General features: G+C 38.7%; 1 protein-coding gene across 3 annotated transcripts; it reads right to left on the reverse strand.

Annotated features, from left to right (window-relative positions):
- Positions 1-4,628: 4,628 nt before the first annotated feature.
- Positions 4,629-79,436, reverse strand: MICU2 (mitochondrial calcium uptake 2; the record flags this gene model as incomplete). 3 transcript variants are annotated; one of them, XR_014026356.1, is made up of 14 exons in its annotated part: positions 4,629-5,253; positions 9,646-9,769; positions 11,165-11,277; positions 12,630-12,787; positions 15,060-15,168; positions 15,365-15,536; positions 28,274-28,371; positions 31,751-31,816; positions 35,867-35,949; positions 38,038-38,085; positions 41,454-41,529; positions 41,641-41,672; positions 49,421-49,568; positions 79,224-79,436. XR_014026356.1 is itself a non-coding variant. In XM_081327176.1 (13 exons), the coding sequence occupies 12 exons, from the start codon at positions 79,434-79,436 to the stop codon at positions 11,173-11,175; spliced, it is 1,308 nt and encodes a 435-aa protein (XP_081183302.1). In that variant the 3' UTR covers positions 9,649-9,769; positions 11,171-11,172. The 3 variants fall into 3 exon arrangements, 1 of the variants encoding a protein (XP_081183302.1); XR_014026357.1 differs by having other exon boundaries at positions 8,566-9,769; XM_081327176.1 differs by lacking the exon at positions 4,629-5,253 and having other exon boundaries at positions 9,649-9,769; positions 11,171-11,277.
- Positions 79,437-104,561: the final 25,125 nt, after the last annotated feature.

Consider the following 104,561-nt stretch of genomic DNA (forward strand, 5'->3'; position numbering starts at 1 on the left):
GTTAGGTTTAGAGTTATGCCAGTTTACCTTTAGGAAGGCAGAGTGGGTATGACAGAAAGTAAACATGTAAAGAATCATTTTTCTCAAACCTGGATTTGTCAGAAGTGCTGGTAGCCAGTCCTACAGTTAGGTAGAGTGAAGCATTTGGAGGTGAGTGCTGGTTTGGAAACCAACTTAGTTCTGTGGCTGTTTTGCCTTGTGCCGCTGCAGTCACAATTGGTCAGAAAGTACAGTGTTAAGATATGCCATTCAAACATGCCATAATGCAGCCCTCTCATCTGCTGCCTTTAAACTGGTACCTCAGTCAGCTACTGTATGTGAAAGCGAAGGCCTTTTGGTAGAAGCTAGGTTACCCTTTTTGTTTTGCAACACATGAAAGATTTAATTCATCTGTATGAACTACAAAGATGTTATTAAATTTCATCTTCATAATTAACCCAACAATAAGATGTAGAACAGACACCTACTGATGAAAGTCTAACATTAGTGAATGATGAATCATACAACTCTGTGTTATATTTGCACTTTGGGCCTGATATCAAAATAAATGTTGGGTCTCATAACAACTGATTACTGCATCCTATAAAATTAAATACAAAATAACCCATTTTGGGGGCTTAGCACTTGAGACAAAGTGGTGATCCAAGCAACTAGGGGCATTGCTGTTTACTAAATCAGTGACTTAAGTAAGGTATCATATTCGAATAATAAAGTGTGTTCTGTTTTGTATTGCATCAATTCTCCACCCCTTGCTTTCAGAAAAGGCACCAAGATAAATCATTTCAGTTTAATCTTTTGAATCACATTAGTAAAAGTCTTATTTTATTATTGCTATGATAAATGTTATGTTGGTCCCAATTAGTTATGCTAATGTTTTAAATTATTTTGTTCATATTTATGTAGAACTGGAAGCCTTGTACACTTTATTTGGAAGGTAAAGCAATATTATTCATAATCACAATACTTTTAAAAAACTCCATTCGATTATAATGTCAAGGATATTCTTTTGCACAGTTCCTCAATCTTAGTAACTAAGATGTGTGGACTGCCATTCCCAGAACTTGTCAAGTCAATTCTGTGGTTTGATTATTTAATCAAGATAAATTTTACCAGTGCTTCTTGGGGTGCACTGAGGTTAACTGCTATAGATCACCATCCTGCTTCATCTCTTACTTCTTGTGTTTATTTAGCTAGGGTAAATTTGGTCCATTAATTTTAAAATTCTCAACACATTTGTTCAAGTAAAAACAGTGTCAGAAGGATGCTAGTATAATGACTACTGAGCTTACAAACTCAAGACATCTTTCCATAAATATTCATTTATTGTTACTTTCTTTTAGCATACTCAGCTGCAGTGCTATTACTGAAGGATGAGACAAGCTCCTCTTATAAAATGTGGTCGAGCAAGATTTTCTTGTTATTGATCAGCTAGGTGATATCTTGGTAGACTGGATTAATGGAAATTTAAAACCTGTTGAAATAGTATTTTTAAGAGTTGTGTAAAGAGTGTCTACTTTCTCAGTATGTGCTCACCCTATAATATTGGTCATTTCCATTTTGCAAAGTAGGGGTGTACTATGCTTTGAGGCTGTACACATTACGTATGTTGACATCTCCTTCAATAAGCTGTATCTTTTTCTGGGTCTGCAGAATAGCTGTAGGATCCTGGGAAAATATAGATGTTTGAGCCAAGGGCCTGCAATATCATTCATTACCCGTGTTTACTTCTGAGCATCTTTTCAGCAAACTAAGAAACAACAACGTTCAAGGTTCCTAAAAGATACATATCCATATGCAAAATCCCACTGTAAGCATGTTGTAGGTGTACTTAAAAACTCATTGCTTTGGTTAAGGTTGTTATCAATACCGGGGATCCAAAAAGACGAGGCCCAGAAGAGAGAAAATTAGACCTATTTAATAAATCCAAAAGGTTTTAGGATTTCAGTTTCTATTTTATTTAAACCGATATTATATCGAACTCTATTTAAATGTACCTTGATCAGCGCCTATGGGCTAGAATTATGAAAGTAATTTAGCAGTTTCTCCTTATTTTAGAAATGGTCAATTTAATCTTTGCAAATATGAATTAAGAAGGAACATAAAACAGGGCTCCCTCTTGTGGGAGTTTGTTATTTATTTTCAAATATAGACATATACTTTAAGATTTGCTTGCCTCAAATGCCCCAATAGGAAAGGAAAACTCTGGTTCCAGTCCTTGAAACAGTGTTATTCTTAAAACTTAGGAAGTATGTATTTTCCATGGTGGCTTTGGCCTTTGGATCAAACTTCCTTGTGATATACAGCATATCTTTCACCCTCTAGGCCTTTAGGAGATGGTTAATAATTGGGTCTTCACCGTGAGCCTTCGGGCCAGGAGGAATACAGTTCCCATTTTCTGGAGTTATAATATTTCAACCATGTTTGCCATTAATTGTCTGCCTTTTTTATGTTAGGTTTTATTATATAAAAATACTATTTATACTTCCTTACACTTGCCAATTCCAGCTGAATATCTAGTAAGCCCATGACATTGTTTGGGTAAATTAATTTTATCTTTCACGTATCTTTTCCATGCAGTTGACGAAAATAAAGATTTTGGTTGCTTTTTCAGCTATAAAATCAATGAAAAGAAAGCAAAGTAATAGCAAGGCACTTAACGTCTGAGGAAGAAATTTTCTTGAATCTGACTGCCAGATAACAAAGGATCCAGTGAAATATTTAGGACTTTACTTGACAAGATTCAATAAAGACATACATCAAAACAACTACAATAAACTGTGGAAAGAAATGTATCTCACTATCTTGAGTTTGCCCATTTCTCATCGGTCTACTCTCCTTTTCAATTTTTGTCTTGCTGGCAATAAAATCTAGACTAAGACACCCAGTGTAGGGATCTGATTGGTTTCCTCCACCGCCAGCTTTTTTACTCGCATTAATACACAATATAAAAATGATCTGAACTTACCATGAGTTATTTATGAAGTCACTATGTCTCTACAGTTGCATTACATAATCCTGAATTCGATGAAATACTATTAAAATGTACCTGGAAGCTTATGAGGGAGGACATATTCTTGGCATCTGTGGTTGATTTTCAGGTATTGACTGTGGAAAAGAATTGTTTCCCCAACTATGCCTAGTATATTAGCTCAGTCTGTTCCTAGAAAATGAAAGACTGCCGTCTTCTGTCCACGTTTTAATAATATTTTTCCCACTTTGATACCAGATTCAGATAGGTTGAAGTACAAATCCTAGCATGAGTTACACTGACTGAAAATCATGAGGACTGTAACTGAAAACACATGTTGGATGACCAGCCTCACCAACTCTTCTACTTAGGTGTTGCAGATACTTTTGATCAGGGGTGTCAAACCGCAGGCCCACGGGCTGGATGCATCATAGCGAAACCACGCCCACCCCATTGCCGGCAATGGCAAAAAAGTCGTGATATGTGGCGACATGTCATGTGACGTTGCGAGTTTGACACCCCTGCTTTAGATGCTGCAGCTAGTCTCAAATACAACATCCATGCTTCCCATTAGAATTGATCTAGGAGAGATGTTCTACCAGGTTTCAAAAGGAGGCCTGGATAGCAGCCAAATAGAATTCTACAGATTGGCTTGGATTCATGTTCCAAATATTCCATGTTCTGTCTTCTCCGTGTTTTATTGTTTGTATAACTGCCAAGGATAATGCCATGAATAAAAAGTTTATTAGATGATAACTAAGTCTAGTCCTCTTGTAGTAAAGATAGTTCTTGACTTATGACCATAATGGAGCCTGCCCACCATGGCTGCCAATTGTGATGGTTGTAAATTTTTAAATTTTTACAACTTCTTTTGCAGAGGCTGTTAAGCAAACATCATGGTAATTAAGCAAATCAATGCTGGGATACGAGTGGGGTTTTGCCAAAACCCAAAAGTGCCAGTTTTGGCAAAATCATCATAAAATGCAGTTGTGTGACTGTTGGATGCTGTAAATGGCTGTAAATATGGCCTGGTTGCCAAGCACCTGAAGTTAAGTCACAGGACTGTGTGGAGGCGTGATGGTCAGAACTTAGAATATGGGTCATATATAGCCCCTTATTAAATTTGAATGGTCACTAAGTGAGTAGTCATAAGTCAAAGACTACCTGTAATAATATCTTAGTATTTACATTGAGAAATTAACATTAGGAGCAATAACCATAGATACTATTAATCTGGAAACCTGAAGATGGAACACTTGCTTATTCAAACCATAAACCTGTAAGTGTGTATTTCTAAACAAACATATTAAGAATGGTTGCAGGACTTGGGTCTGGCTAGTCTAGAGAAAAGATAGACCTGGAGGGAAATGATAGCAGCATTCCCATATTTGAGAGGCTGCCACAAAGAGGAGGGGGTAAATTTATTTTCCAAAGCACCAGAGGGCAGGACAAGAAACAATGGATGGAAACTAATCAAGGAGAGAAGCAACCTGGAATTAAGGAGAAACTTCCTAACAGTGAGAACAATTAACCAGTGGAACAGCTTGCCTTCAGATGTTGTGAGTGCTTCATCACTGGAGGTTTTTAAGAAGAGACTGGACAGCCACTTGTCTGAAATGATGTAGGGTCGCTTGCTTGAGCAGGGGGCTGGACTAGGACTTCCAAGGTCCCTTCCAGCTCTATTCAGCTTCTGATTCTATTTTACATTGCTACTGTAGAAATATTAAGATAATAAACATTGTTTGGAATTTCAAGTTTAGACTATGCTGGAACAGTAGTAATGCTACTGGTGGGATTGATCATGTAAGTACATATACTTATCACAGTCTTGCAGAAATGGGTCTACTGTAAGATATTACATTTGAACTTAGCAAAGGAAGGAAGAAGCGATGCTGTAGATAATGTGTGTGTACATGGAGAAATATGGGGAAATGATTTTTTTTATTATGTGTATCACATTTTTAGGCCAACAATTGCATTCTTCATTCTTATCATTGTGATTTCTGCATTCAAAACTATATATAATTTTCTATTGAAGATATCCCAGAATGATAATTATGCAAGACAGAACCATAAAAATGTAACAAGATTAGTCACATCTATTCATTTAATAAATTTATATGGCAGTACAACTCACAATGGTGACTCCCAGAAATTTAAGAATTCACAACTTAAAACTCCAGGACCACCATTCTGTGGCTGCAACAGGTATAATCACACTAGGCACTTGATTGGTTGTCTATCAGACTGGAGTTCCCAGGCCTGCTGACAGAATCAGGGCCATCCTGAAAAGTAACAAGGTGGTGATACATTTCAAGTAATCATAGTTCTCTCTAGAGGTATCCAAATGTTTTCAGCATTATCAGTCTGGAAATGTTCTGAATCCTAAAGTTATTTCAAATCCAGAAATCCATTTAAGTTTGTAGCCTTCCAAAATAGAAACATATATTTTGTTCATCTCTATTAACATCCAGGTAGTGTCAGGCATCACCAAAAATATTTACAGCAAGGCTGTAACTCTTGGTTTTCCAGCCACTTAACTCCTATTCACAAATTGGCTTATTCAAATATCTTTTTTGCAGACAAGAATGAAGCAAATTTGTCCACTGTAATACAAAAAAGTCAATAAAATCTCTCTATATAGGCCTATGCCCCAATCCTATAAATCATAAATATGATCATTCTCTTGATGATTTTGGAGGCACTTGGTCTAACGTAATGGTTCTTTTGGGCCTCAAATAGCTGCTCCTGCGTTACTAATTTAATTTCTTACAGATAGTACAACATTTTCCGACATGGCCAATTTTTCATCACCATCATTGCAATCATTTCTCCCCAATGTTACATTTAGCTAGTGCTAAGAAATTAAAAGACGCCTGCTCCTTGGGAGGAAAGCCATGGCAAATCTAGACAGCACACTAAAAAGCAGAGACATCACACTGTCAACAAAAGTGCGTATAGTCAAGGCTATGGTCTTCCCAGTTGCAATGTATGGCAGTGAAAGTTGGACCATAAGAAAGGCTGAGCGCCAAAGAATTGAGGCCTTTGAACTATGGTGCTGGAGAAGACTCCTGCGAGTCCCTTGGACTGCAAGGCGATCAAACCGGTCAGTCCTAGAGGAGATCAACCCTGACTGCTCTTTAGAAGGCCAGATCCTGAAGTTGAAACTCAAATACTTTGGCCACCTAATGAGAAGGAAGGACTCACTGGAGAAGAGCCTAATGCTGGGAAAGATTGAGGGCAATAGAAGAACGGGACAACAGAGAATGAGGTGGCTGGATGGAGTTACTGAAGCAGTAGGCGTGAGCTTAAATGGACTCCAGAAGATGGTAGAGGACAGGAAAGCCTGGAGGAACGTTGTCCATAGGGTCGCGATGGGTCGGACACGACTTCGCAACTAACAACAACAATTACATTATAGGAAGACATAGAAATGGTCTATACTTATCTAAATGTTAAACACCATGAGCAGGCAATAATATTTAACAACTGTTCTCCAATATTTTTTTATGATCAGCTGAATAAATCACAATCAGGTATAAAGGTTTTTTTTTAAAAAAAAAACAAGTAAAAAAAATCAGGATAAGAATCAACACCAATATTTAGAAGTAGCCAAAGCAACAGTCAAATTGTACTAACACCTGAGATTCTGGAAAATGCAAAATGAATACAATTAAATGTTATCTTAATTACAAATATTGTTGTATTCCAACATTAATATTTCTTGCTGCAGAACAAAATGGGATCATAGCACCAGTTAGCGAATATGCAAAGGATTATTTATCCAAAGTAGCATACAGTAATTGTACAGTTATGTTTCCTTCAGTTTCAGTTCAGTTCATTGGCTTCGTAGGTATTACAGGATCAGCAAAATCTATTTAAGTATTATGATACTATAATTGTTGTCAATATACTTTCAACATAATCCCACGTGTTTACTTAAGAATAAGTCCCACAATTCAGCAATTTTGGTATCACAGAGTATCATTATTGTGAATTTTGATGTATCTTAATATATACTGTGTTTCCCTGAAAATACGACCTAGCCATAAAATAAGACCTAGCTTATTTTGGGGGGTTCAGGCTAATATAAGCCCTATCCCAAAAAGTAAGCCCTACTTAACCCCGCCCACTCCATCCCATCGTAGTTTTTTTGTCAGGCTGGATCGCGTGCCTCCCCTCGCCTTTCCTGCTGCTGGTGCTACCACTGCGAGTTCAATTTAGTGGCTTGGCTAAATTGTTCAGCTGTGGCGGGCCGCAGTTCCCATCAACTTCAGAAAACCTTAGCCCAGGCAACTCGCAGCTAAAGCAATCCAGCTTGCCAGCAGTCAGGTTGGCCGTTGTGGGAGCTGTGGCCTGTCCCCGTCCACCAGCTCCGCCGCACATGTGGGATGAGCCTCCCACGACAGCCAACCTGACCCTGGGTGAGCCGGATTGCTTACAGGGAGAGGCTGTATGTTGCAGGAGGACTGCAAAGGGCACATACGGATCCCTGCAGCTCCTGGAGGCTCCGAACACTGCTTTTTGTGCTGCTCGGTTTCCCACTCCACCCCCACCAGGCTGATCTGGTGAGCGGGAATGCCTTCCGTCTTCCCTGCCGCTGCATTGGCAGGTGACGCTGCCTTCCTGAGAGGTGGTGCAACAATTCAATGGCGGCCACGCCGTGAATGGGATAGACCATCTCCCAAAGCACGCCAAAAACAGTGGCACAAAAAGGGCATGCACGGATCCTTGCAGTGCCTGGAGACCCCGAGTGCAGCCCCGGGGTGGCTGTGCTGCGCTGCAGCAGGAAGGATGCCAAGGTGGCAGGTGGAGCACTGGAGGCTTGGGGAGGGAAGGTGGTGAAGCAGGGATGTGGGGTGTTCATGTCCTTCCCGTGCCAGGCCAGTCCCTGCATCCTGAGGGCAGCCGTGCTGGACGGCGGTGGGAAGGAGGCCGAGGTGGCAGGTGGAGTGCCAGAGGCTCAGGGATGGAGGTTGGTGGAGCAGGTGTCCTGCTGTCAGTACCCATGCCTTTCTTTCTGACTCCCAGCCCCATGCTGTTTTTCCTTCACGATCCGCCGCCGCCCCTTGCAGGGAAACAAAGTTTGTGTGTGTGGGAGAAAACAGGTCAATCAATTCCAACTTCGCGCACTTTTTTTTTTGCGAGAAGTTGGAATTGATTAACCTTTCCCCTCCCCCCACAAACTTCCTTTTGTTTTCCTGCACACGGAGGCAGCAGATCATGAAGAAGAAACGGTTGGGAGTCAGGTAAGGAAAGGCATGGGTGCTGATGGAAGGATGCCCACCCGCTTTACCACCCTCTCTCCCCGAGCCTCCAGCGCTCCACCTGCCACCTTGGTGCCCTTCCCGCCGCTGCCCAGCACGGCCACCCACCCAGAGGCTGCAGGGGCTGGCGTGGCAGGGGAAGGGCACACATGCCCCACCCACCCCAATATCGTACCTGGTCCTCCACCACTCTCTCACTGCGTTGCTTCTCTACCCCCTGCACAAGCCCCATCCCACACTCGCGGCCTACTGATACTGGCAAAAAGCCCCCCAGAAAGTAAATCCTAGTGCTTACTTCAGAGCCCAAAAGAAAATAAGACCGGGTCTTACTTTCGGGGAAACACAGTAGAGTCCAAGAATGTGTTTTGCATCCATTTCAGCTGCCAGTCCACTTTAATATTTTCCAATTCCTTTAGAATGATTTAAGACATTCACCGCCACGAACAATGATCTTAGGATTTAACTTTAATGCATTGAAATTACTGAACTGTTTACTCTTCAAGGTTCCCATAACCAAAATATTTAACTGTTTGAATAAAGACCATTGTTTGAATGACCCCAGTGGAGTTCCTAAGATCCAAATATAGAAGAATGATTTGATGTTACAGAACCAATTAGCTATAGATCTAAGTATTTCTGCTGAACAATATCTAGTATGTCTATGGAGATTCTCAATCATCCAGGTGATGGTTGTCCCAAACTATGGACCGGATGATTGAGAATCTCCATCGACATTTAGCCATGCACTTTAGTACAATTTCTTGCTATGTTTTTAATCGTAGTAATCAGAGTATAGTATTAGTATACTATAGTATTTGTGGGGAGAATCTATTATGCAATCTATTACATGGAGAAATGTTTGGGTAAAATAATTAAGACTACAATATCTGGGGTGGTTACTGTAGTAGCAATCCTTGCTCATTTAAAACAGATTAATCTCTAAAGGCAGCATGTTTGAAAACTAAACTTTATTCGGTGGCGGTCAGGCAGAAAACATAACTAATGTAGATGCATGCTTTTAAAAATGAATTTTTCATGACCAGCCTCAGGAAAATTACTGGAGTGAAAAACAGTCACTTCAACATGTATGTTCCTCTCTTTGCTCTGGGAGGTCAAAGTGATAAATCTTCCGTCATTTTAACAACACTACAACTTTCCTATGAAAATGGCTGGCTTGGGTAAAAGTGATTGGCCCAAAGTTGCCCAGTAAACTTTAAAACTGAATGAGGGTTTCCTTGTTCCTAGTCCAGCCTTTAACTAATATACTACACTGGAAGTATAATATGCTATTAATATTCATTCATATCTCAAGTCAAGCAATTATTATAGAGAGCTGTCAGGAATTTAAACAATGAATCTGATGGTACTTGACAGTAAGCAAATCAATATACAATACCTATATATACTAACATTCATTTTCTTTAATGACTTCATTGTGTTTGGCTTCTAATCTCTGTACACTTGTGCAATTTACAATCTTCCAGCTTATGTAAACGTTTTGGTATTTCCAGCTTACAGTGAAAGATGCAAACTCCTGTGCAAACAGAACAAAGTACAGAATATATGAAGAACGTAATAAAAACATGTCTCCAAATGCAAAAATGTTTTCAAATGCCTATAAGGTGCTGTGCCCCAAGAATACCTTTTGCTGACTAATATCTTACCTAGAATTTATATTGGATATTTAAAGCTCAAAAACTTTTAAAATTCCATTACATTGCATTCTATTATTGTATTTTTCATACTTTTCTTCCCTTTAATTCTTAAACATGGGGATCTTACCATGCGTGCTATAAAACATGCCTTTAAAATATATTTCCTGACTTACAACTATTTGTTTAGTAAGTATTCAGAGTTACAATGGCACTGAAAAAATTGACTTACAACCTGTTTTCACACTTATGACCATTGTAGCATCCCCATGATCAAAATTTGGGCACTTGGCAACTGGCATGTGATCACCATTTGTAATCTTCCTAGCTGGCTTCCAACAAATGAAGTCAATGGGGAAACCAGATTCATTTAAGAATCACATGTTTCACTTAACAACTGCAGCGATTCATTTAACAACGGTGGCAAAAAAAGTTGTAAAACGGGCACAATTCACTTAACAACTGTCTTGCTTAGCCATGGAAACTTTGGGCTCAATTTTGGCCGTAAGTTGATGACTGTCTGTACTAAATTCCAGGTCAGCTGGAGAACAGTATCCATTTGTAAAAAAATGAGTACAATCTAAAATAAACTTAATGCAGAATTCGGTTGCTAGAGGGATGTGCAAAGTGTTCTACGCATGGAAGAACTCGTTTCAGGTAGTCTGCCTCAGGATCAAAACTAGCATCTTTAAGAGACAAATACTTTGGGGAGAGACAAAAGAGAGGGCAGGAAAAGTCCGAAGAGGTTTCAGGGAAAGAAGGTAGGAAAAGGAAGAGTTAGGAGGGTGGATGGATCAATTGCATAGGCTGCATTTGAAGCCAGGCATGATGGAAATGGTGGTGGCAAAGGTGAAGTAAGGAAAGGATGGTAAGTTCTGCTAATGCTTTGCACTGGTGGCTCTGTCGTTCCTGAAGTCAAGGACATCAGCAGTTAAGGGCAGAGAAGAGGAAGGGTTGGGAAGAGCAACAGGTGGTCCATGTGGCTTAGGAGGGAAAGAGGGGCAAGGTCAGAAGGCCCCTCCCAATTTTGTTTCAGTTAAAATGCAGAACAACCAAAAGTGCTTTGGGGGGGTTTAGTTCTACCAAACTGCAGCCCCCCTTAATGATTCCAAAATGCAAAATACATTTTATTTTTCACGCCCACCCCTATCAAAATCCAATAATGGAAGTGTCCGATATTTCACTGTATTAAACGATTGCACCTCGTGTAGCCAATCTGTAAACAAATACATGACAAACAAAGCAAAATCAGAAAGCTGAGTTGCAAATGATCTTACAAATACATTTAAAAAGGACTCTTCCCGGTTTGCTTCCAAACTTCTTTTGCTCCTTTAATGGTTTCTCGTTTCACACATTTCCAGTAACCTTGGACTCCTTGTTGCTGAGGCACCTGTTTAAATAAGTAGCAGTTACCAGTCTATATATCTTATAATTTTTAAGGTTGGCTACATCCAGTAAAGTCAGCTAGTCAGATCGATCTGTCTGCCCTGTTTTATCATAAAATGATTAAAGCGATCTGTCAACCATTCCTACTGGTCCAAACATATTTGCCTGATCACAGGACACATTACTTTGGCCTGGTTAATCATCTATAAATGAACCTGTCACAACCACAAGTATTTTTTGTCATTGGAAACTGCTGGACAGCAAATTCACCTTTGTTGGGCAAACTGGCACTACCTCTTGCTTGGTTATTCCATTTAGCCATTGAATTATTTTGTAAAGGTAAAGGTAAAGGTTCCCCCGCACATGCGTGCTAGTCGTTTCCGACTCTAGGGGCCGGTGCTCATCTCCGTTTCAAAGCCGAAGAGCCAGCGCTTGTCCAAGGACGTCTCCGTGGTCATGTGGCCAGCATGACTAGACGCCAAAGGCGCACGGAACGCAGTTACCTTCCCACCGTAGTGGTCCCTATTTTTCTACTTGCATTTTTTACGTGCTTTCGAACTGCTAGGTTGGCAGAAGCTGGGACGAGTAACAGGCGCTCACTCTGCTACGCGGCACTCGGGATTCGACCCGCCAAACTGCCAACCTTCTGATCGACAAGCTCAGCGTCCTATTTGTTTATTTTTGTCTTCCTTCCCTGTCCCTTTTTTCCTTTTTGTAGGGCATGCATTTGGCATAAGCCATCATTTAAAAATGCTTTGAGTACACAGTTATCTAGTTTCTTTTATTTTTATACTCATTACCACCATTAGAAGCTTTGGGATCAGTAGCATGAATGAAGTATCCTTTGACTTGAGGGTGGCTGCCAGTGATCCCAAGGAAATATTTATATATCTACATAATCTGGAGGCCTTCAAAAAGAAACTGGATAACCATTTGTCTGAAATGGTATAGGAACTCCTGTTTGAGCAGGAAGTTGGACTAGAAAACCCCCAAAGTCTCTTCCAACTCTATTTTCTATGTTCTATATATATCTCTGCCTGTCTATCTGTTCATCCATCCACACACATAGCACTAGTACAAGAGATTGTGGCAGAACCTCAACGCAGCATATTGTATGGATGTCCAGACTAGGTTGTTCAACGAGAGATGATAGATTCAGCTGCATTAAATTTGTATACCAGCTAACCCCTATTATAAACTGCTTGTTTTAATATGATAAACTTTTACTTTATAAATGCATATTTATAAAGTTGATAAATTAAAAAATTCTATTAGATCATATAAGCTCTCTGTGTTGTTTCCTTACTTTATTAAAACGATTAGACATTTCTACTGAACATTTGAGAGAACTATTACCCTTAATCCGCGATGCATCCTGTTTTTGAGAACTCCAAGGAACTCTGCATGGCTGAGGCAATTATCTCCATCTAAATCAAAGATCTTGAAGATGGTGTCCAAAACGTTATCTGAGAGCTCCTGTCCTGTAGCCACTTTCACAGCTCTCTTGAACTCCGCTAACACAAGCAAAGATATTTCATGTTTCTATTAAAAATAATAACTAAATTTATAAATAGCCTTGGTGGAGCAGTGGGCTAATGCCTCCTTAAGTAACACCAGCTGCCTGCAATTAGTGCAGGTTCGCATCCCACCAGGCTCAAGGTTGACTCAGCCTTCCATCCTTCCGAGGTAAGTAAAATGAGGACCCAGATTGTTGGGGGCAATTAAGCTGACTTTGTAATAATGCCGCTTGGGGGGTGTATGAAAGCCCTAATAAGCAGGCATATACATAGAATGAAGTCTACTGCTAAGCTTGTAAGCCGCCCTGAGTCTTCGGAGAACGGCGGGATATAAATGGAATTAAAATAAAATAAAATAAAAAAATAAAATAAAATAAAATAAATAAAATAAATCTAAAGAATAAAGGAAGCTGAGAACTTTACACTCACCAAATTAATAGTGTGATCAGAAAACCTGTGCCCATGGCCATGCTTAAACAGCTGTGAAGAAATATTACTTCTACTTTTACAGAAGTGGAACCAGTTTCTTTATGGAAAAAAGCTAGCTTTTTATCTGAATCTGCTTTTTGAGCACAGAAATTTGCCCAGTAAACAAAACAATAAAAATAAAATTTACCTGGAATATTATAATTCCTTTTATATTTTTGAAGGAACAGTTTTTTTCTTGAGTATATGTACTCTAAAAGATTTATGAACTTTATCTATAATTAAATTTTTCTTGAGTTTGCTTTGCCTTGTCTTTGTCTTGTACGGCCCTACACTAACTGCAATAGAAAGTCACTCATTACAACCGAGCTTTATGAAAATATATAGAAGTTTGGGGGGGGGGAAAGATAACATTTAACCAAAATGCAATGTAATTTTAAAAAATCAATCCATATCAAATGGGGGTTTTACGCATTTTTAAAAGGATATAACAGTTTTGTACTAGCAATGGATCAACAACAGATGATGAGGGAAAAGAGAGCACTATAAAGCAAGCCAAAGATGTTGTTCATTTTTGGATTCTATTGTCTTATAATTTCTTATTTACATAAATGGCAGCAGAAAATTGATCCCATGTTTACTTGTTAAAGGTTCAGCTTTGTAGTAAGGTTTATAAATGCTATTTCACATACTATACTTCCTATATGCATTCCAGTTTTTCGCTTCTTTTTCAAAGAGTTTTTAAAAACAAAAGAAGAAATATACTTAGTTTTCGGTAGAGAAAATCCATATACAACTAGGCACACTGTAAATATTTGTTTTATACAGTAAAAAGTGTGGATCTTTGTAAGGGCTCTTAAAAGTTCTTTTTTGGTTTTTTTTAGGAGGGGTCAAAACGAAGATTCTAAATAGATTTTTTGGAAAGCTTTGATTGCAAGTTTTGTTTTAAAGGTAATGTTATTTATTCTGTTTTCCAAATCGGATCAAAAGTTTGGAAGAGCTTTGTTCATGCTCAAGAGCTATTTTTCCCTAATTAATTGAGAAAACATCCATTGACTAAATTTTCGGAATCAACTCAAATTGCTCAACTGGACTGACTGTCTAAATTGAATGGATGATTTGGACTGAAACTGATCCTAACACCTCAGTTCTATTATTATTCTAGCATGGCAGCAAAGCACAGGGTACTGTATTTGTTAAAGAAACTTTTTAATACATTTTACCACAGTTCATCTTAAAAAAAAATGAAAGGAGGCATCTTCCAATAATTTTTTTAAAACCCTCCAAGACTCTTGGTGACTTCATAGACACATCCATATATTTTTCTTGGCAGCCATGTAGAAAAGTTTTGGCATTGTTTTCTTCTTCTTTCCAGGATCTCACCAGACCTGATGTTTGTTGTTTAGCTTCTGACCCTAGACCAGGGGTAGGCAACCTCAGCTCTTTTATGACTCATGGACTTCAACTCCCAGAATTCCTGAGTCAGCTATTTTGGGAGTTGAAGTCCATGAGTCATAAAAGAGCTGAGGTTGCCTATCCCTGCCCTAGACAAAGCCAAGGTGATGTTGCCACTACTGAGATTCCAGTTAAAAATCAGATAGCAATATTGACTGGGAATCATTTGTTTTTCCATTTAGAAACAATTCCTTTTCTGTGTGCTAAGAGATGGTGATTTGTCATCTCATAGCTGTCATAATACATAGTGAGGGACTAACATATAATGCATTAAGTTCAAAATAACTTTATAAAGCAAAATTGACATAATGGGGACATTTTCAGAATCCATGGACATTATCTTTTCATTTTGATTTCATGAAGAGTGATGAAATGATGCACTTCTTACCCCGTTTAACAGGACGGCTGGCTACAGTAAACATTTTAAGGGCAATTGAAAAATCTTCTAAACGATTTGTAAATTGGCAGAAAGTCTTAAATTCATCCATACTGATACTCTGGAATACCAAAACGGGTGAGATGTTTAGTCAAGACAGCAAAATCCAAGGGTATTCATAAGGGATTTGTCAAATTACTATATAATTACGTATAAAATAACTTGATTATATTGTATTGCATTATATTGTTGTAGTTTAGAAAGCTCTTCAGTTATATTATAGATGGTTAACTCAAGATAAGGTAAGTTATACCAACCTCTCCTGCTTGAATTCTCTCTTTCACATTTTGCCAATAAATTTCATTATTTTCTTCGTCAGTGAAATACAGTAACCACTCTACAAAATCTTCCTTTCTCATGAAGGTTAGACCTTTGGAAAACTGATTGAATTCCATTTCTTGTACCTCTGCTTGTAAATCCTGCATAAATCTAAAATAAACAAACCAATAATAACACAGCTTAATTAAGTGCAGAAAGGGGCAACCAAAAAGATCAGGGGCTTGAGAGACATCTGTATGAGAAAAAGCTAAAACGTCTGGAGCTCTTTACTATGGTAAAAGATTTAAGGTGCTGGTACTTACCTTTAAAGCCCTACATGGCTTAGGCTCGGGATATTTGCAGGACCGTCTGCTGCCGGGGATGACTTCCCATCACCCAGTGCGCTCACACAGAGAGGGCCTCCTCAGGGTGCCGTCGGCTAGACAATGTCGGCTGGCGACCCCCAGGGGGAGGGCCTTCTCTGTGGGAGCGCCAGCCCTGGGGAACCAACTCCCCCTTGAGCTCCGGATGGCCCCGGATCTCCGGGCCTTTCGCCGCGACCTCAAAACTTTCCTTTTTCATCAGGCTGACCTGGATTGACGACGGGTTTTTAAAATGTTTTAATTTTTAATTGTTTAGTTAATTTATTTTGGGGCTGTTTATTTAATTTCTTTTAACTTTTGTATTGTTGTTTTTATTGTTGTTAGCCGCCCTGAGTCCTTCGGGAGATAGGGCGGCATATAAGTCCCATAAATAAATAAATAAATAAATAAATAAATAAATAAATAAATAAATAAATAAATAAATAAATAAATAAATAGTTAGTGACTTAAGCAGACACGACTAAAGTATTAAATATAAAATCATATATGCCAAAGAGAAAGGAGACTTTTTTCATTCTCTCAAAACAGTATGATCTGGGATCATCCAATAAAGCTGAACAAAAAGAAATTAGAAACTGACAAAAAGTATTTTTCAAAAAACAGAGTTGTGAAAAATAGAGTTGTAGAGTTAATTACCATAAGACATGGTGATGATTACTAATGTGGATGGCTTTAAAGGAGGATTAGATAAATTCATGGAGGACAGGTTTATCAAAGGCTTGGGAATCAGTGTTACCTCTGGGATGGGAGCAATGTGTCAGCTGAGGAGAGAAACAGTATGAGAAGGCAAAGTCTGCACTTCCTGCTTGAAAGCACCCCAGAAGCATTTGGCTCCCCAAAACTAAATGTCAGATTAAGATGGCCTTGGTCTGTTCCAGCAGACTTAACCTTTTGTCAAGATAATTATTTTTACACTTGCAGTTTTAGCCAAATAATATTTTACTCATATCAACTGATGGCACTGTGTAAATAAGGAGTATCCTCTTGGAGTCATTGTTGTAGGAGAATACAACATACAGACAGTTAGCTTCCACCTCCTAACAGCAATACCTTTCATTAGTTCCATGTTGCAGAACAACAGAAATTATGCCAAGAAGGCAGAGTTCTATAAGCTGTTGACTAACACAAGTTGAGTGAAAGAAATCATTAGCTTTTTAAAGATTGCAATCTTAAATCCACTTAGCTGGGAGAAATTAATAAATGCCATGAATAATAAAAACACTGTGAAATCTTGTGCTTGAGCAAGTCTACCACTAGAGTGCCCTCTTAATTCATCTATGTTCATCAGTAACTAGGCTGAAAAAATGTTGGTATCTGCTATTTCTTTAAATTTCCCTGAATGAGAAAGCAGACTAAAACATGAAAGTAGATAATGTGCACATATACTTTAATCAAAATCTGTTTAAAAAGAGACTAATAAAACTTCTAAGACATATAAATAACAGAAATGAGAAATTATCTGCTATAAAATACTCTTGTTCAAACAAGCTAATGTCACTTTTATACAAAATTTTGTTAACAAATGTATCATCATCATCAATGAAATATAAATCAAAACTTGGTTATAGAATGGCTATGACAGAAAAATCAAAATAGTTTCAATTGGGAAAAATGTGACAATCCTACACCAGGCCAAATCCAAAAATGCTAGGGAATTTCTAGAAGCCTGGCATTCTGATAAATCAGCCATCAATAGACACATAGACATTAACAACATCTATAGACTATGCAAAAGAGACAATCAACCAGCCCAAAAGAGAAAAAGACTCTAGCACAGGGGTCTTCAAACTTGGCCGTTTAATGACTTGTGGACTTCAACTCCCAGAATTCGCTGGCTGAAAAATTCTGGGAGTTGAAGTCCACAAGTTATAAAAGGGCCAAGTTTGAAGACCCCTGCTCTAGCACCTCTCCACCAGCACTCAGATCAGCATAGATTAACTCCAAGGTCAACTTCAGACTAACAATCAAGTAAGCAATACCCTAATCAAGAACAGCTCAAACAAAGAATTGCTAAGACCGCCCCCACCACCCAGACAGGCAAGACACCAGAATATGAAATGACAGCAAACAGCACTCCTTACTAGCATTGATGATGCTACCTACTTATGGTAATGAAACATCTTCAAGAAAACAAGCAAGCAGAGAGCACCAAGGACTCCTCAGAAAAATCATATCTGTATTTATAAAGAGAGAGATGGGTATGAGTATCAATGTTGATTTCTTCCAGTTTCTTATTTGTTAAGGCCTAAATCTGTTTTGTCCCTTTTTTAAAATCAATTTATGAAGTTCATAGAATACTTGCAGGGTGGGAATTTGTTTATTTATTCAATTTCTATAGCCACTATCTCAAACGAATGACTCAAATAAAAAAGAACAGGACAGGATGGAGAACGAAAGTAAATATATATGGCAGCCAAGAGAAATTTTCATAATAGATGTCAATGTAGCCAGGAAACGGGGTCATTCACAAACTTGGAATCATATAAATGGCTGTACAACTGTTTGATTGAAGACCTAGACTGCATTTGCATATTATGTTCACAAGTTACACCATGAACTTGACCTTTTTTAAAATAATATTTACTTGGTTTACTTGGTTTAAATAATGTTTACTTAATATTTACTTGGTTTTTTAATTAGGTTGTCTTTATCTAGATATCTAGATATGCATGGAGAACATATCACAATTTAGCTCAAATTTATGCAGAAATATTGTAAATAAGTGTTCAAATAATAATAAACCTTTATTGTCAAAGTACAACATGTGTACATTGAGATTAGCTGAGCCTCCCCCTGTGCTCTCTCCCCCCAACACACAGTGACAACAAACCCTCCATCCCACCACACTATGTGAACCAACTACACCACACACCGGCCTCCCAAGTCAATTCTGCATACGATTATGTCCCGTTTAAAAGCCTAACAGCCCACAGATAAAAGCTATTTTTCAGCCTGTTGGTACGGCTGGCTATATTCCTATATCTCCTACCGGATGGTAGGAGAGTAAAGAGATACCGTCCAGGGTGTGAGTCATCCCTGAGAATCTTCCTCACTCTTCCAAGGCAACGAGCCCTGGCGATGTCATCCAGTGGTGTCAGGGAACAGCCCACAATGTCTTGTGCTGTGCTCACTACCCTCTGTAATACTTTCCTATCCGCGGCTGTCAGACCAGCATACCAAACCACAATACCATACAAGAGGACGCTCTCTATGGTAGACCGGTAAAAGAGGGTCATTAGCTGTTGTTCTACCCTGTTCTTCTGCAAGATCCTAAGAAAGTGAAGCCTCTGTTGGGCCTTTCTAGCCACCTGGGTTGTGTTAACTTTCCAGGTCAGATCTTCTCAGAGGTAGACTCCCAGAAATTTAAAGGAGGAAACTCTCTCTACACAGTCCTCCCCGATGTAAAGTGGGGCAGGTTCCTCTTTTTTTTCTCCGGAAGTCTAACACCATCTCTTTCGTCTTGCTGATGTTTAGGTGCAAGTTGTTGTTACTACACCATATGGATAGTTTTTGTACCTCCGCCCTATATGCTGTCTCATCCCCACCTGTAATGAGACCCACCACAGTTGTATCATTCACAAACTTTTAAACACTGTATGCAGCTCCGGATTCTCCTCTGGAGTTCTTGGTGTTCTCTTGCTGCTGTCATGATGTTGGGCAACATCTTCAAACAACTAAGCTCAAAGAGCACCAAGAACTCTACAATATTAAGCACTACTACTTAAGCTATAATCAGATCTTCTTCTTCTCGAATTATAGGCCTTTCCAAAATATTTTGTGCTGCCACCCAACCAATTCCTACTTGATATCTACCTTTTCCTTCATCTGTAACACTGTTCTTTGCAGTTGCTTTTTTTTATAGAGCTCAGCCATCTCAGTTCCTTTTATTTTTCGCATGGCATTTTAGACACATCCTACAGTTGCTAGTAGCCATTCTTCGCCCCCCCCTTTTAAAAAAACAAAAATAAAAAACAACCAAATGAACATTTGACAAATTCCAGATGCTCCCTGAAGAGAACAAAGCATTCCTGTTGCTTCTTGCAAGGTAAGCCAACTGTAGGAGCAGTCTGATTAGGTTGTTCTAGGACTAGGTGGACAGTTTCTATATACCTTTGGCTCTCTTCAAATGGAGAACAAAACAAGAGTGACTGCATCTTTATCCACTAGTCTCCTGAGAAAACCAATTTTCTAGATTCATTTCAATCAGGTTTCATTAGCAATTTGGGGACAGAAACTAACTTAGGCACCCTGTGGAGTTCTTGATGTGAAAGCAAAACAAAGACAAAAGGATAAAGGAGGCTGAACGTTGCAGAGGCATTGGTATCTATTTTTAACCACAATGGTGCCAAAATGGTGAAATGTGCACCATATTTAAGGCTTCAGCTCAACCCTGGTAAGACTAAGTGATTGCAGGTTTTCTGACTTCAGTGACCTTCCATCTTTATCTCTAAATGGGGTTGCATGCCCCACGGCTGGTGCATAACTCGGGGATTCTTCTGGACACATTCAAAAAGCAGGAGACACCTATAATTAGGGTTTTGTACAGGTTCAACTTATGGACCAATTACACCTGGACCAGGGGATCCAACGTATGGTAATTCATGCTTTAGTTACTTACTAAAGTGGATTATCATAACAAGGTCTACATACGGCTATCCCTGAATAGCATTTGGAAGCTGTAGCTGATTCAAAATGCAGCAGTGTGGACTGCATTGGGCACTTCATGAAACGGCCTTGTGACACCTCTGCTTCACAAGCTGTATTGACTCTCTAAAGGTACAATTCAAGTCACTGATTATTACTTATAAAATCTTTATGGCATGGGCAATATCTGCCTTGGCAATTTCTGGTTTTCAAGCAAGAATTGGGAGGTTTGGCATGCTGTAGATTCCTCAAATATCATCTATTGTGGTGCTTAGCTATGGAACAGTGCCCCATCTCCCCAATATAGGTCCTGATTCCCCTGGTTTTTTGTAAGGTATTAAAGACCAGGATGATCTGTATGGATTATTATATTGGTTTCTATAGATGCATTATAGTTTGTTGGTTTTATTCCTCTGTATGTTATCCAGTGTCAGTTTTATGAGATGTTTGTATTTCCTGCATGACATCACACACTAGATAAGAGCAGAGTTTGAATCACAAAGTATGTGTCTGGTCCATTGCAGATGGATAAGAGGACTCTTTAAGGATTCTCTTTGACAGCATTTGCATGTGTATACATTTTGAATACTCACAACTCCACTATGTTCAGGGAAGTGAAAAGGAGCATGACTGGGAGGGGAACACAACTAACAGAGTATATTCTGTCATGTCCTATCCCTGTATAAAAGGGCAGTGGTGGGATTCAGCCAGTTTGCACCACTCTGGCGGAACTGGTAGCTAATTTTTTGTTGCCCAGGCCCAGAATGGACTTCCAGAAGTGGCATCCACACAGAGAACCAGTTGTTCACATATTTGAATCCCACCACTGATAAAGGGTGTATAATAGCCATTGTTAAAACAATAGATTCTACAGAAATATGGATACTGCATCACAGCTCTGCAAGTCACAACAACAAAATATAATGTTAAAGCAAAAATGTAATATATAAAAAAGGAGAAAGCTAAATTTCCTGGGGCAATGCATCAAGAAATAAACAGTAACTGTTCAGTCCCTTAAAGAATCAAAACTATTTATAGCATTGTTCTGCCAATTTCAATAAGCCCAATCAAGCCACATGCGCATCACAACCTGTGTATGAAGCATTTTTTTAAAATTATCCCTGAACTACACAAAATTCTGCCATTCCTTTTTTCTACTTATGAAGCTGGTTTTGGATCTGTATCCTGAATTACCATTTATTAATTACCATGCTGAATTTGAACCCACATGAAACTTTCCTGTTTCCTGTTTCCTAGCCCTTCTCAATTTCCCTTCCAATTTTGCAATGCTTGAAAAAAACAACAATGCTAGTTTAAAAGCTTTATTGCCAGCATGAAATACATAACATGCATACGAGGCAAATTGCCTTCTTAATGGTAGAGAATAAATAAAACTAATCAGGTGCACCATGAAGTAGAAGTCACAACCCATGTAATGATCTGCTATACAGAAGACTTGCTGTGTAGCATGATTTAAAGTCACTTCTGCATGCTAACTTTAAATTATGTGTTGCAAAGAACAACAAATCAACAGGAAAAGTGAAAGACTAAATAATGAAGCCTACATTTCATGTCAGTATTTTGAAAAAACAAAATCTCTTAAGCATACATAAGCACCATTAAGCCTTATGAATGAATCTCCCCCCCTCCCCCATCAACATCATTTTAAGGAATGTAAATTACATAGTTAACAATATCTAAGCTTCCGTGACAGGTTTTAAAGCAGCCTAATCAAATGTAATCACTCCTGCTTTCTCTGGCTACTCTGCTGATCAATGGAAAGCCTTTTTAACATGAACTTGGAAAATGATAAAAGCATTTGCCATCATTTTCCCCTCTGCCTTTGACAATGATCTATGTCTGTACAGCTCATCAGTCATCTGTTGTAAAAACATCATGGCACTTTGATCAAAAAGCCAACAATAGCCTTCCATGTGAGGTAGAAATTTGAAAAACTATGAGATAGAAATCACATTTTTTCCTGAACAACAGACCCCAGAAATGATGTGCTTGAGTTACTTACAAATAAAATAATGTGAAAAGTGATATCTCCACAGAGCTTTAAAGAAAAATAGACACTGATCCTTTCATTCACCTTTCTATGCATTAAAACAAACTATACTGTCATGTCGCAAGGCAGATGGATTGTGGATATATGTGGTCAGTGATAAGGAGACACATACCAAGGGCATGAAAAAGAAATGCCTCTGTTGAAAAATTACCTATATAAAACCCTATTCTTATCCTAACAGCTCTAAGAGCAAAATGTGGGAGTCCAATTTTGATTACAAGCTTCTATCTGTGTGGTAGGCAGAGGTCTTTAACCTACATTTGTTGAATGTAGTAGGTACACAGAATTATCAGTGTTATGCCTCATTAGATCAATGCAGGATTTTATCTAATTACCTGAGACATTCCATTTCACACATTAAATGCAAACAACCTTTTACTAGTGCACTCTGGACTTAACACAATTTAAGACCTCACTGAAAGAGAAAAAGGAACAAAGGAAATGAACACATTTAGAATGTAAGCATATCAAAAACTTATTTTCTTGCAGAACTGAAGCATATCCTAAATACATGGAAGTGCAAGTTTTTGTGGCATTAGGCATGGCTAAATCAGAATTTCTCCTTTTTTCCTATCTTAACACCATCCCTCCACCATTCAATACATTACTTTTAAATCAAAATTAGATACAGTGTTTACATGATTTGCATGCATATTTTTCTAATATTATTATTCTGCAATTAAATTCCCATGTAAAATGCATTTCGCTACTTTCAACAATATACATCTTTTTGTGCCCATTTATCCAGTTTTTCACTTTGTTCAAAATTGTAGCACAACATTCAGAAATATACAAATCCTGGAGAATAACTAAATTTTGATTTGGAAAATGTTAATTGGATAAATTTGTACTGGAACACGAATTAAATAAATTTCTCATCCATCTCCAGAAACATCTACTTAGGTTTTAGCTGAGAGTAAATGCATTCTAGATAGTTATGTATGTCCACTACAAAGAAATTAGGAAAATAACTTGATTATGACCAACTGTATTGCAAGTTTTTCACTGTTCCAGATTTTTAGGCTTGCTACTTCTAAGCAAAAATATAACAAAATAAAAACATGAGGGAACAGACATGAAACTCGACATGAAAAACACAAGATTTCTTTTTGTGAGATGAATGGAAGAAATGCTATGCATGTTTAAAAGAGGACTGATCATACTGAGTAAAAATAACACGATCCATTTCTGAATTCAGGATTAACCAGATGAATATTGTATTTGAGTTGTGAATGGGGCTGCTTCCGACACCAGCATCAGTGTTAATTGTGAAAGAAGCAGTTGTATTATGAATTCCATCTAAGTGATTTAGGCTTAACAACAACAAAATAACAGAGTTGAAAAGGACCTTGGAGGCCTTCTACTCCAACTTCCTGCTCAACCAGGAAACCCTGCACCATTTCAAACAAATCTCTTCTTTTCTTTCCAATGTCTTGGCTTTCCAACATTTACATTTACAATGCAGAAAGGAGCCACTATATAGAGGTTCCAATAGCCCAAAGATACCATTGGACACACATAAGAGGAATCTTAAAGTGAAAAGGGCCAGTACTGAGCTAAATGGACAAATCCTCTCAATTGTTCTTTGGAAAGATACACCTGCCCATGTATCCTATTTAGTACAATGCTTTGGCCAAACTATTTAAATGGTGAGCATTATTGATGTATTTCATGTATTGGTATAATATAGGTAACAATATGCTGATTAATAAGGTGTTGGTAATGACCTATAAAGCCCTAAATGGCTTGGGTCCGGACTATCTAAGGGAACACCTGCTGCCGGCATCATCTTCCCATCGTCCTGTGCGCCCCCACAGGGAGGGCCTTCTCAGGGTACCGCTGGTTAATGAATGCCGGTGGGTTATTCCCAGGGGAAGGGCGTTCTCTGTGGGTGCGCCTGCCGTATGGAACCAACTACCCACAGAACCTAGGACTGCCCCCGACCTTCGCTCATTTCGCCGGGACCTGAAAACTTGGCTCTTCGATCTGTTTGGTCCAGACTGTGGGGTTGTTAATTTAACTGGGTTTTAGATTTACTCTTGGGGCTTGAATTTAATTTAATTGTTTTAATTGTTTTTAATTTTTTGTATTCATGGTTTTAACTGCCCTGTAAACCGCCCTGAGTCCTACGGGAATAGGGCGGTATACAAATCCAATAAAATAAAATAAATAAATAAATAAATAATAATGCAGTGAATGTCAACTATCCAGCTGGCATTTCCAGAAAAAGAAACTCTCAGGACTTGATTTTATCAAGAGTATAATACTTTACTGAAAATCTACATTGGCACAGAAGAAGCGAAACCAGGTCTGATTTTCCCACTCAGAGGCTTGCTTAGTTAAACAACAGGCTCCTTCGTCCCCACCCACCGGGTGTTCACATTGTCCAATAGTAACATTTCTTCTTGTTATGGAAACAGTCCACTTCCCCACTGAGCACCTGCATTAGTGACTTTGGCTCTCACAAGCCTCGGTTGCCTAGATAACACTCCTCCTCTCCCCCCCCCTTTGCATTCCATCTCATTGTCAAGATATGACTGAGGGAGAAAATGTAGGTGAAAAGGCGAATCAATCTTGACAGTGATTAGACAAAAAGAATCCTCACTTGCATAGAATAGTGTAAGCAAATCTGGGATAAAACTGGAGTGGCTTTCATTCGGTCTGACATTGTTCAAATTATTCCCAAACTGATAGGCGTTATTTTTATTGTTATGAGGGAATGTTGGGTGTCTTTGGGCCAGTCACTCTTTCTCAAACCAGCCATCTCACATGTTTGCTGTGGGGAAAACAGGCAGGCAGGATAAAAATCTTAAGCCTTGCACCTGAGAATCAGAATTTTTGTATTAAGACAGAAGGTATAGTAGACATCAATGGTTTGGGACAGCTACAAGTGACTGTATGCCATCTTTTCAAAATTTACTGAGAATCATTTTTACTGACATCCAAATTAGAAAGAAGGTGCTACTGGAGTCTAAGAAAAACAAAATAACATTTTATTTCCGTGTACAGTGATATTTTGTCCTTCACTTATGAAGACTTCAATTCAGTGCGGATTCATGAAAGAGCAAGTTGTGGCTATTCCTCTGGATTGACATGCCCTGCTTAAGCTGTCATGATGAAAAAGTCCTTGCCGTGTTCTGGCTGGTACACTGATTATAGCTCTACTGAATCAGGATGATCTGGCAATAGTAACTGAATCCTGATCACTTCTTGACTCTATATAGAATACTCTCTTTCCCAAAAATATGTTTGTTCCTGATGCTCCTTTTAGCTCTCAAGGCCATGAAGATGAAACAGGTAGTTCTTGACTTACAACCATTCATTTAGTGACTGTTCCAAGTTGCAACAGCTTTGAGAAAAGTGACTTAAGAACAATCCTTGCACCAATGACCATTGCAGAATCCTCAAGGTTATGTGATCAAAACTCAAGTGCTTGGGTATATACAATGGTTGCAGCATCCCAGGGTCATGTGATTGCCATTTGAGACCTTCCCAGATGATCTCTGACTAGCAAGGTCAACAGGGAAAGTCAGATTTGTTTAACAAATATGCAATTCACTTAACTGCAATGGTTTGCTTAACAACCGTGGCAAAAAAGGTCATAAAAGTGGGCGCAACTCACAACTGCCTTGGTTAGCAACGAAAATTCTGGTCCCAATTTGTGGTCATATGTTACAACATTTTATGTTACTTGCTTTGTTGTACACTGCCCGAGTCAGTGTGATTTACAAGTAATGTAAATAAAATAAACATTTTAAAGACAAGTTGAAATCATGACTGACAATGTATGAAGCAAGGACGGTCATGAAAGGACAGAAAAGTATGGATGCATTCAGTCAGTGGTGTAGATGAATATTAGTTTCAGCTGTGTTCTTTCACTTCAGGTCTTTAATATATTCTGATTTGTATTTCCTACCCATTTTCTATGCTCTGAATAATATTGTTATATTATGCACAATGTTAAATGTCTCCATTGTTAAAAGGGGAGAGCATAATAGGCATGCACATTTAAAATTAAAATATGAAATCAAAATATGGAAAATGCATAACTTTCTTTCACAAACACTTCTGGATCTGAAATTTGGATGCCAAAATATTCTTATCTTCTCAATGTATATCTAGATGACTCTATTTCACGTGCTTCTGCCTACCCTGATATAAATATATCTCAAGCTATATTTTTCAGCAGATGGTAACCTTTAGGAAAATAATTATGAATGTTAGCATTTAAAATAATCCTGAGGAAAACGTAATAGGATTCAAGCAGAGGGACCCATTTGCAAGATTCTGCAAAGAAAATTATTTATATTAAATTTATTTATATTACTAAGTAGGATAGTTTCTTCAGCATTTTTCAAGGTAGAAGTCGTATAGCTTCAAGTCTTATTTTCTATTTCATAGGATAAAGGGGCCATTTGTCTGCATTTAAACAGTGTCTTTTTTAAAAATAGCATTTTAAGAATTTATTCCCAACATAGGATCAACTAATGCTCGTTTTAATTAAGTTTTGAGTAAAAATGTTTAATTTAAAACAAATCATATTACAATCCTGACTTGAAGCACAGAGCACTGCACCACATGACATTAAAAAGATAGAATAAAATACAGAATTGTAGTAATCTACATAAAAGTCAGATGAAGATAATCAGAATCTCTATTATTAGTTAAGCATGACTTGTTTTATTAAATGTCTAAAAGTAAGAACTGAAGCCTAGGCATTTTCTGGGAATAGCACTATAGAAATTAGTGCTATTAAAGCATTCCATAAGGAAACATTATCTTGACATAACATCTAATGCAATTCCCACAGTGTCTCAAATATGGGAAGTTATTTGGGATCCTTCTGAAATAAAAGATATGACAATTATTTTTAAAAAGGCTATAAAAATCAAGATGAGATTTCAAAGTAACCTTTTACAGAACAGAACAGGATGATACAAGGTAGTCCTTGACGTACGGACACAATTAGGATCAGAATTTCCATTGCTAAGCAAGATGGTTGTTAAGTGAATCATGCTCGATTTTTATGACCTTTTTTGCTATGGTTAGGTGATTCACTGCTAAGTGAATCATGAAGTTGATAATTAATCCAACTTCCACCATTAGCTTTGCTTGTAGGTCACAAATAGCGTTCAGATGACCTCACGATGCTGCACTTGTCATAAACACATGCCAGTTGCCAAGCACCTGAATTCTGATCACGTGGGGATGCTTTCATGGTCGTATGTGTGAGAATCAATTGTTAGTCACTTTTTTCAGTGGCATTATAACTTTGAATGGTCACTAAGTATATGGTTGTATGTCAAGGAGCACCTGTAGTTGATGTTAATTAAAAGCAACCTTACCATGCATCCAAGTTTGTCATGGGTTTTTTTGCCCCAAGTGGACATCATGGCTGATTTACAAAAAGTCTCAGTCTCTCCCAGAAAGGCAGAATGTGGACTTAGTCATCTACCAAAGATATTCACACTTTGAGAACTTAAATTATTAAACCAGGGGTGTCAAACTGCTGGTCCATGGCCCGGATGCGTCCTGCCAAAACCACGCCCACCCCATTGCCGGCAATGGGAAAAAAGTTGTGATATGTCGTGACACATCACGTGACATCGCGAGTTTGACACTCCTGTATTAAACCCTTGATTCCCCCTTTGTCTTCAGAAGTATTGGGTTAACCACCTGACAAACCTGGAATAAGTTTTAAAAGAGTACTAAACCCATATATTCTGTTTTTGCCTCTGTAAGCCTGTTGATCATAATCCTTGTCCAGGTTTAATGGTTTTAAATACGTAAGCCCAAGTTTATAATGTTACCTTTGGAATTCTGAATACTGAAGTTTATCTTTTCCTCCTTTTCCAAAAAAGTGGACCAGTAACATGGTGTTGATATCAGCACCTTCCATTTCTGATTCCTGTAAGCAAGTAACAACAAATCAGGAGCTAACATTTGGTGGAATACCTCCAGATTTATTTGTACTTTTGTAATCGAGTCATAAATAACTGAAGGAAAAAAAATGTAATTATTTACCCTGAACAATGCAAACTAAAATCCAGAATGAACTTTAAATGAAGAAAGAGGCCTTCACAGAAATGAAGAAATTTATTATTATAGTATGATAATTACCAATTTGTTCAGACTTCAAATAACAACTTTCTCAAATTCTATCTTGGTGTTAAAAATTGCTTTCTCTTTTTAAATGTATGGTTTTGTTGTAGGGACATGTATGCAGTTCCTATGGACAATTTCAAAAAAGTTTATCAGAATATTTTAGCCCCATTTCCAATGGGTATATGAAAAAAAAATAGTTTTTAATGTTGATCACATAAGCTTCAAGAAGAATTCTATTAGGAGTCAGTCAAGCCTCATTCCAAAAAAGAAACATCCACATAAGGAAGCACTGTATGACAGCTGCAGTTACTTTAAAATATGATTTCTATTCCTACCAGTGAAGAAAAATATTTCAAATGAATAATTATAACAAATACTTTTATCAGTTATTAATGCAATTTTTAAAAATGTAGTCCAGGATTCTATGTTTTTTTTAAAAAAACCCAAACTCTTAAAATATTTATTGTGATACTTGCAAGTGAATATTTACAGTATAAATATTGTTGATTCCAGCAAGTTCTTATCTCTATCTGGGAAAACTAAATTTACTTTAGAAAAAATGTAAAAGATAAAGAGTTCTAAATTTATATATCAAACTTTACCTATGCAGTTAGATATGCCAAAATATGAAGCCAATAGCTACATGAATTCATCTATTCAAGAGAAATAAATAATTCATATATAGTTGATTTTTCCTTTAGTAAAAAATGCTTAGGAGAAATCAAGGAATGTATTTCTATATTTCAGTTATTTCATTTTTTTCTGATGGCTGAAACTACGCAAAGCGAGGGGCTTCTACGTTATAATTTTCTTTCAGTGCTTAGACTAAGTGGGATTTCTTTGAACACAACAACACACATCATGGAATCCATATGGATTTCAACAGTACCCTCCTTATGACATCTACATGATCTCTGTGTCTTTTCTTCTGCTGAAGAAAAAAGTTGAGACAGAGATCTATTTCAGGATTCAAATTCGAGTGGTTATTTGAATTTTAGTATTATCATTAGGTTGTATTAGTTTGATGTGTTTCATGCTTATTGCACAGGTAACAACACACTTTATGGGAAAGGGGATAGCACTCATTTGTCCGATGCTACTTTCCACTAAACTAAGTAAAACGGGCCACATTTAGAACACTTAAAACAGATTATTGTGCATGCAGACTTTTGTAACTGAAAATATAAACATTAAGTTCAGTATTAACTCACTACACCTGGGAATGATACAATTGATAGTGATAATATGCTGCAAAAGAGGTAGGGAAACTTTTTGTTTGGTGAAAATATTTGGAATTTTAAGAGAACATTGTAGGTGCTCTTGCAAAACATCTGCTATGATGATGCAGGCTGTCTAGTTATAAAATTTACTGAAAGGCCAGCTGAAATGTTATGGTTCCCTTTCCTCTGATTTCCTAGGATGGTTTTTTCCCTCTTCTTTTTTTTACTGTGTGTCCTTTTTGTGGACGGGAGCCAATTCTCAAACAAAGACTGAGCAAGAGCTTCTACCCATTTCTAATTGCTGCTGAACTCAGAAATATTTACCTACTGCCATGAACCCTTGTAGAGTGTAAAAACTAGCAAATAAGAAAGACAAGTTAATAATGTAAATAACAAGGGTACTAGAAGTGAGAGCTTTGTTTACAGCATAAATGTGGCCACCCTTTTCATAGCTGGGGAGGCTTGGGGGGGTTGAAAAATTTGCTGAGATTTGATGGCATTCAATTTGCCCCTTGATTCTCTCATTCCCCACAAAGAACTAGGCAACTTGCAAGTCTCATGCAGATCCCAGAGATGGGGGTGGTGGTGGTGGAAAGAAATGTCTGGAATTTGCAAATCAGGGAGGAGAAACACATTGAAGCTTGCACAATTCTGAACTCCTGGCTTTGCAGTTACAAAACCTGTAACCAGTTTTGGTTGCAACAGGAAACCAAGCTTCTTTTACCATGTTTTTAAATTAAGGAAAAGGTCAATAATGAAATATAGAACCTTTTATTAAATGTAGTTTCTAAAGTAAAAAAAATACACAACATAATAAATGTTATCCTAAGGAGATTCCATAATGGAAAATGGAATTTCTGCATATTTAGTACATTTGCAAAAAAAGACAAGGTGATCACAAGCAGCATTGACCAAAGTCATGATTGATGGAGGTCAATATTTATGGGCTCAACTGGTAACAACTATGACATTAATAAACATCATTAATAAACAAAAGAAATAAATGAAACATGTATATGGTGTGTCTGTAAAACGAAGACAGTTGGAGCATATAATGGAATTATATTGAAAATTTTAGACTGCATTAGAACAATCTACTAAACCCATTGTAAGAAAATTAATGGGCAAGCATTCCTCTTATCCTGCAAAGCCAGTAATACCACGTCCATACTCATATAATTGGTTACTGCTTTCCTGTGGGATGTTTTTTCAACTTCTCCATGTAGCCTAGGGCATGGTAGGATATGTTAATTGTCTCCCATCCAAGTATTAATCAGGTCTAATGCTTTTTTTAAAAAAAATTAGCCAATGTTGTCAAGGTGCAATCACCTACTGTGGACCCTTCCAACTTGAACAACTATATGTTTTTTATTATTTTTGTAAGTTTTATATTATTTACACAATTGTAACTAGAGAAATTTAAAATATATAAATTGTATTAAATATTAGATACTTATAGCCAGTTTGCTATAGGAGTTAAAGGCAGAAGCTGGAGACGGTTTTTGTTGTGCCTTAGGTATAGAGCCAACTGGGTGACTTTGGGTCAGTCGCTCCCTCTCAGCTCTAGGAAGAAGGTAATGACAAAAACTTCTGAAGAACGTTAGAAAAAATCATGAGCATGTCCATATAGTCATCAAGAGTGAAGACTGAAGTCACCCAAAAACCAAAATCAAAGAACTAGGCATTAAAACCTAACAGACATTATCATAATATAATCTTTTTTTGGATGATGATCCATAAATCTCCCTTTTATCCTTATTATATACTGTAGCCTTCACCTTAACTCTGAGTTCCCTCAGTTTAGATAAGTATCTCAGGAAAAAACCCCTCAGCCATTAGTTTATTTACAGTATATATACATAGACTAAGTAAATAAATAAACATCACAAATATTTTAACAAAGAACAAATGATATAGATGCATCAGAAAATTCATATGAATCTATCTTGGACTGGTACCTACCTGAGACAGGATGTCATCTCCTGAAGCTGTTTTAAACTCATCTTGCTTTCCAATTATTTTCTGAAGCTAAAACAAAAATATGTATTTATTATCTTCTATTTTTTTCTGAGTGAGATCAGGACATCCCCACAGCATAAACAGAACATTTAATGAGGTTACAAAGATTGAGGCCTCCTTTATTTATTATGAAAGTCTCTGTGTAGAAAATCTTCCATATGAGAACACTAAACAAGCATAGAATGTATAAATTATATATGAATTACAAAGTAAATGTAATGTGTGACAGGAAGCCCAAGTATAGAACTATCACACTGATAGAAGGAGAGGGGTAGGAAGGAATATTTTATTCCAGGATTTTCCATGAAGGAATATGATCACAAGAAAAACTGCTCGCTCATTGAAATTAGTTCTTTAAACCCACAGAAAGTTATCTGTACATTCGTCATTTCCAAAGATTTTAGATTCAAACTTTGTTCGAATAATCCGTGTTTGTGTTTTCCCCAGCCTTGATTATCCTCCTTAACCCAGAGAACCACACCATTTGGGAACGTCCCGATTCTTTGGAGTTGTAGGAGTGTGTTTATTAAGCAAATGATGGAAAGAACTAGTTGCCCAATGACCTTCTTACAAAACTATTAAAATACATACAGAAATATATCGAAAGTTGAAGCAGGGCAGCACAGCATCAGAGAAAAGTAAAATCAGATAAATGCTTTTTATATACCATTGATTTATCTCAAAGTTAAATGAGAGCTTAGACAGAGAGGGCACGAATTCTCCCCCAGTTCAAATTTTTCTTCAGACAGTTTACTAAGCAGCCTTATGAACCTTAATTTCTCTTTTGCTTATTCTTCCTGTCTAAAGTATAGGAAAATACTATCAATTTGACTAGGAAAATTAACTGGCAAGCCACATTCCTGTGCATGCAGGAAATATTTCTCTACCCCTGCCATTTCTAGATAAAGACTCTCAGGCAGTAGCAGTGGGAAAGGCCTTCACCAGATACCATGGACATCAACTCTAAATTAAAACAGCCACTACTGAATAAAAATGACCTCACTTTGTAGATTGTAACTTTTAACAATGTATTGAAATAGTGCCTTTTAAACATTCTGAAGAGTCAAAACACTGATATGTGTTTGATACAAGCTGTGTTTTCTTTTAAAAAGCCAAATGATTGAATAATCATGACTACCTATACAATAAAAACAGGTTTTAGATTCAAAAGTTTTCTATCAAAAGCCGCATTTGCTTATTGTTTTATGTCCTAAAGTAATCATCCAGCAGACTCCTGGCAGGATTTTGGGGGGGGGGGGTAAAGCATTTCTCAGCAATTTTATCATGTGTGCAAAAAGAAATTGAGTACAGTGTAGCACTGCTAAGCCCCCCTACCTTTCAAAGATGATAACACCAGTCCTCAAATGGATAGCAAAAATAAAAACATAAAATTTATTATTTATGATAGCAACAAAGACAGAAAGTGCAGGATTGAAAGGTGCTTAGAAGTGCTTATGATCATTGTGAGAGAAGGAACATATGACCTTCTTTCTAAATGATAAAAATGAACTCTACTTACATCTCCCCCAGGTAGTCCTTGACTTACAACTGTTCATCTAACAAAAGTTTGAAGTTACAACCCTGGGAAAAAGTGTTTTATGGCCCGTCTCTTACACTTACGATTGTCACATCATCCTTACAGTCATGTGATCACAGTTCAAGTGCTTGGCAATTGGATCGCATTTACAAATGGTTGCAGTGTCCTGTAGTTGCATAATTTGCAATTTGCAACCTTTTTTGATGATTTCCACTAGAAAATGTCTGTTGCGAAAGCTGGATTCACTTAACTATGTGATTCACTTAATGACCATAGTAAAAATGGTTGTAAAATCACTCCAATCACATGGTGACTCGACTTACAACTGCAGCAACGTATGGGCTGCAATTTTGGTACCAATTATGGTCACAAGTTGAGGACTACCGATACTTTATAAACCTTAAAAATGTACCTTTGATTCCTCACATCCTGTGTTAAAAGAAATTCTGACAGGTTAGGTTTGAAAAAGCAGTATTTTCCTAAATTTGTTTTTGTTATTCAGCTTTTTAGTCACTTCCAGCTCTTTGTGATCTGATGGATATCATATTGCCTGTCAGTAAAGGCTCCTTTTGAATTCTTGTGAGATCATGGTTGTGTTATAGTACTTAGTGCTTTATTCATTTATCACATTTATATCCTGCACAATTCAAATAATTTTTTACCAGTTTGCATGACAAATTTAAACACAGACAAATTTAAAACATCCATAGTAAAAATTAAAACCTTGGCTTTTGTCAGCCTCTTTTTGATTGTTTTCAATTTTTCCAAGAGTCAGGGTTTCATTCTTTACATTATATGTCCAAAATGTTTAAGTTTTAGGTTCATTATTAGTTCTTCTGGTGAGATCTGTTTTATTTCATCTAATATCGAAATACTTGTTCTTCTTGCTATGCAAGTTATTCTTTCCAAGTTTTTTCCAAGTTATTCTTTCCAAGTTTTTACCCCCAGCTTTTCTGATGATCCTACTTTCTTATCCACATGATAAAACTGGGAAAACAATCCCCCTGACAATATATAGCTTTGTTCTCAGTTAGATGTATCTGCACTTTGTCGAGATCTATCACAGTCCTTCTCCCAAGGAGCAAATGTCTTTTTATTTACCATAGTTACCATCATTATGAGTTTCTGAATTAGGAAGATAAAGTCTGTTATTACTTCAGCTTTTTCCCACTTGTTTACAGTAGATGGCAATGATTGTTTATATAATTTTAAGTTTTCTTTTCTAAATATTGAGCGGTAACCTGGCTGTGGCAGTCTTTGCTCACCTTCACCAGGAGACTCCTTAAGTCTCCCTCATTTCTAATCATCTGAGGTTGCTGATGTTCCTCCTAACAATTTTAATTCCAAAGTCTATTTCTTCTACTTTAGCATTTGTCATGATATACTATACATACAATGTTGAATAAACAAGATGACATACAACTCCAATACATCTCTTTTCTAATATGAAATATTTAGTTAACCCATATTCCATTCAAACTGATAGTCATCATGTAAAATCAATAGGCAAACGAGGTTACTTGGCACACTCTTACTTTTAAGGGCTATCCATAATTGTCATTTAAACAGTCCCAAATCTTGCCTCTGTCATTATCCATAGGATGTTAGCTATGTCCCACTAGGACAAGCCGGTCCTGTTAATCTCAGCAGACAGGCCTACTTTGGATCCTGTCGGTCAAAGAACTCTGACTATCAGGATCCAGAAGAAGAGCCTTCTCTTTTGCAGCACCTGCCCTTTGGAATATCTTACCCTCTAAAGTAAGATCTACACCCCCACCATCCTATCCTTCTGCAGGAGCTTAAAGACCTGGCTCTGCCAGTTGGCCTGGGGACCAGATGAGGGAATTCCATGATGGAGGTGGCTGCTAAATTAATGGCAGACTTCACACATCTCACCCCCACTCTCTGCTCTCCACCCATCCATCTTTTTGCTTATCATACTGATTTATTATTCTCATTGTGTTCCTTTGTCCTTGTTTTATTTTATTGTTCTCTTATTTTACTTCTGTTCTGTTTATACTCTTTTCATTTTTCTTCCTTTTCATTACCATAAGCTGCGTGGTGTGATAGGCAAATAAATTTAACAACAAACAAAGAAAAAAAATCACAAATGTGATCTTAGCTATGCGATCTTTTGAATCCTGCTTGTACTTTTGGCAGTACTCATTCCATTTATTGGTGAATTCTGGACTGGAAAATCTGGAACATTATCTTACTTACATATGAAATGAGCACACAAGTAACTGTTTTGCCCCAAAACATAATACTAAACACTGCACATCAATAAATAAATGAAAGGAGAAGGGCATGTTTGACATACATTTATTATCACCTCAGAAAAAATACACTCTGGTTTATAGCTAAGATAATATTCATGACTTAGCATTCATGAACTTCAAAAAACAGAGGAAGAAATGCTTAATATGGCTCTGTGTGGCTCTGATGCCCTTCAAAGGGGTTGGACTCAAATCCCACAACCCCCCAGCCGCCAAGAGCCACTGATCAGTTGTTTAAAACCATACCTTAGAGAATTCTTTTTTCTCTACTTGTTCATTGCCATCTGCATCCAACATTTTAAAAGCAATACGAAATCCAGTCTGTGGTTCTACAATAAATAATAGATGTGTTCAAAAAAACCTTCACATGTAAGTGATACTGTCTACTACCCTATAAATAGACCCCTGCTTCCAGATTTACATAACATAAATTTGTGTATTGTAACAGTTACGATAATGAACCAGGACCAGGGAGACCCATGTTCAAGGCTATCCTAAACTACGGATATTCAATGGGTGACTTGTGATCATTCACACACTCTCATACCAACCTACTCTCAGAGATTGTTTTTGTGGGAAAAATTGGATGTAGGATTTTATGGATGCAATCTCAAGCTCTTGGAGTAAAGATGGGTATAAATTTATCAAATAAACAGGTGGGTGTGAAGCCATTTTTAAAACCATTTCTAGATTTGCTAGCAGAGAGTATTGAGTATTTACAAAACCAAGTATCACAAAATGAAAGATTTACCAATTTGGTTGCTATTTTTAAAAACACACATTACAATTCTATACATAATGTGGGAGTGCCCTAAATTAGAGTTTGTGTTACTAAAAAGAAGTCCAGCAAATCAAAATTTGGAAAATCAAATAGATATTGTTTCAATTGAACCAATGTAACGGCATTAAGATCCTCTAAGAATGCCCAAAGAACGTCAGGGAAAATGAAATATTCATTTAAGCTTTTACATACACACCCACAACCACCTACCCACCCACACATACACAAACAAGGTATCTACAGTCTATTGCTTAGGCCTTAGGGTACAAAGCCATAATGATTTAGAATGGCCACTGAATTTTATTAAGTTGACATTTTGAATCAGTAACACTGTATATGGGGCCTATTAGTTTACTAGAGAATAAAGCAAAATGATAAAGCAGTGAAACAAACCATCTGCTGCAACAGGTTGATAAGGAGGCAGCCCTATAGAAGGCATAGGAGCGCCGTGCAGCTCACTAGATGACATTCTTATCTGATATGAGGCAGGTTTAATGGTATGCATTTATAAAATAAGGGAGGTTCAAAGAAAAGCCCCCCACACTCCCATTTCATTACGCAGACAATATTTTTAGGATGAGAGTATCAAATATTCACATTGGCTGTTAACAGAAATTACATTTGGGTGTTGGCCATAAAAATAACATTTAACTTTATCAAAATAGTAACAGCCCATATTTTTTCTTAAATCATCACGGGAGGCAGATGCCAAGACAGACAAACCCTACCAAAAACTATTCAACCAGAGAGATGAATCCTTAGGACTCTAAGTAGGCTTCAGCCTTCATCTTTCCTCAATTGACTTGGAAATGCTGCTAGCAATTTTGAGAGTTATACTAGTTCTGAACCATTTGGAAAGAAGCTGGTGCTTACTCTCTTCCAACTGTTCCCATGATCTGGGAAGATGCTAACAGGTGGAATGGAAAATTGTGTATTTGAACACTGACATCCCTAAACACATTTTCTCCCGCTCTCTCCAGGCTTGGGAAGGTCTTTTCAAGGAACAGGGAAGAGACAGAAAGGGACCATGCGGATACGCAAAATGAAATTTAATCCTGCCACGAAGGGGTTGCTTCATAGGAAAATGGAATCATGACTCACGTATGTATTATTCCCCAAAGAGGAATTTTGTACAATCATACTGCAGGTTTGCTAACTTGACTTGGCAATAATTACCCATGTCTAAGCTGCACTCAGATTGATTGATTGATTGATTGGATTTCTAGGCTGCCCATCTCCCTCAAGAAATCCCTGCAAGATCAGCTACCCTTGAAACGCACCCAGGAGCTTTTTTTAGTACAAAGTAGCAATTGTTGGTTGTTTTCTGGATGCAGTTTAAGATTTTGATCTTTAAAACACTGAACAACTTGAGGCCTAGATATCTCAAGGATCCATCACTTATGAACTTGTCTAAACATTAAAGTAAGCAGGTAAGGCAAGCTTAAGATGCCTTCACTTTCTAAGGACCTGTAGTAAGTCTTTTTCTGTATTTCTCTCTATCCGTGTGACCAATTATTTTTCTAAGTTCATATCTTTATCAGCTGAGCTTTAACTGGATCATATGAGTAAAATAAGCTAATAATAGCAATTAATATTTATTTAAATTATGAAATACAGACACCAACAAAATACTTACTTGTGAGTATTGTCAGCAAAAACAGGTACTCTGTGTAGGAAATCAATCCTGAAATATAAGATTGAAAGGTTAGTTTTGTAGTCTTCAGCATACCAATGTGCTTTGTTTATAGTACTCCTTGCGCAGTTAGATTCCTTTATAAAAGCTCTTTAGTTTAATGCTCTTTACCTATTAAAAAAAAGCAATATCAATTAGTTTTCAGGAAAATCAGATTTTTCTGCCCCATTCTACTGCTGTACAATTCCCATCATGCTGATGTCTTATTAAAAGACTTGGTTTATTTGAAATTAATAGAAAGTCTCAGTGTTTACACAAAGAATGAATAAATTAAGTGTGCTTTGTCATATTTAGTATTTGGGAGGAGGCCTACTCTAATGTTGCTCTGAGGGATCAAAGTATTTCATCCTTTGGCTGTCTTCTAAATGTGAAGACCAGATTTTCTTTAAGTCTCAGGGGGAATAGAGCAACACAAAGCTGGCAAGCTGCTAGATTGCACTGATAGAACTGCTGGGCATGGAGCCAGGAACAGGCTCTTAAAAAAAATTAAAAACCTGAACACATCCTTTCTACAAGGTGAAAGTGTCTTTTCTTTCCCCCTTTGAAGGAAAATTCCAACATTTCCCTTTGAAAGGCCTACTGAAGAGCCTGAACAAACACAAGATGCAATTGTCAAAATACCAACATGCCAGCTAAAGATAGAGAAGTATATAAAGTGTATGGGTTAAAGAAAAGAATTTGAAGCATCCCCCCAGTAAGAGCACTTTTAGAATTTTTTTAAAAAGATCTTTTATAAATAATACACACACAAAGACAAGCTACGTTTAACATGCAAACAAAAAACTCATCCTGCATAATGGAAGAAATGTTGAAAGCAAATGTTTGAATTGTACCATCCACTGGAAAGTTATTTCTGTGATTTACATTTAGACAAGGAGATTCCCCTTCCCCCAATATATACACTCTTAGACTATCTACATTAAATAATTCCTATGAATGGATTCTGCTAGTGATAGTTCATAACTGATGTAAAATAAGTATCTAACCTTTACATAATACATTGTTACGTTAATTCAAGGATGCATAAAACTTAAACCCATTAAGTCAGAAAGATTACAGGATAAATAGTTTTACTGCAACCATTAACAACACACTGTGGGATAAATTGCTTTCTAAGGCTATGGAGTATGTTTTTTATTCTGTTTTTAAAAAGTACTTCAGAGCTAGGAGGAATGTATATGTAGTATCAGTTGGAACTCATTAAAGTAGCTGCGTCTATATTCAACATTGTTAGTTACGATAGTTTCTGCTGCAGCAACAGAATAGATGAAGCTACTTCAACAAACAACTGATAGGTGCTGCATTTGCACTTGTGTACAGTCAAATCCAAACCTCTGCGTTGTTTTTACTGTTTTTTCCCATCTAATTCAGCGTACTCATCTATCAATGATTTCTCACTTATATCAGTTTATAGTTTCATAACAAACTTTCTACTAGCACTGAGAAGGTACTTTTTCTAAACCTTTCCCCATAGTACTGATATCATTTCAGGATCTGCAATTCTATGGATGGGATTGATTTCATGGGACTGCAGGCATCTATGAAACTTCAAAGGAAAACAGCAAGATGAACAAAATTGAAAGCATCTCACAGAGTTTCTTCAAGTCTACCTGTATCTCTAGTGCTCTTAGTTCACTTTGGATTTTCATCCAATTTTGTATCCTAACCATTATTTAGGTACCTCATCCAGCTACAATTTACAATCAGTCCTATTTCAGAGAAATGGAAATGAAAGCTGATGGGATTTTGACCACTGCTGAGATGGAATTGGAACTCATACCTCAGTTCAAGCCTAGCACTCCCAGGACTATGGTGCAAATAGATTTAACAAAAAGTACAATTGTAGTAAAAAAAAGACTGATACTTTACCTCGGACATATATTCTGAACTTCTGGAATGGTGCACCCCAAAGGTTAGCATTAGCACATGACCTAACCCTGATATTAAGGGATACCTACACAGCACTTGGCAGAAGATTTAACTTCAAAGCCTATCCATTTAGTCTTTCTTTATTTCATCTATAAAGTTATGTATGGAAGCACAAATTAGAAATATGGACGCTAGCAGAGACAAAACATGCTTGTTCCCCATTAAATTGGAGTAAAAGGCACAATGTTGGTCTACCTGCAGGTTAGGAATTGTAGCTTAGACATACCTAAGATTCATGATTTTTTATAGTATTAGGAACAAATCTATTGTCCTGCTTTTGACCTCACTCCTGATTCCCTCAAAGAATGGAAACAGAAAAAAGACTGAGTATATTTTATTATTAGCTATTAAATTTTTATGCCGCCCATGCCCCCTGCAAGTATACACATGTACATGAATGTATTAATTCAGTACTGAGTATACTTTCCGCTGTATTTTTGGGTCTATGTCATGGATAATTCATGAGCTATTAGACTAATGAAAACTACTCAGGTCATCCCCATTATTATTTTAGCTGAGTCATACTCTCTTGCAATTCCTATTATAAATGTTGTTATTCAAAAACTCTTTTCTGTGCTATCACTTCCATTAAACATACGGTACACAACTTATGGGCATAGGTCTCAAATTTTAAATACCACAAAACCATATTGCCATATTTTGGAGATCAAATGCACTTAGATATCTTCTATTGCTTCCTATTCAAACAAGGAAAAGAAATGAACTCAATTTGTTTGTTTAGATTTGGCTGTTTATGTGCCATTAATTTGGTGCTGACTCTTAGCAACCACATAGAGTTTTCTCAAAGAAACTAATGTAATGGGCTGTGACAAGAGCCCTAAGGAAGAGGAGAAAGAGCAGCAGCCAAAGCAACAGTTGGATAAGAGCAGGTCTTCAAACTTGGCCCTTTTATGACTTGTGGACTTCAACTCCCAGAATTCCTCAGCCAGCATGTGCTGGTTGAGGAATTCTGGGAGTTGAAGTCCACAAGTCATAAAAGGGCCAAGTTTGAAGACCCTGGACAAAAGAAATCTCAGCCTAAAACAGGAATGGAATTTGAGAAAGCGTCTCAGACCTGACCTTGCCTGGTTTTCTGTAGGGCAAAGGCAGGTAGTGGGAAGGCACAGTCCGTTTTAGTATTCATATCTTTGCTGTTCAAGTTTGGTTCATTCCAAAGGGCTCATAGCTACGACTTAGGAAGCCTAAATAATCCCATGGTTTTGCAGTGTACTGTCAAACTGAATTGTGCTCTCTCTCTCTCTCTCTCCCCTCCCCCCCTCTCTCACACACACCCCTTTTTCAGATCTGTATTTCTGGAACTAAAATAGAGTTTAATTTAGCAGCCTAGACATGAAGCATAAATTTCCACATACTGAAATCTCAAGAAAAAAGATTTTAATATTAATTCCATCAATAATCTAAACTGTTACCTCTGTCTCCAAGATCTCTAAAAAAGGTTGGTCCTGGTCTAGCCTTCACAACATTTGCTAGTGTAGAGTCTACTTCCTTTAAACAAACCAAATAAATGACAAGTTAGTTGTGAAAGCAAAATTCATTAAAGCAAGTAACAGAAAGAACAAAAGTTCTTTTGACAAACTGCATCAGCTCTTTACCTACCTTTTTTGTCAGTTTCTTGGCCAAGGTTTTACCTGTCCAAAAAGAAAAAGAAAAAAACACACTACTCAATCATCTGGAAGTCAAAGCTTTGTTGAGTTCTGCAGAATTTCTTCATACTGTGTTTTTAAAAGAGAAACTGCAAGTGACATGAACAGAACACTATCAACAGTTTAGAAATATTTAAATTTACATAATAGTTAGAAAAAAACTTTGGTAGAATGATAGGAACAACCTGTTCAAACTTAAAAAAAACTAATATACTTTCTATTCATTACATTTATATATAAAACTGAAATCACAAAAAACAGCCCTAATATAGCCTCTCCAATTTTTTGCCCTTTAGATATTCCAATTATAACCCCTAAAAATTGCAGTTAATATAGCTAACATCTATCTTCCAGACCAATTGGGCTGCAATAATTTTAAAACTATTGCTATAAAAGACCATCACTAGAAACATTTAGGACATTAGACCAAGTATGTGACAGGTGGCTATTATAGTTTTTCTTCTTTCTAGTCCTTAACTATCTCCTATGTGAATGTAGCAGAAATGAAACTGGCCTAGAGTTTTGTGATCACATCTTGGTTAATCAATGTGTGGATAGCTTACATGGTGCATCATCTAGCAAAGAATGAGAAATACACTTAGAACTAAATTGCCTGAATTGTTTATCATGAGAAAGAATCATATTTTCACTTGTTAAATATTTTGATAATTTATAAATATATTATATGAAGAACTCTATACTTTTCTGATTTATAACTTTTCACTCTATGTATTATAAACTTAAGGGACGTGGTGGCTCAGTGGGTTAGGTTGCTGAGCTTGTCGATCAGAAGATCGGCAGTTTGGCGGGTCGAATCCCGAGTACCGCATAGCAGAGTGAGCACCTGTTACTCATCCCAGCTTCTGCCAACCCAGCAGTTCTAAAGCACATAAAAATGCAAGTAGAAAAATAGGGACCACTATGGTGGGAAGGTAACAGCGTTCCATGCACCTTTGGCATCTAGTCATGCTGGCCACATGACCACAGAGACATCCACGGACAAACGCTGGCTCTTCGGCTTTGAAACGGAGATAAGCACCGCCCCCTAGAGTTGGAAACAACTAGCACGCATGTGCGGGGGAACCTTTACCTTATTATAAACTCATGAATTGAATTAAAAACTTTATGAAGGTCTATACATGCTCTCTACATGGGGCTGCCCTTGAGGACCACTCGGAGGCTTCAGCTGGTGCAGAATGCATCTGCGCAAGTAGTAATGGGAGTGTCCCGATACTCTCATGTAACACTTCTTCTCCGCGAGCTGCATTCGCTTCCAGTTGCCCTCCGGGTGAGATTCAAGGTGCTGGTGATGACCTATAAAGCCCTAAATGGCATGGGTCCGGATTACCTTAGGGAGCACCTGCTACCAGCATCAGCTTCCCATCGTCCTGTGCGCGCTCACAGGGAGGGCCTCCTTAGGGTTCCGCCGGTTAGAGATTGCTGGCGGGTGATTCCCAGGGGGAAGGCATTCTCTGTGAGTGCGCCCGCCCTTTGGAATGAACTGCCGATGGAGCTTCGGACTGTCCCGACCGTCGCTCGTTTCGCCGGGACTTAAAAACCTGGTTGTTTGAACTGTCTGGCCTGGACTGAGGGATTTTAAATTTTAAATTATTTTAATTAAATCAAATTAAATTACATTAAATTAATTTTAAAATTTTAATTTTTATTGTTATTATTAATTGTGGGCCTGTACTAATTTAATTTCATTTTATTCTCTTTTTTGTACTGTTTTAACTGCCCTGTGAACTGCCCTGAGTCCTTCGGGAATAGGGCGGTATATAAATTCAACTAATAAATAAATAATAAATATATATGGCAATAACAAGTAATGAGAGTTTGATTTTTTTGATTGTTGTAAGAATGAAAGTACAGAAATTATTACAACTTAGGTACCGTATATACTTGAGTATAAGCTGAATTTTTCAGCCCACTTTTTGGGCTGAAAAATTCCACTTCGGCTTATACTCCAGTCAACAAAAAAAACTTACCGAGGACTTGTGCGCGGCCGAGGCTTTGGTGCTTCCGGGATCGCGCGCACCTCTCCCAAGCCACCGCCGTCCGAGACCTGCCGAAGTTTGGGGAGGTTTGGGGAGGTCCGCGCGCACCTCCCCAAACCTCCCCAAACGTCGGCAGGTCTCCGTTCCTCCGCGCCCTGCCTGCCTGCTTCTTTCCGCAGCGGAAAGAAGCAGGCAGGCAGGGCGCGGAGGAACGGAGACCTGCCGACGTTTGGGGAGGTTTGGGCGCCTCCCCAAACCTCCCCAAATGTCGGCAGGTCTCCGTTCCTCCTGCCGACGTTTGGGGAGGTTTGGGCGCCTCCCCAAACCTCCCCAAACGTCGGCAGGTCTCCGTTCCTCCTGCCGACGTTTGGGGAGGTTTGGGCGCCTCCCCAAACCTCCCCAGGTCTCCGTTCCTCCGCGCAGACCTGCCGACGTTTGGGGAGGTTTGGGCGCCTCCCCAAACCTCCCCAAACGTCGGCAGGTCTCCGTTCCTCCTGCCGACGTTTGGGGAGGTTTGGGCGCCTCCCCAAACCTCCCCAGGTCTCCGTTCCTCCGCGCAGACCTGCCGACGTTTGGGGAGGTTTGGGCGCCTCCCCAAACCTCGGCAGGTCTCCGTTCCTCCGCGCAGACCTGCCGACGTTTGGGGAGGTTTGGGCGCCTCCCCAAACCTCCCCAAACGTCGCGCAGACCTGCCGACGTTTGGGGAGGCGCCCAAACCTCCCCAAACGTCGGCAGGTCTGTGCGGAGGAACGGAGACCTGGGGAGGTTTGGGGAGGCGCCCAAACCTCCCCAAACGTCGGCAGGAGGAACGGAGACCTGGGGAGGTTTGGGGAGGCGCCCAAACCTCCCCAAACGTCGGCAGGAGGAACGGAGACCTGCCGACGTTTGGGGAGGTTTGGGGAGGCGCCCAAACCTCCCCAAACGTCGGCAGGTCTACGCGGAGGAATGGAGACCTGGGGAGGTTTGGGGAGGCGCCCAAACCTCCCCAAACGTCGGCAGGAGGAACGAAGACCTGGGGAGGTTTGGGGAGGCGCCAAAACCTCCCCAAACGTCGGCAGGTCTGCGTGGAGGAACGGAGACCTGGGGAGGCGCCCAAACCTCCCCAAACGTCGGCAGGAGGAACGGAGACCTGGGGAGGTTTGGGGAGGCGCCCAAACCTCCCCAAACGTCGGCAGGTCTGCGCGGAGGAACGGAGACCTGGGGAGGTTTGGGGAGGCGCCCAAACCTCCCCAAACGTCGGCAGGTCTGCGCGGAGGAACGGAGACCTGGGGAGGTTTGGGGAGGCGCCCAAACCTCCCCAAACGTCGGCAGGAGGAACGGAGACCTGCCGACGTTTGGGGAGGTTTGGGGAGGCGCCCAAACCTCCCCAAACGTCGGCAGGTCTGCGCGGAGGAACGGAGACCTGGGGAGGTTTGGGGAGGCGCCCAAACCTCCCCAAACGTCGGCAGGAGGAACGGAGACCTGCCGACGTTTGGGGAGGTTTGGGGAGGCGCCCAAACCTCCCCAAACGTCGGCAGGTCTGCGCGGAGGAACGGAGACCTGGGGAGGTTTGGGGAGGCGCCCAAACCTCCCCAAACGTTGGCAGGAGGAACGGAGACCTGGGGAGGTTTGGGGAGGCGCCCAAACCTCCCCAAACGTCGGCAGGTCTGCGTGGAGGAACGGAGACCTGGGGAGGTTTGGGGAGGTGCCCAAACCTCCCCAAACGTCGGCAGGAGGAACGGAGACCTGCCAACGTTTGGGGAGGTTTGGGGAGGCGCCCAAACCTCCCCAAACGTCGGCAGGTCTGTGCGGAGGAACGGAGACCTGGGGAGGTTTGGGGAGGCACCCAAACCTCCCCAAACGTCGGCAGGAGGAACGGAGACCTGGGGAGGTTTGGGGAGGCGCCCAAACCTCCCCAAACGTCGGCAGGTCTGCGCGGAGGAACGGAGACCTGGGGAGGTTTGGGGAGGTGCCCAAACCTCCCCAAACGTCGGCAGGAGGAACGGAGACCTGCCGACGTTTGGGGAGGTTTGGGGAGGCGCCCAAACCTCCCCAAATGTCGGCAGGAGGAACGGAGACCTGGGGAGGTTTGGGGAGGCGCCCAAACCTCCCCAAACGTCGGCAGGTCTGCGCGGAGGAACGGAGACCTGGGGAGGTTTGGGGAGGCGCCCAAACCTCCCCAAACGTCGGCAGGAGGAACGGAGACCTGGGGAGGTTTGGGGAGGCGCCCAAACCTCCCCAAACGTCGGCAGGTCTGCGCGGAGGAACGGAGACCTGGGGAGGTTTGGGGAGGTGCCCAAACCTCCCCAAACGTCGGCAGGAGGAACGGAGACCTGGGGAGGTTTGGGGAGGCGCCCAAACCTCCCCAAACGTCGGCAGGTCTGCGCGGAGGAACGGAGACCTGGGGAGGTTTGGGGAGGTGCCCAAACCTCCCCAAACGTCGGCAGGAGGAACGGAGACCTGCCGACGTTTGGGGAGGTTTGGGGAGGCGCCCAAACCTCCCCAAACGTCGGCAGGAGGAACGGAGACCTGGGGAGGTTTGGGGAGGCGCCCAAACCTCCCCAAACGTCGGCAGTTCTGCGCGGAGGAACGGAGACCTGGGGAGGTTTGGGGAGGCGCCCAAACCTCCCCAAACGTCGGCAGGAGGAACGGAGACCTGGGGAGGTTTGGGGAGGCGCCCAAACCTCCCCAAACGTCGGCAGGTCTGCGCGGAGGAACGGAGACCTGGGGAGGTTTGGGGAGGTGCCCAAACCTCCCCAAACGTCGGCAGGAGGAACGGAGACCTGCCGACGTTTGGGGAGGTTTGGGGAGGCGCCCAAACCTCCCCAAACGTCGGCAGGTCTGCGCGGAGGAACGGAGACCTGGGGAGGTTTGGGGAGGCGCCCAAACCTCCCCAAACGTCGGCAGGAGGAACGGAGACCTGCCGACGTTTGGGGAGGTTTGGGGAGGCGCCCAAACCTCCCCAAACGTCGGCAGGTCTGCGCGGAGGAACGGAGACCTGGGGAGGTTTGGGGAGGCGCCCAAACCTCCCCAAACGTCGGCAGGAGGAACGGAGACCTGCCGACGTTTGGGGAGGTTTGGGGAGGCGCCCAAACCTCCCCAAACGTCGGCAGGTCTGCGCGGAGGAACGGAGACCTGCCGACGTTTGGGGAGGTTTGGGGAGGCGCCCAAACCTCCCCAAACGTCGGCAGGAGGAACGGAGACCTGCCGACATTTGGGGAGGTTTGGGGAGGCGCCCAAACCTCCCCAAACGTCGGCAGGTCTGCGCGGAGGAACGGAGACCTGCCGACGTTTGGGGAGGTTTGGGGAGGTGCGCGCGCACCTCCCCAAACCTCCCCAAACTTCGGCAGGTCTCCGGACGGCGGCGGCTTGGGAGAGGTGCGCGCGATCCTGGAAGCACCGAAGCCTCGGCCGCGCGCAAGTCCTCGGTAAGCTCCGGGCGGTCACTTGCTTCGCGTCTCCTGAGGGAAGGGGGGGCGACTGGAGCGGGCGTGTTTCCTCGCCTGCTGGGCGCCGCGATTTCCCCGGGGAACGCGCGGGCCCCGAATGGCAGCGTGGAGCGAGGAAGCGGACAGCCAGGGCTTCCCCGAGAGCCGCGGCCACACAGGGTATTCCTGTGTATTCAGGCTTGCAAAATGGCAGATCGAGCCTCTGCTGGCGGTAGAGGCTTGCAGAGCGCGGATCCAGCCTCCGCCGGCGGCGGAGGCTTGCAGAGCGCGGATCCAGCCTCCGCCGGCGGCGGAGGCTTGCAGAACGGCGGATCGGCTTATACTCGAGTCAACAACTTTTCCCAGTTTTGGGGGGTGAAATTGGGGGTCTCGGCTTATACTCGAGTCGGCTTATACTCAAGTATATACGTTACTTCAAACTGCCAATGGAGGTTGGCTCAGAAGATGAACTGTGTGCCTTTTAGCATCTTTCCACCTTTTTAAACCTCCATTTACATAACTTTTAAACAACAAATAGCAGACACATGAAACAACGATCAGGAAAAAGCACATTTTTTTCAAGCAAGACATTGGATGTATAGGAAACTGTCACTAGAATCAATGATTACATCAGTGTCCTCTTTAATAAGAACAATTTTTGAATAGTTAGATACCAAATGAGTGTCACACATTTCTTTGCAATCTAAATTGTATAAATTCAGAGCTTCATAATATAAATTTTACTTAACTACCATATTAGTTATCTGTTAATACCAATGTTCAGACTAAACCTGATATTAGTATCTCAAAGGCCATTAATTCTTTAGGAAGAACATATAACCTTTTTGTTATTCAAAAGTCACTATTTTATCATTTGTGATAATGTTGTAATGCAAAAGAAAAATGCAGCATTAATCATGACCCTTTGGTAGGATTCCCCACAATTTGGAGTTTTCCTTTCCAGGTATTTAAGTAGAAAAGCAGAGCAAATGATCAGCCCTAGCTTTGCTTCCTGTTTTGCTTGGAAGTTGTTTCTACCACCATTTATCCTTCGAGGGGCAACTCACTTGACCTCCATGCCCCCTAATGTTTTTCTGGCCATTAAAAAGTCAAAATGCAAAAACAGAAATGACTGCAATTGGACCATCTCCTGACTCTGTAATGTAAAGGCATGGTGACAAGGGGATTCAGCATTTCCTTGCCCTTTGGAGATAATTCAAACTCAGAGGTCACAAAATCAAATGATGTTATTAAGAAAAAGAGGACAAAATGTTAAAAAATGAGGACATTCATTTTGAAAGGAAATAATTACAAAGTTTACATGAAAAAGGTAAATCCGAAAGAAAATCCAGTGCTCCAGACAGGCCACAAGATGGCACTGGTCTCCAAAAAAAAAAGTCTGAAAAAATGTAAGAAAAGTATCTTCAAATATTTAACCTTAAATATGTTGAAATCAAACATTTAATTCTGTAACTTATATTCTAGAAAGATAGAAAAATGAGACTTAATGCAACCAAAAAACAAAAACGAATCCCTGCCTATTTTACCCTTTCCCATAAATTTGGATCCTGGAATGCACTCTACATAGGGCTAGTTTTCCAGGTCAGAAGTGGGAAAGGCACTCCTAGTCCATTCCCTTAAACCAGGGGTAGGCAACCTTGGCTCTTTTATGACTCCTGGACTTCAACTCCCAGAATTCCTGAGGGAATTGAAGTCCACGAGTCATAAAAGAGCCAAGGTTGCCTACCGCTGCCTTAAACATTTATCATCTAATGGAACCTAGGAAGTGTGCCATTTCCATAGCAACCCCTGCCCTACGGAACACTTTTCCCTCTGAAGTTTAGCAGGCCTCTACCATCCTATTCTTCCATAAAGCCTTGGACTTCAACTCCCAGAATTCCCCAGTGAGCATGATTGACTGGGGAATTCTGGGAGTTGAAGTCCACCCATTTAAAAAATGTCAAGGCTGAGGAACACTGCATCCGAGGTTATTGGGCAAAGTGAAGCCCCATTTTTCTACAGACTTTTTTGTTTTTAAAAGGCCAAACTTCCTCCATATCTAGCAGGACAAAGGGCTGAGGTACATGTGTATATGAACAAGACCAAATTCAGTTGTGGGAGCATAAATGGAGAGTCTCTAGTCTGCTGGCTGTATTCAGAATAAACTGCATCATCTAATTCAGTTTCTCTCATTTTAAAGTGATACACAAATAAGAAGAAATTTTCCTTCTTAATTTCTCTTTACTAAAATCAGAGAGGGTTTGGCCAATGGACAAATCGGTATTCATTCAATAGCATTGTTTAAATCAAAAAGAAAAACAGCACTTACGCTCTGATTTGTCAAACATAACTGAGAACAGGAAGTCTCTTGGAGTCATGTAATATTCTCCTTCATATTCCAAAGAAGCAAATTGCATAAAACGTTGCTTTCGAATGGAAAGCTTCTCTGCCATCTCTTCATCCACAACATCTTCCTTCTAACAAACAGGAAAGGATTTAGCAAATACAGGTAAATTTATTCACGACTAGAATCACTAGCTATGACTCAGCAACAGAACAAGACCTGAAACTATATCATTGCTGCATGCTGCAAAACAAATATTTATTTTAGACTAAGGCGATTGTCAAAAGGATTGTTAGCGATTATGCACACATCTGTTTGTGGGTTTGTAGGCATGCATTAGAAAAAACAACAACACTCCTGAATCTTACCCAAACTCTTGGATAAGATGGAAACAATGAGGTGTGATTAATTCTAAATGTATTTTCACTTCATTAGATGGTGTCCAATGCTGTGTCATTAGACAAAAAAGACAATACAAATAATCAAGGGGCTAGAACAACTTCAAATAAGACAAGATGCCTGAGATGCTTTAGTTGAGAAAAATTGTGTAAGTGATCAAGGGAACTGGGAGAGAAGGCAGCTGTCCCAAGAATAAATGCTGCTGCTGCTGCAGGGAGGGGAGGGGGGTTGTTGAACAAATGCTGGTGCACAACTAATTGCTGCCTCTTGGGTCGAATGAATGCAGTTGCGTGCATGAAATGCTGTGGCTTGGCGGGGGTTGCCCCACAAGACAAGGTGCAAGGTGGGCATAGTTAGAAGGGGAGATAGGCAGGTGGGGGGAGTTGGCTTGAGGCTGTGAGGGACAAAAAGTCTAGAATGGTTTGTATTGGGTTCTTGCTTAATGAAACGTGATTCTCGGTTAACAACTGCAATGGGGACAGACAGGATTGCTGTCTCCAAGTGAAGCAATCCCAAGACATCTCATTACATATTGCCAGTGGTGGGATTCAAATGTGTGAACAACCAGTTCTGTGTGGATGCCACTTCTGGAAGTCCATTTTGGGCCTGGGCAACAAAAAAATTAGCTACTGGTTCTGCCGAAGTGGTGCGAACCGGCTGAATCCCACCACTGCATATTGCATTGACTTGTCAACTAAAATTCTTGTCCCAACTGTGGTCGTAAATTGAGGATTATCTGTAATCTTAGGGATTATTTTGGAAATACTAAACTGGAATCCACTTTCCTGTATCTTCAGTTTATTATGTAATGCCCTAAACTCTGGACTGACAGAGAAATAGGTCTTAACTTTCTTCTGTGTGAAACCACTTCATGTGTTTTAAGAATGTTGTATTTTTCCTCTGAGTCTTCTCTTCTCAAGGCTAAACATATCTATTCCCTTAATTTGTCACTCCAGGAGTTAAGCTCCAATCTTCTGTTAACCTTCATTGCCCTTTTCTGAATTCATTCCAATTTGTCTGAATGTTTTAAAATTCCACTGAAAAATAGGAACAATATTTAAGGTGAAGGTCTAACCAATGTGAAATAAAGTGGAACTATTCTTTTCAGTCATTTGAAAATATGCTATTGACGCACTTATCATTTTGGAATCACGTCACATTGCTGACTCATATTTGGCTTGTTAACAATTCAAATTTGAGGAATCTTTTCACAAGCACTATTACCATGCCAGGCTGGTTCATCTGAATGCACACTTTATTCATTACATATTCTTTTCTACGTATTCTTTTCTTATATCTCTTTAATCGTTCAATTGTTTCCTTCCTTATTACCAGTATTTGCGTTGCTTGAAAGTTAGAGGCCTGCAAAAGGACATTCCACCGGTGGAGAGAGAGAAAATTGTAGGCAGAATAAGCTACTGGTTCTGCCGAAGTGGTGCGAACCGGCTGAATCCCACCACTGCATATTGCATTGACTTGTCAACTAAAATTCTTGTCCCAACTGTGGTCGTAAATTGACAACATTGCCTGTTGTCCATAAAGGAAAAATTGCAAAAGACTACAGAAGTATTATGACATAAGTAACAATAGAGCTAGATTGAATATTACTGCTGCCTATGAAAACCAAGTTTCTGTTAAGCCAAGTTTCAACTCCTGTCAACTTCAGAATGATCCCATTCCTCCCTCCATCTTATTTTATTTTTCCCCACCTTTGTTTCTCTTTCTCTAAATATGTGAAGACCAAGCATTATACATGAATTCATAAATATATTGTACATTCAAATCCTTCCTCCATCCTCTTATAACTGGTCCATACCTCAGTTCTAATTAACCTTTAAAGTTAAACCACCGAGGAAGAACTGAGTTGGAAATGCTTTTGAACTGCAATGCAAAGTAAGGAGGGTGTCCAGTAAAAAGCAATGCAATACTGCTCTGAGTTTAGCGTGCACATCTAATTTCCATTTATTTGGTTGGAAAATGAGTTTTACAAAAACAGTGCTCGGTTGAACTACATCATCTGTACAAAGATGAACATAAAGAATGTACCTGTGATTTGGGCTTACTTTCTGATATAAAATTCTGTGTCTGTCTGCCCATCCATCATCCATCCATCTTTGATCAATCTAGCAAACAGCACCAAGCAGTAGCTAGAGACAAACTGTAGAAGCGAAAGCAAAATGCCTTTTCATCCTGCCTTTACTCTTGCTCTGGGTGAATGTTTTATATTATATATTTATATTTATTAAATTTTTTATACCGCCCTTCTCACGAAGGACTCAGGGCGGTGTACAGGGCAATAAATATTAAAAAAAACAAAGTACAAAAGTTAAAAAACAATTAAATATTATGCCCGATATATACAATAATTAAAAACCATGTTAAAACCCCAACCCCCAAACCCATCAAACCAGGCTAGATTGCTCAAATAAGTAAGTTTTTAGATCCCGCTGGAAGGAGCGAAGGTCGGGGGCCATCCGGAGCTCAACCAGCAAGCGGTTCCACAGGTCTGGCGTGCCCACAGAGAACGCCCTCCCCCTGGGGGCCACCAGTCGACATTCTTTGATCGGAGGCACCCTGAGGAGGCCCTCTCTGTGGGAGCGCACTGGACGGAGGGAAGTTGACACCGACTGCAGGTGTTGCCGTAGGTAATCCGGACCCATGCCATGTAGGGCTTTGTAAGTCATTACTAACACCTTGAATCTCACCCGGAGGGCAACCGGCAGCCAATGCAGCTCGCCTTTACTGATTCCTTAAAACTTTTTTAGCTTAAATTTCATGGATGTGTTAAACAGAATAGTGTATTCAGCTTTTTTTCTCTATATGACTCAGGGATTTCTCTCCCTACATCATTGACAATGATGACTGAAGCAGTGAAGCTGCTGGCACTCTCAAGTGATGCCCTTCAACCAGCAACCTAAAAGTGAGTCATGATCACAACTGAGTTTTGTACTTGCTGCAGAAGGAAGACCCGTTTGGGGGAAAAAATCACAAGGAATCTGGTAGCATTTTTCTAACAAATGTTAGGCATAAGCTGGTGAGATCAGCAGCTTATGCTTTTCAACAAATTGTTAGAAAAGGTGCTACCAGATTCCTTTTGTTCTTGTTCTGCAATTCTTCTCTTTGCTGGAGAAGTTGAATAAAGCCAGCTGAGCTATAAGTGCAGTCCAGTAGTATATGCCTATTTTTCCAAAGATTTCCTGCGTATCTCAAGAACAGTTTCAAATTTTTACATTCTAAGAGCAAAAAAATAGATATTATTATTGGTAGTAGTTTAATCACAAGTTCCTTTAGTTTAGTCTAACTAAATTCAATAGGACTTATTTTCAGTTAAGTATAAATACAGTTTTTTTTATTACATTTATATCCCGCCCTTCTCCGAAGACTCAGGGCGGCTTACAAGCTTAGCAGTAGCCTTCATTCTATGTATATGCCTGCTTGTTAGGGCTTTCACACACACCCCAAGCGGCATTATTACAAAGTCAGCTTATTGCCCCCAACAATCTGGGTCCTCATTTTACCTACCTCGGAAGGATGGAAGGCTGAGTCAGCCTTGAGCCTGGTGGGATGCGAACCTGAAATAATTGCAGGCAGCTGGTGTTACTTAAGGAGGCATCAGCCCACTGCTCCACCAAGGCTCTTTTATGGTCTAAGTAGGCAAATCTGGTACTTTCAAGATATATTATATTACAATTTCAGAATTCCCAGCTAAGCTATTGATTATGATAGCAAAAATTACAGTCCAAAGACTGGGGAAAGTTGATCTAATATTAATCACCAGAAATATAAGCAATTTATTTGAAAAATGAGTCAGAAGCATGGCCTTCAACTAGACTGAGGAATATCAAAACCTTTTGGCTACTGGCACTTGTAGCCAGTATACAAATACTATGGATAATGGTATCAAAAGCTTCCAAGAGGTCAACTAAAGCAAGAATGGATACACTACCCTATGCTACTCCCACCAGAGATCATCCAAAAATGTAACGAATATCATATCTGGGCTAGAACTGAAAGGGGTCTAGGTAATCTGCTTCATCCACGTATTAAGTATGGATCAACTAGAACACGGATGTTGATGTTTCACAAATGACAGAACTAAGAGTTAAAACTGCAATGGCAAATACTGCTAAGTTTATGTTATACTGATTCAAATAACCTAATTCCTTAAAAAAATCAGAATTAATGATGCATTTTAATTAAACCGAACCCATCCATTTAACATTGTTTAAACTGGTAATTAATAAATACATACCTATGTAGGTGCGGGTGTGAGTGTGTAAGAAAGAAAACACATTTTTGAGGCACAATTGAACTATAAAATGTATTCAGTTAATGTTTAGTTATTTTATTGAAACTACAGATGGTAGGAATTCAGGAATTCTAATATATCATATATACCATAGTAGCAAAACATCAACTGAAGTAGTAACAAAGAAAAAGATTTCAGACTTAATTATGAATTAAATGTTCCTGTAATTTTACGTTAGACACCTTCTTATGGTAACTGGAAACATTAATGTTAGATCTCTAATACTTAGTGGTGAATTAGACTTGAATGACTTCAAAGAACTCTCCAATGACGCAAATCATTTCTCCTTTCACTGACATACCAACTAATCAGCTGCTAGGAAGCAATTTGTATCTGAACATTATTTACACAGACACAATCTGTAACTTGCAGGGAGATAGGCTTCAACACAGCGGTATTTCCTGCAAGCTAATTTTTAATTTGAGCAAGAAATCATCTTAAATTATTTGGAAAGAAGAAAGACATTGATTTTTCTCTTTCTTTTACTCTACATAGAAATACTAGCCCGAGGCAGTTGTAACCATACATGTACAAAATCCTATCACCAAACCCTGTAAAGCTTAATTCATTTATCTCTGGAATGAATAATGGGTCTTAAATTACAGGCAGTTAATTCTAACCAAAAAATAGATGAGAATAAAAGGTACTATGCATTTCTTCAAATCTTGATACCATAAATAATGTGTTCCCTTTCCTTCATTATTAACTTTTGATCTTTATGAATACCATCTAGTACTTGAAAAATGTAGAGTTGTGTGCAGTGTATAGTGTTTATTGAAGGGTCATTTTTAAAAAGCTTGGTTCCTTTCAAAATGAATTGTTGGTTCCAGTTTTTTTCCAGTATAGTACAATTAAGTGACCTTTCTTGCTCTTTCTCACACATTTACACACATTCCTTTCTTGCAGTCTTTTATTCCCTCTCCTCATATTTATAATTTAATTCCAGCTTCTATTCTAACATACAAAGATTTGTGAGAGCAATTCTGGTAGAAGGTTTGAATTCCATTAGAATAACATCTAACTTACCTGTCTCTGAGGAGTCCCAATAAGGATGAAACTGATTGCCCAGAACCGCCAGGTGAGTAATGTAACTAATCTTTGAAAAATAACTTGTGATCTTTCTTGGGAGCTGATATAGTCTCTATTAATTCTATCTCAACATCCCAAGTCTGTAACCCATCTTTACTAACATCAAAAACCACCAAGATTCTGTATAGCTTGCTGTAGATCACGGGTGTCAAACTCGCCACATCATGTGATGTGTTGCAACACATCACGACTCTTTTTGCATTGCCGGCAATGGGGTGGGCCCGGTTCCGGTATGATGAAACTGGCCCGCAGGACGGCAGTTTGACACCCCTGCTGTAGATCATTCCATCTTGTCTCCCATCCCCTCAACCTGATACTACCAGATAATGAGGGGAAACATATGAAGACCTCAATTTAATGATGCATCCTAGGAGAAAAAATCCCAAAGATATTACACTGTCAATTCTCTGATGAACTTGAATAAATCTCAATCCTCAAAGGAAATATTAATTCATCAGGGAGTTCACCCTAAAGACTTTAATCCAAACAACAAAACCCATGAGATTAACCTAGCCCTCCAAGACTTAGTCTCCTTTGCTTCCATCACAATAAGACACTTTGAAGTGATTTCTACTGAATGATTTCTAGATATTCAATGTAATATTCAGTCATGGAATAAAACAGGCTGGCAACCTTTCTTTTAGTTGCTTACTAAAGAATTTTGACATTAGATTCTTGAAAGAAATATGAGAACAAAAGTCTGAAGAGCTGGAAAACTAAATATCCTTTTCACTTCAGACAACCTCTAGTCTGAAAGGTGAATGTGTCACACAAGGATTGCTATTTGAATTCTTGAATTCGAAGTACTGTATGTCCTCCACCCCATTTACTATAATGCTCTAGCTATTACCAAAGAGCTGAAATTGGAAGCCAATGGATTTATTAATTAATGTCTACATTTTTCCTTATGGAGGAGAAACTAATGGGGCAATGACTCTTGGGATTTGGTGGAGGACTACCTGCTCAGTTCCTAAATTGGAACAGATTTCAGCAAGAGATCCCTCTAAGGCAGACATGTCAAACTCGCGACGTCACTTGATGTTGCACAACATATCGGAACTTTTCCCAATTGCCGGCAATGGGATGGGCGCGGTTTCTCCGTGATGCTCCGGCCCGCAGGCCGGCAGTTTGACACCCCTGCTCTAAGGAGTCTAAGAGCAAAGGAATTAATTATGGAGGGTGGAGACTGATTCAGCTGATCGTTAAATTTGACCTACTGATTCTAAATGTCTTGATTCCCAATAACCAAGAAGGTTATCTAACTTTCTGAGAGGCATTGGCACCGATACAGTATGGTCAACTATGATATTGCTTAATTCACTCACTACTGGAACTGATTTTAAAGTAGTTTTCCATCCTAATAAGTGATCACTCATGCTTTCTGCACCTTTGCTCTTAATACTCTAGTATATGGAAGGACTGTAAATGATCTCAACACCATAATTACATTTGCTAGCAATAATGGGAACAAATTTATTCCTGCAGGAAATTATGAGGGTTGAATGAAAAATAATGATCTACCTCCATAACCTTAGTTTAAAAGTAAATGAAACAGGCAAATAATCCTTAAAATAGCTCTTTTGTTACCTCCCTTTACTTGGCTACACACTTTTGCCAAACAGATAAGCTTAAACCTGTCGTGAGCGAATTCCACATTTTGTATCTTTAATCAATTTTTATTACTGATTATTCTGAATTTCCCATGAAAGTTGTTACATCTGCTCTACTGTGTTTGGTAGTACAGGAAGGTAGTTCTGAATTACACTCAAATTTAGATGATCAGTTATTTATGTATTGTGTGAAATGTTACTAACATTTGCTACTAACTCTTGTCACTAACATGCTAATTCATGCTATTGCTTTTTTTTTAAAAAAATTGTTGGTTAGACCAAACCTAACATCCTAGCACGTCAGCCAGCATTTAAGTAACATGTTCACATAGTACAATACGTGAAAAACCATATGGCACAATCTCTATAGTACAATCTCTATAGCCTTATCTAAACATAGACATTTGCAATTTAATATTTAAACACCAGAAGAATAGTCATAACTCCTCTGCTATTGATTCAGAACATTAAAGGTCATAGTAACTACCATAAGACCATATGTTTTGTACATAAGGGTTTTCAATTATAATTGTATTTAAATCTTTAGTATATATTCTCAAAGCTACTGCATTATGAATATGTTCCTGTTATTACATCCAAACTGCGAAAAAAGGTTACATATTTATGATTATTTTTGGTTTTGTTTTTTATTTCAGCAGAGTCTAACCTGGCTCAGATTATTTCTTTTAATATAAACTATGTGGGGGAAGAAAGAAAAAAAGAAAGAAAATGTGGAGAGAATACAAAGGCAAGTAGAGGCCACAAGTTCTAATAACCAACTTATTTAACATGTCATATATTCACATCCAAGCTGCAAGTTACTATACTGAATTGCTTTACAAATGCCATTACAATAAACTACCAATTAATGCAGTTACAAAAGGTCACTATTATTGCCTTACCTACAGTTGAGCTTTCCACAGAAATGTCAGCCACTAGCCTTTGTTTGTTATAGTATTTAGTCATGGCTCTTCGAGCTCCCCGGTCCAGGCTGAGAGTTTTTAGTTTTAATTGGGGTTTTATTCTCAGGGATTAAATTTAATTTTTAATTTTTGTATCACTGTTTTAAGTACCCTGTAAACCACCCTGAGTCCTTCGGGAAAGGGCAGTATATAAATCAAATAAATAAATAAATAAATAAATAAATAAATAAATAAATAAATAAATAAATAAATAAATAAATAAATAAATAAATAAATAAATGCCTGCTTATTTTTTCATATATTCCTGTACAAACTTTGAGGTTAACACACATCTGATAAAGCAGGTCCCAAAAACTTCCTGACATTGTAATACTGCTTAAGATAATAGAAGAGGCTTACTATTCTTACCTTTTGATAGCAAGACTATCCAATACAGTTCCCCTTCTGAAATATTTCCAATGAGTAATTATGGGTTGCAATCTCTAGTGGAGAGAGCATTCTCCATGTATTCAGACATTATTATATGTATTATTGTATTATTATTTCAAATTAGAAACTGAGCCCAGTTAAAGCGAATTTGAATGATGCTATGGGAAGTCCTGACTCAAATTAATCCAGGTTTGATTTATGTGTATCCAGCCAAGTATTTCTCTTTCTCTTTCTCTCTCTCTCCCTCCCTCTCTCTCTCTCTCTCTCTCTCTCTCTCTCTCTCTCACACACACACACACACACACACACACACACACACACACACACACACACAGAGTTTCTTCAAGGTGTATGTATGTATACTGCATATATTCTGACTTTCTATTTCTTTGCCTTTCCATGGAAGTTTTATGAAGAGAACTATTCTGTGCTGCACGTATTACAGCTACAATTCATATTCTTGAACTCTCTCACTCAACTCTACTTCAAGAGTCTTACCTCAGGCTCTCCTAGAAGTAATAACAAGTCTTCAACAGCCATTTTTACCTAGACTCCATTTTGGTTTGCCAGCTATAACCCTTCTTCTCCTTCTTCCCAGAAATGTTTCTTTTAAATGTCCAGCTCTCTCCTCCTCCTAACTAATTCAGTAGCAGACCTCTTTGTTATGGAAAATATATTATTTCTTCTACTCTCAGGGTCTGCTATCATCTAAAAAAAAGCATATCCTGGTTGGATGTATGCATGAAATAATAACAGATAATTTTGGACGACAGCATGCCTTGCACCTTCAGTTATGCCAGGATGGAACTTATTTTCTACACCCATTTTAATCAGGATTTCATCTGGTACTCGGTACTAGACTGTTTTGGCTGTTATGCCATGTGGCTTATGCCAGAAGAAAGATTGGGAGTCAGGGTTCAGAATGTGACCCTGCTAGTTTTCCTAGAGCACTCAGCAGCTTTCACTGACATTTATTACGGTATTTCTGGCTGTACTGGGCCTCGTGGATAACGTTTTCCAGTGGTTTATGTACTTTTCTGTTGGGATGTGTCCAAAGTGTGCTGAAGGATCACTGCCTGATACCTAGGTCTCTTCAGGGTTCTATCTTTTGTCCTATGTTTTTCGTCATGAAAAAATCCTTGGAGGGTATAATTTAGACTGAGCTTTGAAGAAGGATCCCATCCGTTTTCTGACAGCACTCAGTTCTACTGCAGTTTGCTTTCTAATTCCAAGGAAAAGAATCAGTGCCCTTGAATGCTGCTCAATGATACAAGATAGGGAGATTACATAATATCTGCACTGAAAGATTTGGACTTGTTTATAGTTGCTTTCTAGGCACAATTTAAGTTTTCGACATTTGAAACCCTAACAGCTTTGGATCTATCTTCTGGGCCGTTCCTCCTGCTACTAACGTAACTAGGTACTAATACAGCAGGAAGGCAATTAACCAGTGGAACAGCTTGCCTCCAGAAATCGTGGGCGCTCCATCACTGGAGATTTTTAAGAAGAGGCTAGACAGTCACTTGTCTGAAATGGTACAGATCCTCCTGCTTGAGCAAAGGGCTGGACTAGAAGACCTCCAAGGTCCCTTCCAGCTCTATTCTATTCTAACCTTTTCCTCTTGCCTTCATATGCAGAACATGGAACAATGAGCTTCATTTACAGAAAGGTATTTGCAATGTTAGGATAAACTTCCTAGCAGTAAAAAACAGACCAACATCGAATATTAAGGGTAATTGTTGAATTGGATAGGTCTCTAATGTGGCTGCTTTAATGTAGATACCTGCATTGAGCAGGTACTTGGGCTTGATCAACTAAATGATCTTTTGTAACCTTATGATTCTACATACTGATCAAGTTGTATGTCTACAGTTGACCAATTTTTTAACAAGAATGTGGAGACTGTCACCAAAAAACAAGTATAATTAGAAATAGCTTCCATACAAACAGGCAGTTCAACCTATTATGATTTGTTTTTTGGACTCATCGAGATATTGCCTTAATGTACAGTGATTTTAAACCAAGCTCTTAAACATGGTACTCAAATTTACTGTAGACCAAGTATTAATAAAGAGACCATAGATTTGTTTGAAACAATACATATATATGCAAAATATATTTGGCTTTGAATAAATGTACACTTTTTTTGGCAAAGTATATATCTTCTGTGTGAAATGGGGAAGAATATCAGTATGGCACATCTTCCAACAATTACTTATTATTTCATGCTGCAGACTGAAAACTAAGTCAAACACACAAAGCAGATTCAAGAACATATTATATCTGGAACTCTACAGATGCTTTAACAATGAGAAATTTTGCTGAAATTGTAAATGTTTTATTAAAGGAAATTAATCCAATAAAATTTAATACCTCCTTTGAACGCTTAATTTTTTATTTCTAAAATACACACTAAATAGAAAACCATAGTATTCCCTTTTGTAATGACAACAAAAATAGTTATTTTAATAATTTAATATACATTCTAAAATTCTTTTAATATATTCTTCCTATATTCAGAAGTTTCATATAAACTTTTAAAACCAGTCTGTTTTACTGGCTGGTAAATCTGTAGAACAGATTCAAGGTTGGTATCCTCATATGTATATGTTCTTTTGCCAATACACAAGTTCCACAATTCAGCCAGTACTGAATAAAACTGACAATCTGTGAATTATTAATCATGAATATCATTAGGTTTTCAGCCACAGAATCTAGAAGACCAAATCTGAATAGATTTAACGTCAAAATAAATTAATATACCAAATGGTAGACTGGATTAAGAAAACAAATTTGGTGTAGTGGTCAAGGCACAAGAATAGTAACTAAAGTTCCAGTCTAGATGAATGGATGGGTGACTCTGGGTTACTTACTCCCTCTCAGCCTAGGAAGAAGGCAAAGGCAAACAACTTCTCAAAAAACTTCCAAGAAAATTGCAGGGACCAGTCCAAGCAGTCACTAAAAGTCAAATCTGATTCATAGGCACACAAATAGTTTGGACCACGTTAGACTAATTGGCACTATCACCTTTTCTTAAATAAATATATACAAACACCTCAGTGCTTCAGGTTTTTCTTCTTTTTAAAAAAATGGTCAACACATTTCTTTTAAATGCTGTTATATTTTTTAAATAGTGTTTTGTTTTCTTTCTGCCAAACCAGTTCTCATCAAAGAAAAAGAGAGTCGGGAAATGTTGAGTTTTCAATACCATGTTAATATAAAACACCACTCCAAAATACTGTTTGTTAAAGTGAAATATCTATTTCATTCATTAGATTTTTCTTTAAAAAAATCTTAATTTTATTAATTTATAAGCAACTCAAGGGGCAAACATACCTAATGCTTCTTCCTCTTCCTATTTTCCCCAATATGCAATATTTATTTATGTGCTTGATTTATATAGTCCACCATCTCACTCTGACATAACTCTAATGTTATGAGCCATTAAGAGCATGTTTACTATTGGTCTGGGTATAAATCTGACAAATAAATAAATAAAATTTTATTTCTGATTGTTCAGTCAATCATTTCTGACTCTGAACAGACAACAGTTAGCCAGATCTATTGGTAACTGCTCTTTTTGAGTTCTAAACATGTGCTCTGATATTAGTGATAGTATCTTAGTGTCTTGCCTTCTGCTGGTCTGCTGCTATTGCCTTCAATTTCCCCAAGTATCAGAGCCTCCTCCAAAGATTGTTATTTATACTTTGTGTCCAAAATATTTAACCTGCAGCTGAGCTGTTACTTCTTCCAGTGAGTAGTCTAGTTTTATTTCATCTAGTTTTGAATTATTTGTTCCACTTGCTGTCCAAGGCACTCTTAACAATTGTCTTTAGCATCCCAGTACAAAAGCATTAATTGTTCTATATTTATCCTTACCAATGGTCCAGCTTTCACACTCATACATTGCTATAGACTATGCCAGGTGTAGGCAAGCTCGGCTCTTTTATGATTTGTGGATTTCAACTCCTAGAATTCCTGAGCCAGCCATGCTGAGGGGAAAGGGAGAGATTTCCAAGCTGAGTAATGAGAGTTGAAGTCCACGAGTCATAAAAAAGCCAAGGTTGCCTGCCCCTGGACTAGGCAATACAGGAATAGTATTGTGATATTTCTCCACTTTAATACAGGCAGTCTTTGAGGTACAACTTTAAGGTAGCCTGGTCTTCATGGTCATAATTTGTGATGGATGTAAAGCAGGTTGGCCATGTGATTTTACAACCCTTTACAAACTTTTTTGCAGAAGTTTTTAGCGAACGAGAAACTATGAGCACAGTTTAACTGAAGGTCAGAAGTAAACGCTAGTTTTCAGTAAAACCGTCACAAAATGCAGTCACATGACTGTAAATACAGCCCAGCTGCTGAGTGCCTGAAAAATGGTCATGTGACCACAGCCCTCCCTGACCATCGGAAATTCAAATCCAAGTCATAAGTACCTCCCTTGTTGTTGTTGTTAGCTGCGAAGTCGTGTCCGACCCATCGCGACCCTATGGACAACGCCTTTTGGTACTGTCCATAGGGTTTTCATGGCAAAGATACTGGAGTGGGTTGCCATTTCCTTCTCCAGTGGATCACGTTTTGTCAGAACTCTCTTACTAAGTCAAGTACATGCATTTTATCTAAACAGGTGTTATAGTCTTTCTCCCAAGAAGCAGGTGCCTCCTTTCTTCATGCTTACACTAACCATCTTTTTGAATTTTTGAGTCAAGAAAAATAACATCTTTTTCTACTTTTATTACTCATTCATTGTTCTTGCACTTAACTTTCACCTTCAGTGACAAACTTATTAAGTCTTCCTCACTTCCAAACCCAAAATGATCAGCATATCATACAGTTTCTTCCAGCAAATTTAATTTAATTTCTTTTAGCTTGCCATTTCTAATTATGTATTTTGTATATAAGTAAATTAGTGCAAGTGAAGCTAAGCAATGGGCACAATTGTGTATATGGGACCATTTGGCTGGCTGGTAGCAAAAACAAAAAGGCTGTTAAGCAAGATTGAATAAAAAATTGACCTAGTTAAAGAAAAGGACATCTTATTTGAAACCTGGTTTCAAAAATTGCTTAACATAAAATTCTAGCTTGTCTTGAGAACTTCTTTTTTCAAACTTTTTAATTGTAATGACAATTTCAGACCTCTGCATGAATGGCATTTTATTGGAATACAGACTAGTGACATAATGATCATATTTATATTGTTTTTAAGTTTATAGTTATTTCTAAAACTTGATCAGACATCATTTATACATCTCTTATACAAGAAAGGTCACAAACTATTTGACTACATTGTTCAATTGTTCTGTTGTCTGGAAGAACAACTTAAGAGTAACTCTGTGGTTAAGACTTGTGCCAGAAATCTAAAATGTGATTTTCTTATATTTCCCTCCCTCTCCCAAACTTTTGTTACTCCCTTTCCCTATTAAATATTTGCACCACTTAAGCTTTTGCTTAGATTTTTCCCACTTTTAAAGTTATGTCTCTTTAGAAGGGAGGGGGGAGGAAAACACTGTTGGCAAATAATTAAAAAAAATCTTGAACATGTTTAAGTAGATGTGTCAGTACTGTAATTCTATTATACAAGCAAAGAGAATGCAAGACAGCCTCTCATTCATATAGGACAAATAGCTGTGCCAAAAGCACAAATTACACCTAATTATAGGGTATAACTCTGTCATCTCTCTTTTTATAACCTAGTCGTTTACACACTTTGATTTTTTTTTTTACTTCCATTTGAGTTTATTAACATCAAAGCTTTGTCATCACTTATCTGTTTCCACCAAGTTTTTACTTGGGGCAATAAAGAATAAAAACTTCTTTACATTCCAGCTTTTTGGATGCAAGAATGGTTTAGTCTGCATTGTTCTTATGATGTTTTATACAAAGGTTTTAATAACCATGTTGTTAAATTTATTGCCCTTGGCGGAGAAGTCTTAAAATACACTATAATTTAACCTACTGGAGTATTAAATACATTAGTGGAGTGCTCTGAAATTATATTCATATTAATACTATTCCCATAAACAAGGCTAGGTAATTAATGAAGTTTTAAATGAGAATATACCAGTTTTAGATTTTTTTATCGATATTGTATGCCAAGATGTTACTCATATTTGATCAAATTGGTCAGATACACTGCATCACATTTTCTTTTACAATTAAGGAGGTATGATGGGTATAATAGGTTAATAGGAGGTAGGCATATTAGGTATTAGGTATATATGTTAGATATGTTTGCTGCTCTGATAAGATATGTTATTATCTGTACTTACATGTATACATACAAACAACCTATTTTGTATCGCTGAGATGTATTATGCATTTATTATTTCCTTCTTTTTTCAAACTGCAGGTCTCAAATTTGAACTCCAGTTTTGATTCCAGCTTCCATCACACCCAACCTGGCCATTTTTAAAATATATTCTCTGCACAAATGAAACACAGACAATGCGTAACATCTTCATCTCTTCCTTTGTTTATTCTGAACCCTTCAGTTTCTCCAAAGTCAATTCTTACAGTAGCTTCTTGTTTACAGTAAACAAGAACATGATTTCTCAGAAAATAATCAGGTGTTTTGGTACACCTACTAAATTCCACCTTTTGGCATAATCTACACAAAGGCCTAGATGTAGTCAATAAAACAAAGACAAATCTTCTTATATTATCTGATTTCATGTCACTCTGCCTTTTCTGAAACCTGCCTATTCATTTGGCATTTCTCTCTCCAGATATAGCACTGTACTCCTTTGTTAAGTTTAAGACCTTAAGGCAAAATTTTGTTTGCCTAAAGAATTAGTGCAATGGTTTATAATTTGCAATATCTAATACCTCCTTCTTCAGGAAAGTACCAATTTTGTCCAATCTCTAGACCAGACTTCCCCAACCTTTCCAGGTTGGTGGCCTGGTGGGGGAGGAGGGAAGAGGGGATGGTTTTGTGGGAGGGGAAGGGGCATGTTTACACAAATGTACGAGCACCCATTGCTTGTGTGAGTGGGGCCAAGCAACAATGATGCTTGCATTAGTGAGCCCACAATGCTCGTGCGAGTGAGACTCCAAGCTCCCACGACGCTTGCATGAATGAGGCCCTGAATGCCTGCAACATTTGTGCAAGTGATGCGCCAAGTGCCCGCAATGTGTGTACGCACAGCCAGCCACTCCTACAGCCCGGTTGTGAATAGGCTACGAACTGATAGTGGGCCACAGCCCACAGGTTGGGGACCCCTGCTCTAGACCACACTGTCTTGTTCCACATTTGTGGCATAGTGCTGTTAGCATCTAACTGCCTCTTCTCTTCTCGGTTTGAACAGTCCCAGGGATATTTAATCTGCTTTCCTATTTGACAGCTGATCTATTGCCTCTCCCACTCCATTTCTAATGGAGTCTCTTCTCAAATACGTTCTTCTAGAAATGTTTTTATATCTTTCTATAGCCTCATTTATAAAGGGTTTTAGTACAGGCTTTCCATCTTTTGTTAAATTAATTGTGAGTAAAGCCTGGCCAAAATAATTTCCTATGATTTGTCTGATGTTCTTAAAACCATCTCTTCACAGTTTACATTGATTCAAAAATTCAGGGATTCCTGAACAGTTTCGGTCATTGCTGAAAATCTCAATATCTAGGTGAACAAATATCACACTATTTAAATTGTACAGTTTGCATTCTTTTAATCCCTAGCTCTGTTACAGAGTGATGAGATGAAGAAAATATTATTTCCTGTTCTCTAAAGTCACTAAAATACGGTGTGCGATGGAACAATTCAGAAAACAGGAAGAATACAAGCAATTCAAACACAATGGAAAATATAAAAATATAAAGAAATACAGGTTAAAGCCCAAAACTATAGTATATGGTATGCAAAGATTTATTTCTACATCAGCATTACTTTCTCAGTGAACTATCTGACAAACATTTCAAAATGATTGACAAATGGTTTAAAAGGAATCTAGAAGTTGGCCATATTGAGTAGTTATAATAGCTCTGGGATTCATATTGAGTAAAGAGGTATAGTATCTTTGGGATTCATTTTGAGGTCCAATTTGCATTGAACATTGTCACTTGGGGGAAAAACGGGATCTGACAAAGGTCTTTAAAATTAATATGGAAAAAAATAAGGGAAGTTTGTCTAGTGGAGCTGAAAATGCCGTGGAATCGCCTCTTGTCTTGAGCCTATTTCAGCTTGGTGATAGTTGTGCTCTACTCTGTAAGGAAAGCCTATCAATAGAGGTTTATTTGCAGGCTCTCAGCCTTCTGAGATAGGAATAGAATGATATGATTCACAGCATTATTCCTGAATGTACGGTAAGCTAAATAAAAGTCCACACTGCAGAGGAGAAGCCATGGGATCTTAACTCTGTTGCTCCTTAGGAGCAACCATACCCTCCCCCACTTCCCAAATGCAACCACAGCAAGTTAATTTCACAGACATTTTATCTACATGTAAGTAATGTTTTATCTTGGAAAACCCTGCTGAAGGTATTCTCATCCATTTTTATCACATTATAAGACTGAGCTTTTAGAAACTATTATTATTTATTAAACTCGTACACTGACAATTTCACAGTTTGAGGCAACTCTGGGCAACTGAGTTTTTAATGCTACAAAAGACTTAATACATGTAAATAAATTCTAAAGAATGGCATTACTGGCAATTTATATTTCAGCCAATTTGGTAGAATTGTTAAAAGTATTACTAGAAAACATGAATTTTACTTTTCCCTTACATATGTAGCCAGCTCATGACTTTGGCCAATCACTCTCTCCTAGCCTGAGGAAGAAGGCAATGCCAAACCAGTTCTGAAATGTATTGTCAAGAAAACTGCATGGAACCAAGATTCATTCAATAATATAATTTCCCCCCAATTTTGCTTCAGTACTGAATAATCACTTTATTTCTTGGACAAATCTATGGGTAGTAGCTCAGAAATATTAGGAATATACGGTACTTGTTTAAAGATTATTTAAGCCCTGGTCTTCGGCATTTTTCCTGTGTTAGCTAAGTAGTATGTAATACTTTTTAGGGCTTGTCCATAGGGTCGCGATGGGTCGGACACGACTTCGCAGCTAACAACAACAACAACAACAACAATTAGAAAAATACATGTCAAGTCCTTTAAAAGGTTTATATTTATTTCTATTTTGCTTTTCTTTTAAAAATTACTCATGATGCTTTGTATTCTAACTTTAATCTTGAAAAACCAAAGGAATTTAGATTTAAACTAAGCTAAATTAACTAGTTCATGATAAAATAAAGGAGAAATCTTTGCATGGTTATGCTATGTATTTTGCTTTAATTACTTAAATAAAAATTTCCATGAATTTCTTTACTGCCTGAAGGAGGAACAAAATAGTATTAAGTTAAAATATAGTCAGATCTCTACTAGTTGGCAATTTTACTGCATTTATTAGTAAGGTGCAACACCATTAAAAACCTAAAGCTTGAGCTAAAAATAGCTCTTGTGACTGGAATGCCAATATCCTTATTACTGCACAACAGGATACCTGGTCTACCTCTTCAACTATACAGGAGATTTCTAGTAAATAGCTGTCAACAAGCCTGTGCATGACTGAAATCAAATTACTAATACTATGGGAATAGGCTTTTGAACTTTGTGCCAACAAAGTATCACGTATCTAATCTAAGGAGGAATTACAGACCAAAAGACTGCTATTATTTTATTAGCCATACCACCTTCATTTTGATCTGCTCTACTACGCTGGTTTAAATCTATTTGTCAGTGGGATGGCAGAGAAAGTGCAATACATTTTATGTTCCAGAGCAGCTATAATTCTGTTTTGAAACTTTTTTAGGTTTTTAAGAGTTTGGAACAATTTTTACAGCATTTGATCTAGAACTAATGACATAAAAAGAGGTTATAACATATCTAAGCAGTAATTCCTATATAGTTAAATATAGTAATCAACTCAGACATAATGTCATGCTTACTAGTCAAATCATATGTTAACCTTGATTTCAATGTATGAGCTCCAGTCATTTAGGCAAACAGAGTACAGTTTTCTCTTTTAAATAAATTCAATACAATTGTATCTGTAGATGGTAAAAGTTTAAACTTCTCAAATATCTATATAATGATGTAAAACAACTTTCTTCAGGTCTGAGGACATTTTTCATAAAAGATATTGCGTGCAATCTCTTGCATTTCTACCTGATCAACAAAGCAAGCAAAGAAAAGGAAACACAGAACTTTCTGAGCTTTCCTTTATAAAAATTAAGACAGGAAGGTGTTACTGTGCTTGCTGTTTGCAATGCTGTACCTCTTTATCATACTCCTCACCTATTCTCTTATACTTCACATAATAATGCAGATTTTAAAAGTTGAAAGGAAAACCCAGGATTAAGCATACCCTTTCAAAAACAAAACTTTAGTTACTAGTTTCTGCTGCGTCATTGTTTAGTCCAGTTCTGGTATTCAGATCTTCTGCTACAACTACAGAGCTTTCAGAAAATCTTCCACCTTAGAGAAAATTTGTTTGATACAAGCTGAAGATCAGATAGGCAGGATACACACACACACACACACTCACACACACAGAGGTAGTCCTCAACTTATGACTACAGTTGAGGCCAAAATTTCTGTTGCTAAGTGGGACAATTGTTAAGTGAATTTTACTGCATTTTACCACCTTTCTTGCCACAGTTGTTAAATTAATAACACGATTGTTAAGTGAATCTGTTCCCCCACTATGTTTATCAGAAGGTCACAAAAAAGGATCACATGACCCCGAGACATTACAACGATCAAGAATATGAGTCAGTTGCCAAGCGTCTGAATTTTGATCACGTGACCATAGGGATGCTGCAAAATAGGTTGTTACGTGTGAAAAACAATTGTAAGTCACTTTTTTCAGTGCCGTTGTAACTTCAAATGATCACTAAATGAACTGTTGTAAATCGACTATTATTTTGTAAGCATTTGTTTGCTATGCTTTACTAGGTATATATATCGAAAGTACACAGGTAAAGATTCTGTAATATGAATTTTTACCCACAACTAGCATTTACGTCTCTTTTTTAAATGATACTGTCAATAAAGAAAGCGTCTGAAAAGCCTTAAGATATTCACTGTTAAGAGTGGATAATTATAACAGTTTAATTCCTTCCTGAATAAGGAATGCAACAACCCAGCTATTGTATAACAAAGGTATTGTACAGTTGTGTTGGGAATATCATTCCTTTAATTTAGCAGATTAGTCAGTCTCCTTCAATTAATAGATGGGACTTAATGGAATGTAGAATATGCCCTGCATCAAGTTACACAACTGAATCAACTCTATTCTTCTTCCATTCTCATATCCTGAAGTTCTGACTACAACTCCTGTCATCTTCTACTATCAGGCAGAATTATGAACCTGATAGTCCCTAAATCTGGTGTGTAACGTATTTAAAGCAAGTTTAACTTCTCTAATAATTCAATTTATGTACAATTCTTTTAAAAAAATCATTTCTATGTCAATTTAGGGAAAGTTCAAGTTTTATTTTTGACATGCAAAATATCTAACTCTTTACCATTATGGCTCTTCCTCAACTTATCTCTATGATTTGTATTTGTATAAGACTAAAAAAAACCCTTCAGATGCCAAGTTTGATAGGATTAATGATAGTAAAAACAAAGGTTGATATTTTTTATAAAGATGCTGCAATTTAAAACCCAGGATCATAATCAAGTGCCAAGTATTATAGCAGTGAAAGAGAAACTGATGACTAATGACAGTACAATCATTTATTTATTTTATTTATTATTTATTTATTAATTTGGTTTATATACCGCCCTACTCCCAAAGGACTCAGGGCGGTTTACAAAGCAAAATTTAAAAACAATACAATATAAAATTAAAATTAAATTAAATTAAGTCTAGCCCCAAAAAATTAAAATCACAACTTAAAAACATTAAAACCCCTCAGTCCAGACCAGATAGCTCAAAGAGTCAGGTTTTTGGCTTGTACTATAATTTTATCTTAACGAAAGCATCTTCTCAGCAATCTCCATGATTTAGAAACCATGTACACTGTTCAAACTACAGTTATTGAAAAATAAAGGCTTGAACATTAGAGAACATTAGAAAGAAATCAAGAATTCTAAAAATGTCAGCTACCTCAACTGTACTTTCTTTGGTAACCCAGTACCTCTCAAAACCTCTATGATCATCCTGACCTGACTGCTGTCTTAATAAACATCTACTATATTTATTTCAAGATGCAGCAAAGGACCCCACGTCTGCTAATTTTTCCATAAATAGATTTTATTTTTTCACATCTTACAGAATCAATCAAATCTGACATGGAGAAATCAATAGTTTTAACATCTTCACAACACGGGGTACTTAAAATTCCTAACAAACTGATATGCAAATTAAAAAAACTATGTGACACATCTTCTGCTAGCCTTAATGAAACATTAACAGAAACCATGGATGTGTGAGTATATTTTCAAAGCCAATGCTCAAGATATAAATATCTTGCATTTACAGGCTGTAAGTGATACTGTGTTGTGAAACAAATGCACACCCTTAACAAAAATCCATTTCTAAATTTAAATATAACATTATGGCCTTACAGATTCCATACTGACTATATTATTGACTGTTTTAGTCACTCAGCATAACAATGTCTGCATTTCAGTAATGCAAACTATGATGCTCATGATATATTTAATGCTCGAGTTATTTAAACTTCAGAGATATCTGAAACTTGAACTAACTTAACACACTGTGATATAAAACTCACGCAATGTTGGAAGTTTAAATGGTTTAATTATAGTTAGTACAGGCAAATTACAGTGACTTTTAAGACCAAACTAGACAAAATTGCAAATAAGGTTTCTATACCACTCTATTCTTTGTCCTAAAATTCAGCATTGCTGTGGATCAAAAAAGAAAGCAAATAAAATATCAACCCTTAAAAGATTTTATATTATCTCCTTCAATAACAGCTGAAAAGGTATGCCTTTTCTGAAAAGCATAGTATATTTCTTCCACAATTATTTTGTGGGAGGAGATCCTTGCAATGGTCACTAGAAACCCCTCTTTCTTGCCTCAAATCCAGGTCTTTGATCCAACGGAAAATGGAAGATCCACTCTTGCTCTGATGAAAGGGGAAAAAAATAAAAAACTGCCTGGGTGTTTGTGTGTGTGGCAGGAAAGAGCTGTGTGAGCACATTTTCACAGAAGTAAGCATTCTAGAGAATGACAAGGCACGGGTGAGTTGGCATGTAGGAGAGCAACCTGACACTGAAGAGTTAGGAACAGTGAGGTGATGGAGCCAGTAGGACATCACACTGGGAATGGCTACAGCAGAGGAATGTTGGTGAACTATCAAGCAGCAGCAGCAGCAGAGTCAAACCTCAATAGTACCTTCATCAATTATAGGTAGTCCTCAACTTACAACAGTTCATTTAGTGACCAAAGTTACAGGGGCACTTCAAAAAAGTGTCTTATGACCATTTTTCACACTTATGACGGTTGTAGCATGCCCAGGATCGTGTGATTTACATTTGAATGCTTGACAGCTGACTCACATTTATGATGGTTGCAGTGTCCCAGAGTTACGTGATCCCTTTTTGCGACCTTCTGACAAACAAGCCAATGGGGAAACCAGATTCACTTAACAACCGTGTTACTATTTTTAGAACTGGAGTGATTCACTTAATAAATGTGGTGAAAAAAGTCATAAAATGGGGCAAAACTCAACAAATTTCTCACTTAACAACATAAATTTTGGGCTCAATTGTGGTCATAGGTTGAGCACTATCTGTAGCTAATGAACTTTTTCTCCATTTCTAGGAATTTTAACTAGGATCATCAATGATGGTTCATGCCAGAAGCAACTGAGTCTAGATGTAACTCTCAAAAGAACAATCCCAGCTTAAAGATGGCTAGGACTGGGACAAGAGAAGAAAGAACTTTAGTTTCTCCGTATTCTACAAGCAGGGAAAATGCCCAGACCAAGACAAACTACAGTAATTGTCAGCAGGTAGAATGATCAAATATTGGCTGCAGGAAAAAAAAGGAGAAACCTAGACGGCTACAAAAATTAAAAATCACCTATAAAGAATACAAAAAGCATATCTGCACAAGCATAAGAATAAATAATATGAAATAAGATATAGAAATAAGACAGGAATAAGACATAGATGTCAGTATGTAGACATACTGTTTTTATTTGGTTCTCTTTAAAAATGTTTTGTTTTAGTTTACACATATCAAAACTCAAGACTAAACCCACAGTGAAAAATTAATTTGCAGAATGTTCTGCTGTTTTTAAAAAATGGTGGAGGCAAAGCTATACCAATTTTTAACATTGGTCATGGAAAAAAAATAATAAAAGAAAATCATAGCTTTGTAATTAAGTGTATTTTATAAGTATTGATCATTATCATTTTACAAACTTATTTTCAGCAGCAGCATCCAGGAAATTTGTTGCATAAACTCACAAATTTTACATGTCAGGCTGAGGATTAAAAATGGAACTCTGAACATCTCCCACATGAGTTCATGCAAGTGCACAAGCTGGGAAAAGCTGCTGGCAAAGCATCAAACATGTTTTACAATCCCACTCTTTATATCTTATAAATATGGGCCTTGTGTTTGAAACAGAGGCTGACTAGTGCTTTTTCAGCCATATAATATATATAGGATGGAAGAAGAAACTCAGGCTCTCCAGATGTTGCTGAATGGAGATGCCAGCCAGCAGGGCCAATAGAGAAGTAGCACAGATCTAATGTCTAGGTTTGGAGAACTAAAGATTCCTTATCTCTGATTTCTTTTCTATGAAATATATTTCAGCATGAAATAGTTCTATATTAGCTTGGCAGTTATCTGCTATTGTCCCCTTTATTTATGCTTTGTAAGAGAGCTATGCATGTTGCTGGCAAGTAAAACCAACCAAAAGGATAAAAGAGAAATAAATTTTATGGAGCCTTTATAAAGAAACATCTAGTGTACTGGTTATGCCCATTTCTGAATTGGGAGGCCTTTCTCATGATCGCTTGTGCCTTACTCATCTCTTATTTTGATTACTGCAATATAGCCTACAAGGGGCTTCCCCTGTAGACCATTTGAAAGCTTCAGCAGGTATAGAAATGCGTGGCTTGAGTCAGTAAGTACCTATCTCATTTTGCCCACTTGACACCATTACTTCGGTTTAGCCTGTTTAAATTATTTATTTTTTATAGATTGCCTTGCTCTGGTGATTGAGGTGGCTAATAAATTGATTAAATAAGCAGTATTGCTAAATTAGTAATAATTTCTAGAATGTATTCAATGTAAAAGAATGGAATCATTTTTTAAAAAATGTGAAAGATCAATAAAACTATATAGGCAGGGCCTTACTTTTTTAAATTTTTAAGCTTTGATCTTTTAATATCCAGAGAAGAAAACTGAAGAACTGAGTTTGATTTAATTTGATTAGAAGATAAGAGTTGACACACACCTTATAAAAAGACTGTTAAAAGCAAAAACAAATCAACATTGGTGAAGGACAGGTTGAGCTCAATACTTAGGTTCCAACAATTAAACCATAAAGACAAAGCATTCAAAACTGAACTTGGCTAATGAGAGAAGTACACTATGGAGTGGGCATGCTAATTCGGAGGACTGCACGCTGTCTGAAAATAAACATTAAGTCAAATCCAACGACAGATGTTTCACAGAAGTGTCCCATCTCAAATTTTTCTGCAGTACATTACTGTGACTCTGATACTGGAAATACAGTGCTAAAGATAACAGTATCACTATGTTTGGTATTTAGCAATACTAGAAATTGACTATACTTCTTGCTACATAGTATTCACAAAGAAGAATAACATTTATTTTGAGCATCCCAGGAGACTGGTGTATTAACTTCACCCAAAACTCTAAAAAAGGGAAAGACGTAAAAGACATTAAAGAAAGTGAGTGAAATTTTCAAAATTGAATAATTCGGGGCATAACTGCACACTTAAAATTTGCTACGATTACAGTGATATGGAAACATTAAAGGTAAAGGTAAAGGTTCCCCCGCACATGCGTGCTAGTCGTTTCCAACTCTAGGGGCCGGTGCTCATCTCCGTTTCAAAGCCGAAGAGCCAGCGCTTGTCCGAGGACGTCTCCGTGGTCATGTGGCCGGCATGACTAGACGCCAAAGGCGCACGGAACGCTGTTACCTTCCCACCGTAGTGGTCCCTATTTTTCTACTTGCATTTTTACGTGCTTTCGAACTGCTAGGTTGGCAGAAGCTGGGACGAGTAACAGGCGCTCACTCTGTTACGTGGCACTCGGGATTCGACCCGCCAAACTGCCGACCTTCAGATCGACAAGCTCAGCGTCTTAACCCACTGAGCCACCACGTCCCTATGGAAACATTAGTGTACTTAAATTGTTCAATATATCAAATATAAATTATCTCAAATATCCTTTCAGGAACTTTAGAAAAGCCAATTCCTTAAACAATCTACAGCAGTATTTCTCAGCTTTGGCCACTGTGGACTTCAATTCCAGAATTCCCCAGCCAGCTCTGGAAGTTGAGGTCCACCCATATTAAAATGGCCAAGAACACCGCTCTCAAAGTATGAGGAATGAGAAAGAGCAGCTTTTTTATGGCCTTTAGGATCTGAAGCAGCAGCTTCCCATCATTCTATTTTTATTTCTTATGCAACCAGACGCTATTATTATTATAGAGTGTTGTAATGTACTTTAGTGAGATCCAGGCTCTCTCTTAGTTGGTGAGAGAAAGTTTTCTATTTTATTTTCTCAAAGAAATATTAAGGAAGCCTTCAAAAGTTACTTCAACAGTTTCCACCGTGTAAATCAACGGTGGCAGAAATGTTTTTAAAATCAAAAATATCATGTTTCCAAAACATTATACATCATCCTGTACTAGAAGCATTTTTCTTACAAATTATTCCTGCATAAGCAGATTTCAGCAATCAATTCAATTAATTTCATGGCCACCAATGCAATAAAACTGCTTTAACATGATGTAAATCAAATAACAAATTTACAAGTTTACTTTTATAGTAATCTCTTTACAGTATAGTATAAAATCTAATCAAGAAAAAATGTCTTTCTGTAATATGCTTTTGTAATTAACCTTAGTGAAATAATTTGATAGCAAATACTTTGCTTAAACCACAAAGTTTTAACTGAACAACAACAGGCATAGTGAATTTGGTCAAATCTTTTCTGAGCAGTTACTAAACATAATAAATACAAACTAATCATTCTTCTTAAAAATTTGTGCAAGAAATTCAAACTAAAACAAGAAGGAATGGTCTATATACAGGTGGCCCTTGAATTATGCTAGCAGTTGGGATTGGAACGGATAGGTGCCATAGGATGCCATGGGCAGGAAGCATGAAGCAGATGGGGAGTGCTGCGTTTATGTGTGGAGGTGCTAAAGTTTCAGGTAGAACTTTGAGGACTGGTCCTAAGTCCCAAAATGAACGGTCATAACTTGAGGACTATTTGTATTGTCCAGACATGCAATCATTCTGTGTGGATTCCATTAGAATTAGTTTCTCATTTTTATTCAGGCTTAATTTTTATAATGTACCATTGCTCCTCCTCTAATGCATTCTGATTTAAATTATCACATTCTGTGTAGCAAACCTTCTGTCTCTTGGAAAACCTATCAGCAGGTCTCACTGAATTTTAAAAGCCCCACCTTGTCAATTTTTCTAATATAGCTAAGTAGGTTAGTACCTAGATAGGAGACCCCTAGGAAATCCTAGGATTAAAGACAAGACTGGGAGCCAAAAATATCCTGGAAGATAACAATAGCAAACCACTTCTGTATGGTTGTCAAAAGAGCAACATGGACATAACATGCAATTACCAGAAGTCAAGCCTTATTATTAAGTGGGTCTCTTTCTCTATTTTATAGCACTGTAAGATATTATCTGAAAATATCTTTTTTACATGTTTTATATTTTAGATATTTAGTGCTGGATTTTTTTAAAAATTCTCTAGTGTTTCATTCAGAATTTTTCTTTTTCTTTTTATCTCGTTACTGTTTTTAGTATTGTATTATGTCACTGGCTACCTCTTGTATTATTGCATTCTGTTTATGGTTTATAATCTTGTAAAATATAATAAAATGAAGACAGAAAATAAGCTTCACTTGAAGGCACTTTTACTTTTTAATGGAATGATGGATGTTATGGAAAAGAAAAATACCATACAGCAGGAGTCTGCAACCCCTGGTCTGCAGCCCAGTACTGGTCTGTGGCCCATTGGGAATCGGTCCATGCAAGCGGCAGGTGAGCACATAAAGCTCCATTCGAGCATGTGTGGGATTACGTTGCATGCACAAAACCATCCTCTCCTCCTGCCACTGGCGGTCTATGGAGCCAGAAAGGTTGGGGACCGCTGCCATACAGGATCCAAAGAAAAGGGCTTCAAACCATATGAAAATATATAATAGGAAAAAAAGATGAAAAATGCTTTCCTGAAATTAAGGGGCAAGTAGCTTTAGGTAAATGGGAATCTGAGAACATTTCACTGTCTCCATGAGAAATTTACATACAAGTCGGGAAGCTACAGCACAGATAGAACATGGTGAAAGACACTGACTCCAAGCTAAACATTGGGCGCTATCTAACAAAATGAAATTCAATGGTGAGAAAAGTACGGTTCTACATTTAGGCAAGAAAAACCAAGTGCAGTATAGGTGGTACCTCACTCAATAGTAGAAACTGTGAGAAGGATCTCAGAGTCCTAGTGGACAATCACTTAAATATGAGCCAGCAGTGTGCTGCAGCTGCCAAAAAAGCCAACACAGTCCTAGGCTGCATTAACAGAGGGATAGAATCAAGATCACGTGAAATGTTAGTACCACTTTACAATGCCTTGGTAAGGCCACGCTTGAAATACTGCATCCACTTTTGGTCACCACAATGTAAAAAAGATGTTGAGATTCTAGAAAGAGTACAGAGAAGAGCAACAAAGATGATCAGGGAACTGGAGGCTAAAGCATATAAAGAACAGTTGCTGGAATTGGGTATGTCTAGTCCACAGGTCTGCAAACCGCGGCTCTGGAGCCACATGCGGCTCCCAGTCCTCTGCCATGCGCAGTCCAAAAAAAAAAGTGGGACTAAAAAAGTTCAACCAATCAATTCAAATTTGCAGGGTAGGTGCATATCTCGCCTTGGCTCCACTCTTCAGTCAAACCCTGTTCTGCACATGCACACATGTACGTGCATGCGCACACATTTTTTTGCGGCTCCCAGTTTTTCCTTTTGTGAGGGAACCGGTTCCGAGTGGCTCTTTCACTGTTTCAGGTTGCTGACCCCTGGTCTAGTGTAATGAAGAGAAGGACCAGGGGTGACATGATAGCAGTGTTCCAATATCTCAGGGGTTGCCACAGTGAAGAGGGAGTCAAGCTATTCTCCAAAGCACCTGAAAGCAGGACAAGAAGCAATGAATGGAAACTAATCAAAGAGAAGCTACCTAGAGCTAAGAAGAAATTTCCTGACAGTTAGAACAATTAATCAGTGAACAACTTGCCTCCAGAAGTTGTGAATGCTCCAACACTGGAAGTTTTTAAGAAGAGATTGGACAACCATTTGTCTGAAATAGTATAGGGTTTCCTGCCTGAGCAGGGGGTTGGACTAGAAGACCTCCAAGGTTATTCTATATTCTCTTCTCTTCTCTATTCTATTCAAGAGTATAGCAAGGATGTATATGTTCCCCTTATTTATTTGTTCTGTATGCTGAGAAGGGAAGTCGGTTAGGAAGAAGATGAACATAGTTTTAAAACTGGAAGAAGAAACAACAATAATAATCTGTGCCATGCTAATGACAGTACCTTGGTAGCTGAAAATGCAAAGGATCGGCAAGCTCTAGCAATAAAATTCAAGGAATGCCATGAAAAAATATAACTAAAACTAAATATACAGATCAAACTAAAGAGAACAGATACAACAACCAGGCTTATAATTGAAAATGAAGATATTAAAGTGGTGGATACCTTCTGCCTTTTAGGATTAACAATAAAAGAACAAGTAGTGAAGAAATAAGCCAGAGACTAGCACTTGGTTGAGCAGCCACAAAGACTTTGGAAAAGATGTTCAAATGCTGTCATGTCTCTATACCTATGAAGATCAGAATTGTGCAAGCCATGGTATTTCCTGTGATGGAAAGAAAAGTTGGATTTCAAAGAAGCAGGCTAGGAAAAGTATTGACGCTTCTGTATTGGATAAGTATTGGATAAGAGTATGTCTATGAAGATTCTCAGTCATCCAGGTCATAATTGTCCCAAATATGCTTTTTCACAAGGCAACTGGACTTTCTTGTTTTTTCTTTGAAGATGTTCCACTTCTCATCCAAAAAGCTTCTTCAGCTCTGGAGAAGAGTATGTTATGGACAGCCAAGTAAACAAACCAATAATTATTAAACAAATCAAGCCAGAGTTCTCACTTGAGGCACAAATGACTAGGGCTCAAATTATCCTATTTCAGACACATTATGGGAAGACCCAGCTCTCTGGAAAAGGCTCTAATGCTGGGAAAGTGGAAGGAAAGAGAAGAGAACGAGTAGCGAAATGGATGGACTCAATTACAGCAGTGAGGGGAGTACCATTAGAAGACCTGAAAGAGCCGTTTAAGGACACATTGTCATTAAAGAAGATCCATGGGATCTCCAAGAGTCGAAAAAGGCTTCAGCTTTTTCTAACCTAACGCCCCGCTCCATACGTGCTCAAGTCCAACCCCCAGCATCCGCACCCCACACTACAGCAACCCTGTTGGTCAGGAATATTGGGAGCTGTAGCCCTTCACATCTGGAGCTATCAGGCCAAGAGAGAACTGGAATAAGGAATCTCCAGCAGGAAGCACCTAGAACAGGGGTCGGCAACCTCGGCTCTTTTATGACTCGTGGACTTCAACTCCCAGAATTCCTGAGCCAGCATAGCTGGCTCAGGAATTCTGGGAGTTGAAGTCCACGAGTCATAAAAGAGCCGAGGTTGCCGACCCCTGACCTAGAAAAACCCCTCTCCCCACCCGCAAACACTAACAATGTCGTTTAATAGCAGTTTCCCCACTCACCTGCGCCAGGACCAGGAAGAAGCCGCCGGTCCCCTTCTGCCCGCTCCATCCTCCGCAGGACCCCACCAAGGCGCCTCCGCCGAGCAGGGAGGCGGTTGCGAGCCAGGGGCTCGTCCAACGTCTGTGCCCCCGGAAGCTGCCAAGCACGAGCGCCCCGCGCCTCCCGCAATTGCGGACAAGAGCGACCAAAGTAGCTCCCCACGCCGCCGCCATTTTCCCGGAAGTAGAAGGATCGCTGACATCAATCCGTAAACTTTGAGTAAGTAGAACCACCCACACTTCTCAGCTTCCGGGTTCACTTTGCTTATTCCGTATTCCTATTCCATCAAGGGTTAGAGACTTCTTGTCGTCGGAAAAACATCCACAACGAAGGCACACAGTAAAAGCAGGTTCTACCTTTCTGGCATAGGTCTCCGTTGCTGGTGAGAATGGTTTTCAAAAACGCGCCTTTTCAATGTTTTAATGGTCAGCGGGGCTGTTCGCAAGCTGCGTTGGGTTTGCTTGAAAAAGAGGTTTGAAGGAGTAGTGTAAACAGACTTGCTGGAACCAGATTAAAAAAGAAAGAAAATACTCAGCTCAGACACTAACCTTGGGCGACCTTACAGAGAAATTTTCTCTCGCTGATGAAAAAAATGGAGCAAGTCTGAACAATAGTAATGGGATAGGTAAAAAAGTAAATATTCATTATTGTTATGGACTGGCTTTAGAATTTTTTTCTACCTTATCGAGTCCATCCTAAGGACCTGGAGTAGACAGATTTGTTATTTAATAATATTAAATGTATCGTCGCAGGATGTAATTATTATTTTGAAGTAGAAACACCTTGGTCGACGGGCTCCATTACCACATACATACTAGTGTTATTCTACGGGGAGGTCATTAAAAGTGACTTAGAAATCAAGTTTGTGGAGAACAAAAAGTTAGTTATCTCTGTAAAATGTTACCTCTAGTTACCTCTGCATTTTCTAGCTCTTTCTAAAAACAAACCAAAACAAAACACACGTTCTCTTGCGGCGCATGCGCTATTTTAAGAGCGCTTGCGGGTGATTGTAAGGCTGGGCGAGGGTGCTTAATTAGGCCAAGTGAACTGCTGCAGTTCTTCAACGTTAAACTTAGGGTTTTTTTAATGGCTTAAATGTTTATGTTAATGCATGGTTCCATATACTGAATAAATGTAGGAAGTAGGGGTTTTTTTTTCAATAACCAAAATAAGCATCTATTATGTATGCAGTGGCTTGTACATATGATAACTGTGATCTGATGGCATTGTCTTCACTGATGTGAATGCCAATTTTGATGTACGGTGAGAATTAAGAATCAGCACGAGAGGTTTCCCTTTGCTGTATGGAATTGTTTGGTCTCTCTCCTTGAATTGCAGAATGTTTGATTCTTGATTTCCTTCCACAACACTTAACAGAATATTTACTGAATAGCATTGGAATAAAGCAGGAATAATTGCAGTTAAGCTTGTCTTACTCGTGGACCGGGATGAGTTAAAGGTAATATGGTATAATGGGGACTTGGCAGAGAAAAAGTTGATGTCAGGCGAATTTGTGCCATCATTAACTGCAAGTGGCTTCTCTTAAATTGTTGATCTCCAGGGCATCAGGTTTGAATAACTTGTTCAAATCATATCTTGCCCAGTTAACCATAGTTTAAGAAGGTAATTTCAATTTTACAGATTCCCACAGCCCACCACAGCAATACATTTAGGGTAAAATGTGGTTGGCTAGCTTATAGACTTTAACTTCAGTTGGGCTGCAAGTCCCCCCTAAGTCAGTTTAGTCCTTCCTTTCTCCCGAGGAAGGGAAGCACTGAGAGGAGAAGGAGCTCAAAAAATACCTGCCTTTTTGCCAAGAAATTTTAACTTCATTTTTCCACAAAGGAAATCTCCTTTCCGGATCCTGATGCTGTGGCTCAGTTCTGCCACTTAACAGATTCTTCAGGTCCTAGAGCTCTTGCATTCTGCTACCTGCCCAGCCCTTGTGATAAAAGTTAAAGGCTAATGAAAGGGGAACTTAGGTCTGTCCTTTTATTTAATAATTTGTAAAAAAAACCCTTTGGGTACAGTTTATATCTGTAACTCATTTTCCAAAGGTGTGGGTGGAAGTAGTAACTCATAAAGCAAAACTTCTGGAAAATACTGTTGCACTGAATCCCAGTGTTTTCAAATGTTCTGTGCTCAATTGCATCCAATGATAATCAGCTTTCTAGATTATTGTTTTACTTTATCAAATTTATATGCCACTCATCTTGAGGTGTGAGGCGATAGTGAATAGCACACAACATAATAAAATATATGGAAATAAAAACAATTATAGAATGTAAAAGCAGATTAAAAATAAAACTAAAATAAAATTATAAAAACTAAAAAAAAATCATGGGAGAGTGGAAGTGGTCTGTTTGTTGCTATATTAGCCATCTCCAGCCAACAGCTTCAGGGCCCCATGCCAACTGACATAGTCAGGAGTTAAGGCATTTCTTGAAGTCCAAAAGGTGGGGGCATGGACAAGGGGATATTCTCTAGACAATGTTCTAAAGAGTGGGGGCCATGGCAAAAAAGGCTCTTCTGTACCCCACCAGCCACAATTCCTTGGCTGATGGGTCTGCAATAGGTTTTTTTCTGCCAGCATGAGTGAAGTGGGCCAATTCCATTGAGGCAAGACAGCTCCTCAGATATCCTGGATGTATGCCATAAAGGGCTTTTAAATACCTTGAACTGGACCTGGAAGCAGACTGACAGCCAATGCAGCTCATGTAACAGTGGTGTTATATGTGTCATCCTAGGGGTCTCCAAAATTGTATGCGCTGCTGCATTCTGGATCAATTGTAGCTTTCAAATACTCTTTAAAGGTAGCCCCATGTAGAGTGCATTGCAATAATCCAACAGAAACTGACAGGGGCATGAATGACCGAATGCAGAGCCTCACGATCCAGAAAAGAGCACAGTTGGCGCAAACCCAAAGTTGTGAAAAGGTTGTCCTAGCCACCACTGCCACCTGCTTTTTGAGGAATCAGGATTCCAGGAGAACCCCCACATTGCACACTGGGTCTGTCTGGGGTAGTGCCATGATAAACCTCCAGATCTCAAGGCTCCGTGTGTCCACAGACTCCATTTTACCAGTTGAAGCTTATCCCTCATTCAGGACCCTACAGCCTTCAAGCACCATGAGAAAGAGCCACAGCATCACTTGTATCATCAGTGATGGAGATGTAAAGCTGAGTATCATCAGCATATAACTGTAACACCATAATAACACCATATAACTGTAGCATATATCAGTAACACCATCTGGGACCCCAAAACCTGCAACCATGAGTTTTCCTGCTAAGAGCCTTGGTGGAGCAGTGGGCTAATGCCTCCTTAAGTAACACCAGCTGCCTGCAATTAGTGCAGGTTCGCATCCCACCAGGCTCAAGGTTGACTCAGCCTTCCATCCTTCCGAGGTAGGTAAAATGAGGACCCAGATTGTTGGGGGCAATTAAGCTGACTTTGTAATAATGCCGCTTCGGGGTGTGTGTGTGTGAAAGCCCTAATAAGCAGGCATATACATAGAATGAAGGCTACTGCTAAGCTTGTAAGCCGCCCTGAGTCTTCGGAGAAGGGCGGGATATAAATGGAATTAAAATAAAAAAATAAATATTACGATACGATACGATAATCTTTATTGTCATTGTCCCATACAGAACAACGAAATTGAAGAAATCCACATCAACCCCACAGAACCCAACAAAAAACAACAAAATACATATCAACATACCACCCCACCCCACATATACACATTTAACCCCTAAAAACACTCTTAACACTCTAAAAACTAAATACAGAAGTTGTCTCAGAAACTGCATTCTGCTGCATTCAAAGCCAAAACCGCTTTTGGATAAAAACTATTTCTCAAGTGGCTGGTCCTGGTCTTTATGACCCTATACCTCCTTCTAGAAGGCAGAAGCTGAAAGAGATCATTTCCGGGGTGCATGCAATCCTGCACAATCTCCACAGCTTTCTTATAACACCTGGAGGCATAGATTTGATCTAAAGTAGGAAGAGTACACCCAATTATTCTCTCCATAGTCTTTACGACCCTGGACAGCATTGTTTTTTCCCTGACTGTACAACTCCCAAACCACACACACATACCATAGGTTAACACGCTCTATGGTACAGTGGTAGAATGCCAACAACAGGTCCTTTGAGAGATTATGCTTCCTGAGAATTCTCAAGAAGTATAACCTCTGCTGTGCTCTCTTCATCACAACTTTGGTGTTTGCTCCCCATGTCAGATCATCTCTTAACTCCATTCCCAGAAATCGAAACACCGAGACCTGTTCCACACAATTCCCTTCAATAATAAGTGGATGAATGTTCGATTTGCATTTCCTAAAGTCCACAATAATTTCATTTTTTTTTAAATTGAGGAATAAATTATTTTCCCTACACCACTCCGTCAGCAACTCAACCTCCTTCCTATAAGCTGACTCCCCCAGCAGTAATCAAACCAACCACCGTTGTGTCGTCTGCAAATTGGTATTTTGCTCACTGGGCCAACCGTATCATTTGGTGGGGTAAGTTCTCTGGCTGGGGGATTCTGGGAGTTGGAGTCCACAAATGGACTTCAAGTTGCCAATGTTTAGAAACACTGTTCTAAATAATCCTGCTTGTCCTATCTATTGAGGACAGAAATGCATGTACCCTAAAATATCCTAGATCTCCTAAAAAAGTCTGTCTCAGTTCTAGTGAAAATTCCTTTCACAGTATTAATAGAAGATTCACCTGCCAATCTAGTTTGGAAGAGGTGCCTTCTTATACTTTGTCTCCTTCTCAAGCAGACTAAATAAATGTAGGGTTTCCAGCATATTTGCCAAGGCAATATATAGATTCAGCTTTTTTCAGATTTCTTAACTTCAATATAGCCAAAATACCAATTTGGTTCGCAGATCGTACTTAGCTTAGTAAATTGTTAGATCTATATCCTGCCATGGTTTATAGTTATGGCTATGGCTAAACTAAATTATAGCATATCACAATGCCTGAATCAAAAAATCAGACATTCTCTGGCAAACTAGCAGAAATCTAATAAAGAAACCCCCCCACACAATGTGGCTCAGATTGAATACCACTCTCTTGCTTCTGTGAAGTTATTTCCACCTATGAAAAGCTTTTTCTTGACTTGGTTGAATACTGAGTTTGAGAAACATCCCTCTGCTTTAATTATTCTTTTCTTTTTGGCAGTCCTTTGGACCATGAGTTGTTACTAACTTGTTTTTAATTTGTTAAGTAATAAGTCAATTAAATTGTTTTAAAGACTTGCATTTTTATTTGCTTTTAATTTCATGCTACTAGTTTATAACTGATTTCATTATTGTCAATAACCTAATCACGTGAGGTGATAATGCCCAAATATTACAATAATGTGTTGCAAAAAGCAAAACCAAAAATTCCTCTGGAGCTTATAGATAAGAGATAAGATAACCTTTATTGTCATTTTTTACTGTGGGCACACTGGCACACATTAAAAATGAAATTCTGTTGTTTGCTCTCAGAAGTGTGCACATACATAATACACATGCAATGTACAACATATGTATATACCTATACCCTTATATATAAATACATATAAACATTAATCACTGCAAAACATTACAATTTTCTGCTGTTGTCTATTTCCTTATATTTGCTGATGAGCTACATTTTCAAACAGAAAAAAAGGTTGGATTATACATAAGTATATGATTTGTTTGATTTTGGTTGAAGACATGGGAATCCAGCATTAAGATTTATAAAACATACTTTAGAGCTGTGCAAACCTAGTGACTGAACCATAGTTAGCCTAATCAGCCTTGCCATAAGTAAAGTGAGCCATTATAGATTAACATGAATAACATTAATGGATTGGGGTATTTAGAAATCTACAATAAGTATAACTGTAAAAGTGTTCACGATTCTATGCCTAAATTGGCTAGTTCTCATTTAAGAACCCATGAAGGAGCCCATTGGTCAGGCTTGTGGCTCATCTAATCTAGCATTTTAGGTCACTTGGTGTTTCCTCAGATACTTTCTGCAGATTTACATATATGGAATGGGGGTAATAATTCTATTTCACTGTGCTCTCTAGCAACTATTTAAATTCCCTAGCACTAGGACTCCTCTAGCAAGATTGATGAGGTAGTGTCTCTAGACAAGAACTAAAATCAGGCACCTGGATTGGCTGCGGCTGCATTGGCTCTTGAAGGTGAAAAATGTTTGGAGGGAAATAAGGGATATAGGCTACATAATTGGGAAGGTTTTGATGTGTTTGAGCAACATGGTGAAATTAGGGTGACATACGACCGACAATCTTTGCTGGCATGGCGAGTTCGTAGCTGTTTTGGAACTGTTGGTGAGACTGTTAAAAGTCATTGACGCTGTTTGAAATTGTTCTGCCGGCAGCAACGGATTCTATCGCAAATCAGGGCTGTTTCCAAAGGAGGCAGAGGAGGAGAGGCTCCGCAGCTTATGGAGCAAAGGAACTGGATGAGGCTGTCGGGAGGCCCAGAGGAAGAGGGGGTGGCTTTTGGAGGAGTTGGTGGCAGCAGCAGCATGCTCCAAGGACAAAAAGTAGCAAGGCCTCTTTAAGGAAAAGGTAGAAGAGACAGCATCAGAAAAAGGAAAGGAGGCGAGGTTGTTGTGCAGGAATACAAGCTAATTTGTGGTCTAATCCACATGGTGCTCCATTTCCATCTGTCCTGTTTGTCATTGTTCTCTCCCTAGAGACTAAAATGGACAATCTGTAACTTGAGCTGGCCATGAACAAGGAGTGTATATTGGAGGTGGTGACCCTTTGAGAACTTTGTGCAATGAAATTTCATTTTGATGTATGCTGATTGGTGTACCTTCAAAGTGACAAAAAAGTTGTTGTTATTGTTGTACTACCTCTACATTGTAAGATTACATTAATAGAATCTTGCAAGATTTACTATTCTCCCCTCCTCTCCTCTTACTCTTCAGAAAACTAAGGAAGATCCCTTCTGAAATGTTCCCCACATCTTCCCTCCTTCTGTGGGCTGAGATATCTTTTACATTCTGGTTGACCACTCTGCGGCTCTCTCAACAGTCTCCCAATCATTACATCTGCACGTTTTGGGGTGACCAATTCCTGGTTAGTTCTGCTTTCGGGCAGAACCTTGGTCTGGCACATGGCAGTTAATCAGGGTTAATCTTCAGACTTTCTTTTTTTCTTGTTGAAGCTGTTGAGATGTTTGTGAATCTCAGTAGCATATCTTGCATACTAGTTTGTACATAATAATTTGATGTTTTAGACCAGGGGTAGGCAACCTTGGCCCTTTTATGACTTGTGGACTTCAACTCCCAGAATTCCTGAGCCAGCTGGCTCGGGGATTCTGGGAGTTGAAGTCCACGAGTCATAAAAGAGCCAAGGTTGCCTATCCCCATTTTAGACTCTTGGGTATTTGAATATTATTGTGGCTCATTATGGTCGCTGCTAAATTGTCCATGGTCTGCATAGCAGACCACCCTGCCTCTGAAGGTGCCAGATGCAATTGCCAGTGAAATGTCAGGAAATCTGTTGTCTCTAGGACATAATCATTAAATCCTGAAACAGAACACTGTGCAATGTCCGATCATCTTTTTTTTTTTAAAAAAAACCTAAATTGCTGGCCAACATCATATTAAAGGGCAGCAAATTTCACAGTTGCACTGTTGCTGAAAAAAGATCTTCCTTTTTACCAGTCTTGAATATCTTCATACAGTATTTAGTTTTAATTGACAAGCTTGAGGTTGAACCTTGTTGCGCTTCCATACTAGCGCCTATAGGCAATCCTCAAGTTGGGATATTTTTGTTCAGTGACCATTCAGATGGAACTGATGGAAATGAATGAAGGGACTTTGACCGGTGCTTGGAGTTCTGGCCATTGCAGAATCCCCATGGTCATGTGATAAAAATCCAGATACTTGAAGCCCAGCTCACACCTATAATATGACAACAAGCTGTGGTTATATGATTGTGATGTCGGATGTTCCCTGCTGGCTTCCCACAAGAAAAGTCAATGGGGAAGCCAGTAGGAAAGCAGAAGTCACTCCCACTCCTGTGCTTTTTTACCCACCCATGGTACCCCCACAACACATTTTTGCATTCTGTATCCTGCCAGTAGCATCCCCCTGTGCCAAATGCACATCTGTCATTGTTGTTGTTGTTAGTTGCGAAGTCGTGTCCGACCCATCGCGACCCTATGGACAATGTTCCTCCAGGCCTTCCTGTCCTCTACCATCTTCTGGAGTCCATCTAAGCTCACACCTACTGCTTCAGTGACTCCATCCAGCCACCTCATTCTCTGTCGTCCCCTTCTTCTATTGCCCTCAATCTTTCCCAGCATTAGGCTCTTCTCCAGTGAGTCCTTCCTTCTCATTAGGTGGCCAAAGTTTTTGAGTTTTAGCTTCAGGATCTGGCCTTCTAAAGAGCAGTCAGGGTTGATCTCCTCTAGGACTGACCGGTTTGATCGCCTTGCAGTCCAAGGAACTCGCAGGAGTCTTCTCCAGCACCATAGTTCAAAGGCTTCAATTCTTTGGCGCTCAGCCTTTCTTATGGTCCAGCTTTCACTGCCATACATTGCAACTGGGAAGACCATAGCCTTGACTATACGCACTTTTGTTGACAGGGAGATGTCTCTGCTTTTTAGTGTGCTGTCTAGATTTGCCATGGCTTTCCTCCCAAGGAGCAAGCGTCTTTTAATTTCTTGGCTACAGTCCCCATCTGCAGTGATCTTGGAGCCCAAGAAAATAAAATCTGTCACTACCTCCATTTCTTCCCCATCTATTTGCCAGGAATTGAGAGGGCCGGATGCCATGATCTTGGTTTTCTTAATGTTTAGTTTCAACCCAAGTTTTGCACTCTCCTTCTTCACCCGCAACAAGAGGCTCTTTAGTTCTTCTTCACTTTCTGCCATTAGAGTGGTATCATCTGCATATCTTAGGTTGTTGATGTTTCTTCCGGCAATCTTAATTCCAACTTTTGATTCATCTAGCCCTGCCTTTCTCATGATGTACTCTGCATATAAGCTAAATAGGCAAGGCGACAGTATACAGCCTTGCCGGACTCCTTTCCCAATTTTGAACCAATCAGTGGTTCCGTGTCTGTCATTACAACATAGTATCTGCCCAACAATCATCTCCCTGTGTCACCCACATATTCTCCCACACACTGTAGTGCTTTCCAGTGGTACCTCTCCACTCCCACAGCACCTGCCCACAGCACCTTCTGCCCCCTCACAGTAGCTGCATGTGCTCTGGAATGCCTGCCTGTGACATTCCCCACCTGCTCATAGCTCTCACCCACAGCTCTGACCTGCCACCCTGCTTGCCTGGGAATCCCAACTCTTCCCCCTTAACAACCTGCATGGTCCTACAAGGATGGCAGTTGAGACTATGGGATACGGTTGCTAAGCGATGCAGTCATACAATGTTTACAACCACATTGCTTAGTGATGGAAATTTCTGTAGTCCATTCACAGATTTATATAAAAGCACAACTAATTGGTTTTACTTTCAGTTCCCTTCCTAATGATTCCATATATGGAATTTATTCTTTCATGCCATTCATGATAGCTGAACATTGAATGACTGACCCTTTCATTCAGTTCTCAACATGATTTCAACTTTTCTTTCCTGATTGCTTGATCATTGATAGCTCAGATCTGATTATATGCAGAGTTTGGATTTCTTTCCCTCCCCCCCTCCCTCTTTTTCCTTTTTCTTCATCTGCTCAGTTTTCATTATGTCTGCATACTAGGACTTGCTCTCCTAATGGTAAGTGACATGCTAGTGAAATAATGCTTTTCATAGCCTAAGTTCCATCTTCAGAGTCATAACATTATCATTATATGAAATTATTTATTCACATTATATTTTAAAAGTTTCAGAACCCCTACAGTTATTCTTACTAATTTTGACTTGTTTTATCGTACAATTTATTCTTTTCCCTTTATGTGAGGCAACGTAGAGCAGATGGTCTTTTAGAAATACAATTTAGATATATAGTATAGTGTCGTGAACCTTTCATTCCTTCAGTGATGTTTATGTTGTAGCAGTAGTCATGTTGGGAAACATCCAACCTGGCAGAGAGGAGGGATGAAGCACAGAGCTATCTAGAGTCACTACATAACCATAAAAGAGCCAGAACTGGCCTTCCCTGAATTCCTTGGAGCCCTATATAATTGTCCCCAAAGGAGAGCTGCCAGACTGGGAAGATTCCTGTATTATAGGCAGAACATAATAAAGTAATTAACTCAAACTCTACATGTGTTGGTCTGGTTATGTGCACCTGACTACTCACTAACCACAAATTGAAAAAGTATCACCCTTCAGTTCTGATACTTTCCCATTAATATTTTCCTCCACTTGTTACAATTACTGAATTACTTTTAAACAGTTTGGGAGTGATATAGCTATTAAAACACAAATATTGGAAAGGTTACACATTTCTACATACATTGTATTTGCCAGTCAATCACCGCTCCAAATTATGCTATTATATATCACTACTGAAGATGCTAATTTTTTCTTTTATGCCGTTTATTAAATTGGTAATGACTTAAGCTATCTACCATTGATTTAAAAAGGCTTTAGTAGCTGTCAATAATAAATTCATTAGTGTTATTAATAAATATCATAGACAGCTGTTACAAATACGTACTGTATCCTTAGTATTCATATTTATTTTCTTAAATAATCTATTTCACTTCATTGCTTGCCTCCAAAAGATGGTAAGGTAGAATTTGTTTAGTTCTTGCTGTGCTTGAGTCTGCACAGTGCTTAAGGCTGCAATGTGGTTTGTTTTGATATGGCTTAGTATCATGTAAGCCCAGCCATTGTGGCTTGTAAATAATATATTATGGCTTGATGTGATCTTTGAATCTAGCCACTAAGTAACTGAAGAGTAACCCTTCTCTTTTAAATAATGAAAAGTTCAACCAAGGTTTTTTTTCCTGGATAAAAATACTTTGTTATTGAGGAAGTACTAGGATTAAAAGAAAAATAATGTTTTCAAATAATCCTTGAATAACCCTCAAAAATTTGACACCATAATTAAGCAGAACACAGAACACAAGAAGGAAATTTTGCTGTATCATGGATGATAACAAGCCACCCAAGAAGCAATTGCAAAATTGGATCTCATCGTCTTACCTCTCTACCATACACTTCAGCCTTGGTACACTGTGACGTCCATCTTTCTCAAGACTGAAAGAATACTCTATTGACTCAGATGAAAGGATGCTCATGAGTGGAGTTCTTTCATGAGAGCTTTAAGAAGCTTGTCTATTGTTGGCAGAAGTATGTCACAACTGATGGTGATTATGTGGAGAAGAAAAGACATAACAAAAGACCTGATTGTAACAATTATTTTCCTGTTTCATTTATTAATATAGCCCATATTAAGTAATGGAGCTGGATGCATTATTTTTCATTCCTGTCTACTTATCTTCATATTTTAGGATTAGATTTTTTAAGAGTGCAGGGAATTCTTACATTTGACTGTAATATTTAGCCCAATATATCTATTAGTAGTAAGAAAGGAAATGATAAAACATACCACTGTAAATGTAGCTTGCACAATCTGCCAGCTCTGTCAGTGCATTCCCATGATGAAGAACAGCCCTTCATTCCAGATTGCCAATACACATCCCCACCAGGGAAGGATGTGCTCTATACATCATGTACTGAGCCAGCAGTTTCTGGCTATAGAAAAAAATGGTTGGTTGGTCCTTTTAAAAGTGGGAGCAGAAGTAGTTGGAACAAGAATTTAAAAAATCGGGATTAAGGTTGGTTGCTTCGGCATCTGATTAAGTTTGGGATTTCCAAGCAATGGGGAATTCCGGGAAGAGTGAAGCAGAAGAACAAATGGTTCAGATAGTGCTATTTTAACGTATTAACAAATACATTAAATAATCTGGTGAGGAATGGTGCATTAGGTTTTAATGTCAAGTGCTGGGGAAATCAGGAGATTCAGGCAGTTCAAATGAGTATAAAGACTTAAGCTCTCTACAAGAATCTGACCAACTAATGGTCAAGGGGAAATGAATGGGAGATAAGAAAGGCATTCAAGGTGGGCTGGATTTAGATCTCTTGGGAATGCACAGGAACTTGTGACTTACCTCGCATTTGACCTTTCCCTTGGGCTCAGCCTGATCATCTCTTACACCAACTTCTTTTTTGGTTTGTGGTGTGCTAAAATCTCACTGACTCACTATTTGTACAAATTATAAAACTGTGGAGCATGAACATCAGTTCATCTTTCAGGTTGGGCATGAATATATTTATTTCTAATCTTTTCTTTCTGTGTGATTTGCATGAATATCTTAAAACCTTTTTACATAAATACTTTTGAGATCTTGGCAGAAAACATTCATTTGTAGCAAACCAGCACCATCTTGTGGTCTGCTTAAAATTTTATATTTTTCGCTGGATTTATCTTTAAACAACCTCTAATTGATCTGCTCAGCTCTGTAATTTAACTTCTACAACAATGAATGATTGTACCTTAAAAAGGATCGTTAATTTTTCTTTTTTTCAATAAAATCTTGTTAAACAATAATTTCATTTTGTTTATCTCCTGTGAGATTGATCTATCCCCAAATGAAGGACTGAATTTTCCATACACATGCCTCTTTGCCACATAGCCAAAAAGTGGCACTACAGAAATTATTTCACTTTTTGCATTTTTACCTTTTAATTAGAAGTAAGGTAGCACAGGTTATGAGAACTTATTGCTCTCACACAACAAAGTCAGGATGTGAGCTACTCTCTGCAACCTCAAAATAGGAAATGAGTATGAAAATACAGAGAACTTCTGGAACTTTCAAAAGGTTTTGATTATCAGTCCTTTATTTGACAGCTCATATAATTCAGTTTATATGTCAGCAAAATGCTTATTATTTTTATCCCCACCCCATTCTGTAAGTACACAAGAACACTGCAACAAAACCTTATGAGACTAGTACCTTCTCCCCAACTTTCATTATAGCTAATCTGCTTTACTTATTACAGCATGTATGCCCAGAACAAAATAGCTACAGTATATAGAGATTTAGTTCAGTTGGAAGCCTGGAATTGCATTTGCAGTCTATCCCATTTGCAGTCCATCATGGCCAATTTACCAGTTTGACAGATTTGTAAAAATGAGAAACAGCATAATGAAAATTGAGAGATTTGCCCATCTAGAAAATACAAGAAATTTAATTGAATGTGTTCTTCTACATGTTTCAGTGCCTTCACAATTTGAGGACTATAATTATCACTAGTTAATGCAAGATATGTGCTACCAATTAATGCTTATGCCTGATCATAGAAGAGAAATGTGTAGGAGCAACTTCAGGCATTTTTGGCATGTTTAACAAATGCTTTCTTCCTTCTTATCTTTCTTAGCATATACACTACAGATATAAATTACATGAAACCACATTGTTACTTAGAGCAAGGTACTGAGGTCAGACTGATTGATAATGGGATTTCTACCTCTGTACTTAAGATATATTTGTAATCATATAATCATTTCATTCCAAAAGTCCAAAATAATTTTACATTTTCCCCTGAAAATGGGTGAAATGTTCCATAGGTTATGCCAATTTCTAGATGTAATAAAATGCATAAAATGATTCATGGTACGGTGAGGCAGAAAATGCAGCTATAAATCAAGGATAATGTTAACAATGACAAATTTCACTTGTCTTATATTTTAATAATGAACAAATGTATTCTCTGCATGAATCCTTATGTAATTAAAATCACAGCAGCCTGATAAAATGGAGGTTTGTAAAAGAGGAGGCTCTTAAGAGGGTAGAATACACATAATATAGAGTAAGCTCAGTAAACATGAACTTCTGTTGTTTGGGTAGTGTGGGCAATTAATAGAATAACAGAGTTGGAAGGGACCTTGGAGGTCTTCTAGTCCAACCCCCTGCTCTGGCAGAAAACCCTATACCATTTCAGACAAATGGTTGTCCAATCTCTTCTTAAAAACTTCCAGTGTTGGAGCATTCACAAGTTCTGGAGGCAAGACATTCCATGACTAATTGTCCTCACTGTCAGAAAATATCTCCTTAGTTCTAGCTTGCTTCTCTCCTTGATTAGTTTTCATCTGTTGCTTCCTGTCCTGCCTTCAGGTGCTTTGGAGAACAGCTCAACTCCCTCTTCTTTGTGGCAACCCCTGAGATATTGGAAGACTGCTATCATTTGAGAATAGAACATGGCTAGCCAGCTGACTCAAACATTTCTTGTATTTAATATAGTTACAATTACACTGTGTGTTGAGAGCTGCTTTAGAAATCTGTCTGGGCTTCAAATTTAGTCTTATTGGCATTTGCTTCTTTTGGTTAACCATAGTTATTTCCATAATTATGTCAAAGAGCACACTTGACTTTAAGCTGATTGTAGCACTGTGCAGTCTTTTTAGTGTAACACAAAAGCAGTTTGCCATTGCCTTCTTCTGCAAAGCTTTTCTAATTTTACAGTCTTGTCTACAACCATGGTCTTGCCATGTAGCCCACCCTGCAAGTGTTAACCAAGGCCAGCCCTGTTTTTTTAAAAAATATTTATCCTTTTATTATTTTTATAAAAAACTAAATGTGGTGAACATACCTAATATTCGTTCCTCCTCCTATTTTTCTCACAACTCTGTGAGATGAGTTGGGCTGACAGAGTGTGACTGGCGTGAAGCCACCCAGATAGCTTTCATGCTTAAGGCTGAAGGAAAACTCACTGCCTCCTGGCTTCAAACCTGCTGCAGTTTTGAAGATAATTTTTATCTTCAAAAATACTTTGAGTAAAATATTTTTAAAAACAGATTCTTGATTCTATAATGATGGGCCTCTATAATTCAATGCTTTCTTTGGAAAAATGTTAAATTTTCCAATCTTAACAGAAAGATAAAATGGACTGGCAGAGAACATCTTGAGGGCTAGAAGTTGTAATGCATAATTATTTCACGAATTGCCCTATAGTAAATGGGTGTTTTAGCATTGTTATCTGCCTTCTACCTGCACTCATGTCCAAAAGTATTTTGCGAGTGTACAATCTGATCTGTCGTTGTTTTGTAAAATGCTTAGTAAGAATTGATAGGAATACTTTAAAGAAATGCATGTCTTTTAAATGTAAAATAGGAGGGTTATGCGCATATGGAAAATTATTCAGAAGTGCCTTGGACTTGGATGAGCAAATCACTTCTTTATCCATTAAAGAGCCATGTCTTTTTCCACACTTCCGTGCAGAAAGAATGTTGCTGCTTTAACTGTCATTTTAACAAGTCATCTTTCTAAAGCAACTGGTTTTTTTTTCAGGCACTTGCTTTCATAAATAGAAGGTCGGCAGTTTGGCGGGTTGAATCCTGAGTGCCGCGTAACAGAGTGAGCGCCTTTTACTCGTCCCAGCTTCTGCCAACCTAGCAGTTCGAAAGCACGTAAAAATGCAAGTAGAAAAATAGGGACCACTACGGTGGGAAGGTAACAGCATTCCGTACGCCTTTGGCGTCTAGTCATGCCGGCCACATGACCACGGAGACGTCCTCGGACAAGCGCTGGCTCTTCAGCTTTGAAACGGAGATGAGCACCGGCCCCTAGAGTTGGAAACGACTAGCACGCATGTGCAGGGGAACCTTTACCTTTTACTGCTTTAGCATAAGGTCAGAAAGACCTATTCCAAACATTCATGATAGACACATAACCCTATAATACAGACATGTCAAACTCGCGACGTCCTGTGACGTCGCGCAACGTATCAGGACGGTTTTGCCATTGCTGGCAATAGGGTGGGCGCGGCTTCCGCATGATGCATTCGCCCCATGGGCTGGCAGTTTGACACCCCTGCTATAATATATATTTATTTTCAAAATTAAAATATGCATAATTATAAAATCTAAAAATATACAGTATATTTAAAAGCAGATTTACAAAAAAAAGATGTTTTCTCTGCTAGGACATTATTTTTATTTGTTACAGCAAAGAAATCTAGTTTTCCTCTTCTTACGTGATTCACTTTTGTTCTATTTTCTTCCTTACCAAATAATGCAGAGATATTTTTAAAATCAAGAAATAGGTAAACCTCTTTGGATCAAATTGCAAAGTGAAATACAATCAGCTACGCTACAGGTTTACTCAGAAATATGCCCTACAACATTCAGTGAGGCACTCCCTAACACAAGAGTGTACAATTTTGTGGGCTGATGTGCACAACTGGAATTTTGAAGGACATTTTGAGTGGCATGACAACACTTATGTAGGTTGACTAGGATAGTGAGGCATCTAGAAGAACAATTGATGCTTCGTATGGAGAAGATTAAGAGAAGCAATCTTGAAATATCTGACAGAACTCTCATGCAAAGATGTTTCCTGCTGCTCTAAGAGTAGGATTGAAATCAACTGGTACCAATGCAGGCCAAAAATCAAAATTTCCTTAAATATTAAGAGAATCTGACTGAAGGCACTGCTTAAAAAACAAAGCAGACGGCCTATGGAAAATGTGTCTTCTGCCAACTTAAAGAGTTTAAAAGTACATTAAAGGGGAACTCCCTTTAATGCACATTCCTTACTTAACACTGCTAATTCCTCTTTCCCAATGTGAAATTACTTTGCAAGAGCAAAGGAAGAATTTCCATAATCCTGTCTTCTATCTCATGTACCTTGGCTTGCTTCTGAGAGCATTAGTTACTGATATGTTGCTGTGTGCCCTGTGGAGAAATTTTTAAAAGTCGTATTTTAAGACCTCGCTACTAAATAGGGTGTGTGGACAATCTGTGTACCAGTTTGGATCTTTCTGTGTGTTCTGGAAGAATATGAAGAATTTTGATATCCCTGTCAAGGAATGAGGCCCAAGTGTCTTTATATAGAAAGATTATGTTTACACGATAGCTATTATTGTCAGGCCAACCCTAGCTATTTTGGCATTGCTGGTAAAATTAGTTTTGCTGTCTTTCCTCCCAGAGGCAAAACAGTGTAGCATATGTCTTCAAATTTTCAGCTGAAAAAAATCAACCACCTGGATAGTATTATTTTTTATTACTGTGTAGTTGAGATTTGCGTGTTGGAAAGAAACTAGGGGAATACCAGCCAAGGTTAACTACTTTAATTTCAGAGAGAGGAGAAAAGAAACATACTTTGATATGCTGTGACTTTGACTGAATTTTATCCAGAGAGAATAAACTAATTGTCTGGATCCACTGGGGTTTTTATATTGGATATGATATGGAGTTTGCTTTTGTTACTTTGTTTAGCAATTTATCACTGAAACTAGACGGGGAGAGTGAAACCCTGTAGGTTTTTGAGGCTTTAAATCCATCAGCAGTGGAAATCTCCTGGACTGTCTGCATGGAGTGGCCCTTGACCCTTATTAGGATGCACTCAGAAGATAGAGCTGGTAAAGGACTGTTAGATATAGGATATAGGACTGTTAGGTTGTTGATATAGGATGCCCAGTGCTTTTTTTGTAATAGAACGCACCGGAACAGAGTTCCGGCCCCTTTTTCCGACAGATTTTCCAAGTTTTAAAAGTAACTTTTGAAAATTTGATGTTTGGTCCACGTGGACTTGAATTGCCCTGTCGAGCGTAGCAGGTTGGCGGCAAAATCATTAAAATGGTGCATGCGGGCTGCTTGTGTGTCGAGTCTGATGCATGCGTACTTCGTCCACACTGGTTGTGATGGTATTGCTCCACTTGTGGCACTGCTCGGCTTGTGATTAACAAGATGTGAGTTCCAGCACCTTTTTTCTTACCAAAAAAGCACTGCTTATGCCCATTTTTCACACTTACAACCATTGTAGCATCTCAGTGATCATGTGATCAAAATTTGGACGCTTGGCAACTGACTCATATTTATGGAGGTTGCAGTGTCCGAGGGTCATATGGGGAAACCAGATTTACTTAGTATGTTGTAGTATGTTGTTATAACAGTAATCAATTACATACACACACACACACACACATAATATAGCAAATATTATGAGTCTCTCTGTGTGTATGTGTGTGTATACACACACACACACACACATAACTACTGTATTGTGATTTTTTTAAAAAAACCTACAGTATTTTTCATATTTCACTAAGAATTTTAAACCTAATTCCAGGGCAACTCCCTCCCAAGGCCTCTGATTACCTGAAACAAGGCTGCTGGATGGCTATCGGTGAATGCAATAAAGGTGGAGAAATATTGATGTTTTGTCCCCTTTTACTCTAGCATGTCTAGCTCATGACTGATTAGGTTCGCTCCTTCTCATCTGAGCCTAGAGATGCTCTAAGCAAGTCCTTTCCTACTTCATCTCCCTTAGCCTCTCTGTAAACCAGGAGTAGTTCCAGGATCCGTGGCAGCAAATAAATTGAGTGTAATCAGATCCATAGCCCTAGCTGGCCTTTTATAGCTGCAAGGGCTTTGGTTGAACCACGCAGAACAACCTGACGGTCCCATTGAAACATAGTTGGGTCCATTGATTGCCTGGGGTGGAACAATCTAATAATTTTCTATGGTTCCTATGACACACTGAAACAAAAGCTAACTGTACGAGTTTGATTCACATAACATAATAACTAAAATGTGGATGTCCACTTGGTGGTTCTGTATGTGATACAAGTGTATAGCATAAACAGTGAACACAGATGGAAGTCAGACTCCTGAACAAGGAGTTTTCAGTGTTCCTACTCATGAAAGCATGAGGATAATAATCTAATGAATGCTAAAAGCAGGTTTGCAGGCCAAAGTTACTTAAGAATGAGATGAATGTTTCAGATAAGGTGTATTTCTCCATATGTCAAGGGCAGGATGAAATAAGCCACAAACCAGGAAATCTTCACAGTTGAATGGGGACAAGGGATTAGCTTAGTGTTCAGTGTATTGTACAAATCCAAATATAAAACTATAAAGATTTCAGATTTCATTCACTTATTACATTTGTATGCTGCCCAACACCCAACAACTCTGATTATTGTAGCCATGAAGTTTTCTTGGCAGAATTATGGAGGTGTCTTGCAGTTGCCTACTTTGAAATTTTTTTTCCAGCTTCATGTTCTTAGATGATAGGTAGGCCTACAATTTCCAGATAGTTCTTATCCTAACATATTGTTCTGTTCCAGCCTACAACCGGCCCTGTTTAAATGTCAGGGACAACCCCTTTTTATAGTCAACAGGCTGGAAAAAACTCAACCAAATTTATTGACAAAGAAATCAAAAGTTCAAACAAGAGTTAAATGAAAAGTTCAAACAAGAGTTAAACAAAAAGTTCAAACAAGAGTTAAACAGGAATAACAGACCAGGACTCTAGCAGAAGATCTTCAAATGGTTGCCTTCAGTAACCAGCACCTCCCACACCTTCCCCTTTTATCAGCAGTCCCAAGGTGTGGCTTCTCTAAGAGATGAGAAGATTGTTCAAACCTGGTTTCAATATGGGCAACTACAGGCCAGGTGGAAAGAAGATCAGAAAATTGGTTTTTCAATAACTGATGAAAATCTGGTAAAGCAAATTAGAAATCAGGGTCCAGCACATATCAAACAGATATATCTTGCATTGATAGAAATTGACTCAGAAACAGAACTTGTTAAAGATTGTATGATAAAATGGGCTCAGAATATCCAAGAAGTTATTACAATGGATACTTGGGAAAAGATCTGGGTGAAAAACGTAAAATTTATGCAAGCTCAAAATTTAAGAGAGAACTTTTATAAAATGTTTTATAGGTGGCATTTAGATCCTAAAAAGCTTGCAAGTATGTATCCGAATTATCAGCCTAAATGTTGGAGGTGTGGTGGCGAAGATGCAACGTATTTTCACAAATGGTGGACCTGTAAAAAGGTTAAAGCATTTTGGATTAAGATCTGGTGGAATATGCAGAAGATATTTAAGAAAAGGATAAAGTTTTGTCTGCAATTGTTTTTACTGGGTATAATTACTGATACTACTGTTGTGGACACTAAGTTGATGTTGAATTTAATTACGGCAGCAAGACTTTTAGTAGGTCAATATTGGAAGAAGGAGGAATTACCGACTATAGAAGAATGGACTTTAAAAGTTTCTAACCTGGCGGAAATGGCAAAGATCTCGGCGTATTTGAAAGACCACTCGCAACAACATTATATTACGGAGTGGAAAAAGTGGATTGATTATATCCAGAATAAATATGGGACTAAAAAGTTTCACTTAGCATTTGAATAAGTATTGATGTGATATTTGTATTGCTTGTAGTCACTTTATAAGAGCTAAAGTTCGATAGACTTAATAGTTCATTGATGTTAGCATATGGTTGTTTATGATTGTTTTTACTTTTATACCTTGTATTTAGCTCTGGGAAGTCGGGGAAGGGGAGGGGGGAAGGGGAGGGTGGGAGGGTGGGGTGGGGTTGGGAAGGGGGTGGGTGGGGAGGGGTTGTTAAAGATAAAATGTATTGAAAAACTTTTCAATAAAATAAAAAAAAGGTGTGGCTTCTCATTGACTTCTCCAGAGTTGCCTCATTGCCTTCCTCTGTTCTGCTCTGCTAGATTGCCTCCTGCTCCTAGCGTCCCTGAACAGAGCCAGCTGTGGATCATCTTCTTCCAATACCTCGTGCTCACATGGCTGAGTCTGATGAAGAACAAGACGGGAGGGGCCAGGCTGAGAGTCCTGCAGTGCATCAGAACCTCCCTCTGATACCAAAGGCTCTCCAAACCCCTCCTCCTCCTCCTCTTCAGAATCATCAGACTCAGCTGCCGGAACCACAGGCTGACGCTGAATCACAACACATATCTACTTTTTGATTCATTACGTGCCTCAATTTGTTGTTCACTCTTAGTAACCTCATAGATAGATAAAACTTTTAAGGAACAGATGTACATGGAGATGATCTTTCAGGTCTTCCAACTGTGCATTCACTGCTCCTGCAATTGTGTCTATGCACCTTATTATTGCCTTGTTCTTTTATTCTTTTCCTTCTGCTTTCTCAGCATTACATCCTTCTCTAGAGAGCTGGGTTTGTATAACATGTCTGAAGTAAATAATTTGAACTTGGTCATTTGTTTTTCAAGTGAGAACTCTGAGTTGATTTGTTCAATGATCCACTTGTTTGTTTTCTTGGTGGCCCATAATATTCTCAGGAATTCTCCAACAGCAAAGTTCAAGTTCCTATCTTGCTTTCACTTTTATTGTTCCTATCCAACTTTCACTGCCAGAGGTGTCTGTGGAATGGGGAGCAAGTGGTTGAGGGAGAAATGATGCAGTATTGCATTGTCAAAATACAAGCTCTGTCCCCTGTGCATCGTGATGTCCTCTGCATGTACAAAAGAGGCTCAGATTGAAATGGACCTAGCTTGATATAGTGTTTAAGGTGCTAGAGATTATAATTCTAATGCTCTCTTAGACATGAAAGCTGGTTGGGTCATTTGGGGCAAATTCCCACCCCACCTTAGATGGTTGTTGTGGGGAAAATAGGAGATAGGAGCCTTATGTAAGCTACCTTGAGCTATACAAAATAAATACCGAATATTCTAACCAAAATTCATGTTGGGGGAATGGGCAAGGATATATTTATCAGAAGGAGACTTATGTAAAGCTGTGTGCATATTTAGTATGTTGCAAAATTAATGTGGGAAAAATTGTAAGATTGTTATAGGATTCCTTTCTTCCTGTTACTTAATGACCATAGAGTAGATGAAAAAAATGTCTGTTTTTCTCCTATTGCTCTGAAATACCTCATTAAAAGAAATACACCTGGCACCAAACCAGTTTTAGTTGTATAATAGTACTCATGATGTATTTAAGCACCCTTGTCCTGGATTAACTTATACAATCAAGGGAGCGTCTGAAAAATAACAGTTTTAATATTGACTAGACAGCCTATATACCCTGTTGGGTCATCATTTCAGAGATATTTCCTTATCTAAACAGAGAAACAGATTGATCAAGGGGAGGCAAAAGAGTGGCAGGAACAAAAACAATTTCCAACTTCCTGCCAGCTTCCTCATTGTGTTTCCTTGTAAAAATATGGTAAGGAGCATTGGAAATTTCCCTTCCCTTCCTTTCCCATCCTGCAGGTAAGTGGTTCCTGCTAGATGTGGAGGATAGTGAAATATTGTGAGATTGGCTAGGAATCTGTCACAGAACATTGAAAATGAAAATCATATCACCACAGCATCAGCCTAGCAGTGCAGCAGCAGCCAATAGCACTGAAGCAGCCACAACTTTACCAAATTTCATTCCCCTGGGAGTCCAAGTCCCAGATTTTGCACAGATTCTGTAAGTTAACCCATCGGTTGCCCTATGATGCTGTTTCATCCACTTAAAAGTCATGACAACAAAAGTTTTTAGTTGTATATAGATTTATTAAATCTTTCTCCAAGCAGCCCTTCATTTTTATAAATCTTAAAAGAGTAATATGCAATTAACATGATCAAAACAATTTATACAACTTGAAACTAAACAACTTGAACTACTACTGTTTTGAAGGATTTGCTTCCTGAAACTGCCAAAATGCCCCTTCTCCCTCTAGAACAGTGTGGTCTGGAGCGAAACAGAATAGTCAAGTTTTTCCCCCCTGGATCAATGAATTTTGCAAATCCCAAGTAGAAAATGAAAGTGTAGCCTTAACTTGTCAAATGAACCAGGGTATTCTATGATATATTGTTGTTTTTAATTATGTCTTTATCAGTTTTTAAACATCTCTTTAGTCTGATATATTAAATGATTTGGATGTCTTCAGTGGGATTAGAAAAAGAGAAGGAAAGTCAATATAAAGTGACTTCTTAACATGATTCTTGGAATCAAGATGGCAAAATAAGCTCTCCTATGCATAGTCTTATGGAACAAAGCAGAAAAGAGATTTGATTAATTCCTACAGAATTACCTGATGCTCTGCCTTTGTTCAGGTGAATGCAACCATAGGAAATAACCGCAGGAAGCATCACCAGTCCAACCCACTGCCTACAGGCAGGAAAATGAAGCAGTATATCTTGACAGATCCTTATGTAGCCTCTTCTTTCAAATTTCCAGTTATGGAGATTTCATTTGAAAGAGCCTGTTATTTTCATAGTTAAAGCAGAGCAGAGAGATATTGAAGCATGGGATTCAAAAGAAGACATCTTCGATTTTCTGGATTTCTTTGAAAATGAAATGGACCATAATGAAACTTGGAATTGTGGTTCCAAAGCACTCTATTAAAAACATGATTAAAGATACTGAATACAGAATTTCATGAAGAATTTGATTGAACTGCTACCTAAAAGACAGACTGTCTGTCACCTTAAAACATTTATTGGGGGTGGGGTGTGGGGGTGTGATCTCTAAAGCTCAATTTTCTTCCATGCTGACATATTGCGTAGCTTCTACCAAGAACCCATTGTCAGGACATTTTCACAAATGATGCTCAAAATCAGAATACAAAAATAATTTTAAGAAGCTCATATGAAATTCAGTACCTTAGCTAAATTACCCAAACAAAAAAAAAAACACCTTTGAAATTATTTAAAGCCAATGGATTTAGCTGGATATCAGGAGAAATATCCCAATGATAAGAGCTGTTCAACAATGACATGGGCTTTTTAAGGAAATGATGAATTCTGTTTACTAGACATTTTTAATGAGAGACTGGGTAGCATTTGTGGAGGATGCTGTAGCTATGGATTTCTGCATTGGGTAGGGACTTGAAACAGGTCATCTCCAAGATGCCTTCCGACTATTAACTTCTGATTCTACCATTTGAGTTTCACTCCTGTGACTACACGAATTATTATAGGCAAAAACAGAAAATTTACAGTATTTGCCACTGACTTCTTCCAGAACTTTTGGATTTAAGAAATCAAGGACTAGGAGACTAGCCAAAGTCTTAGACTTTCCAATGGTTTCCTATTCCTGTCCTTCTTTAGCGTTTTTGAAAAGAGTAAGGTTGTTGCAACTTCAGTTAAAAGCTATTTTAACTGAATTTCTGTTTCACAATAACATCTCTGGTGGGCTCTGCACATCATCCAATGTCATAGGATTGGCTTAGGATGTTGTGTGGATACAACCATTGTGGTTTGCAGATTGTGGTTTAAAGTTAGGTATGAATACAATCAGTTGAAAATCAACAAAACCTACTTGAGCATGCCTTGTTGCAACTTAAGATGTACGGTATTATTTTATAGGCTTAGATGGAGAATACATATTGCATCAGGCTGCAGCAAATGTTATATACATATTTCTGCAGGGCAATGGTGATTTTATTAGGTACTTGTGAGGAACTGAAATAGTAAATATACAGGCAATACCTCTCACATTTCGTATGTTGCAACTTAGTTTCAAAACAAGTTAAAAATGTTTGACATCCCTCTTGCCATCAAATTAAAGGTGGCATTCTGCTAATGCTTAGAGCAGAGGTCCCCAACGTTTTGGGCACCAGGGACCTGTTCCATGGAGAAAGGTTTTTCTGCCTGCATCCCACAAATGGGGCTTTGCTTGTTTGTGTGGCCCGCTTGCTGGCATACTGTGGCCTGGTATTGGTCCATGGACCAGGGTTGGGGATCCCTGGCTTAGAAGACAACTCCATGCTGACTGCAAACTAATTCTTACTTTACAGGGCTGAAAACTCTCTATATCTATCTATCTATCTATCTATCTATCTATCTATCTATCTATCTATCTATCTATCTATCTATCTCTATCATCTATCTATCTATCTATCTATCTATGTGGATCTTTGGTCATTCGGGTTTTTCCCCGCGTAGAGTTGAAGGTGTAGGAGCAACGTTTCGCCGTCATCCTCAGGCTGGTGGCTTCAGCTTCCTTCTTCTGGGAGAAGCATGTGGTAGTGGCTGTTTGTTCCTCTCTCTCTCTCTCTCTCTCTCTCTCTCTCTCTCTCTCTCTATATATATATATATATATATATATATATATATATATATATATATATATATATATATATATATATATATATATATATATATATATATATATATATATATATATATATATATATATATATATATATATATATATATATATATATATATATATATATATATATATATATATATATATATATATATATATATATATATATATATATATATATATATATATATATATATATATATATATATACACACACACACACACAAATCCTGTGGCTGAACTTTGATGATAGGGACACTTACCACCTAAGGAGGGTCTTCTTCACAACCGAACCCCGGAACATTTTCAGGAGGGTCACAAAGAAAAGAGCTCCAAGTGCGTCTCTGGTATTGCTCAAACCGTTTGGAAGCCTTCAAGCCTTCAGCCAGCCGTTTTGTAGAAGACCCAGGTTCCCACGTGCAGAACGGCATCCCAGCCTCCGGGCTGGGGAAGAACTCTGGGCGGGGTTTCCTAATC

The sequence above is a fragment of the Vipera berus genome (genome assembly GCF_964194415.1).
Source record: "Vipera berus genome assembly, chromosome: 4".
Lineage (NCBI taxonomy): Eukaryota > Metazoa > Chordata > Lepidosauria > Squamata > Viperidae > Vipera > Vipera berus.